We start from the raw sequence: 138409 nt of genomic DNA, 5'->3' as shown, positions 1-138409 counted from the left end.
TAAAAAAGCATCGAAAAAGCATTTAAAAATGCATTTGGTGCAGCATTAATGACACCCCCCCCCCACATGTCATGCACACAAACAAACACCAACCAACACATACGCCAACATGGTGTCTGCAATGTCACGCACGCACGCGCGCACACACACACGCACACACACACACACACACACACACACACACACACACACACACACACACACACACACACACACACACACACACACACACACACACACACTATTCATTTTACCATAATGGTACAAAAATAAACTTGGAAATACTTTAGACTGGCTTGAGAAATGAGATCCACTGCGGTCCATTTATTTTCTGTCAAAGTTGCATTATCGTTGCATTTTATACACTTTGAAGCAAGGATTGATTTGAAAAGTCTGGCCCAACATACGAGTCCCTGGAGAGAATGTAATGCCAGACATTCATGACTTACAGTCTGGCATGATACCAATGTTGCTATCACACCAGATTACAGATACTACCAACATCTGTCCAGGCCATTTTTAGACAACAATTGCCTCAATTATTCAGTTTATGTTTAATCAATTCTAAAAATAAACAAAAGCCATTCATGGGAAAAAATATATATACTGTATATGTATATACTGTACTGAACAGCTTAAGCTGTGAATACAAATATACCATTGACATCCTTTTTCATACGGACCATACTGTATATCAGGGACGTGCAGAGAGTGTTAGAGGGGCAGGGGCTGAAATCCTGTAAAATCTAATCTACAAGCAGATCTATTTTGGACAAAATAGCAGATCTACAAGCTCTCAACGCATTGCGCTGCGATGCGTTGAGAGCTTGTTGATCAGCAATTTCCGGGCGCAACCCAGCACTCTTTAGCTAGTGGATTTCTAAACAAATTTGTTCAACACCAAATACTGTGTTCAAGTTCAGGAGACTTCAGAAAAGAAAGCAATTCCCCTGAACGCTGCCTTCCGGTATGGCGTGGAAAGGAGTGGCATTTGCATTTCTTTCACCATGTTAGTAAAAAGTAAACGCTGCATTCGTGGTCTGGAAAGGTCAGTTGTTTAGACGGGGTAAAAGGGCAGGTGCTGAAGCCCCCTTTGATGTCTATGTGTGCACGTCCCCTGCTGCATATTCAGTGCCAGTGCTGAATATTTTCAACGCTCCACTACCATCATCGCCAGGGGGCTTGTATTAGCCAAAGTAGTAGTATGTCCTGTTTCTGTAGCGTGAGGCAGCTTGTGTCCAGGGGGTGTACAAGTACACCCCCTGGACATGACGCTAGTATGTCGCAGGGACTTACCCCCCAATCCAACCCTTGATGCCGAGTGTCAAGCAGGGAGGCACTGGGTCCCATTTTCATAGTCTTTGGCATGTCCCGGCCGGGAATTGAACCCCGACCTCCCAGTCTCAGGGTGGACACTCTAACCACAAGGCCACTGAGCTGGTCATACTGTATTAGCCAAACTCTACTATAAATTGGTAATAACGCCACTCCTGGAAGAAAAAACAACTTTTCACTATGCATGTGATTAGGACAAATTCACTGCTCATGTTTTGCCATGCAGCCTAGACAGTTGAGAGCTGTTCCTTTTCTCAGAACTTGGCATGGGGAGACCCCAGCTGTGCAGAGAGCCGACATGCATGCCGTTTCACACTGATTACCAGCTATATAGCCTCTCCGTCTGACCACCATTAGTTGATTGTGGTATGTCTCACTCACTGATCTAACTCGAACCTTGGATAATTGCCCGGGTCACTACAGTGATATTCTCAGTGAGGTACGTATGTGTGTATGGAAAAGAGTTATCGTCACCACTACAGCCCGAAAACAAAACCCAGGGATATCACCTCCCACATGGGCAACAGTAGAGGTTATCTCAGTATACTCTGCACTGACTAGAATCACGTGCAGCCTCCCGACGTTTCGCATAGTTGTTTTTGTGTCAGAGTGGGCATTCCTGTAATATTAAAACATTCTTGTACGGACGGAGCCTGGTTTGCAGGCCCGGCCGGGCCTCCAAAAGGATGTGATTAACAATGAGGTGCCACGAGAGAGAGCTTTGTGATGGATTTTCTACCGTTTTGGCGTACAGAGTTATGAGACTCCTCCACACAAAATACCAACCGTCGCGCTTCGCTCTTATTCATTGGTGATTTTTCACATAAAACAATCCAAACTGTCATATCGTCGCTGCCAGGCAGAAAGCCAGAAACCAGGCACCCTACTTCGCCGTACACAATAGTGTCACACGAACAAAATGAAACTATCCAATGCTATTACAATGTTGTCAAATATATAATTTTGGACATGCAAGGTTTCAATCCGACAGCGACCATATATTTCAAGACTTTATTAGGCTGACATTATTCAGTTTCCATTAGTTTCGAAACGTTCTCGAGTAGGTGTGGTGTAGGCTGACTTGCTCAAAAGGGAATAAAGTTATGATCATATTGTGGTCTCTAATGAAAATAACAAAATGTCACTTTTCCACATGTATCAGTCATTGATTTGTACTTTGCTCTGCCTCTGTGTGTGCTATAACCAGTGGTGTAAAGTAACTAAGTACATTTTCTTAAGTAGTGTAACTACATATTTTTCTCATCTAACATAACAGAAACAGATGGAAAGTGCTTGCCCAACAGGTGAATTGGGACGTGTGGAGCACCTCACATTGTGATCGCTGACCGTGTGACCTGGACAACAGGACATTGTGATCGCTGACCGTGTGACCTGGACAACAGGACATTGTTGACTCTTTTCACCACTAGACTCAAATTGAAACTCCAGGCTCCGTGAGGGAGGAAATGTGTGGAAAAACACCTCAACCACCGAAAATTGGAACGTAACTGTGAGCAAAACTCAGTCCCTACAGTTAGCATTCCCTTCCCACTATAATGTAGTCAAACTAACGTGAACTCGGTGAAGCACCAGTGTTATCGCTCTCAGAACCTAATGTATATCTCCCAGGGGTCTATAGCGCATTGTAACGGGGACAGACTCCGTGTGTTGACCTACTTGGTCGCTTCTTTTGGGCTTGTTTTCATAGACGTGTTTGCTTTTTCTCTCGCATAAACTGGCTCTTTTGCTTCTTTGTGGACACAAGGTTTTTTCTCTCTAGGGTTGGAGTTGTCGAGTCAAGTGTTTATATGCCGGTGTCTGTCCATAGCTCTCTCTCTCTCTCTCTGTCTTGAGATGCTGGCCAACAACACGCTGGAGGGCAGTGGTGCTAAATAAGGAATAGGAAATGTGTTATTTGTTAATGCACAAAGTATTGAAAACCTAATCACAACTAGTGTGGCGGGAGGGGTACCCCCTGCCACTATATAACAGTCATGGTTTTTCCCAAAATACACACACATACAAAATCAATTATTAAATTAACACGAGTCAATAAAATAAGCACAATAACACATAAACCCACCCCCCTACATTCCCCATGGCAAATAATAACAAAACGATAACAAAATCTAGTGCACCCTGAGGCATGTGTCTCCTCAACCACTAACCAACCGTCTGGGACCCTGTAAGTACACAATAACACATACATACTGTAGTACACTAGTACAATGATTGGTGAATCAATATTTATCCTGGTTTTATTCACTATTAACATTCACATACATAACTAGACAACATTGAGAGCAGCACTAGATACAAACCTACAACAAAACACATTAAAGTGCAATCTTTCGCCATATAAGTGCATAGTTTGCAGCCTAATGCATCAATCTTCATTAAAAAAATTAATCTGAACACAAGTGAAGAGGAGTTTAATAAAATAAAAAACCCCTATTCATATACCAGTGGCCTTCGGTCATGTCTGAAGAATGATGTTTTTTTTTCAGGGATGTAAGCTGAAGGAATCCAGGCCATCAGACATGGTTTATTTCCTGTATACATCCGAGGCCTGCAAATGCAGACAAAAAGAAACGAAAGAAGAAGAGAAAAAAAAGGAGAGAACTACAGCTGGAATGGGCAATGCCCTTGTGAAGGGCTGTGCCTTCATGGGAATGGCAATTGGCAATGCTCCAGGGAATGGCAGGGGGGTGATCCTCTTTCACAGCTGTACGTTCAATCATAACAGTCAGTATAACTTCAGTCAGTATATCGGTTACTGGGGCATATTACAATGTTTTGGGTTTATTTTGTTGTTGTGTCCTGAAACATTTCTCTGGCTCTCCCGCTATCTTGTTTTTTTTGTTTTTTTTTATGACCCACTGTGGCTATACGACATATCAAATCACTCTGGATTAAACCATCCATTGCCTTTGCCAGGGGTTAACCAAGAACATGAAAGCAACCGCACGTACTGGTTCCCATCCAGGTGCGCTTTAAAATCTCAATACTTTCATGGGCAAGGAAATACTTTGTTTTGTTGTTACTTTTGGGTCAATTTATTAATTGATTTATTAAGTAACCGTGTAATAAGCGGGATAATTGATGGTGTGCCAATCCCCCTCCAGGATCAATAAACCCCTCTGCTTCACCTGCACGGATTTAATCATCCTCTGTCAGGGTTTATTTCTCAACAATGACCAGATTGGTAAAACAAAACAAAAAGTTGTATTCATTGGATTGCAGCTTTAATTGTGCGCTGCTAGATGCTGGTGGTTCCTTTTTTTTTTGAGAGAGAGAAATGTGTATGTGATTATGGAGATGACTCACTCTCCATCTGCAGAGACGATATGGAATCAATGAGACAAAGCCAGACAAAACGACATAGTCATCTCTTCTGTTCTCCGTAAGTGGAAACAATGTCTTGCAACGGAATGGATGTGTAGCTGGCGTGCTATAGCTATAGGCAAAATGTCTGCCTTTGGTTAAGGAGACTGATCATCACTTAGGCCGGGTATACCATACGCCATATTGTGTTGGTTAGAGTTTTAGGGGAAGGTCCCTGCGTCGTCTCAGCCCCACTGTGGAATGAAAAACAACTGGAAGGCTACTTCATACTTCATCATCTTATGACAGAAGAGTCATGAATGAGCATATTGACACGTTTCTTTTCAGTTTAAAGCGTGGTTTTTCTTGTACGTGTTAACCTAAACTGCCCTTTTTCTGTATGCTTTGGGGCAAAGAATATGCACTTGTGTCGTGGCAGAAACGTTACTCAGCATGATAAATTGCCTTTTATCTGTGCACTGGCTCATCGTTAAACTTCAAAGGGATTATTGTAAAGCTTCGAGCTTATCGTAATCGTGCTACATTGGAAACCACGGCACTAATAGTATTTTGACAGGTGGCTGGTCCAACCCTCCCCGTACAATACAAGCTGTTAGGCCTGTAAACAGGGCTGTCACGGTTCAGTCCATATGCCGTCACACAAATCCATAATTACTCGGTGTCACTCACCATGAACATGCTAAGACGGTAATAAGCAGTGATGGAAGACGTACGCACATTTTTTACTTGAGTAAAAGGATCAATCCCACAATGTAGTAATGGTCAGTTACAAGTAAAACTGTGGTAGTGTCAAAGTAAAAGTAGAATTACGCAGAATGGCCCATTTCTCAAGTTTGCAAATGTATAAAATGTACATAGATCCTCAGAAAATAGCCGATCAGTGTTGTGAGCTTTTATAGGAAGGATAGTTGTGTCTGATAGAAATTAATATCAAATATCTAATTACTGATCAAAAGCAACTTAAATACTGTCCGGGGTGCTCACAAAAAAGATGTTAAAGTTTCCCCAAACATGTCTTAAAGTGAAATATCCATTTAATGCTCTTAATGTTTTGTGCAAAGCACTTTGAACTGAACTACAAATAAACTTGCCTTGCTTGTATTTTCTGCTATTTGCATTGCAATCGCCTCCCTGTGTTAGCATACCTGTAAAGACACCATTACAGTAGTCGAGTGCGTCTACCGAAGATAAATGCTAGCTTGGACATGTTTCCTTTTTTCTTCTTCTTCTTCTTTTCAAATCCTGCTGCAACATAAGTCCTTAAATCCGTCCAGGACTTATGTTGTTAAAGGAACACTTTGTGTCGCTCCATGAGCTTGTGAATCTGCTATTTTTGAGGTCCTCGACATGAAAGAGAACCACAGATATAGCAACATATGGTTTTCAGAAAACGGACATTTGTAGAATCGGTGACAGGAGAACTGAATTTCTCTCAGGAATGACAGGATCAATAAAGTTCTGTCCGTCTGTGACTTTGTGCATGCACACGGTAAGAATGCTCAGAGAGATTGAGATGAGTTGGAGTCGTAGGCCTACTTGCTTCCTTGATGTAAAGATGTCCGTCTGTGACCACAGTCACAACACCAATATTTCTGGCTTTGGTTGTGGTTTTTAACTACACACTGAAGCTGAGCAGTGCCCCTGACTGTTACTAATCGTTTTTCCTTGGCTTCAAAACAATGACTTCAGTTTTGTCTTTGTTTAATTTAATTGACTGATTTGTTCGATTCACTTATGTACCCAGTGCTTGTTTTGGATTAGAACATGGTCCCCTGTCGATATGGTTATGTAAATGTTGTGTGTCATCTGCATAATTAAATGGTAACATAATTTAGTTGTTCTTCATCTGAGCCAGTGAGTGCAAATAGATGTTTTAAGATTGTTGCCAGAATGGAGCCTAGGGGAACTCTTTATAACACATGATGATGGCTGTGGTGGCTCTACGAAGCTTTGAAAATGTGGGCTAGTGGCTAAGGTGTGTAGCCTACCATATGTTGTTGCAGCCGCTGGCAACAGAAAGCCACTGTTGCATCCACTGGCGCCAAGTCCTGGGCTCGATTCTTGAGACTGACGGACATTTGCTTTTTTGTGTCCATCTCTGATCTTTCCCTGATTCCCTGATTCCTGTCAACCTTCACTTTACGATCAATTAAAGGCAGAAAAGCAAGTGTGGACATTTTGCTGGTATCAGTTAAACAGTCAACCGTACCTGTGCGTGCGTGCATGCATGTGTGCGTGCGTGCGTGCGTGCGTGCGTGCAGTGTGCATGCATATGACCGCTATACTTATACATAAGAACATTCAAACATGTATTCCTTCCTCCAGGACAGAACTGCTTGCATTTCCTGCACTAATTGGGTAAACATGCAGAGACACATGGCTCCTTGAGACCTGTGGGCATACACATAAAGCTGCGCACACACATGCGTGCGCACACACACACACACACACACACATGCACACACATGCACACACATGCACACACACGTGCACTCGTGCACACACGCCCGCACGGGCACTTACGCATGCGTATACACACACATAGGCACAAACAGGCATACTGTATGCAAGCTGTGTCACGTGCCTCTGCTCTTTTAAAAGGTGACACACACACACACACACACACACACACACACACAAACACACACAGTGAGCTCTGAGGGCTTTGCGAAGGTGGGGTTGGGGGTGGTGTGGTGCGGTGATCTGTTTTAGGACGTTCCTGGGCAAGTTTACGTTGGGCGAAAAGCTCAGCGAAAAAACAAGACTCAACTTCACAAGTGCAATTAGGGCTTTTGGTGAGCTTTCACAGACCGTGAGATAGGGGGCCTGGACACTGCCCAAGTAGCAGAGCAGCTGTCAGGGGGGTGCCTCCCTCCCAAAAATCGGAATGCTTCCCAGATCCCCCCCCCCCCAACTCTCCATGGAATGGCAACAATAGTGGACATACCAGAAGGCCAGTTTAATCTACAGTATAGCCATTCGGTTAAGCTCCCACGTTGCAGCGAGGACGAATACCTAATAGACAACATAGTGTGGTAACGGGAAACCAGTGTGACATAATGTGCCACGCACTTAAGGCCGGGGGGGACCCTCTCGAGGTACTTTATGCCTCTCTGTGTTCCCAAAAAGCTTTCAGTGACTTCCAAGAACTCCTGTGTTTACAGTGCAGCAGCAGGCCACGTGAAGACCCCGTGAGTCACCACGTCTCAACCCCACACAAGGACGGGCATGTATTCTTTCATAACAACATTGTGCTGCTGAGCACACACACACACACACACTCAGGATTAGGGTGGAGATGTTGGGTGTGGAATGAGAATGGCGCACCGATGCTGGGGCGATGGGCGTAGAATGGATACTGTATGGCTAGAGTCTTAACAACACCCCAACCATCCCCTCTGTTTGGCACTTGAAGAGCTGAATAGACATAAACCATCATCGGGGGGGGGGGGAATCATTTCTCAGAGTCTTTACAGAGCATGTCATCTGTTATAGGAGTCTTAAAACAGCCACGCCGCCTCTCCACAGTCCGATCCACTTGTCGTCTCCACACAAAAGAACAACATGATGACCTAATCGCTCTCAGCGGTGAGAAAACTCTCTCCCCGACCCCTCAAAGATTGACACCCTTTAACAGCCCGGCTCTTGTGTGTGTGGATGCGAAACATCTGGAGTGACACAATGAGTGTGAATGACAAATGTAAGCGTATCCCTTTACTGTTTCTCAAATGATTCCTCACTGTGATTGCTGAATCCTATGAGAACACTGTGCCAAAATTACACTGGACAAAAACACAGCATTGTTTGCATTTGTATTCAATACACTATATCTGGTTCTGGTAGTATAGATCTATGCACAATATGAGAATAATTTACTATGAAAACCTGCATCTCCCATCCATCCGCTCTTATGGAGCCGGCCAGCAACTCTACATCTGACCTCAAACCCTTAGATCTCCATATATGGAGCTGGACCTGACCTGACATTCCATATGTTGATCTGACCCCCCATGCCAAAGCGCCAGCACTCGCCCTTCAGTCTGCCATCGCCCAGGCGGAGGTTGCTTCTCGCCCTCAGGGCGTCTTACTGGTGTATAAGTACTATAGTATATCTTACTGGTGTATAAGTACTATAGTATATATCCTCAGGGCGTCTTACTGGTGTATAAGTACTATAGTATATCTTACTGGTGTATAAGTACTATAGTATATATCCTCAGGGCGTCTTACTGGTGTATAAGTACTATAGTATATCTTACTGGTGTATAAGTACTATAGTATATATCCTCAGGGCGTCTTACTGGTGTATAAGTACTATAGTATATCTTACTGGTGTATAAGTACTATAGTATATATCCTCAGGGCGTCTTACTGGTGTATAAGTACTATAGTATATCTTACTGGTGTATAAGTACTATAGTATATATCCTCAGGGCGTCTTACTGGTGTATAAGTACTATAGTATATCTTACTGGTGTATAAGTACTATAGTATATATCCTCAGGGCGTCTTACTGGTGTATAAGTACTATAGTATATCTTTCTGGTGTATAAGTACTATAGTATGTCTCCCAAGTCACGATACTGTGTTCTTTTAATGAATTACTGCTTTTTGAAGAAAACACAACGTAGCTAATGTGACAAAGTAAACTTCATGTATGTTGTTACATGGAGAATTTACAAGCTCCCTTTCACCTATAAATTGCTGCTAAATGTGTTTCTCTTGGCCCCTATCTGGCTCGGCTCCACCTCTTTGTCGTATTTGATGTACAATAGTTTATTGTTCTAGGTCAAGCAATCTTTTCTGTGACTGCCGCGGCCTGGCATTTACAGGCCCATGTCCTACTGATATGGAGTGCCCACTGTGAGGGGACCACCACCTGCAGGGGCCAAGGAGATTGCAAACTCAGCACAGATAACAGTTGGCACAGCAGCGACTGAAGAATAATCTACATGAAAAGGCACAATAGAATTGTTTATGCCGGAAACACTTTGAGATGCATTTTTATTCAATAGAATGGAGCCCATTAAATATTCTCCTCGTGAACCCTGGGCCACTTTGGGCATGTTTTAAATAGTGAAAACAACTGATCTATACAAGCTATTTTTGCTGTAACACCATAGTACAATTCAGTATAAAATAGGGCTTACAGGAAATTTCACTTTCAAACCTGTTTGGAGCCTCAGGCTTTTGTGTTTTTAAGTTTTTAAGTTGCTTGATTCAGTATTTGGATATTTGATATTCATTTTACCATACTCGATTTTAGAGGCTAGTCTTTTCAGTGAAAAAACTATAGTAATCAGGTTTTTGTACAGGATCTCCTCACTGGTCAGTCAGAATACATTGAGGACTATAGCTGGAGCACTCATCCAATGTCACGACTATGCATGCACCTCATGGTAGCTTAGCACCACAAATGCCTTAAATTAAAAACAAAGCTCCAGACTTACCAAAACAAACTGGTCAGGCTACTACTTGGCCTCACACCAACAACTGGTCTAACCCCTGTTAATGTTTTTGCTATAGGGTGCAGTACAGTACAGTTGGTACAGTATCTTGCAATGGGCTTGGTCTATAAGATACATTACACCGCAAAGATACAATGTATCTGTCAAACTACCTAAAAAAAAACATTTAAGATGTCCACAAACACAACACCAGAGGGAGCTCTACAAATCACATTCAACCCAGATGTGGCTCAAACAAGGGATTAAATTCGCTACTACTACTATGCCACCAACATGTAGAATGCTACTTATAAAACAAGAATGACTCGGTCATTACTGCCAGGAGCAGCAAGCTCTCGTTTTTAAACGGCTATACCGTCCTTGGTTCTTACTGCCCTCATACGTGAGGGGCCATGATTTCTTTTATTACTTTTTTGATTAATTTTCTAGATTTTTTTAAATTGTATTTCATTTCTTTCATTTTCCAAAACAAATGCCCATCCTTATGCCTTCAGCTTTGATTTAAAATAACTGAGATATGTACATTAGATATGTAGTGCATAAAAGGTAACATTGTGTGGAAGAAGAAAATAACTGTGGGCTAAACCAGAGACCAAAAAAAGTGTTGTCCTTTGTGGATGGTAACGGGCCACTTGCACTTTCAACAGGGCATGTCTTTCATTTTCCACTTCACAGGATGTCATTTCCCTCTTTCAGTGACTGACCGCCGTCATTTCATTTGCCACGCATTCTAGCTAGTCTATGCCAACAATACCCTGCCGCAATGCTTATTACATGACATGAAAGAGTCTCAGCTCTTACCAACACACAGTCATCACTGCAATACTTCATTGTCTGGTATGTTTGTTAAATGCCACTCCAGGGGAAGAGAGATACTGTTTGTGTTTTATTTTATTGCCCTAAATATGATGATATATGAGGTTATAGTAAAATGTCTTCTATTTGTGGTGGTTTCCTTGAGTTAGATGATCATGAACAACTTGACATATGTTTCGGGAAAGGAGTTTTTGTTGTGGCACATTGGGAGAAGTCACTCAGTTGTAATGGAATGTACTATTGTGAATATAAACATGTAAGCGTAAAATATAACCCATGGGGGTTGGGCAGTAAAAAGCAATCAATAATTTTGTATACCGGTAACCACTCTGCAAGCCTACAGTGCTAGGCCAGACCCCCAAATTTATATATAGTTGACCGCAGACCCACATCTAAAAATGTTTTGTGCCAGGGACCCCCAGAAGAGAAGATTTGTGTTACAAATTTCAAAATGATTCAAAACAAACTTTTTTTCAAAAGATGTTCAAAAATAGCGTGGGCATGAAGTGACGTGCTGGTACAGTACCTTGTTGTACATCTGCTATTTATCAAGTAGCCACGGTAATACATTTAGCTGGGGACCCCCTTGGAACCCCTCCAAGGACCACTGAGCGTTCCCGGACCGCACTTTGGGAACCACTGCGTTCGTTAGGCATAATGAAGAAGCTTCACTGGGACCAGTGGGGGGATTGACTGCTGGGGGAAGAGAGGGGAGGGGGTAAAAAAAGGAGATCATGAAAGAACTGCAATTAAGAGTTTCTTCTCTTTGAAATCCCAGGCCAGGGTTTGTCCCTTCATTCAAGCTTTTCCGGCCGCAGCACCTTATCGCTCCTATCATCTTAACTGAGGGAGGAAGCGAAGTTTACACTGTCAGGGGTCTCTGCACAAGAGCTGCTCTCAATGACACTGCCCGCCTGCAATGCTGACCCCACTGACCCCCTTCCATTGAGAATGCACACATACACACACACACACACACACACACACGCACACACACACAGACGCATGCACACACACACAGACGCACGCATGCGCACACACACACACACACACACACACACACACACACACACACACACACACACACACACACACACACACAGACGCACACACACACACACACACACACACACACACACACACACTGACGCACACACACACACACACACACAGACGCACACACACACACACACACACACACACACATGCGCGCGCACGCACACACACACACACACACACACACACACACACATGCGCGCGCACGCACACACACACACACACACACACACACACACACACACACACACACGCACGCACGCACGCACGCACGCACGCACGCACGCACGCACGCACGCACGCACGCACGCACGCACGCACGCACGCACGCACGCACGCACACACACACACACACACACACACACACACACACACACACACACACACACACACACACACACACACACACACACACACACACACACAGTGGCTGTCTCTCTGTCGCTCCCATTGAGATTCCATCAGAGGGAAGGGACCATTCATTGATGATAAGCACTGGATATGGAGGCTGCCTGGCCATTTAACCACTTACAAATACCTCCAGGAGTTTTTCAATGAAAATTCCTGGGGAGACGGAGAATATTTGCTGCATTTTAGCAGTGGCTATGTAGACAAATTATTGTTTTTTTTTATTGATCTCTCTCCCTCTCTTTCCCTTGCACCCTCCTTCTTCTACTCTTTCTCTTATTAACACATTTCAGCTGTTATTTTACATACCTATAAACCTGTGATGTGTCTATAAAGTTGATTCTGACTACAACGACTTGTGTATAGGTTCTTTTTGAGAAACTTGATGTATAGTGACTGTCAATGAGAAATGGTTAGTTACACTAAAGATTCAAATAGGTTTTATTTGTCACTGGCTCATGCAGTTATGTTACATACTCCGCAGACTGTGAACTAACAATATTTCTAGGCTACAGTATATAACACAATATTACGAGGGTATAATACAATCATGTAGATCTCGGGATCCACATGGGAAAAACAATTCCACATCGGCAGACACAAATATTTATGGACAAGATATTTTTCGCTGATCGATCCAGCGGTTTTGCAAGATTAGACAGACAGCCATACTCTTACAGTATATGGCTAGACTCCTGCAGAGCCACGCTGTAATCAAAGATTAGAGAGAGTGTGGAGGAGATGACGACCGCCTTCATGCGGCCTTCTCCGTGAGTAGCAAGAAATGGTGCAAGACCAGCTTGCAAAACTAATGTCGCCAGCCAGTCACGATCACCCAGCTGGCAGACCGGGGTGCAAGAGGCCAGAGGGAGCCAGTAGCAGGCAAACGCGTCGAGAGATGGAACTTTCGAAAGGCAAAACTGGCAGTCATTCACTGAGGACAAAGAAAATGTCTGGTATGCAGCTTACTGCGAAGTATCCTTGGAGGCAGCAAGGAAAACCACTCCCTGTGGCTTTTACGCAAACTACACCCCGGGCTGGGATGAAGAGCGCTGCAGCCACCTCCTGCATGTCTACCAGCAAGCAAGCTCCAGGGAAGAAGTGGATGAGTTTGCAACGGCACTTGTGCAGAAGCTGGACGCCATCAAGGTGGACCCAAGTTGTGGAGTCAATCGATTTCACTCACTTTAGCCGCAAGGCATGGCGGACAATCAACCAGCTGACAGGCAGAACACCATCAGCTCCCAGGTGCCCAGTAACAGAAAATGAACGCCTTAAGAACGGCTGTTTCCTGAATGCAGATAAAGACTTTGCCCGCAGAACATCACATGAGGTATCCTCCTTGTGTAGGGCAGAGACTTCACTACAGCTGTGCTCCAGGCGGCCATAAGCAAGAAAAGAAAAGGAAAAAAATAATCCTCGACAACAACGATAATACAGTACAATGTGCAGAGGATTTATTTAAAAAATGACCTTTGACCTGGCAGGACTCTTGATAGCCTGAGAGGGGGAAAAAAAACCCTTGCTGTGTCTCTCCTGACCTTTTAACCTTGTGACCACACAAGTTCATGTACAAACATGGAACCTGTAGTCAGTGTAGTGTGTACGTATGTGGTCTTTTTTTAGGTGCAATCGCTGCACATTTCAAGCCAATGTCTTGAGGAAATAATTCTCTCGCTGTTTTTTACTTTAACCTGTGACCCCCTGTGCCATAAAAATAAGCTTTATGGAGAGTTCTGGGAAACAGGGACTAATTGTAAATGAAAGGCTTGCATGTTTAAAGGGGGTCCCCCCTGGATCTGTGAACCAGCACTGTGCAAGGACCATATTGACGTTTTACTGTCCCCTGACTCCCCTCTCTGTGGAAGAATTCCCAAACGGCGAGAGAGAGGCTAGTGCAGAGCAACTAACTCATAGCCCACATGTGAAGGCAAAGCTGTGAGAGCTACTATAAGGCCTCCAACTCCTCCACACACGCCTTTTGTGTATGCCGTTCAACGTAAACAACAATCTCCAGCACTAACAGTGTAGTGAGCCCTCCAGGCTTCAGAGCTACTGTCAGGGGTGTCAGGATGGGTGGCCTGCGACTTGCTTTTTCAAGAGTAAGATGATATATCGTCGCTGTCAGGGCAAAAACCTCCTATGTCTGCATTTGAACTTTTTTTTTTGCGTAAATTAACGCCCCTACTTGATCATACCACAGCGTCACACGAAAGCATCAAAAGTATCAGATCCACAAGACCAAAACTTGGTGCCAAAGTGACACGTTTTGAGCTTGCAGATCTGCTACTTTTGAATTTGAATCCTGAAAAGTAACAGTTTTGGACATAGGAGGTTTCCACCCGACAGAGCCGATATGGTGATGTCTAACAGTAGGCTGGTTTATGGGGTTTCATCATACTGTACATATCAAAGGCTACGATCATAAAAGTTGATGGTAATTTATGTGAGAAACGTTATCTGTGTTTAGAATAATGCCGCCACTTTGATCAGTCGTTCCGTTTTGCACATTGTTGCAAACCCTAAAGGTAAGGACTGGCATGACAAAAGTTCACGGCAACTATTTTTGGTCTGTCTTTGATCAGAGAGGTTCCCACATTGGGCATGCGTTTACCCTTACCCCCACCCCCCAAAAGATACCACAGGCATTTCCTATGAGACTATTGTTTTACGTGTGCACCTGCATGCATAACCAAGTTACACTAAACCGTCCTTAATGGTGACGTGTATGCGTGTGTGTGTATGTGTGTGCACGCTCGCTCGCTCTTGTGTGTGTGTGTGTGTGTGTGTGTGTACGTACGTGCATGCATCTGTCTGTGTGTGTTAATCGTGCTCTGCAAATGAGCTGTAAAGTCATGTGTGCCATCTGCTAACGTTTATCACCACATACGGTCCTGCGGGGCGGGGGAATGTCCGCGGAGGCCCTGCAGTGATGTGGTTCGCCACTCGGAGCGATGACACCGGGAAATCAAACTGAAGTGATGCATGAGCAAAATGGCTGGTGACATTTATTTATGTCTCTTTGCTTCAAATGGGAGGGGGAGGGGGGGGGGAGGGTGTGCATGAAGTTAATTTACTTGGAGTACGACTCTGTTTAGGCCTAGCCCATTCTGACCTGAGATCAGATTCATACGAGGTTTCCGCCGGACACACACTGGTCTGATGAACCCATTCTGACCTGAGATCAGATTCTAAAAATGTCAGTCGCTCTTCGATTTTTCAAAAATAGCAGACCTACAAGCTCGTATCGCGCCACTCGGTGGCGCGATATGAGCTTGTAGATCTGCTATTTTTAAATAGCTAAAGCATAACATGATGCTGACACCAAAATGGGTGCCCGGTCAGAATGGGCTAGTAAGCAATAATGTCACCGCCCCCCACCCGGGCCTCTCCGGTGTCTTGAACATATGATGTTCATAATAATAAATCTTACTGTAACATTCTATCTAGTATAGTGTCACACACAAGTGAGACTTTAAATCAAAACTAATTGATCCGGTGTATACTGTTTCATACTGCAGCTGTGAAACTCTGTGATAGATAATTCGAGGATTTCGCTGTGTGGAGCTTTTTGATTATGGCTGTGACATGTCCTGTGAGTTGGTGTATTGTTGTAAGTTCATTTGAATTTCTCTTTCATTTGATTTAGATATTTTTTAAAGTTCAACTATTAAAGACACACTGTAACTTTCCTAGGATTTCAATATTTTTTTTTCTTTATCTTTTTTTTCCATTGAGCTAATAGAGCCTGCCTGCTTTCTCAGGGGATACATTTAATCTAACTCTTGAATAGTTGAGACATGACCTTTGACACAATCTATACGTCTCAATAGTAGAGCAGGGAGACAAAATACCACCCCAATTGTACAACCTTATGTTCTCTGCCATACAGATTGGACAAAATGTGCATTCTATTCATCAACCCTAGAACAATAAACATATTTTTGTTACACCATCACTAAACACGGGGTATATTTTACCCCCCCCAAAAAAATCTCATCAAAATATATCGAAGTAGGCCTACAACAATACATGGCAACTTGAGCTATACTCTTCTTTAATATTTCATCATGACTTTTCACAAAACAACGAAAAATAGTAAGATAATGATATCAAAGGGCCCTATCACAAAATCGGTAAACGTGCATATAGTATTTTAAAACATATTCCTAAAAATAATAGAAATGAAGAAGAAAATCACTCTATCACTAAACATGGGGGAAATTCACCAGAACAGTGAGAACACCTACCTTCTATAATGTCACTGAGCATCATGAAGGTAGGCCTAGGCCCACTTCAGACATCAGCAACACTATGAAAATCACAAAAATATAAATGTCCGGGTGAAAATCACCCGTGTCGTGTTTAGTGTTCTAGGGTTAAAAACAAAGTTACATTGTGCTGCTTTAAAGTTTCAATCTCTCCTGTCAGCCTTTTTCTGCCTGCTTAATGCGAGACCGGGCAGACCGCTGACTGGATACCTATAGCAGCTCAGTCTTTGATCTTCAACGTAACAAAGGATCCTACGAAGAAGCCATGCTGTGGAGGATGCTAAGACTCATAAATCCATTAGCATTATCACCAAAACAATGCCTTTGGCAGCACCCATACTGACGACCTCATATTTACTATAAGGCTGCTTTCCAAAGTTTCCATCTTGCATTTTGGATTGCAATGCCTCTCAAAGTATAGTGAAACCCCAGGAGTCCTTGATGGATGATGGTGGTGGTCACCAGGAGGTGTCCCCACGCAGAAAAAGTGAGATAATTAATACAAATATTAAAAAAAAAAAAAATACTATTTTCCAGATAGGGGTCCATGGCCAAATAATAGCATGCATATTAATTTAGGGGCCCATCCTTTGACATGGAAACGTTTGAGACGGTGAAGAGCTGCCAACCAGTTTGCCGCACACCAGTAACAAACATTAACAACACACCAAGCAAAGCACAGACTCAGTCCTGCTTTAGTCGACTCGTAATTAATGTCCAAGTTGACCCCCTCTCCCCTCCCCTTCTTTTCTACTCTTGTCATTACAGAACTAACGGGAGTGGCCTCACTCACTCTCCCTGTAGCTGTAGCACCACCAGTGTAGTGTACCTTTGCCTCGACTCTGAGCGCCGCCCCTCGGAGAGAGAGAGAGAGAGAGAGAGAGAGAGAGAGAGAGAGAGAGAGAGAGATAGAGGGAGAGAGAGAGCTCTGGTCCAAAGCCTTGCACTAGTACAGAGCCCACCACAAGTCCGCCTGTCTGAGCAAACCCACCCCTCTTTGCAGTTATGCATGTTCGCCAGGGGATCCACCGCGAGCCGCTCACCGCCACCACCACCACCACCACGTCCCATTTACCGGCCAGCAGCAGCAGGAACCATCCACTCGAGAGTCGCGGATAATAATAATACAAACCCATTGGATGTGGCAGGGGGGACCGGGAGACGCGCGTGTGGTGCTTGAGAGTCGGAATAACTACCGGCGGAAAGGCCGAGTGGCCAGCGGAGCAGTACCGGAGCAGCAGCACCGCCACCGGGCCGGACAGTGCAGGAGGAGGAGGAGGAGGAGGTGGAGGAAGAGGAGGAGGTGGTGGAGAGGAGGAGGAGGAGGAGGTGGAGGACTACTACAGGATTGATTCGGGGCTGCCGCCGCTCTCCGCAGAACGTGGACAATCATGCATGTGCTCCTCTGGGGGTTCGGGTTTCTGCTGTTCCCTGATTTCTTCTTGAAAGTTGTCGTGTCTACGGGGAGGTTGCGTTTGAATTCAAGCAAAGGTAAAGTATTGTTGCGCTCGCTCGCTGGCTGGCTGGCTGGCTGCTGCCATGATTGGATGCGTTGTTGTATTCTAATAGTTCTACACACGGGGGCACAGAATGAATGACTTTTTTTTTTCTCTCCCAAGATCAGCCAGAGCCAAGCACATGACTTTCATTGCTTGAACAGTTGAACTGCTTTAGACCTAGAAGTTTATATTGGATGGTTTTTGGCCACCTTGCAGCAACAACACAGTTAATTGTGTTCATTGTTTAGCCACACATGCACATGAGTGAATACATGTTACCTAATTAATGTCATATTTCGAAACCTCTCAATTAGAAATGGCGTGATTTCTCTATAGCTAAAATACATTTGTGTGTGTGTTTCCCATACAGTCAAAGAGATCGGCGCATATGAGATCGTAACGCCGGTGCGGGTGAACGAAGCCGGCGACAAGTTCCCAACGAGCGTGCACTTCAAGAGGAAAAAGCGAAGTTTAACGGGAGGCGATCATCAGACGAGCAGCAGCCCCAACACCACCGCCGGCACCACCATCACGGACCAATGGGCCTCGCCGAACATCCACTACAGGATCTCCGCCTTCGGGCAGAGCTACCACCTCAACCTCACACTGGAGTCTGGATTTATCGCACCGCTGTACACTGTGACAATACTCGGAGTAGGAGTACCCAGAGGAGGAGGGGGGAACGTAACGGATCTTTTGCCCGAAGAGGAGGAGGGTGACACGGGGGAGGAGGAGGAGGAGGACACGGAGCTCCAGCACTGCTTCTATAAAGGCCATGTGAACGCTCACACGCAGCACGCCGCGGTCATCAGTTTGTGCTCTGGACTGGTGAGTTGTTTTACGCACGGTTGGTTAAACCACTTGAACCCCGACGCCCCCTGTGTTTGGTTTTTTGTCCTGGGCTGGGGAGGGAGGGAGGGGTGGGGGGCATTCGTCAGTAATAGCATTCGCCAGTAATAGCAGATCTATAAGCTCACACTGCGCATAGAAACAAGAGCAGTAGACGAATATAGGAGTTTGAAGTGGCTAAAGTGCCATGCATGGTGCGGGTGGTTTTGCTAATTGGACTGTAGGGCCTATTATATGTCGGTTAAAACTGTCATGTCATTCATTCCCACCTGACAGTTGGTTTTAATAGGTCGGATACCCTTTTACGCGGAGAGGCCTCTACAGCTTTGTGTGTGCGAGCGCATTTGTCCCATTTTCGCATTAATAGCCTGCTATAGCCAGGCCCCTAACTGACTGGACAGTGATAAATTGATAATAAAGAACAGCTATACATATTCGATTAGATAGAGCGAGCGCTGCCGCTTCTTGTATAGTTTTCCCAAGAGTCCACTAACCAGACTCACAGAGTCAAGTTGAAGGCACACTACACTAGTCTGTGTGCTGTGACGTATGCGCTAACGCACTGCTTCTCAACGTCGGGTTCGGGGACCACCAGTGGGTCCAATAATGGTTCTGTCTGTATTTAACTCTCCCTTTGTACTAGTTATAGCTACACTTTCGGAATTGGGGGCGTATAAAGTAAAAAAAAAAAAATCACACTGTGAAGTGAGGGGCGCTAATATATTAAAGTCTAACTCATGTTGATGTGAAACAGACGGTGCCAACACAAACATTAAACGCCATTAACAATAAAGAGACAATATGACGTCCAAGAGAGAGAGAGAGAGAGAAGGGGGGAAAAGTTAAATTTGTACATAACTGACTGGATAACTTGCAGTGGGTTATGGATGGGGCATCCGTGGCCATATCAATTTGGGGTCCAATTGGCATGAAAAACTGAACTACTGGTTTAGAAGGCATTTGTAGAATGGGCCTCAGGTCTTAATTAAAGATTGTTTTTCCTAAATGGAAAACAACAAAATAAAGGACTAGGAAGATTTCTACACTGTTGTACATACAAGGGTCCATGTGGACCACTGTCGGGCCCCGGACCAGGCGTTGAGAAACCGTGTCCTTACGCACTCCCATGCAAGCAGCACTACTAGTGGTGCAGGCAGTGCTGACGTCATCAAGGGGCCGGCGATTCGACACGGTCCCAGAGTGACTCCCAGCAGGCATGGTGGTGACTGACATGAGAGAAGCACTCCCGGGCACAAAGTGCACACCGGGGTTAAATATATCATGATATTATATTCAACTCACGTATCTGATATCAAAGGTTAATTTATTCCTCAAATGACAAATCGAAACCAACATAGAATAATGCTGCTCCGCTGAGCGCTTCAGGGGGAATGAGCTGACATTTTCATAAATATGCAGCAGCACACTTTGCTCAGCAGACACACACACACACACACACACACACACACAGCCGGCTTATAATACAATAACAATAAACCCTGTCAAACTTTATCTGACCGCCATTATTTATTGACGCGGTGCTTTTTTAAACACAAGATGGCAGAATAATCAGTGGTTCCCTGATTATTATACATTTTGTCTTGGTGTTATCAGGGGAGGCTATTATCTGTATAGATTGGACTTGGTGCCAAACATATCAAAGCACTGTGTTTCTCCTGGCACAGGGCTATGTCGTCACCATGGGCTTCCACGTGCAGCCAGCTGAGCGTCAGCAAGCAGCTTACAGTCAGTTCAGTTGAACCGCGAGAGAAAATAATGGGCACTAAATGTATAGCTAAACTACATCTAGCAATGAGCTCCATCTAGCTTTTAGTACTGGCTATGGTATATGGCACTTCGCATGCCGTTTCCACGTTAGCAAGTATAGGCTAGAACATTGGTTCTCAAAGTGGGGTGGTCTACAGGGAGGGGGGTCCACGGTGGGTCCACAGCAAAAGCAACATGTAAAGCATTTATATGTTGGCTATTCAAAAAGATGTGAAGAGAAGAGGTCACAGCATGTCACTTTGTGACATGCTTTAAGCTTGTATATTTGGTATTGTTTAGGAAAAGGTTTCTGTTTCTGGCACAAAACATTTTCACATGGGGGGGTCCTCGACCAAACATCAGTGAAAAAGTTTGAGAAGCACTGGGCTAGAACCAACTACGGCCGTGATTCTCAAACTATTTTCATGTGAAAGACCCCCAAAATTATGTATATTTGGCAGCAGATAACCATCTCAAAAATATTTTGTGCCAGGGACCTCCAGAAGCAAATATTTGAGTTTAAAATGTTCCCATAAAAAGAAAAAAAAGATAGTCCGATTTGCACAAAGTAAGCACCCCTGGGCGTGCCCTGACCCCGTTTTGAGAACCAAAGGACTAAGCCATGTAAAAATGTAACAGAGCTCTGCCAAGAAAGCAAAACAGCTGAAATTAATAGTCCCAATTGTTTATTCTGATAGGCATCATCATAGGTACTTCACTCTTTCCTCGCTCATGTAAACACGTGTATTTCACCATTATAATTGTCCTTTGAATTACAACAACGTTGGGAGGTCTTGGTGAACGGCTCATTTGCAGTGATCTACTAGATGGCAATGAAACCAACCACAAACCATGCTTCAACTGTTCTACTGCTGCTTCTAATGAACTAATAATTCCTTCTGCATGTTGTTCTCTCTCTGCAGCTTGGCACTTTCAGGTCTCCAGAAGGGGAGTATTTCGTGGAGCCCCTTCACAGCTACAAAGGAGAGCACTACCAAGAAGAACACACCAAACCTCACATCGTGTACTTGAAGAGTGCGCCCAAGAAACAAGCAGAGTCGGACAACGAAGACTCGGCCTGTGATACTTCAGGTACTGTGTTGCATGTTGTTGGGGTAGAAACCATAGATATATTAAATACCTTAGATGCCTCATTCGCCGCTGCAAATCATTGCGACCTGTATCGCACTGAGGGCGGAAGTGCGCCCGGCATCCAGTCACGTTACTCACGTCCCTTCCTTTCATTACTTTCCTTGGCACCAGCACGGAGGTTGCCCTCACTTGAGATACAGACGCCCCAGAGCCGAAGGAGGCGTCTACCTTTCTATGTCTATGGTAGAAATCCCAATATTTGTGTGTGTGTGTCCGGCCCCCTGGTAAATTAACACCCTACTTGATCATACATTCATACTAAAGCGTCACACAAAAGAAGCTGATTCGTGCCACGTTTCGAATTTATAGATCTGCTACTTTTGTTTTGGTTTTGTTTTTCAATGTTTTGGACATAATGGTTTCCACCGGACAGAGATGATAAATAGTGATGGGTGATGGCATGCACGGAGAGCACGCAGACACACACACACACACACACACCCTCACACACACACACACACACACACACACACACACACACACACACACACACACACACACACACACATAGACAAATGCATATGCACACGCACGCACAAACACACACGCGCACGCACAGACACGCTGTGCTGATTCAGACATTACTATTTTGCATTAGCCGCCTGGGAAGTCTGACTGTAATTTGTGTGCTGTAGTTAGACTTCACCTTAGCGTAGCGTCCTCCATGTGACTGACTGCCCTGTTTGCACCTCAATGTCAAAATGTCAATGCCTGCTGGGAAAATAGGGGTCAGCTTATGAAGGAAGAGGGGCACTTTACTTTGACTTGTAAACCCTTTAAAACCAGTGGAAAGTGTCATTTTAGATTTGAGCTATACTATATGTTTTTCAGAAATATCTTAGGATTTCGAACAGTGGTACTCATAGAGAGATGACTTCCGCACACCCGGTAGGTAATTTGGAGCAGGTGCGATGATGACGAGGCATATGCAATGTGGAAAGGATTTCGAACAGTGGTACTCAAAAAAAGCAGATCACAGCGTGGCACGAAGTGACACGCTGTGAGCTTGTACATCTGCTATTTCGGCATTTTCTCTTCTTGGCGTCCCTGGCACACAAACCATTTTCAGATGGGGCGTCCGTGGCCATATATATCAATTTGGGCGTCCTTTGAGAGCGTAGTTTGAGAACTACTGGTTCTAGAAGGTATTTGTAGAATGAGATTTATTTCCTAAATGGAAAACAACAAAATAAAGAACTTTGAACTAAAGGGTAACCAGAACGTTCGCCCCAAAACACTATCACCCCCATTTATTTTGCGGACCTTCTTAGGTTAAGGTTAGGAATACTTTTTGTAGGGTTAAGCATAGCTTCACTGAGGTTAAGTCTAGGTATAAGGTTAGGTTTAGGCATAGTATTGCGAGAGAGTTTTGGGGCAAGCGTTCTTTTATTCAACTAGACACCAAAGTATTGTAAAGTCGCCTATAGATGATTTGAACTAGCTCAGTACATCATTTTACCCTTCAACTTCTTGTCTATGCCCATAATAAAATGAAATATTGTCCCTTAAATGTTAAACATTCAAGCATGTACTTTTTTGTGTACATTTTGGCGTAATATTTTTTGGCAATTTAATCTTCAGGTGCCCACTCTCCCGGTTACTCTTCACCCAGCTGATGGCCACTCAGATGGTCATGATAAGCGCGCCGCTCAGGGGGGAGCTGTTAGGGGTTACGTGCTTTGCTCAGGGACATGTCGACATAGACGCGGGCTGGGAGCTTAACCGACACAACATATTTTCAGAGGGGTGTCCCTGACAAAATACATAATACAATACACATGTTGGGGGTCCTCCTTGACATGAAAAAGTCTGAGAACTACTTCAGTAGCCTAAAGGGGAAATCCCCCCCTTGGCCAGAGGAGATATTAGGCTGTTTGGTCATTGGGCAGAGACTCTGAGCCGCTCTGCTACACATGTATATATGTATGTATGTCTATATTACAAGTAAGACGCGCAAACGCGGGAAGCGAACGCAGCTCGTGTGTGTGTGTGTGTGTGTGTGTGTGTGTGTGTGTGCTACAGCTGCGCCCTGTGTGTGTGTGCTACAGCTGCGCCCTCTGGTGGCGGGCGGGTGGTGTCACAGCGGGACAGACACACACACAGACACACACACACACAGACATGATCTGCAGGGTCTCATAGTAAGTGCTCACAGCGTTCGCAATCACTGCGTTCGCAATTAAGGTCTGTGAGTGCACAACACGCACATGGTGCCGGTACGTTTGTGATAAAGACATCTTTATAAGGCCTTTTAAACCGGTTCCCACAGACGTAAGCAGCAGGCGTAATCGTTTCCTCAGCATCACCTCTAATGTCTTCTATATTATGAATCCCCCCCAACAGGAACCGATTATGTAACAGTAAACGGAGCGATTTAGAGTAAAATGTAATATGCCAGCTGATGATTATCTGATTGGAAGCGCCGGTGGAACAGCTTCACCAGGCCTAAAAGGTGTGAGTTAAAGCCAAGATAAAAACAAGTGTGAACGTGGCTTGGCAAACGTACAGCTCTTTTTAACCCATTAAGACCTAAGGCCGATTCTACAAATGACTTCTAAATCTCAGTGGTTCTCAAAGATGTTCATGTCAAGGACCCCCAAAACTATATGTATTTGGCCGCGGACCCCCATGTCAACATATTTTGTTCCAGGGACCCCCAGAAGCAAACATTTAATCTTTTATATATTTCAATAAGTTAACCACTTGACTTTGACTTAATTCGTATGACGAATAACTGAAATAGCTCTGCAAGCTCTACAATAGATCTACAAGCTCACAGCGTGTCACATTGCAACCCGTCTCAGCTTGAGATCTGCCATCTTCGCATTTTTGTTTTGTTTTGCATTTGCATGTTGAGATGTCTTGAATCCTTTTGTTCCTATAAGCCTTATGATCATTACAGGGCACTTTGTACTAACACCCCCCCCCCCCCGTATTGTACTCTTACAGTACTAAAAATAATACCTTTGATTCAGCAGAATGTGGAGTGGCAACTTATCTCCGTTCTGAAAGGTCAGCCGGCGATACGTCTGCCCGAACCTGCAAATAAATCAGGTTAAAGCCTGTTCAGTCAGCACCGCTATGCCTGCAGCTACGCTGCGACAGTGAGAGCACTTTGAAAACCGAGCTCTCTCACACAGGAAAAGCCGTTTTTTGGAGGTTCACTCGCGTATCATCCCATCTCAGTTTACTGCCTGGACTTCCTGTTGACTCTTGCACTTCCTCTGCTCCTTTGATAAGCTCCACTTGGACAGACCTGCCGCTGTCAAGACACTGTGTCAATTGTATAGACGCTGAAACGATACCAGCCTCAAAACGTTTACGCAATCGAAACAAATCCAGATTGTGTGTAAAACATTTGAAGCATGTTTCTGCATCTGTCTTGGTTTTCAGTTTGTGTCCACCGTCCATCTGTCTCTGTGTGTGTATGTTACGTTGTGTGTCGTAGATATGAATGGAATTGGGTTTGTTTTGTATGGGTTAACGGTTCTGTGTGTGTGTGAGCGCTTTCTTTCTTTTTTTTCTCATCCCAAAATGAATGAATAGGAACCACTATTCTGCCTTTATACAAACCTTCTTTGTACCTCTGTGCTGCAGAAAAAAAAACTGGCTTTCGTTTTTGATCTACAGTCATGAATCCTAATAAGCAGCACGTTTGCAACCAGATCCACATTTTGTGCTGCAGTGTACATTATAGCATCACTTTTGGGACACGGTGTTGGCATTGCAGGTGAATCCAAGCATGCTGAGAGAACTAAAAGCATGGCCCTCGACAACAACATTGTGGTTGTTGCCACTTCATGATTGAATTCAGGCCGATGATGAGTGCCAGGTTTACCCCCCCCCCCACACACACACACACACTTCAGAGAGAGAGAGAGAGAGAGAGAGACGAGCATAGAACGAAAGAGAGACACTTCACTTCAGGCAATATTAATTTGTCAAGCCATTCTTTCAGCGACGATAAACAAACGTGAGAGGCAGGGGAAGCATTACTTTTACATTCTATACACTCCCGGAACGGCCACCGTTGGAGGCATAAACAACACACACTCAGACAGCGTACATTTGCATCACAAACACACATCGGATGCTTGAAATGTATCGCCCCCTTCACTTTACCACATCATCCATCAGCCGTCCATCCATGTCGGTGGTTCCCAAACCTTTTAGCTCAAGACCTGAAACAGAAATGCAGCAATAGCAGAAATAGCTGTTGTTCTAAGCTTGTAGATGAGCTGTTTTTGCTGTTTTAAATGTTGTAATGGTGACATTCAGAAACTAGTAAAATATGTATATCACTGGAGCACACAGGGCTGATCACTTAGTGGAGGTGCTGGGTTGAAAAGTGACATCAAAAAAAGAGAAGAGAACCTGCACACTCATCTGCTCCGAAAGTTTATTGTTGACGACGTTTCGAGCCAAGGCTCTTCATCTGGTCAAACTCTTTTGACATTCCCCTATCTCTCTCTCTCTCTCTCTCTCTCTCTCTCTCTCTCTCTCTCTCCAGGACACGAACACCGACACAACAAGAGGCACAACAAGCTGAAGCAGAAGAAGAAGAAAAGGCCAGCGGCGGTGGGGGCCATAATGGGGTCGACCGCCGCCACCCCTGGCAGCACCATGCTTAATGACTTGGAGTCTCTGAGTGCCGGGCTGCTCGGCGATGCCTCGCTCAGATCAGAGGGCGGACCGTCCAATGATAGCAGCAGCAGCAGCGGCGGCGGCGGCGGCGGAGGAGACTCGGGACCTCACAGGAGATCAAAGCGCTTCCTGTCCTACCCGCGCTACGTGGAAGTCATGGTGGTCGCCGACAGCAAGATGGTGCAGCACCACGGGAGCAACCTCCAGCACTACATCCTCACCTTAATGTCCATCGTGAGTCATCAATCATCGTCGCGCTGCCAGCTCCGCTCGAGTGGTTGCACGGCGCCGCCCTCCTCGCACGTTTTTCGTTTGTATTTCGGCCGCGGGGGGGTGGGGGGGTGGGGGGGGTGATGATGGGCGTTTGTGCCAGGGGGTGGGATATAAAACACACAGGGTTTGCTGCACGTGTGTGAATTTCATCCATTATTATCGCTGCTGTCGGGCAGAAACCTCTTATCTCCATATTTTTTATCTTTTTGTGTTTTTTCGTCCCCCCCGTAAATGTACGCCCTACTTGATCAAACTGCAGCGTCACACAAAAGTATCCAAAATAGCAGATCAAAAATGTCTATCTGGTACTTTTCCTGTTTTTGAATTTGAATCCTTTAATAAGGTAATGTTTTTTGGACATATGAGGTTTCCCCCCCGACAGAGACGATATTATGCACTTCTGATGTTTTGTTTATTCCTTCCAGTGCACTGTGTGTACAGTATGTATTGTAATGTTCCTGCTCAGCACATCCGTGTAAATGCTCGTCCCGCTTGGGGGGCTGCTCGCCACAAGTCGGCCGGCCTTTTTGAGGAGGGGGGAGAAAGGGTAGCCTAGGGCAGGGGTAAAACCTCGCTTTCAAACAGCTGGGGAATGGAGAGGGGGGGGGGTCTGCAGCTTGACGCAGAGACTTTCTGTCTGACAGCTGTGATGAATGTTAGCAAATCTGACCAGGTATTAGATAGCATACATATACTGGCTATACTTCAGATACTGGCTTTGTCTATTGGGGGGTGGGGGGGTTGACCTATATTCTGGCCCTGGCAAAGGCTGCCTCCTCCACAGGGACTCAGGCCTCATTATCAGCTTCTCGCTTCAGTCAGCCCGAGTTCCCGGTTTTTCCCTGCAAAGAAAATAATAATAATCGAAATTGCACGGCAATAGCTGTTTCATGTAACTCTCAAAAGCGCATAGAAGAAATGACTCCTAATTAGTGTCCATCCATTCTCTTAAATGTTTCACACACTGACAATTTTAAATCACTTAAAAAAAAACAGGTGTAACCATATTTTGTGTAAAGGTGGACAAAAAAATGGTGGTTAAAAATGTTTGGTAACTTTCCCCCCCCCCTTTGCTTTTCCTTCCAGGTGTCTTCCATCTACAGGGACCCCAGCATTGGCAATCTGATTAACATTGTGATTGTGAAGTTAGTCATAATAAGCAACGAGCTGGTGAGATGAGACTTGAGACTTGAGTGTTTTCATATCGCCTCTGTCAGGTGGAAACCAAAACTGTTTCAAATTAAAAAATTGCAGATTGACACGCTCAAGCCACGTTTCAAGCTTGTAGAGCTGCTATTGTGCGTCACTTTTATGTGACGCTAAAGTATGATCAATTAGGGAAATTAATTTACGGAAAAAACACAAAGTTTCAATATGGAGCTAAGAGGTTCTGCCCGACAGTGACGATATCCACTGATCACAACTTTGAGCACACAACGCAGCAGCATTCAACCTTCACTCATGCATGTTGTCTGTCTGTCTGTCTGTCTGTCTCTCTCTCTCTCTCTCTCTCTCTCTGTATCTCTCTCTCTCTCTCTCTCTCTCTCTCTCTCTCTCTCTCTGTCAGGAGGGTCCAGCCATTTCCTTTAATGCACAGACCACTTTAAAAAACTTCTGCATCTGGCAGCAGGACCAGAACATGCTAGATGACAGCCACCACTCACACCACGACACAGCAATCCTCATCACCAGGTACACTCTGACACATCATGACACAGCACATCCTCATCACCAGGTACACTCTGACACATCATGACACAGCACATCCTCATCACCAGGTACACTCTGACACATCATGACACAGCACATCCTCATCACCAGGTACACTCTGACACATCATGACACAGCATATCAGTGTTTCCCTAGCCAGAAGCTGATGTGTGGGGGGAGCTTTCACGCATACGCGCTCCTGCAGCGTGCGTGCATGCACTGGACCCGTGCACACGCGTGTGCATTTATATGTTTTTGTTTGTTTTTTATACACTTTCTATAGAAAGAACTTGTGCCATCAGCCATTTATTATTGACAATATTATGAGACACTTTTACTACAAACATCTTTTCTTTTTGTCCATATTATCTGAGGATATTGAGCTACCAATCTGCCTTACAAACTTGACCGTCGAAACGGTTCTGAACTTTTTATTTTCTTTCTTTTGTGTCATGAACTTGTAATCATTGGATTGTGTGGAATCAAGATGGAAAATTAGGACCTGGTGCACAAAAGGCTTTAAGCATTAGCGTGGTTGAGTAAACATGCTCTCCTGAGTGTGTGCTAAAGTGTGGTTGAGTAAACATGCTCTCCTGAGTGTGTGCTAAAGTGTGGTTGAGTAAACATGCTCTCCTGAGTGTGTGCTAAAGTGTGGTTGAGTAAACATGCTCTCCTGAGTGTGTGCTAAAGTGTGATATTTTTTGATCTGTCTTCATCACCAGGCAGGACATTTGCAGAGCGAGGGATAAGTGTGACACTTTAGGTAAATGTGTTTCTATACATGCATATCGCAAAAGAAAATCAATGTTATGTTTACTGTTTACCTTAGCTCGTACTAGCACTTGCTCTAGGCTTGACGATCTTGCAGGCTTAAGCTAAAATGTAATCCTATAGTGTGTATCGTTTCAATGTACAGACTATTTCTATGCATTTTGATATATTACCTAGGCTATACAGTATACATTCCTTGCTTACTGTAAGTTGCTCTGGGTTAAGAGCGTCTGCTAAATTCCTAAATCGAAATCGTTTGACCATGACCATGGCAATTGTGATGGCAATGGCAACAATGATGTGGATGATGACGTTTGTCTTGTAGGTCTTGCGGAGTTGGGGACAGTGTGTGACCCATACAGGAGCTGTAGTATCAGCGAGGACAACGGCCTCAGCACTGCGTTCACCATTGCCCACGAGCTCGGTCATGTGTAAGTGCCTCTGGTCTCTTCCTCCGTTTGAATGGCTGTTTTCTCTGAGCTGGGGGTCACTACTAATTCTAGGAGTAGCTGGCGCAGGCGGTGACAAAATCAAAGCCGGTACTTTGAATGAGCTGTTGGGATTTACCCACAGAAATATTGTTTTTTTGAGGGGTTTCAGACCCTCCAATGTCTGGCTTTTTAAATTAGGTCATATGGCAGCCAAGTCTATGGACTTTTAATGTTTGTTGAAAGACGTAAACTGAAGTAAAATGTGGGGCAATGTAAATATCACCAACGTTAACGTTTAAATGTACAGTTTATTTAGTGGAGAAAAACAATCAGGAAATAATAATACCCAAGGATCATCATCTAGGAGGAAATAGGACTGTGGCACGAAGACCTTTAAAGATTGAATTAACTGTTTCATTTGCAAGCAGAAATGGGTCCTTTTGTCTGTTATTGTCTCTTGGAATCCATACCGTCTCGGTGGAAACCTCATATGTCCAAAACTGTTACTTTTCAGGATTCATATTCATGCGTAGCAGATTGACAAGATCAATGAGCTTGTGGATCTGTTACTTTTTATGCTATTTGTTTATTGTATGACGCCGTAGTTAGTATGATCACGTAGGCTGGGGAAAAAAGAAGGCAAAAAGTTAAGAATGCGGAGATTAGAGGTTTCTGCCCGACAGCAACGATTATGTGAATGAAAAGCTGCCGTCTGACTCCTAATAAATAAACTGAATGGACCTGAAGCTGAGCTGAGTGAATTTAAGGGCAAAAACATTCAAGAGTTTACCGGTAAACACGGTCGGTGCTACTCTGCTCCCCAGCCGACAGGTACCGTGTAGCACTGAGCTCCATGTGCCTAGTGCCTACACAGTCTTACAGCAATGTGGTCACCTCTTGATGCGGATAAAAAAAAGGAATTCAACAATCCCACCTTTTGTGTGTTGGGTCAGAAAGAGCATTTTGTTTGTTAGAGATACAGTATGAGGGCTGTTAGGGTCCGTAACAGTCTCCAATATTAGCAAAGTGAGAGCCCTGTGTGCTCCAAGCTACCTCGGTGCTTTGTACAATGCAGACTTTTACTGAAAGTCAACACATTTTCGACCCTGGACAACTGGCAATTTCCTTTCTCTCTTTTATTCAACCATTTTTTCTTTCAGTATTACCTCCATTAGATAAAAAGAAAGAAAGACAAAGTAAGAATTAGTGACCAGGAAAAAAGGAGATTAAATAGCATAGCATTTAATCTCCCCCTAAATGGCCTCAAGAATCTGTTTTTTGGACTTTGTTCTTCATGGAAGTGGAGATGATAGCGTGCATTCCTGGGCTACTGAAGCTTCCACCAATCTCTCTGGCTACCGATAGGTCCGTGCCGCCCATCACACTTATTAGCGTTTCTATTGCTAGATTTAGGGTCCCGACGGTGACTCGAAAATGGCCGGTTACTACTTCCGGTTCAAAGGGGCAAATCACAGGGTCTTCTTCGCAGGCTTTTTGGTATATTCTGTTGGCACTGGCTCCCGAGCGCCCTCAATGGTGATGGCATGTAATCGGTTACTATTCAAAGCAAAAGTGATGTGTCCTACTCCCTACTCAAAGCTTGCGATGCGTGCCAGAGGGGTCCAGGGAATGTCCTTTCTGGGCAGAAGGCTGCTGGCTGCACTGTGTCATCATGACATTATTGCGGACCACAGGTCGCATTTACTATGCAAACGTGCATTTCCCGTCGATCCATCACGCCCCCATGCGCATTTCCCGTTGGTCCGTCATGCCCCCATGTATGAACCATAGTGTAGAGTAGGAGAGTAGCGACATGCAAAGCGGGATAGCCTATGGGCTATAGTTCCAAACATTGCTCCTATGGCTGGAACTATCCCATTGAGATAGCATGAGCACTTCCAGCATTCCATTGTTACAATGGGAGTCAACACTAGTGTCGCCACTCTCTTTATCTCTTTAATCTCTATATTACTCTGGTATGATCATGCCTCATGACATCATCAGGGATCTACATATATGGGCATATGTAGTCGCGACATACACAACATCGCCAGGGGCCCTTCCCCATATATGGATGGGGGGGGGGGGGGGAGTCCTGCAGCAAAAATGTGTAATTTGGGGATCCTGCTTGACATGAAAAAGTTTAAGAACCACTGAAATCTACAGTACAGCAGTTTTGCGTCACCACCGGTGATGACGATGACGACGACACACGTCTGACAGGTTGTTTCGTTCCGCCCCACAGGTTCAACATGCCCCACGACGACAGCAACAAGTGCAAAGAGGACGGGGTTAAGATCCAGCAGCACGTGATGGCGCCCACGCTCAACTACAACACCAACCCCTGGATGTGGTCCAAATGCAGCCGCAAGTACATCACGGAGTTCCTCGAGTAGGTCAAACTCCTTTCGACAAGCATAGAGGATTGTTAGTCTAAGACCAGTGGTTCTCAACGTTTTCAGGCCGCGGCCCCCCTCTTGAACTGGGGACCCTCCACCCTTTTTGTCTTACTGTACCACATGCTGGTTTCATATTGGGCAATAACCTCTTATCTCCACATTCTGGCCTTTTGTGTTCTTTTCGTAAATCAATCAGGCCCTACTGCCTACTCTGTACCATACTACAGCATCACTCAAAAGCATCCAAAGTAGCAGATCTACAAGCTATTTTTGCGATATAGATTATAGAATATTTAGCTTGGGTTGACTCCAATCTTCACTGTAACATACCTCACTGTAAATTTAACTCTGAGAGTGTACAAACTAAACCAAATGAACAACAGTCTCCCAACTTTATAGACTCAAAGGGCCCCATTTGGTCGCTAAGTAAGTCTTGCCGAGCCATGAGGCCCACAGGGCAGGAGCTTATCTCCTGTTTCTGTAACGTGAGAACGCTTGATGTACAAGTACACCCCTGGCCCTGGGCATGATGTACAAGTACACCCTTACCCCAATCCGACCCTTGATGCGGAGTGCCAAGCAGAGTCTTTGGTATGACCTGGCCGAGAATCGAACCCTGACCTTCCAGTCTCAGGGCAGACACTCTTAACTACAAGGCCACCTCAGTGGGGGACCCCCTGAAACAACAACCCCTATGTTGAGAACCACTGATCTTAGATAACACTGTAGCTATTGCATCAGTGTCTGAGAGATTTATTGGTGTTCAATTAAAAGTGCCAAAGTTGTTTTGATGATTGATTGATTTAATTGCTCGAGTCATGCCAAGGAGTCCCCAGCAAAATGTGTTAATATGGCATCACAATCATTTTAACCATTTACACATTGGCTTTTCAAAAACAGCAGATCTACAAGCTCGCAGCGCATCGCATCTGCTATTAATTTTTTTTATATTAGAAGGATATCAAATTTAAAAATAAATACTCAAAAATGTTATCCCACGATTTTGCAACCCATTTTTTCACCCAGTGTCAATTATCTAATGTAATCCTGAGTGCTACACTTCCTCTGCCAACCTGGGGAGGGCAGCGGACTGACCTCATGCTTCCTTATATGCATGAGGAGTCCAAGCTGCTTCTTTTCACCTGACAGGGGGAAGAAACACGTCATTCCAACCAGTTCCTTTCTTTGAATTTATTTTAACACAAACCTTCTCTTCATGCCCCTGGCACAAAACAATTCCAGATTGTGGGGGGTCCGTGGCTAAATACATATCAATTTGGGGGGAGGGGGGTCCTTGACATGAAAAAGTGTGAGAACCACTGCTGCAGTAGGGGTTCTGTTCTGTGTATGTGCAGAGAATAAACCTCTCCAGCTGTACTGAGTGTGTTTTCTGTCTGTTTTGTGTTTCTTGTTTTCTCCCCTCTTTTTTCTTTGAAGTCATTTTATTTTTATTTCTTAATAGCACAGGATATGGCGAGTGCTTACTCGACGAGCCCCTTTCTAGGCCGTACAGTCTCCCAGAGCAGCTGCCCGGGCGGATATACAATGTCAATAAACAGTGTGAATTGATATTCGGGACAGGGACACAGGTGTGCCCTTATATGGTGAGTGAATATCTTAAGCTGTCCCATGCTCTCTCTCTCTCTCTCTCTCTCTCTCTCTCTGTGTTTGTGTTAATGCTCTTCTTGTATTGCTACTGCTGTTTCTCAAGTGGGTGTGCACAAGCGTGGAGTCACCCACACACTAGTGTCGCTGTTGCCTCCCACAATATTATCAAATGCTTCCAATCTGGAGCAATGGATGCTTTAGGCGATAAAGCGTCTTTACAGTCACGCAAATGTGTCATAATATAAATCAAAATCATCAAAGCATAAATAGCTTGCTGCTGAGCAGAAATGGAGATGAAAAAATAAAATAAAAGGTAAAGATATTTTAAAATATATTCTTTGTAAACGAAAATGACGAACAGATGACAGCTCCCCTGCCTCAGATTTCGAGAGGTGTCGTACCAGACTCTACATAGCATTCAGGAGGTGTAGTTGGCCTGTTTTTTTACCCATAAGACTTGACAGATGTTTGGGGCGCATGAATAAGACAAACATTAAACGTCCATAGACTTGGCTGACAAATTACGTCATGTCTGAAGAGGGGCTAGCGGTCCCCAAAAAACAGTGAAACATGACCTTGTGACCCACTAGCCGAGAGACATGATGACGTAAAGGGCCAGTAACATAATACATGCCTATGGAGTCACCTTCAGGGCAACAATGTTTGATGATGACTGTAGTTGGAAGTTACATCTGTCAAAAATCATTATATAGTTGAGAGCACGTCTGCTGTGGAATTATAGTATCCCTGGCCTTTTCTCTACTCAACCTGCATTCCAGTGGAAAACGGTGGATATGGTTGCTAGTACCAGTGACGGAACTCTGCCTTTGTTTTGCTTTTGTGTGGTCTCTTTGGAGGGAGAGGGGGGGGGGGGGTCCTCACAAAAGACGAACGGTTCTTTTATGGTTCTTTTTTTTTTTTTTTTTTTTTTTTTTTTTTAGATAGATTTAAAAGGATTAGATTTACAATTGGGTAACGATTCTGGGATTAGACATTTAGAGGTTAGGTTTATTAGGGGTTGGATTCGGAATTTAAGAGTGAGTCGTGGCACATGATTATTTACATTGTTGCGTGCGGTGCCAGTGTCATGCACCGAGAAATAGCAAATCTACACGTGAGCTTGTAGATCTGCTGTTGTTTGGGTTTACAGTTCTAAGAATGCATTGATAAAATTGTTGTCCTAAAATGTCGGTGTCATATACAAGTATAGTAATGCAAACCTGTATGTGTGTGTGTGTGTGTGTGTGTGTGTGTGTGTGTGTGTGTGTGTGTGTGTGTGTGTGTGTGTGTGCGTGTGCGCGTGTGCGTGTGCGTGTGCGTGCGCGCTCTTCAGACCCAGTGTCGCAGACTGTGGTGCACCAGTCCGGAGGGCGCCCAGAGGGGCTGCAGGACCCAGCACATGCCCTGGGCGGACGGCACTGACTGCTCCCCTGGAAAGGCAAGTATTCCTTCAAACCTCCGACGCCACTCGGGAGACAAATGACAGGCTGTTGTGTAGGAACACGGCAGACACACAGGAGACGGCAGAGACAGCAAATGGATTGGAACACAGACTGGTGTCTGTTAAAGCTTTTTAGAACAGTGGCAACGTTACTTTAAAAAGGTGTTCCGTTACGTTACAGGATTACGTTCTGAAAAAAGGCGCTACCGGTGATTAAAACCGCTCTGCTAGGGAGTTTGGTGAACAGAAAATCTTAAAAATGCAGCGGGCGCCCACACAAACTGGAACTGTCATCAGGGGTGAGTGCTACCTGTAAAAGGAACATCACCACACTCACGTTCACTTGAGCTTTCGTCTGCTCTCTGTTGTATTTAGCTACATAGAGTTATACTCTGGTCTCTGTTGTATTTAGCTACATAGAGTTATACTCTTGTTGGCCATGCACACCTACCAGCTACTATGATTCTCCTGGACTTTTTCCACAACAAAAAGCTGGTGTCATCTCAAACAAGGTCCCTGTATTTACATACAATAGAAAAACAATCCTGCTTCCTGTGTCTGAAACCGTTCGCCGACCGGTTCCGACAAACAATGTCTTCCTCATTTTCAACGTAGCCGAGGTTACAATACACAAAATACAGTCAAAAAACAATACAACACAACATTATAAATCAGGATAAATTACAAAGGAACTTTATACAGAACAACCATCAGTGAAATAAATCAATTGAAGCAGGAGCAATCACAGTGAAAAATGTTCTGGAGCATTCCTTTGAACTGACCGAAGGATGGCAGGGAGCTCAGTTTGGAAGAGTTTTGGATCTTGTGAGGTTAATTCTAAAAATGGAACCCCCATCTTACCTCCGCCCACTTCAGTAGCATGGGAAGGCTCAGAGTGGAGGAGAGAGTATCTCATCTCTCACTGTGTCTGGTCTTCAAGATCCTAGATGCTTCTGTCTGTCTGATTTGTGTGATCTCACAGACAGTTTTTTTTTTTGTTACTCAGAATCACAAAAGGATCACTCACAGCCGGCATTTTCTTTAAAAAGTGTACAGGAAAAACCTTCCTGTCTCTGGCCTCCAAAAAAATCCATCATGATGACACTAATGTAAGCTACACTAATTAAACATGAAGTGGCATGACGATTGTGTCCACATCCGTGTCAACGCTTGGGGAAGGAATTTGTTTTGCTTTGGAGGCCTCGTATGTATACAAACTAGGTTATTATAGGGCCGTAATGGACTTGGGGAGGGAGGTGGGGAGGCGAGCTTTTGAATGGTGGGGATTTGCTGCTTGGTGACTGGGCTTATAGTCTAGCCTTTTAATTAGGTCTTATATCGCAGGCCTGAGGTGACTTTAAACCTCTGTAGAACCTCAAGCTCTAGGGGTCCTCCTCGGACACACGCACGCACGCATGTGCACACTCACACGCCTCAAACTAAGGGCGGTTTACGCCAGTGTCTGGTCCCATTCTATTCATTCTACGAGGACACTGTACCACCACACCAGGCGCCCTCAGAGTAGTGTTGGGTTGTAACTTGTATCTTATTACCCACTCTGACAAACAGACCCAAGAATGTATTTATTGACCATGTGCATACATTCTTCTCCGTTCCTTCTCCTCTGGCCAGACAGATTTTGTTCCCTTTTCTTCTCTCTCTCTCTCTCTCTCTCTCTCTCTTTCCATTTGCTTGGCCTGTATAATTTCTCCCAGATTAACATCAAAGCAGAGTGTGAGACATGTGAACAGATAGATGTAGCCGCCAGAAGCTTTTCATGTTGCTCGCTTGGGTCTTCATCCACTTCCTTTCCTCTTCTTTCTTTCTCCATCTCCTTCTTTATTGCAGTGGTTGGAGAGGATGTATTTTTTATTTCATAGAAAGCTTCCTACTAGACAATTATCCACTTACACCCTCAATACCTCGAAAGCGTGTGCTTTGTCTTTTCCTCTCCCTTTGTTACTTTCAACTACCTTTCTGCCAATCACCTGCTCCCCTTGTCACTGCTGATTAACGTTTCTCTGTCTCTCTCTCTGCTCCTGTCCCACTGCAGCACTGCAAGCATGGCGCGTGCATCGCCAGGGAACATGACGCCCTGCCCGTGGAGGGGGCGTGGGGCGTGTGGAGTCCGTTTGGCACCTGCTCGCGGACGTGCGGCGGCGGCATCAAGATGGCGGCGCGCGAGTGCAACCGACCCGTGTAAGCATGCGTGGAGCCTTCCCGTTTCTCCCTTTGTAGTTGCGCATATCTCCTGGACCTTGTCTCCGTTTGTCTCTCTGCCCTCTGCCTGCCTTTTAGTCAATGTACCATAGATCAAGGTAGCATTCCTTCCATAGCTAGCGTTTAGCAAAGCTTTCTGACGACGAAAAAAAAAAAAAAGATCTAACGGGGGTGATTTGTGGGTAAACATTGGGTCATGATGCCTTTGATATCCTGGCTAGGACGGTCAGTGAGGGGGGAGGAAGCGTGTAGATCTGTGGGATAAAAAGCCAGGCAGAAGTACTGGGATGGCCAGATGAATGAATGGATGGATCGTGGGATGAATGATGCTTAGTCAGGTTCTTTGAGTGCCAAGCGCCCCCAAATTGATTTGTATTTGGCCAAGGACCGCCCCCATCTGAAACGTTTTCTTTGTGCCAGGAACTCTTTGAGAACCACTGGCTTATATTATGCATGCTATTTAGTCAGATGCCAGGTTAATTTGTTTACTTGGCGTCCTGTAGTTCTATAGTTTCAATATAGTTTCAATATATTCCGATTTAGATAGATAGATAGATAGATAGATAGATAGATAGATAGATAGATAGATAGATAGATAGATAGATAGATAGATAGATAGATAGATAGATAGATAGACTTTTAGCATAACTTTTGACTGCTCTAACTGTACTGTTAACACACTTAGGTCCTGATTCTTCAACGCGCTTCCGCTTATATATTGACGTGACGCTAGCGGAAAGGCATTTACGTGGATTTCCCACATTAATTTGGAATTCATGAAAATGGCCGTGAACTTGACGCTGTCTTTGGTTCGTCGGAAACTCCACTAAATCCTCCGCCACCTCTTTAGGTGGCGGAGAAATTTGCGGAAGCATACACTTGCATATAGATTTATTCAGAAGGCTTTAGTCTTCATGCTGAATCAATAAATAGTCCCCAAATCTCAGATAAAATATGTAGGCATGTGCCCCCAACATATTGGTCGATCAGCACATAAAAAAACGATATATATATATATATATAAAAGCCGAGTGCACTTGTATGCTGCATGCATTCTAGAGGCAAGTTAGCCTATAGAGTCCCATAAGGAAACTGCCCCTGCAAGCCCCGACACCTTTTATTTTATTTATTAGGATATTTCTATAGCATGCCATGCGCGATTGCGCTGCTCACTGGACAGCCTTCTCTAGGCTACTCGCAGTGCAACCGTGCAACGCGTTGTGAGCTTGTAGATCGGCTCTCGCGGACTGCATGTTAAAAAACAAACTCACAATTATAATAAGAACATAGGCCTACACTTATCTGCATTTTGCACTGTACGAATCTAACGTTGTTTCGGTGTGTGTGTGTGTGTGTGTGTGTGTGTGTGGGGGGGGGGGGGGTGCGTGTGTGTGTGTGTGTGTGTGTGTGTGTGTGTGTGTGTGTGTGTGTGTGTGTGTGTGTGTGTGTGGCGGAGGGCAGACAGCAGCGTACTGCCGATCCGATTCACATTGTAAATCTATACAAAAATAGAAGACCAATATTAGCCTAATGAATGCAGCGTGTTTGAAAGTCGGCCAGTCATATCAGTTTTAAACCAGCTCACCTCCACTCGTGAACATGACGGACACACAGACAGAATTTATAATAATGTATATTTATATTGATCACATATGGATGCCACACACAGAATAGTTTAACTCACTGGATAAACTCACTGGATTATAATTTCTTCAGACAAGAGGATCCCAGGCCTACGAGGTAGACCTATAATATATTTACTTATGAATGTATGGGCTACTGTTCTTTATCGCGCAACAGTGTCGAGGGCCCATGTAGCCCCCCTCCCTCTCTCGTCTCTCTCTCTCTCTCGCTCTCTCTGAAAATACGACTTTTGCATTGACATATCCGATATTTTCAATATATTTTCAATATCGGATATGTTTTACCTCTGCAAAGGTGTGAGTGAACACCCGCCTTGGTCCCAAACTTAATTAAATAAATTATAATTATATTGCTTCAGCGGAGCACGCACCATTGTAAGCTTGGATATAGCAGTGACCGCGGCTGTGATCTCAGACAAACTGCTGTCTGCTGAGTCATGCTTGAAGCCTTTTATGGTACGATATGGGGCGTGGATCAATGCAGATGAGGTTGTCGGTTGCTTTTCCGATCACTTTGCACCCGCTGCTTTCAGTATGACATACACCTGCGATACGCCAGCGCACCTGTGGTACACACCACTCTCTGAATAACACGTCATCTCAACGTAGCTTGATCGGACGGATAAATACGATATCTGTTTCCGTCACCGTTACACTCTGGCGCATTTCGTTTTTGAAGAATCAGGACCTTAGTGTGTATGATTGATTGATTGATTGATTGATTGATTGATTGAGTCAACACGTGATCAGATCAGTGCATTGATCGACCCCCCCCCCCCCCACCCCCCCCCCCCCCCAGGCCCAAGAACGGAGGGAAGTACTGCGTGGGGCGAAGGATGAAGTTCCGCTCCTGCAACTCGGAGCCGTGCTCCAGGATGAAGAAGGACTTCCGGGAGGAGCAGTGCACCGGCTTCGACGGCAAGCAGTTCAACATCAACGGTCTACCTCCGGACGTGCGCTGGGTGCCCAAGTACAGCGGAAGTGAGGACCAACCCCCCCCCCCCCCCCCCCCCCCCTCCTCGTCCCCTTCCTGTCCCTCGTCTCAGACCCCTACAGCGTGGTATTAATAACCACTATAGTCTAGTAGTCAGCCCAATAGAGCCCCATTGTGAACACGGACATACTAAAACAATGTTTAGTATGGGTCCCCCCAGCATGTAGAAACTGCCGGATGCTAACTTGCATATGTTGGGCAATTTTCATAATTGGCATAATTATGTGACCATACCAATTACAACCTATAGAAGGCAAAATATTCAAAATATTCAATATGTAGCATGTGATGTGTCAAACTAGGGGGGTTTTCATGATGCTGAATCCATTCCAAGCATTAGTCTTGCCAAAAAACACTCATTGGGCTAAAAACGGCCAATGCCGTCATCACAAATTGATGATGTCAGCACAAGTGGGCATGGCCATTTTAAGCTCAATGAGTGTTTTTTTGCTAAACTAATGCTTGGAATGGATTCAGCATCATGAAAACCCCCTAGTTTGACACATCACATGCTAGATAAAGCATGATGACATTTTGAATATTTTGCCTTCTATAGGTTGTTAATGGTATGGTCACATATTATGCCAAATATGAAAATTGCCCAACATATGCAAGTTAGCATTCCGGCAGTTTCTACATGCTGGGGACCCATACTAAACATCTCTAACATAAAACCTTGGTGTACTCAACATGTCCGGGTTCACTTTTTGGCTACTAGGCTACTATAGCGCTCTGGTTCTCAAAACCTTTTCGTATCAAGGACTGCCCTATAGCGCCCCTCCTCCGGGCCGTGTCATAGTGCTTAAGTGGTTAATCCTTGAGAATGAACGGTGAACACAATGTCAAGTCTCATTTGGACAATTTCTTTAGGACTTCAAGTTGAGCTGGGAGTCAATAATCCTGGCATTGAACTGTGGCATTGATAATAAGTATAAGCCTTGCCGAGCCATGAGCCTATCTCCCGTTTCTGTAGTGTGAAGCGGCTTGATGGTACAAGTACACCCACTGGACCTGACGCTAGTATGTCACAGGGACTTACCCCCTTGATGCTGAGTGCCAAGCAGGGAGGCATTGGGTCCCATTTTGCATTGTCTTTTGGTATGACATATGGGGATGGAACCCCAACCTCCGCAGACACGCTAACCACAAGGCCACTGGCTATGAATTAATTCTGTCTGTCTGTCTGTCTGTCTCGTCAGTCCTGATGAAAGACAGGTGCAAGCTGTTCTGCAGGGTGGCCGGCAGCACGGCCTACTATCAGCTCAGGGACAGGGTCATCGACGGCACGCCGTGCGGACCTGACACCAACGACATCTGTGTCCAAGGCCTGTGTAGGGTGAGCATGACACAGCCTACACTATAAACCCCAGAGATATACCTACCGCAGCAAAGTCGATACTTTGGCCATTTTGATAATAGACGGTCGTGTTGTGAGCTTGTAGATCTGCTAAGTTTTACACACAATGTGAAATGGGACATTCTACATGATGAGACTGTACTTTTACTTTTGGTACTTTTAAGTAGATTTTGATGCCAATACTTTTACTCAAGTACATTTTGATTACCGGACTTTTACTTGTAGTTGCAGTATTGATACTTTTACTTTTTCCACCACTGGATGTTTCCACCTGACAGACGATATGTGTGTTTATCTAAATAAAACCCAAAACTGATTCATGGCAGCGTACGATGTATGTACGTACGTACAGTACGTATGTACATACATACGTACAGCTGGCCTAGTTACTTCATAAACACCTCCTCATAAAGATCTCTTCATCCTCTATAAACAATGTTCTGCACTACAGCCAATTACACATGGAACAGCTTGGATGGCATTTCAAGGGTGGTTTTGTGAGGTCTGAATTCATTTCAGATGTGTGTCAGAGAGATACGGGTATAACTCAATAATCTCTTGTGTAACTCTTTCCGAGGGTCATTGGGTTTGATGAGTTTTCTTTTCGCTTTCTTTTTTTTTCCACCCTCTTTTCCAAGAACAACATTTCATAGGAAATTAATAAACACATAGGCTGGCTTAGTGCCAGCTGCAGCAGGGGTTTGTCAATAAACAACCGTTGCTGTTACACTTATTGCAAATCAATTCTGTAAAACCTGTATAAATCTGTATTTCTAGAAGAATAGGCGTGTGGAGTGGACACCCTTTTTTTCCCCCCTAACCAGAGTGGTAAAATAATATTAACATGTACTGTTACTTTTGACATAGTAATGTTCTCATTAGTACATTTATTTCCTTAATTTTAGAGGTATTTAATTGTCACTTTAGAAATGTGCAGATACCCTGGCACATTTAAATGTTAAAGGTATATTCAGTGATTTCACTCAAAAAACCTTAGGTTTCGTTTTTGGCTGTGGGACCCAGCCTTTCGTCCAATCAGGATAGAGAGTCAAAAACGAAACCTAAGGTTTTTTGACCCCCAGGGGTTAACTGGGGACAGGGAGGAACTCCTTATATGGCCAGCACACTCTACAGTAGAGAGGATTATCACAACAAAACAAAAAAATAAGTGATATTTGAATTAAGTGAAATCACTGAATATACCTTTAAATGGGGCTTTTAGCTGCATTACATTCACCCATTCACACACGCATTCATACACCGATGGCAGAGGAAACCATGCAAGGCACCAACCTGCACATTGGGAGCAATTAGGGGTTCTCCCTACTTCTTCCACTTCGTCATTTCTTCCTTTCCTTGTTCATCCACTACCCCCCCAACCCCCACCCCACAGCAAGCGGGCTGTGACCATGTGCTAAACTCTAAAGCCAGGAGGGACAAGTGTGGCGTGTGTGGAGGCGACAACTCTTCCTGTAAGACGGTGCAGGGCACCTTCAACACCGTGCACTATGGTGAGCTTCTGTTACAGCAGAGGGTGTGTGTGTGTGCGTTATCGTGATTCCTGTGTGATGCGACTATTTGGTCAATTTGATATTAAAAAGGCCTTAAAAGTCCTTAAATTAAATTGTCCCTTTGGAAATGTGCAGATAGCCTGTATACACTTATACTGCATGTTGGTTTGTTTACTGTTGAGTGAGAAAACAATATTGCACATTAAGCTATAATCATCTGTGGACCAGTTCAAGAAGCACTGCTCCATAGCATAGCAATTAACACTCATTAAAAAAAAAGAAAAATCACACCTGTGTGAACTGAGTGGTGCAACTCCCCCCCGCCCCCACCTCTCTCTCTCTCTCTCTCTCTCTCTCTCTCTCTCTCTCTCTCTCTCTCTCTCTCTCTCATTAGCAGGCAACAGTGCAGCACTATCCCTCTCTCTGTCTCTGGCACAACAGCGCCCCTACTGGTACTCATAGGCATAATGTGCTCATTAACCAACACATACATAGGCACACAGATAGGTGAACACGGACATTGCTGTTCCTTGGAGAACTGCATGGGGAAAAATGAAATGTAAAATAAATGAAAAATATCACTCAATCAAAATAACAAAAGCAACTTAACAACAATCCATTAATGTACGTCGTTTTGCAGGCTATAATGAAGTGGTGCGAATACCCAGTGGTGCTACTAACATAGATGTGCGTCAGCACAGCTACTCAGGGAAACCGGAGGATGACAACTACCTCGGTAAGATACTCCGTGGCCCGGCCAAGCAAACCGTTTCACCGTATAAATCACTTTTTATGCATTGTTTTTATTTCCATGAAACCTTTTATTTTTTTTGCTGGGGTTCAAGTGGTCCAGCCAAAACAAACGACCCTGTCGGGTGGAAACCTCATATGTCCAAACCTGTTGCTTTTCAGGATTCAAGTAAAAAAAATGGCAGATCTGCAAGCTCAAAACAACTTGGAGAAACTTGACGCTTGCAGATCAATTTTGTATACTTTTAAGATTTCTGCCCGACGGCGACAATAACAATGTTGTCTCTGCCAGGTAGACTCTGCCATCTCAACACATTTCGTAGTTGTGGGGCAGAAACCTCTTATCTACGGACCCCCATTTAATGGCATTTCTATCTCCGGGACCCCCAATTTATATTGTAAAATCAATATAAATTTAACTCTGGGAGTGTACAAATGGAACCAAATGGATCCGTTATGGTTATAGTTATGGTTATAGTTACAGACCCATAAGGGTCCATTTGGTTCCAAACTATCATTTAGCTGGGGACCCCCTGGAACTCCCTCCCGGACCCCACTTTGGGAACCACTGCTCTAGCAGGCAGGCAGACAGACAGACAGACAGACAGACAGACAGACAGACAGACAGACAGACAGCTGGCAGCTACCAGGAGGATGCCAAGCAGGATGAAAAGCGAGGGAGTTGACATACACGCTAACACACTCTAATGAGAGAGGCCTCTAGGTACAACCATTCCAGGCAGGTCAAAGGGTTTTCTGTTTGTATGGGTGTTGGGTGTGTCATGCTTACAATGCATGACTTTTTGGCTCGGTGTGTGTGTGCGCACGTGTGTCTGCGTGTGTGTGTGTGTGCGCAGGGCTTTGTTTTGCTGTGTCAGCTATCAGTGCTAAATGTCATGCGAGGCTACGATGGGAGTAGCCATGAGGATCTTAATACGGTAATGAGCTTGATTTCCCTCGGGGTATCATTCCAAGGAGGTCAGTAGGTGTGTGTATGTGTGTGCACGTGCGTGCGCGAGCGCAAATGAATGGGGTAGCTGGGTGGGTGTGTTTTTGGGGCGTGTGTGCCGTGCCCGTGCTCTGCAAAAGAAACTGACACTGCAAAGTCAGAGTGCTAATTTAACATTGAGAGAGTGTTAAGAAATGGTCCCCTTAATGCGTCGATATTTACACTCTCAGCAGATTCTAAATTGAGACCCAGGAGTTCACAGCGTGACTGCAACTTGTTTTTTGTGTGTCATTTTGTCATGCTTTTGTGTTAACCGTAAGCGGGAGATTTTGCGTTGTCTATTCAACAATAACAGATATACAAGCTCACGGTTCAACCGTGTCTGGGGTGTTTTGGAAATGTGTGTTTTGCGTGACGTGAGTGTGTGTCAGAGGGTGGGGACTGACCAAACGTGGGGGGGGGGGGGGCGTCTATTTATTTATTTATTTGGGGGGGAGGGAGGGGGGACGACGACTGGTCCCTGTGGTCACATTAGCGTGATGTGTGAAATGACAAGGAAAGGCAGGAAATTAGCTCCATAATCGCATTATGAATGAGCAGGCAGGCCGGCTGCCAGACGCTGCAGGAGGGCTCCTGTGTGGGACCGACTGCTCCAGAAATGGAGGATTATTATTATTTTTTTGTCCCAATTAGGCTGATTTAGCTTTGCCTATTGTATGCCTCAGGATTCAAATTAAAAAAATAGCAGATCTACAAGCTTGAAATACGTCGCTTCACCCCGGATTTTGAGCTTGTAGATCTGCTACTTTTTGATGCTTTTCGTGGGACGTTGTAGTGTGATCAAGTCTACTTGAACGCCAGTCACTTCCTGAGGTCTCGCCAACAAAGCTAGAAGACCCGGGGCGGGAGCCCCAAACTGTGGAACGAGCTTCCATATTACAAGAGACTCTTTCCAACTCCCAACAGACATGCAACGGACTAGCATTTAGTTCAGTACAAACTAGTCGGCATGATGGAACATTGTTTTTTCACATGCTAGTAGTCTGAGGCGCCGGAAGTGTCAGATGTATTTCCCCCGAGATACGTTATTTTTCGACCAATCACAACACTTGTTTCATTCACGGGGAATGTAAACAGATTTGTATAGCAGCAACGTCCTTGGGCGATTCCAGTACTTCCGTTAAACCACTCAGCCGGCTAGGTCTTTCCCAGCGTGGTCTGCAACTGTGTTGCCATTGTTGCCAGGTCTGCTTATTATAAGCGACTTTGGCCTTGTTTTCCTCCTTGTAATATGGCTCAAGTCAAGTGGTGACAGTGGTCGCTTCTTTTGGTCTTGTTTTCATGGACCTGGTCGCTTGTTTTACTCGCACCAAAACAAAACACACATACCATTTTTACCTAGCTTTGCTTTGGAGTTGATCGATTGGTATTGGAATTGAGAGTTGAGATTGTGAATATGGTATCTGAGGTTGGGCGATATGCCAAAATCTTCCTATGGGCCATTAATCTGCCCCAAAATGGCAGATTGACGATATATTGGCGCTATAAAACCAATAATGTGAGAACAGCTCCCCAGTCCTTTAAACCAGAGTTATATTTGAGTGAGAACAGCTCCCCAGTCCTTTAAACCAGAGTTATATTTGAGTGGATCTGCTACTGTTGTGTGATGCTTTGTGTGTATGATCAAGGGCGTTGATTTACAATATATATATATATATATATATATATATATATATATATATATATATATAAATATATATATATATATATATATATATATATATATGTGTGTATTTTATTGTCCAGCCCCTGTTGTAGATATTCTATTTTCAATGCGCAACACTGCTGACTTCTATGGAATCCAAATGACTGAAAACAGTTGACTGAGAATTTCAATACATGCATGCTTCACCATGGACTTTTATTTCAGAAAGATTGATATTCTTTCTCTTCCTCCCTTCCGCGCTAGCTGTTGCAAAAAGTCGCGGAGAGTTCCTGCTCAATGGAGAGTTTGTGGTCAGCATGTTCAAAAGGGAAATCAAAGTGGGCAACGCTGTCATTGAGTACAGCGGATCTGACCACGTCGTCGAGAGGATTAACTGCACCGAACGCATTGAGGAGGAAATCATTGTCCAGGTAAATGCTTCCTTCATTTTTCATACGTTTTATAAACCAACCAACCATCTGTCCATGTTCAAGGTCGCAGGGGTAATAGTTCCAGCAAACAGCTCTAGTCTTCCCTTTCCAGAACAACATAAGCAACTTCCTCCTGGGGGATCCCAGGAGGCGTTCCCAGGCCAGTGTGGAGATGTAATCCCCCATATGGTCCTTGGTCTGCCAAGGGGTCTCCTCCCAGTGGAACGCCTCCCTAGTATAGGTATACGTACTGATAGATGCCCGAACCACCTAGGCTGGCTTCTTTCCAAGTGATGGATCAGCTGTTCTATATATAATAAGCCAGCCACCCGTCGGAGAAAACTCATTTTGGCCACAATCATATTATTTCGGTCACGACTCACACTTTATTACCATACTGTAGGTGCACAGGAATGAAGATTGCTCAGTATGCTGTGTCTTTTCAGGAACAGAAAAGCTATTACAACACAGGTCAAGGTCACGTTACAAGTGGTGTATTATCACATTATCACCAAAAAAATGTTGAATGGACTGCAAAAGGTTCCACTCTAATCAGATTTAATTTACTTCACATGCCATAACATAACAGAATCTTTGCCCTGGAAAAACGACAGCTCATGATTGCCAATTCAGTGAGCACTAACTATGAGACCCTGCAGATCATGTCTGTCTGTCTGTCTGTGTGTGTGTCTGTCCCGCTGTGACACCACCCGCCCGCCACCAGAGGGCGCAGCTGTATCACACAAAACACACACGCACGCACGCACACACTCTCACACACACACACACACACACACACACACACACACACACACACACACACACACACACACACACACACACACACACACTTAACTTTAAAAAAACTTAACTTAAAATGAAAAAGAAAAAACTTAACTTCAAAATAAAATCTTAAAAAAACACAAAAAAGAGAACTTTAAAAATAAAACCTTAAAAAAAGTATGTAATTTATTCTAATTGTTGTTATTGCCATTTACGAGCTGCGTTCGCTTCCCGCGTTTGCGCGTCTTACTTGTCTTAAACGGTAATATCATGCAGTAATATGTATATAATGCAAATGTTCCCTTTTTCATCCTCTGTACGCTGCAGGTGCTGTCAGTGGGGAACCTCTACAACCCAGATGTCAGATATTCCTTCAACGTCCCCATAGAGGACAAGCCCCAGCAGTTCATCTGGGACGTGTATGGACCGTGGCAGGAGTGCAGCCGCCTCTGCCAAGGTGAGAGGGGCACAGAGACAGAAACACTACCTGAATTTCAAATAACCTGAGATCAGATTCATACGAGGTTTCCGCCGGACACACGCTGGTCTGATGAACCCATTCTGACCTGAGATCAGATTCTAAAAAATGTCAGTCGTTCTTTGATTTTTCAAAAATAGCAGACCTACAAGCTCGTATCGCGCCACTCGGTGGCGCGATATGAGCTTGTAGATCTGCTATTTTTAAATAGCTAAAGCATTACATGATGCTAACACCAAAATGGGTGCCCGGTCAGAATGGGATAAGGGACGCAGAGAAAAAGATAATATCTCACTGTATGTCATTGCTGTCGGGTAGAAACCTTAACTTTTTGTGTATTTTTTTTGGGGTAAATTACTACCTACTTGATCATAATACAGCGTCACACAAAAGCATCAAAAGTAGTTTGACCTTGTAGATCTGCTACTTTAGCTACTTTTGAATTTGAAAAAAGTAACACTTTTTGGACATAATGAGGTTTCCGCCCAAAAGAGACGATTATGTACAGTTGTTTTGTATGTTATATGACAAACTGAATTATAGTTTATGCATAAGCTGTTTTAACTTGTAAGAGTGGTTCCCCCACAAAAAACAAGGAATAAAGTTTGTTCCTTATCAGTTCAATAAGTTTCCAAATAAGGGACAATAATAGTATTTCAAGGGACGGTTGAGAACCCTATAGCATGGAGGTGGCGAATGAGGAATGACCAATGAGGGGCGAAGAAGATGAGAAGGGAGAGAGTTTTCACAGAGGAGACATGGGAACAAAATCTGCAGATTGACCTGACAGGTCTACGTCAGGTCAGACCACCATCGGTTTTGGAACCGTCCACAAAACTGTGTGTACAGCTGTGCCACCCGCTTGTGCCCCTTTTCAGTGTCACTGAGGACGTTCTTCTCGTCACTCTCGTGCGTGTGTGTGTGTGTGTGTGTGTGTGTGTGTGTGTGTGTGTGTGTGTGTGTGTGTGTGCGCGTGTGCGTGTGCGTGTGTTTACAGGTACACTCGAAAACCTCTCATGTGTTAAAGACACCGAAGATGTTTTTTTTTCTTTCATTCAGCACCAGGACGCTTAAAAGGGACCCAAAGGTTTTCTCATAGGTTTGCGGCAGATCGGGTTAAACAACTAAGCTGTTAAAGGGCCTCAACACCTCCGCACTGGCCTGATTTATGACGGCTCTCTTGCCAAGCGCCGAAGCCCTGCTATGCTCTCCTGGCGCTGGGGCTGTAAAACTGGAGAACGTGCGGTTACAGACTAGAGACAAGAATCCGTTTCTAGGAACTTACTGTACTCTCTCGCCTTAACCCATTCTGACCTGAGATCAGATTCTATACGAGGTTTCCGCCGGACACACACTGGTCTGATGAACCCATTCTGACCTGAGATCAGATTCTAAAAATGTCAGTCGCTCTTCGATTTTTCAAAAATAGCAGACCTACAAGCTCGTATCGCGCCACTCGGTGGCGCGATATGAGCTTGTAGATCTGCTATTTTTAAATAGCTAAAGCATAACATGATGCTGACACCAAAATGGGTGCCCGCTCAGAATGGGTTAACTGCAGGGCAGGAGGGGTCTTCAACAGGGGCTTCCGGGACCAGTAGGGGTGTTCCTCAGAGTTATTACAGGGGGGGCTTCCAAATCCCAAATCTTTGTGCGATAGGATCTATTTTTTTAACATTAACCATCCCTATAAGAGGAGAGGAACTTTGGACAAAAATAGCAGACCTACAAGCTCTACATCGCCTTAACTCAAACGGAGTTGGCTGAAGCAGATCGTCTGTGCCGTCTCGTGGCTCAAGTCCGAGTGCGGAAGTCCCGATATGCATTTTGGGGAGTGAGAGTGTGTTTGTTGCCTTGCCTCACCCCGTTTTTCCCCGTGTCCTTCACAGGGGAGCGCAAGCGTAAGATCCTGTGCAGCAGGGAGTGGGACCGGGTGGTGGTGTCAGATCAGAGGTGTCACGGCGCGGCCAGGCCGCCTTCCATCAACGAACCGTGCAACACGGAATGTGAACTCAGGTGGGTTGTTATGGAAGGAGGTAGGGCCATTCTTTTGGTAAAGAATTACTTTATTGGCCCAGGCCGTAGCGTAACGGTCTGGGCACCGGACTGGTGATCCAGTCGCGGTGTGCCGCGGGTTCGACTCCCGAACCCGACACGGCCTTTACCGCATGTCATCCCCCCATCTCTCTCCCGTTTCCTGTCAGCCTACTATCTGTCCCTTAAAAAATCAATAAAAGGCGTAAGCCGCAAAAAAATATCTTATAATTTTTTTTTTTTTAAGAATTACTTTATTGAGTTAAACGACAACGTTTCGAACTTTATAGACTCAGGTGGGTCGGACATCTGCCGCAGTGGTTCCCCAAACAGTTTTAGCCTGTGACTCAAAAGAGCAATTTGATGTCTCCCAGTGACGGTATCTATCTGTCTGCGTGTCCTGCCACACTACCCTCCATCCAGGTCTTTCTTTATGATCCTTCCATGTTATTTCCATCATTAACGTTTTAATTGGCTATAGACATGGCATTTTATGCCATTCTGAGCATAAATAAGACTAATAGCCCCGTACCGCGGATTTATCATGTACTCTGTTTCCACAATGAGAGGCCTATGGATGCTAGCTAACCGAGGCCAAAAAAAAAAAGGTAAACATTTCTTCTAAATCCCAAACGTTTTCTGAAAAACCCCATGTTTCTATGTCAGTGGTTCTCAAACTATTTCATGTCAGGGACCCCCAGAATTATATGTAATCGGCCGCCGACCCCCATCTGAAAATATGTTGTTCCAGCGACCCCCCACCAGAAGCAAAAAAAAAACGTTCGCTCTGAAAGAATATATATTCAAAGATTTGTGCCACATTTTCACGATAGCAGATCTACGTGCTGTGAGCTTGTAGATCTGCTATTTTTCAACAGCTAAAGTATAACATAATGCTTAAATCACCAAAAGGGGTTCCCGTCCTATCAAATCTCGTGTTTCTCGTGGGTGGCCCACATTGGCCCAGGTGACGTTAAATTCATTAATACCTTTCCACGAGAGATCTCGAGGATAGCACGGATTGGGTTAAGGAACCAAATGGACCCTTTCAGGCCTGGAACTCTTCTGTTATAGGAGTCCATCCATGGCCTAATGAGGTGTTTCCCAAACCGTGGGTCGGGACCCATTTTTGGGTCCAGAATCTGTTCAATATTTTGTCTTTTGGGTCTCAAGCCAAAAGAAAAAAAGTTTGTTTGAGAACTACCGCTTTTTAGCCTTATCCTGACTCCTACCTGACCTTTGACCCCCCCCCCAGGTGGCATGTGGCCCGGAAGAGTGAATGCTCGACCCAGTGTGGTGAGGGTTACCGCACGCTGGAGATATACTGTGCCAAGATCAGCCGCACGGAAGGCAAGACCCAGAAGGTGGACGAACGCTACTGTGCCAACCTGCACAAACCCGACGACAAGGAGGCGTGCCATGGAGACTGCAACCGGCCCGAGGGATGGGAGTACTCCTCCTGGACAGAGGTGAGCTGGACCAAATAATTTTAATATATAAAGATAGTCGATCCCGGTTGGAGCTACTAGAGGCTAAATGGTACACAAACATTACAAATGGTCTCCTAAGTAGCCGTGGTTTGCTTCTCTCCCGACAGATTCTTTATTATTACAGTCCTGCTGCTGCAAAACGTTTTGGCATTGTGACAGTCAATCAAACTTCTTTATATAGAAAGGCATTTATTTTGTGAAAGTGTTGTGAATGATTGTGAATGTGAACGTTCGCACAGTGCGCACTGATATACTGTAGGTCAGACAAAGTTGATTTTCTCCTGATTTGTCTCTCTAAAGAAAGCCATTTTAATACGAACTACGAACATCTTGGAAATATTGTGTGGCTTGTGATGATTGGGTCCAATATTTAGGCTAAAGAATGGTTCAGAAGTTGTGTTCATGTTCATTCTCCCATTAGAACGAATAGACTCCAACCTGCTTCCCGTCTCCTAAAATGGTGTGTGCCCACGTCACACAGTCTTGCTACTTTCGTCTTGGGCTGGACTTAAAGCTTGTATTATCGCTGTTGGGGCCATATTTTCTCAGTAGCGCACTTTGCTGCCTCCCACAGGTCAGGAGTATAGCGCATAATCTGAGTAGATCAGTCGGTAGACCATAAGGTCATGGGTGCGATCCTGGGCACTGCCAACTCAGCGTATGAGTAGCATGACTTTGTTGCGGCAAGTCGTGCGGTAAGTACTGGGAGCTGATGGTAGGTGTGGCGCATTGTAACAGGGACGGACTCCCGCACGTGACCGGCTGATACTGACATGATCAACACAGCCCTAAAAGCAGGGCATTCATTTATATTAAAATATATATATAAAAACGTTGAAATGGAGACACAGTGTTTTTGCCTGACAGTGACAATATCATGTAACGTATGTGTGTCTCAACATATACATATTTGCGTTGCAGTGCTCAAAGAGTTGTGGCGGGGGTACCCGCCGTCGAGGGGCAGTGTGCGGGGCTGGCGAGGGAGACGAGAGCAAGTGCAGCCAAAGGGACAAGCTGACCGTCCAACCCTGCAACGAGTTCGTCTGTCCACAATGGAAGACCGGGGACTGGTCTGAGGTCAGTTCAGTTCACAATCGGAATCATCTTTTAATGTCACATCACAGTTTGAGTAAAGCAGTGGGGTTCATTGTTTTGTTGTAATGGTGCCTGAGACGAGAGTGGCACAACCCTCACAGCACAACAGGAAAGGGCCCTGGATGGAAGTCTACACAAGAATGCTATGAATGGCATTACACATGGTGTCACATGGACCGGACCACATCAGAAATATGGTCTTCTCTATGGGGACCTACTGTACCACGGGTCGCAGACCAAGTCACAGAGAGAGAAGGATGAGGCTGGCAGGGCACCGCGTCAGGCACCCGTAACTAGAGCCAAGCAAACTGACAGTATGGGAGCCAACCCAAAGGGCAAAGCCAGGAAAGGCAAGAAGCGCACTACCTACGTAGATGCGTTATTTCCGGGTGTAATCTTCAGAGGTTCCGTGTTGCCTCACATGTTGCGGAAGAGCGCCCTCTGTCGTAAACACTGAAAACGCCAATATATGTGAAAATACATCAATGGTGGTCTGTGTGCATTGGATTGACATGCGTCAAAATACATTAATGGCAGTCAATCAGTTAACCCATGTCTAACCAATGACTAGTCTAACCCATTCTGACCGGGCACCCATTTTGGTGTTGGCATCATGTTATGCTTTAGCTATTGAAAAATGGCAGATCTACAAGCTCATATCGCGCCACCGAGTGGCGCGATACGAGCTTGTAGGTCTGCTATTTTTTGAAAAATCGACTGACATTTTTTAGAATCTGATCTCAGGTCAGAATGGGTTCATCAGACCAGTGTGTGTCCAGTGGAAACCTCGTATGAATCTGATCTCAGGTCAGAATGGGCTAAACTAAGTATGCACCCCGATCCGTCATCTATAGCCTCCCAGAGGGACAGAGAAAACAACTGCTGGAATGTCTTCCCTTATGTCGGTCTAGTCTTCCTATGCAGGACTACCTTCCCTCATGCTACATAACATTCAAACTTCCTTATCGTCTCGGGGTGGAAACCTCATACAGTATGTCCAAAACTGTTACTTTTTAGGATTCAAATAAAAAAAAAGCTAAAGTTGCAGATTGACAAGCTCTTTGCGAATGTGCTACTTTTTTAAGTACAGGGTGTACAGGGGAAACAGAAAAAGTTTGAATATGGAGATTATTTTTTACCTTTCCTTGTTGCATGAAATGGCCTATTGATTTTGAACAGCACCTTAAGGTTAGGTTTAGGTGTGCTGCCCCCGTGGGAGGTTAGGTTTAAGCCTTTATGGTGAGGGTTTGACTTTGAGATAGGTTGTAGTTGTAGGACTAATGACTGGTCTGACCAATGACTAGTCTAAACCAAAAACTGTCTAAACTAAGTACTGCAACCCGAGTGAAGCTTTGACAGCAGAGTCTATACAATTGTGTATATTATAGTCATCCTTTAGTATGAGAACTAACTTGTACAAAAAAAGCTATAAAGTACTTCTGATGCTTTCATGTGTGGCGCTGTAGAATGATCAAATATAGGGCGTTAATTTAGGCAAGACAAAAAAGACAAAACGTTAAAAATAATGGAGATAGGAGGTTTCTTGTGACGGAGACCTGCTGCTGGTGTTTACGTAGCTGCATACACTCATTGTAAAGAGCAGCCTTTTCCACAATGTAAACGGGTTTCAGGCGGTGCAGTGATTCTGGGTCAGATGTGAGTGTTGATTATATATATACTGTATGCTTTAGTTAGTTTGTGCCCTCCAGTGCACAACATCTTACTGGGGGAAACCAGTGTTTTACAGGACTTAACCCATTCTGAACGGGCACCCATTTTGGTGTCGGCATCATGTTATGCTTTAGCTATTGAAAAAATAGCAGATCTACAAGCTCATATCGCGCCACCGAGTGGCGCGATACGAGCTTGTAGGTCTGCTATTTTTTGAAAAATCGAAGAATCTGAAATTTTTTAGAATCTGATCTCAGGTCAGAATGGGTTCATCAGACCAGTGTGTGTCCGGCGGAAAACTCGTATGAATCTGATCTCAGGTCAGAATGTGTTAACTGCTGCACGGTTTACACGACCTGGACACAAGCAGCTTGCTAGGCTTTGGGCTGCATTCCAGAAATACTTCTCGTCTCCCATGCAGTGCTCCTAAACACAAACACCCCACACTGTACTGTATACGCTCGCGAAAAACCCCAAGTGTCAATTGAAACTCCAGAGAGTGTATGTAGAGATTTGTACAGTCCCGGATTTTGCAGTGTGCACATGCACTGTACTCACATAATATAAACAAACACTATTGCTCTGCTTTCCCCCCCCCCCCTTTTTTTATTGGCAGCACAATTCCCACCGGCGAAATTTTGAATATTATTATATCGGGCGACGCAATGGCCGAGCGGTTAAGGCACGTACCACATGTGCACGTACCACAAGTATATTCAATTATTATTAATTAAATTATTTTTGAAAAAAAAGAGTTTGAATTCGTTTTTAATTCATGAAAATGTAGAATTTTTCAAAAATGTAATAGATTTTTTTCCATAGGAACAATGAACAAAAAAAGGAATATTTAGTCGCGACCCATAAATGGGCCCCACGTCGACCCAGTGTTTGGGAACAAGTGCTGCCACTCACTGCTACAGTTGCCAAACTCCCATGCATGTTTTTTTTGTTATCAAATGTTTTTTATTTTAAGACAAAAATCACAATAATACACGTTAACAACATGAATGACTTAAAGAAAACAAAACACATATAAAACAACACATAACAGCAAAAGCAAGGAACACAAAAACAAACAATCCCACCCACCCCTCCCCCCCGATACCAAAGATGCCACAAAATGTCATTACTCCTACTACTGTGCAATGGAAACAAAAAATAAATAAATAATGATAATAATAATAATAATAATGATTAAACCATGCCCTTAACCAAATCTGCAATACCAGACCAAATCTCAATGTTTTCCTCTTTTGCACCATGCAATCTTGCTGTAGACATTTCTAGATAAATGATGTCTAGAAAGGTCAAAGCCCATTGGCGAAATGACAATGTATGAGGCGGTTTCCAGCGCGAAGCAACCATCTTCTTTGCGGCCGTTACGCCAGCAAAGAAGACACGAATACGGGCGTTATTTAATGGCAACTGGGATACATCATTTAATAAGAATAGAGATGGGGAGGGTGTGATGTTAACTTGTAGAATAGTCGAAAGGTTAGTAGCAACCAAATTCCAAAATGTGAGGACACTCGGACACTCCCACACCATATGAAAGAATGTACCTATGGCGTTTGACGTGCAGAAAGTGCAGTTGTGATTATTTAAAATCCGCATAGCACACAATCTACGGGGGGTTAAGTATGTCCTATGAACAAAATTTAGATGAATTTGTTGATGATCAGGATTCCTAGAAGACAGGACAACATTAGACCAGGGGTCTGCAACCTTTTTTAAATGAAGTGTCATGTTTTTATTTTCTGGATCGTCAGTGTGCCATATCCACATTAATTAATTTTAATGACACCACGTGAAAGATTCCAACATATAAAATAAAATAAAGTACATACAAATAAAGTTTTTCCTTATTTTTAAATATTTTCTTTCACGTTGTTATAATGATCATTAGAGTCAGGGCAGTAACAGAGTTCAGTTTTAATGAATGTCGAATTCAGGATGTAATTTACACACAAATGTGAGGGACTTTATTTGACTGCATTTTTTTTAAATAGTTTATTTAAAACCAAAGATACTCTCTCACACACTTGCCAGTGTGCCAGTGATCACCCTCCTTTGTGCCAATGTTGGCACTGGTGCCTAAGGTTGCCTACCCCTGCATTAGACCACACTGTATCCCAGCTCCAATCTGGATCTAGATTTGGTATGAAGCTCCCATGCATGTTAAAAGCGTGTGTGCCTCTTGCTTTCTCCGCGCAGTGTCTGGTGACGTGTGGGAAGGGCTACAAACACCGGCAGACGTGGTGTCAGTTTGGAGAGGACCGCCTGGACGACCGCTTCTGCGACTCGTCCAAGCCTGAGTCGGTGCAGACGTGCCTGCAGCAGGAGTGTGCCTCGTGGCAGGTCGGACCCTGGGGACAGGTGAGTCATATCATCACTGCATTGTTCCCATGCTAACACCAGTATCGGCAAAGTAGTAGTAATAATAATAACACTATATCTTTAGTGATGCACCGAATATTCGGCCGCAGAAAATATTCGGCAGAAAATGGCTATTCCATTTTTGGAACAGTCATAGTCTACAAAATTGACTTTCACTGGGCATCGGACGCCCCCTTTTCATAATCAATGTGTATGTTGAATTGAATTGTCTAAATCTCATAATTGTACATTAGAAATGACGTAGTTAGTTATTAGAATACCGGTAGTCACTTGTACGTAAGAATTTAAAGTGAAATTAATTATAGTGGAATTAAATGACTCCTGGCAGACCCAGGCTCTAGGGTGGGCGGCCATCTGCCTCGACCGTGTAGGGGGAAGAAGAGAGACCAAGAGAGGAGAGACAGAGAGGGAGATATATTAAGCAAAAGCAATAATAGCAGCAACAACAGTAAAAACTGTAACAGCTTATGTAGTCCTTGATATTAAACATTTGAGAACCTCTGTTATAGGCCTACTGTATACAGTCCCTATGTTTGGGCTGTGTACCACGTTAGCCTCACGTAGCCAGGCTTCATCTGCCTTTTACATGCATATTGCCCCAGGCAGATTAAGTCTGGCCCCTTTCAATTGTGGGAGGACTTCAAGGCCGAAGTGGTGACGACTCGAGCCAAACAGATTCATCTGGAACCAGACTATAACCAACCAGGGCCCAGTATGCTAAAATGGGGCGGGACATTGCAGGGGAAAAAGAATACTGATAGGGACGAGACTAATATCCGCGCAGTGATATTAGTATCGCCACGCGAGGCTAGTACCACGTAGGCATTGCGTCATTTGTATCATGACATGCCCTATACAAGTCAGTACAATCAGGACGTACTGTATTGTACTGTCCCGTACGTTAAATCTGTGCTTGCATTCCTGATTGTATGACTCTTCTACTCATCTGTGATTGATGATAGCCATTGGGATGGCAGGTCAGGTTGGATAGGACAGAGTTGATATACGTTTATAAATCGCCTCTGTCGGGTGGAAACCTTGTCCAAAACTGTTACGCTTCAGGATTCAAATCCAAAAAACGGAAAAAGTGGCTTCATGCCACATTTCAAGCTTGTGGATCTGCTACTTTTGATGCCGGAAAAAACACACAAAAAAAAGTTATACTATGGACTTCAGAGGTTTCTGCCCGACAGCAACGAAATGTTCAGCTACTTCTTCCACCAAACTCTCCCCACATTGTAGACCAATGCTAGGAGGACACACAGATTAAGCTGAGCTCGACATTTGGCATTGTCCTCCATATTCAACTTGCCTGTTTAGACAGTTAGCCGGTCCTGCCAAACAAAACAAGCATGCTGCAACCTGTGTAGTCCAACATACGGTAGCATGTGTGTCGTCGGCGTTGCAGGTCTGGTTAAAGCCGTGTAGGCCCATGTCTAAAATGTAAACGTTTCAAAATAATAATAATAATCACGAGTCATAACTGTCAGGTGAAACAAGCGCTGTCTCTGTTGTGCATCTCGCTCCACCCCCTTTTTCACTCGCTCCGTGCAGCATGACTAGGTCGCTACTGGAAGCACTATAGTAGCCTCACGGTTGTTGCTTGTGGGCAGCCAATCAGGACTAGGTCGTCACTATGACTAGGTCGCTACTAGAAGCACTAGTGGTTCAGAGTCAGACTCCCATTGGCTAATTTGGCTTAGGCAGCGTTTCAGAGTATGGGGTCAGACTCCCATTGGCTTAGGCGGCGTTTCAGAGTATGGGGTCAGACTCCCATTGGCTTAGGTGCCGCCAATCATGACTAGGTCGCTGATAAAAACGGGTCTGTTGTATGTCAGGTTTCACCTGACAAAAAACTGTGTTCCAATGGATGTGGATGTGGTTTTGTTTAGGTTCAGGTTCAGGTTCAGGTTTATTTGTCATGTGTATAGATACAGAGTATAAATACAATGAAATTTATTTTGCTCAGAGCACTCAGTCTTACATACACAGGACATAAACAACATCTATAGTGCAAGAAAAAGTGACAAAGTGACAAAACAGTGCAATACAGTTCAAGGTCAGCTGTTCAGCAGCCTGACTGCCTGGGGGTAGAAACTGTTACTGAGACGGGTGGTACGAGATTTGATGCTCTGGTAGCGTTTTTTGGAAGGGAGTAGTTTGAACAGGGTATTTGCGGGGTGGCTGGTGTCTTCCATGATGTTGTGGGCTTTTTTCATACAGCGAGTGGTGTAGATGTTATGGAGACTGGGTAATTCTGTGCTGCCGATGATTTTAGCTGCTATTGTAACGGCCCTCTGCAACCTGTTGCAGTCCTGAGCGGTCGTGTTACCGTACCACACTGTGATACAGCCAGTTAAGACACTTTCAATTATACAGCGATAAAAGTTCATGAACTTTTATCATGAAGGAAATGTAATTTTGTCCAATCTAGTATTGTGTCTTCCTGCTCTTCCGTTGAGACATTGTCTCACCTAGACACAGGATCTGACCTGATGGTCAACATTCAGTTTATCCCCTGAGCAAGCAGGGGATAAACAGCTATCCAGCGCACCAATGCCAGCGCTGGCGCAGTTCACAAACTCCTCCCCTGTCTGGATAGCTGCATAACCTCAGCACTCCGGGGTAGAAGAGGAAATTTACACGGTGCTGCTTAATTTGCTTTAATACTTTTCATTGGTTACAAGATTGGCTATTTTTGCTACCTTTGCGTGACACACTTGCACGACTGAGCGCGAACTTACGAAGTAAACATTAAAAAAATCTATATGGAGATACAAGGTTTCTGCCCGACAACCATAATACAGCACAGCACAGTACAGCACATATACTACCAGTAAGACGCCTGAGGGCGAGAAGCGACCTCGCCCGAGGTCATGTGCACTGGCCATATATGGAGCGTGTCTTGAGTGTACAGGGTTTTATGAGGTTAGATCATAGACTGTAAAAAATATGGACAAAGCGTTCCCCGGGTCTAACATGGACGTAAAATGAAGCCTGTAATTCTATGGTAATTCCTGATGTAAATCGCTATATTTCTAGATCCGTTTTGGCCCAGCTGGCCATTGGCTGGCTCCGTTTTGGCCCAGCTGGCCATTGGCTGGCCCAGACACGAGGCAGGACTTCCCCCCTTCTTCTCCGTTGGTTTTTATTTTGACTCGAGTGGGAGGGGAATCCCGATCATAGTCTGTAACGGTAGCCACGCTCCTCAGAACATACGCGACTTTATGGTCATTTTTTTAATTAATGGGACCATAATTTTCCAAAAAGAATATTATGACATTAGAAATGAGACTTTAAACTAGTGACTGGAAGCAGAAAGTATTCATGACCATGTTTATTAAGGTAATACAGTCTAGGTGAAGTTGGGCCCAAATACATGGACTTCTATGGGGCTATGGGTTTTTCTGGGTCTAATGACAGCGCCACAACAGGCCATTATATGAATCGCGATTTCCTTATAGGCTTCACAAAATATCTGTCTGACTGCCCCCCTGGGTTAGATCAACATATGGAATGTCAGAACAGGTCAGCTCTGTATATGGAGATCTGGGGGTGGCAGCGGGGGCAGTGTCTTGGGTGTACAGGGTTTGATGAGGGCCCAGGTAGGGTCGGGACTTAAATTTCGGGCCTGTTGAGAACTCTAGTTTTCGCCGGCTGCCGGGCGCTGCTGCACAAATAACTTTGGGGCAGGCCAGTCTAGAGTTTAAATGGACAGGTATCAGTCAAAGGGGAGACATCGGTTTGGCCCAGGCCGTAGCGTAACGGTCTGGGCACCGGACTGGTAATCCAGTCGCAGTGTGCCGCGGGTTCGACTCCCGGACCCGACACGGCCTTTACTGCATGTCATCCCCCCATCTCTCTCCCGTTTCCTGTCAGCCTACTGTCTGTCCCTTCAAAAAAAAATCAATAAAAGGCGTAAGCCGCAAAAAAATATATAAAAAAAAATAAAAGGGGAGACATCGAAGAGGAAGGATGGATGGGGAAGGATCAACATATGGAATGTCAGAACAGGTTCTGACATACAGTATACATCCATATACTAATATTGACGACCAGGGATCTCCATATTTGGCCTTAATTGCGACAGCAGGTCGCATTTACCATGATCACTGATTTACTATCATCCCTGATGATGTCATAGTGACGTCACAGGACCTGGGCACAATATATGGGGGGTTTTGTATGGGGATTTTGAGTGATATACTGGACGGACAAAAAACGCACGATTCCATAGTTAACTGCGACATTCCGTCGCGATAATTATCGGCCATCAGCGGCGATATAAAGGCAACAGTTGTATGCGTGCACATTTGAGAATGCAATTGCACATATTTGTGAGTGCGTGCGTGCCAGACACACCCTACCTCGACACAAAAATGTGAGACCCTCCCCCCCCCCCTCTCTCCCCCAACATACCATCAGAGGGGCCGGGCTCACGTTAATGTATATTTGAAGTGCTTTAATGAAGCGTGGGCAAATGGAGGCTGAAGCTGCCGCCGCGCGAGGTTTGACCTCGTTTCATTGAAGCCAGCGAGGCAGAAGACTGGTGGTGGGGATGGGGTGGCGGTGGGGTGGGGTGGGGTGGGGTGTGTGTGTGTGTGTGTGTGTGTGTGTGTGGTGAGAGCGGGGGGGGGGGAGGGTCGTATGACAAAGTTTAAGAGTTAAGACATGAGTTGAAGGACGTTCACACTGAGCACTATAACTATGAAAATGTAGTTCATAACATTTGCTCCAAGTCAAGTGGATGGCAGAGTTCACATACAATGGTATGTTGCCCTTTACTCATTAGGCCTGGGCCATCTGACTTCAAATCAGTATCACGGTAGTTCCAAACCGATCATTTAGGTTATTTACTATTTATTAACTATTTTAACCTTTAGTTTAGAGGGTTTTTTTCCTATAAATTAACACCATTTTCCTTTTTTTTATCCCACCATCACAACACTCTCTCTCTCTCTCTCTCTCACTCTCTCTCTCTCTCTCTCTCTCTCTGAACCCAGTGCACTACATCGTGCGGTGCAGGGTACCAGATGCGTGCAGTGAAGTGTGTGGTGGGCTCTTATGGCACGGTCATGGACGACACAGAGTGCAACGCAGCCACGCGGCCCACCGACACGCAGGTAAGAAGACCCCCGTCCCCATCACACACACACACACACACACAGTATTACTATACTTGTGAGCATTTTAGCCCATTCTGACCTGAGATCAGATTCACACGAGGTTTCCACTGGACACACACTGGTCTGATTAACCCATTCTGACCTGAGATCAGATTCTAGAAATGTCAGTCGTTCTTCGATTTTTCAAAAAATAGCAGACCTACAAGCTCGTATCGCGCCACTCGGTGGCGCGATATGAGCTTGTAGATCTGCTATTTTTCAATAGCTAAAGCATAACATGATGCCGACACCAAAATGGGTGCCCGGTCAGAATGGGTTAGGGCGACGTTTTTACGAAAACTAATCTTAAACATTTTTTGATATTTGTAACAAAAAATAGCTGATCTACAAGCTCACAAGATCAGCAGTTTTTTCTATGCATGACACTGGCACGCATTTAATAAACCTACCCTCTAAATGTCTAATCCTAATCCTGTTTCGTCCACCTGAAAAGAAATCCAATTACAAAACGTAACCTATTTCATTCATAAAACCAAAGTACCATTTATTCTTGTGAGGTCCTCACAAGTACGGTAACAGACATACGCGCGCGCACGCACACACACACACACACACACACACACACACACACACACACACACACACACACACACACACGTGCGCACTTTCAACAAACCTGGTCTCAATAAGGCCTTGTTGTCTGATCTAGTCTTAGTCTGGAGAGAGAGCCGGGGCGGGGGGGTAGGGGGTGCTCCGGGCTCCTCTATCCCCACATGGAGGCACATAGCTGGGATTGTCTCTCTCCCTCTGACAGCCTGCCTCCCTCTCTCCTGATGGAGGATGAGGTTTTAGGGATCTGGTGCTATATAGCGCCCAAATAGTAGCCTGGGATCAATACCATTTTCGGGTTTCCGATCCGCTCGGAGCGGGAAAATAACTCTACACCATCGGGTGGCCGGAAACCAGAGTAATATAGTAAGAGAGTGGCGACACTAGCGTTGACTCCCATTGTAACAATGGAATGCTGGAAGTGCTTCTTCTCTTCTGTCGTATGTCCTTAGACCTTCAGCTCCGTTGCAAGCAAGCCAGTCCAGTGTGTCATTGTCCAGGTCAATGAATTAACCCAGGATCACCATTCGGTATAGCCGGTATATGGGGCAGCTGGTCAGCACGTGTTCCACAGCCTGTAATGGATCCCCACATTCGCAGTGCGCACTGTCTGTGAGACCCCATTTCTGCATGGCTGCACCAAAACGTCCGACACCTGTCCTCAGGCGGTTGAGGGTTGCGGAACCAACGGCGCCGGGCGTGCACCTCCCGAATGATTCCCCTAAGTGTGAAAGCTGATTGGTGTGGTCTGATCGTTGCATTTCTTTTGGTATAATACTCGTTTGGCATGTCCATCTTTTATTATAACTCGTGGTCAGACGAGCAAATTGATTCGCATTATGTGGGGAAACAAAAACAATGCGACGCCTTTCCGGAAAACACACCACCGGAACACGATTATTATTATTTTTCCTTATTTTCCAAAGCGGATCACATGGCTCGGTTTTAGAAGGAATACCAGGCTTTCCTCTGCGGTGACGTGAGGTTTTACCCAAACAGAACATCTTGTAACAGTTAGGACCATCAGGCCGTGATGGAGGCTTCGTTTCCCTCCTGAGGTGGGAATGCTAGGTATGATCTTCACCTAAACTTAACCCATTCTGACCTGAGATCAGATTCATACGAGGTTTCCGCCGGACACACACTGGTCTAACGAACCCATTCTGACCTGAGATCAGATTCTAAAAATGTCAGTCGTTCTTTGATTTTTTTCAAAAATAGCAGACCTACAAGCTCGTATCGCGCCACTCGGTGGCGCGATATGAGCTTGTAGATCTGCTATTTTTCAATAGGTAAAGCATAACATGATGCCAACACCAAAATGGGTGCCCGGTCAGAATGGGGATACTTCACCCCGCTTGCAACCAGATCTTATTTTAATGATGTGTGGGAGACAACAAACACTTTCCTGTGGGTTTTTATGTGGGTAATATGTGTTTTTAGATATTTTAGTATTTCAAAGTGGCCTCACTTCCTTCCTGGACTACAATTCCCATAATGTTTTGGTGCACTGCCATGTGTCCATGACATCATGGACACATGGAAATACTAAAATATCTAAAAACACATAATGCCGACATAAAACTCCCAGGAAAGTGTTTGTTGTCTCCCAAAAAACATTAAAATAAGATATGGCTGCAAAACGGGTAAAGTTTCCCTTTAATAAGGTGAACCTTTCACAAACACCTTTTTTGAGATCTTTGATAGACATCACCAGGCATTTACCCACTCCTGAATCTTGACTCCAGGGCCTAAATTAACTATTAACAATCGTTCACAGATCCATCGTTGGTGTTGTGAGCTTGTAGATCGGCTATTTTTCTAATATCTATCTGTGGGAACTGACTGAGTCAAACAAAATGTAATACCTCAACTCTTACAATTCCAAGTGCTTCTCAGGGTGGGGGGGTGGTGGGGGTCCCCCCTGTTCAAATGTCATTACCACTGTGGTAGACGATAGTTGCCTACATTTCATGCTGCATTCTTCTTACCCATCCCTCAGTCAAGGGGGCTTGAATCAACCCCGTACACATATCAGTGTACGGGGTCCTTGACATGAAAAAGTCTCAGTGAGAATCACTGTGTTAGAGAGTGAGTGAGAGTGAGACAGCTATGTGATGGGTTACTTAACACACACACACACACACACACACACACACACACATGTTTGATGTGCGCATGGTGGGGCGTTAAAAGCCATGTTCAGAGGGGCTGAGCATGCAAACTGGGAGGGAATGAGGCCCCCCCGTAGCCCCCTTAGCAGCTCTAATTCCGGTGCCTGGGGACCGGCAGAGGCAGTGACCCAGAAGCCAGTCACCTCACCTCACTGTGATTCTAGCCAACCATCCATGAAGTGGGCCACCATGCCGCCCGGCCCTCGTTCGGCCCACCACCACCTCCGTGCTGGGTGGTGGGGGGTGGGGGGTACACAAAGAGAAAGGGTTCCCAAACTTTTCAGGCCGCGACCCCCCAAAAAGAACCATATTTGAACCGACACAGACTCCCCACCCTGATGGGAACTTTTTAGGAGTTGTAGTTGAGGCATTACTTTTAGTTTGACTCGGTGCCACAGATGAATGCTGTGTAGAAATAGCCGAACTATAAGCTCGTACTGTAGATCGATGTTTGCGTCTATCTTCCATAACATTTGGCGAGTTTGGTAGGAAAGAGGTCTTTAAAAGTCATCGGATTGTAACTTTAGAAATGTGCAGAGATACCCTGTATACACTTATATACTGTATGTTGGTTTGTTGACTGTTTAGAACGCACTTGACGGAAAGCGAGGTGGCAGCGTGTGTGTGTGTGTGTGAAGCACCCGCGTGCTAGAGAGTGGAGTAGAAATAGCCGAACTATAAGCTCGTACTGTAGATCGATGTTTGCGTCTATCTTCCATAACATTTGGCGAGTTTGGTAGGAAAGAGGTCTTTAAAAGTCATCGGATTGTAACTTTAGAAATGTGCAGAGATACCCTGTATACACTTATATACTGTATGTTGGTTTGTTGACTGTTTAGAACGCACTTGACGGAAAGCGAGGTGGCAGCGTGTGTGTGTGTGTGTGAAGCACCCGCGTGCTAGAGAGTGGAGGCTTGTTTCCGCCAGGGTGGGGGGCGCGGCGGCCAAGTGTGGAATGTGGAGCCCACAAACGTAGCCCCGCGGCCCCCTCCCTCGCCTGCCGCCCTGAGACCAGGCTAGGGGTCAAAGGTCACCAGAGGGCTTGGGTTAAGGGGAGGGGGGGGGCGGTGGTGGACAGAAGGTGAGGAAGAGGGGGTGGGCGGGCGACGGGGGAGGGGTTTGTGAACCGCGCCAGCGCTGGCATTGGTGCGCTGGATAGCTGTCCACTATGACCTGTTATGACAGGGATCAGCGATTTACGCTCAGCGGCTTAACGCCACAATCCATAGTTTGAACGGGCTAGGAGCAGGACCCTCGCACTACATTGTTTTTGGTAAGGTGAGGGGAGGGGGGGGGGAGCTGACGGGAAACATAAAACATCTCCCACGAGACACACACACACACACACACACACACGAAAAAAGACTGGGCCATAAATAACTGGCCCAAGATGATTGAAGGCTAGTATTTTATGTTCTTCTTTTTGTTTTGTTTGATGTAACATAGCATATTACTTTGAGTTATCGGTATCACAATCCCCACATGATTTTGGGTTGGTCCCCAGGTGACAGTAATGTAGTGTCAAGTAGTATCAATGTAATGACTTTTAGTTTTTAGACATTTGAATACCCCCAAAACTGTAAAAAAGTAAAAAAAAAAAAAAACTCACAGCATCAAAAGAATAATCAACAAACTATACTCCAAACTTTGGCCAAATTGTCAAATAATATAAGAAATTATTATAATAAATAAAATGATTATATAATATTATATAATAAATTAATAACAATCATTCACAGATTTATCACCCTCCTGTGATGGCGTTGTGAGCTTGTAGATCCGCTATTTTCACAATATTTAAGTCAAACTAAATGTAATTGAGTGCTTGTCAGGGCGAGGAGTCCCCAGTTCAAATAGGGATTCTTTTGGGGGCATCACAGCCTGAAAAAGGTTGAGAGCCGCTGATCTACAAGTGCATGTGCCGTTGTCTGTGACTCCTTCCTTCCACCAGGACTGTGAGTCGACCCAGTGTCCCAGCAGCCATCCGGTCTCACCGGATGCCAAGGTCCCCTCCCACCAGGTCCACAAAACACAGTGGAGGTTCGGGTCCTGGACACAGGTACGTAGGTGACACACCACCCCCCTTCTCCCGCCCTATGTGTAGGGCTGTCCCTATTATAAAACTTTATTTTTTAAGGCCCACAGCGCTAAAAATATCTTTTAACGTATTTTTGAGCAGTGCCTCCGCTCCATTATGGAGCTATGTGTGTCCCTATGTATGTATGTACGTATGTGGAAAGACCCCAAGCTTTTTTTTAGTAATAGTTTTGGACTTTAAGTAATAGTTTTGGACATATGAGGTTCCCAGCCGACAGAGACTAGAGATTATGTTCCACTGCTCCTTCTCACCTGGTGTCTCATGTTTGCTCCCAACAGTGCAGTGCCAGCTGCGGTAAAGGGACCAGGATGCGCTATGTCAGCTGCCGTGACACCCAGGGCGGCGTGGCTGAAGAGTCGGCGTGTGCCCACCTCCAGAAGCCCCCCGCCAGGGAGGTGTGCTCCGTGGTGGCCTGTGGACAGTGGAAAGTTCTGGAATGGACCTCGGTAAGAATGTCTCATGGGCCAGCAGCAGCCCCTACTACCTACTTATTCACAGGGTCTTTTAGCGACATTTCTATGCATAATATATAAAGGATTTGCACACATTTTCAAGATTATTCAAAAAATTCAAAAAAGCTCATAGCACGCCACCCTGGAAATGTAAAAAGTTGTCATTTGTTACTCAGTTTTAAGGTCAACTCCTTGCAACTGCCATTGGAGATTTAATGGTGGTAAAGTACAGTAGTTGCATGTTGCAAGGAGTTGCATGCACGGCAAATCATTGGTGTGATTGACTAATACAACGATGAGGAACATGCTTGAAAGTGATAACAAAATCACCTGGGTTTAGGTTAAGGTCTAGGTTTAAGTTTAGGATTACTGTAGTAGGTTTGGGTTAGAGAATGAACATAATAGTCAATGGAAATCAGCTGAAAGTCTGCATGTGTCGCAACACAAATTGGTGTGTGCGTGCGTGTGTACATGTCTGCACGCATGTGTGTGTCTGTGTGCGCACATGCGTGAATGTGAGTCTGTGTCTGTATCTGTGTGTGCGACTGCACATGTACATGTATACGCGCATGTGTTTGAGAGCGAGAGAGAGGTCAGGGGCTGAGAGATGCTAGGGGAGGGGCTCCGGTGAGGGTCTGCAGTCTTGTTTACAGATGGTTCTCATCAAACATAGTGATGGTGATACTGCTCTGCCAGACTACAGCACTGGTCACTACACACACACTCATGCACTGACACGCAGACACACACACACACACACACGCACGTGCGTGCGCGCAGCCGCGCACACACCTCTTCATGCCAAAAACACTCATCGACCCCGAGCAGGAAATAAGAAGGAGTTCATCCCATGACCACATATGATCCAAAGAGACTTGCCGTAGCCTCTCGCGTGCACACGTGCACACGTGCACACACACATATACACATTTATTTCTGTGTAGACTGGTAGAGGCTAAACTAGCAAACACACACGCACACACGCACACGCAAACACCCACAACAAATCAAGTAGACACAGAGAACAGAGAACTTGCAGCAACAACAAAGTGTAGAAAGTTATCTCACTGGTGATTTATTGCACGTATTGAACGCACTCCAAAATATGACACGGTAATATATAGTATGACGAAAAAACCTTGTTATCGTTCTCATGGCCTGCGTGACCTGCGCAGTGCAACGTCAACAGCAGTGTGATAGAATATCACTGCGGCTCTGAAACCTTCTCCGTCTGAGCACAGTGTGTAAACACTGCCGGCGTCTGGACAGCATAGAGCCCCATGCTAGCCTCTCACTGGACGTCTAGACAGCATAGAGCCACCATGCTAGCCTCTCACTGGACGTCTAGACAGCATAGAGCCACCATGCTAGCCTCTCACTGGACGTCTAGACCAGCGGTTCCCAAAGTGGGGTCCGCGGACCCCTAGGGGTACGCGACGCATAGCCAGGGGGTACCCAAGCCCCCTCAAAAAAAGAAGAAAAAAAAAGAAAAACGTTTTTTTTTTTTTTTTTTTTTTTTTTTTTTGAGGGGGCTTGTGAATCATGGTGTGTGTGTGATATGAAATGTCCAGTACCTCCCCAGTGCCTCCCCAAGTGCCACCCCAGTGTCTTCCCTGCAGTGTCTGCCCAGTACCTCCCCAATGTCTCCCCAGTGGCTGCAGTTTCTCCCCAGTGCCTCCCCAGTGCCTTCCCAGTGCCTCCTGCAGTGTCCCCTCAGTGCTTCCCCAGTGCCTCCCCAGTGCCTCCCCAGTGTCCCCCTGAGTGCCTCCCCAGTGTCCCCCCAGTGCCTCCCCAGTGTCCCCCTGAGTGCCTCCCCAGTGTCTCCCCAGTGTCTCCCCAGTGCCTCCCCAGTGCCTCCCCAGTGTCTCCCCAGTGCCTCCCCAGTGTCTCCCCAGTGTCCCCTCAGTGCCTCCCCAGTGCCTCCCCAGTGTCCCCCTGAGTGCCTCCCCATGCTCCCCAGTGTCTCCCCAGTGTCCCCCTGAGTGCCTCCCCATGCTCCCCAGTGTCTCCCCAGTGTCTCCCCAGTGCCTCCCCAGTGTCTCCCCAGTGTCTCCCCAGTGCCTTCCCAGTGCCTCCCCAGTGTCCCCCTGAGTGCCTCCCCAGTGACCAGCCGAGTGCCTCCCCAGTGCCTACCCAGCGTCCCCCTGAGTGCCTCCCCATGCTCCCCAGTGTCTCCCCAGTGCCTCCCCAGTGCCTTCCCAGTGCCTCCCCAGTGTCCCCTCAGTGCCTTCCCAGTGCCTCCCCAGTGTCCACTCAGTGCCTCCCCAGTGTCCCCCGAGTGCCTCCCCAGTGCCTCCCTGAGTGCCTCCCGAGTGCCTCCCCAGTGTCTCCCCAGTGCCTCCCCAGTGCCTGCCCAGTGTCCCCCCAGTGTCTCCAATAGCAATACAAGAGCAATAATACAAATCAATCTTAATTTATTAATCTTATTCATTAATTATTGAATCAAATTAATTAATTAATCAAAATGTTCGACGCAAGAAGGCCCCAGTGCGGCCTGCGCCCAGCACCATGCCAAAGCTTTTTCCTGCAGGAAACACTGCTTGTGGTTGTAAATATATTGTTATCTGTGTTGCGAGGATGAGGGGGTACCTGGAAAAATAGCTACCCCAAAAGGGGTACCTGGTCCAAAAAAGTTTGGGAACCCCTGGTCTAGACAGCATAGAGCCACCATGCTAGCCTCTCACTGGACGTCTAGACAGCATAGAGCCACCATGCTAGCCTCTCACTGGACGTCTAGACAGCATAGAGCCCCATGCTAGCCTCTCACTGGACGTCTAGACAGCATAGAGCCACCATGCTAGCCTCTCACTGGACGTCTAGACAGCATAGAGCCACCATGCTAGCCTCTCACTGGACGTCTAGACAGCATAGAGCCCCATGCTAGCCTCTCACTGGACGTCTAGACAGCATAGAGCCCCATGCTAGCCTCCTACTGGACGTCTAGACAGCATAGAGCCCCATGCTAGCCTCCTACTGGACGTCTAGACAGCATAGAGCCCCATGCTAGCCTCCTACTGGACGTCTAGACAGCATAGAGCCCCATGCTAGCCTCCTACTGGACGTCTAGACAGCATAGAGCCCCATGCTAGCCTCCTACTGGACGTCTAGACAGCATAGAGCCCCATGCTAGCTTCTCACTGGACGTCTAGACTCTAGACAGCATAGAGCACCATGCTAGCTTCTAACTGGAGATGCACTAGTGTAGAAGCCCGACCCGCCTGTGCCTTGTCTCGCGTCTTAACGCCACACGTCTGTGTCGCAGTGTGATCTGAGAGAGAGAGACACACACACACACACACACACAAACGTACGTTTTGAACAGAGGCAGACAGCGATGTGTCTTTGGCCACTGATCGTTTTTTTCCGTGCTGGGCAGGTTGTGTTTTGACGTGAAGATCGTGTGTCCGCTGTTCATGTACAATGTACATGTGCTGTACTAACTTTGTAATGCTATACTGACGTCTGTGCTCAACAATCTTGAAAACTGGTTAACAGGCCATTTTTTATCAATCAATCAAGTCAATCAATCAAGTATAACACAGAATTTGTGGCTTGAGGCGCGTTGGTAGACTCCCTTTCTACAGAATTTGTGGTATTGGGATCCATAGGGACATCCCTAGTTTGAGGTTTGAGGTCAGAGTTGCTGGTCAATATTGATGACATCAGGGATCTCCATATGGGCTTAACTGCGACCTCGGTCGTGTTACTCTGACCGAGTAACGGGTCATGGGTATTTCATAACCGGGTGGGCACGCATTATTCCCAACTTGCAGTTGCATTGTCCCCGAGTATACCGATGCCCACAGTCTAGTTAGTAGTTAGTATATCGTTGCCGTCAGGCAGAAACCTCTTATCTCCATAATCAAACTTTTTTCTTTTGTAAAATTAACACCGTATTGATCATACTACGCAGCGTCACATAAAGGCATCAAAAGTAGCAGATCTACAAGCTCGAAACGCGTCACGTTTTGGCTCTTTTGAGCTTGTCGATCTTCTACTTTTGCTATTTTCTTTTTTTTTTAATCCTGAAAAGTAACCCGGCAGAGACGATCTCAATGTTGCAATACAGAGGGGGAGGATGGGGGTCATTGGGGGAGCAGATAATTGTTGCAGCAGGGAGTGCTTGGTGGCGGAATCTGTTTGGTTTCTGAAGAGAAATAGTTGTCTGTTGGGTCAAGTTTCTGTGCAGAGATACAGAACTGACTGTACTGTACTGTACTGTACTGTACTGTACTGTACTGTACTGTACTGTACTGTACTGTACTGTACTGTACTGTACTGTACTGTACTGTACTGTACTGTACTGTACTGTACTGTACTGTACTGTACTGTACTGTACTGTACTTTTCCACGTCAAAGACGTAGAGTCTGACTGTGGGAGTCTGGGAGAGCAGACGTGTAGGAGGCGAATTCTTATTTAAACTATGTGCAAGTGTGCCATTTTGTATGTGTATAATGTGCACCATTGCACATTTCTTTCTGTGTCTTTTCACTTTAATGCTTTTGCAGATAGCAGGCTTCATCCGTGGCCAAATACTATGCAGTATTCATTTGAGGGGTCTGTTTTCTGGCATGAAAACCTGTATCTCTGATCTGAAGCTCTGACCCCGAAACTCTAATGTATCTCTGATCATTTGGTCTGTGTGTGTGTGTGTGTGCGTGTGCGCGTGCGTGCGCGTGTGCGTGTGTGCGTGTGTGTGTGTGTGTGTATGTGTGCGTCATCAGTGCTCGGTGAGCTGCGGCCAGGGGAAGACCACCAGACAGGTGCAGTGCGTCAACTTCAGCGACCAGGAAGTGAGCGAGAGCGAGTGCGACATGGACGACCGCCCCGCCACCGAGCAGGACTGCGCCATGTCGCAGTGCCCGGCGGCGCGCTCCAGCGACCCGCGCTCCTACCCGCCCTCGCCAGGCGGAGGAGGAGGACACAGGAACAACCTGCCCGCGGCCACCGACGGGCACGGCGGAGGAGCCCACCAGTGGAGGAAAGGCCCCTGGGGAGCGGTAAGGGAAACCCCTGATGTCTTCTCCACTTGTTATCATCACAAAGATCAGCAGAGCTATAGTTGCAGTGCCAGTTTTATATGGCAGGCAAGTGTTTTAGTAAATAATATATCTGCTGTCGGGGCAGAAACCAACTATGTCCAAAATATTGCATTTTCAGGAAATGTTTTTTAAAACAACACATTGTTGCCTCAGTGGAGTTAGGAGATTGTTGTACCATTAATGTGGAGATGGTTGTTTTGTCCATCATTGATTGGAAGGATAAATAACCCTGAGTTGGAGTTAGGTGGTTAGATGGAGGTTTAGTCAGAAGTGCTTTTCATTGGGTCAATATTTGTAAGGGTGTTCAATAGCACAGATTTATATATAATATATTAAACCTGCAGACACACCTAATTCACTTTCACTTTCAGCACGTTTTAAATGCAGCAAAATCTCTCTCTCTCTCTCTCTCTCTCTCTCTCTCTCTCTCTCTCTCTCTCTCTCTCTCTCGCCCTCTCCCTCTCTGCATTGTTTTCAGCCACCTATTTGTAAAACTGGGTTAGCGATCAACTCCTACCATCCCCAAAAATAACCCTGGGCTTTCTTCTTTTTTTTTTAAAGAATTCTGGGAAATGATGAGATCTATTTCAGGGTGATTCTTCCTTCCTCTGTCCAGAGGATATTGTCTTTCTTAATGTCGCCATAAGACAACGCTTAGGAGTCGCTCTGCTTTACTGAGCTGTCTCGTCGTATTGTCAACTGTGAACTGGCGCCTTTCCACCGGAGCGGGGGCTCTGCTCGTGTCTTGGGTGTGTGACTGTGTGTGTGTGTGTGCACATAGTTGTCAGTCATCAATCTTTTTAATGTGTTTATATCCTAAAGCAGCAGTGTCGCCTATTCGTTATTGTCTGAAGTCTGCCTGGATGTAATTGACTGTATGCAAAGCAACGTGCTTGGCAGCTGCCATTTTCATATTTGTGTGTTTACATTGCACCTTGTCGTGAAGTAATTGTTCTGCGTTAAACGGTACTTCTACAAAGAAAATACTCTGAAATACCGTCTCTTCTATTTCATGCCATTGCAGGACACTCCACAGTCCTGAGTTTTAAATGCCTGAATTGTAAATTGTTCAAACCTTTTCGGGGTCAAACACCCCCAAATTGATATAACATTCGCCTGTGTACGTCGCGGACCCCCATCTGAATTTTTTTTGTGCCCGGGGTCCCCAGAAGAGAGCTTGCATTGCGCTGTGTTGGGGAGTGAGAGGTGTGACAGACTGTGTTCTGTAGAGGCAGCGGTGGCTGAACGGTTTGCCGAGCGGTCTTGATATAGGAAGGTCGCTAGTTCGTATCCCCGGACCGGCACGTTAAAATGACCACCGCTGAAGTGCCCTTGAGCAAGGCATTGAACCCCTACCATGAAATGTTCTATGAGCAGGGCCTGGCTGTAAACAAGTTCTTGAGCTTAGTCCAGTTACCCTGGGTAAACATGCTAACGTTGCTTTGCTTTGCTTACTTTCTGTGTGTGTTTCTGTGACGTTCCAGTGCTCCAGCACATGTGCAGGGGGCTTCCAGAGGCGCGTGGTGGTGTGCCAGGACGAGAATGGCTACTCGGCCAACAACTGTGAGGAGCGCACCAGGCCCATCGAACAGCAGAGCTGTGAGTCGGGACCCTGTCCGCAGTGGGTCTACGGCAACTGGGGAGAGGTGAGAGGCAATGCAATTCTTTTTTCTTTTTTTTTAATGGTTTAGCTGCTGTTTTTTTTATACAATGTTAAAGCAGCACTATGTAAAAAAAAAAAAACACATTTGTGTGAAGTGAGGTGCTTACTGTATTCCTATCGGCCAGTTGCCGTCTCACGTCGTCAATGTTTGTTTAACTGCTAACCCTAAACAACCATTAAAAGTCCATAGGCCTGGCTGCCATTTGATTTGTCCTAAGTGCTCTAAACAAACGTTGGTAGCACTTTACAATAATGACCCGTTATAAAGCATTTATAAACGTTTATAAACAGTTTGTAGACTATTAACAAATCATTAACAACCTGTTTGTTGACATTCGTAAATGATTACTAAAACCGTTATAACTATGGTTACAAATCATTTATAAGGTATTAGTAAGTAGTAAACTATTCATTAATAAGCCATTTATATACATCTGTAAATGATTATTAAATCATTTGTTATGACCCATTATAAAGCATTTATAAACATTTATAAGCAGTTTGTAGACTATTAACAAATCATTAACAACCTGTTTGTTTACATTTGTAAATGATTACTAAAACCTTTATAACAAATTTACAAATAATTTATAAGGTATTAGTAAGTAGTAAAACTATTCATGAATAAGCCATGTATAATACATCTGTAAATAATTATTAAATCATTTGTAACTGATGTTATATAATATATACAAGCTATTTGTATATTTGGGAAATGTGTTTTTTCATGTTTTTTCATGTTTACAATACTTTGTAAAACATTCCTAAAATATCTATAAATCCTTAGTACATGTAATTATGTGCCCTAAAGTAAAGTGACGACAGTTCATCATTTACAACTGTCTGTTAATGTGTTTGTTCACGTTTAACCCTACATTTTATGTTGAAGATGTTGTGTTGCATTGTGGGTAATCCTCAGTACAGAGGAACTCCATACTGAGGGTAAGATGGTATCCTGTTTGCTCAGGCACAAACAAATTAATTACAAACATCTAAGCTTCATATAAGTGGCCAGATATGCACTCATGTTTACATGAGAATTCACTGACATGGAGTATGTTGTGTCATAATCCATGTCAGTGAATTCTCAGGCTACACAGCACAGCTAACAGCTGTGCTAACAGCTAGCTAACATGCTAACCGTTTTTCAAACAATTAAATAAACAATGTCATATGATACCATGTCATACAAAAACAAATGTTACTGAATAACACTATGCAAACAGGAGACCATCTTACCGTCAGTATGGAGTTCCTCTGTACTGAGGATTACCCACAATGCAACACAACATCTTCAACATAAAATGTAGGGTTAAACGTGAACAAACACATTAACAGACAGTTGTAAATGATGAACTGTCGTCACTTTACTTTAGGGCACATAACATGTACTAAGGATTTATAGATATTTTAGGAATGTTTTACAAAGTATATGTTAAACATGAACAAACACATTTCCCAAATATACAAATAGCTTGTATATATTATATAACATCAGTTACAAATGATTTAACAATCATTTACAGATGTATTATACATGGCTTATTCATGAATAGTTTTACTACTTACTAATACCTTATAAATTATTTGTAAATTTGTTATAAAGGTTTTAGTAATCATTTACAAATGTAAACAAACAGGTTGTTAATGATTTGTTAATAGATTACAAACTGCTTATAAACGTTTATAAATGCTTTATAATGGGTCATTACAAATGATTTAATAATCATTTACAGATGTATATAAATGGCTTATTAATGAATAGTTTACTACTTACTAATACCTTATAAATGATTTGTAACCATAGTTATAACGGTTTTAGTAATTATTTACGAATGTCAACAAACAGGTTGTTAAAGGACAACTTTAGTTTTTTTCAACCAAGGTTCATGTTTTAGGTTGTTATTAGAGAAACTAAAAGGTGAGTGTTCATTTTCTTTCATTTGCTGCTTTCTTTCGTTTTAGGGATTTTAGCAGTTTTTGACAGGGGGGCGGGGGCATTCGAGCATGGGGCTAAATATGTATTTTTTTACAAAATATTATGGCGATTTATTTTTTAATTATTTACTATAGTCCTAATAAACCCCAAGAAATTACATCTGGCCACAAAAGATCACAGGATCTATTGAATGTGACAAACTGACATATTGAGCCTATACACACAGTATAAGCCTTCCCACAGTAGGCTACCTTCACATTCAGTAGATCTCGTGATCTTCTGTGGCCAGATGTAATTTCCTGGGGTTTATCAGGACTATAGTAAATAGTAAAAAAATAAATCGCCATAATATTTTGTAAAAAAATACGTATTTAGGCCCATGCTCGAATGCCCCCGCCCCCCTGTCAAAAACAGCTAAAATCCCTAAAACGAAAGAAAGCAGCAAATGAAAAAATATTAACACTTATCTTTTACTTTCTCTAATAACAACTTAAAACATGAGCCTTGGTTGAAAAAAACTAAAGTTGTCCTTTAATGATTTGTTAATAGTCTACAAACTGCTTATAAACATTTATAAATGCTTTATAACGGGTCGTTATTGTAAAGTGCTACCCAAACGTTAAAAGGTCTATAGACTTGGCTGCCATATGAATGCCACATAATTCTCAAAAAGGCCACGCATTGGACGTCAAAAAGGTGGTCGACGAACATTTTTCACCTTACTTTTAGTCGACGAAATGAACGCCGCTACACAACACACCCTCTTCATTCTATCTACACACTCCTCCTGTCGCCCTGCAGTGCACCAAGCCGTGCGGGGGAGGGATAAAGACGAGGCTGGTGGTGTGCCAGCGGCCCAACGGCGAGCGCTTCAACGACGTGAGCTGTGAGATCCTGGACAAGCCGCCGGATCGCGAGCAGTGCAATACTCAGTCATGCCCGTCTAGCCCCCACTGGAGCACAGACCCCTGGAGCTCGGTACGCTCATCATAACCATATTCTATAACCAGTGGTTCTCAAAAAAGTAGGGCTTCCCGCCCGGGGAGAAGTTGTGGTAAGAGATGCATATGGCTGCCCCGTGGGGAGACAGGGGTAGTTCCAAAAATAAAGATGTCTGACTGATAAACTTACATACCGGTCTCTCTGAATATATCTTAATAGTACATGGTGTCAGAAGTGGGATGTATGTTTATACAGTCAGCCATCTTTATTTTAGAACTACCTCCGTCCCCCCCAGGGGACAGCCTTATCTCTTATCACAACAGGTCCCCCTGGGTTCCTTGGGGTTTCCAATTGACCCTTAAACAGGCATTTAACTCTGAGAGCATTTTCAAATGGAACCAAATGGACCCTAATAAAGGTAAATAAATGCTCCTTCCCCGATGTCGGGAAAAAAAACTATTGTTTTTCGGACTGAGCTTTTTCAGAACTAGTTGAAAGAGTCAGTAACAGTTTTGGACATGAGGTTTCCACCCGACAGAGACGATTATATTTCGCTTTACAGCTCAGAGAGTTATGAAGGTCCTTGGAAAAACAATGTTTGAGAACCACTGTTCTAATACCCTTTTATTTTTTAATCTCATCCTTTCACCTCACAATGGAGTTTGACTGCTAAACTGCTAAAGCATGAACAACAAGTCCTTAACAGGGCGGGATGACAGTTTAGTTATTTCATGTTGGACCAATCCCACTCCTCTTTCTGCTCCCTCACATCTAACCAAAACCCCCACCCCTCCCCTTCCCCAATATTCCACCCAACCCCTCCCATATCTTTCTTCTGGGACCAGTGATTGGTCGCCAACAGTTTAGTGGTAATTGGAATATGTGTATTTCTGTTGCACTTAACAAGCAAAGATAATGACAAAGATACAATCTCTGCCAAACTGTACAAAGTAAAAAAAAACACTTCCAAAATGCTACATTGACAGCTGTGACTACAAGGATTTTTGTTTTATTTTGGTCTTGTTCTAGTTGCCACAAAGCCGCTGTTGGTCCTTGTCAAACATCACAGTTAGCTTGTAAGATATTGTTTTTAAAAGATAATTTATTACTTAAGAGATTTTTTTTGTTTATCTTTTGTAAATAGCATTAACCTTTAAAAAGTGAGTGTGTCTTAGCTCTTTGTATTTGCCCCTCCCCTAGCCAATTGTTCATAGCAAATCCGAATGATGATGAATGCTTTTGTATATCAGGAATATGCAATGCATTGTTTTTGTAATCCAAAGACTGACCCATTATTACCACAATTCTTTTTGGTGCTACACATGACGTTTAGGCATTCCACGGTGAACGCTGATTGAAAGCACCGGCCTACATGCTATATACTATATTTGTGCGGAATACTTTTAAGTATTGTATATACAGTATTCCATTGTGTCGTGGCAGAAACCACTTCTCCGTATTCTAACCTTTTTTTTTTTGTAAATGAATGCCCTACTTGATCATACTACAGCGGCACACAAAAGCATCCAAAGTAGCAGATCTCTCGAAACGCGTCTTTTCGCGCCACATTTCTGCTACTTTTGCGGTTTTTGAATTAGAATCCTGAAAAGTAACAGTTTTGGGCACATGAGGTTAACACCCAACAAAGACAATATAGTATCTATGCAGTATATATATGTACTGTATACACACGCTCAACTGGCTATTGTATCAATAATTCAATTTGTCTCAAGGCACATGTGGTTTGTTTAGAGAGAAGTTACTAATCTCAATGTAACACTTTATTTTGCAGTTACTTTACATAGCTTGTAATAGGCGAAAAATAATGGCCCCAAGATCATTTATTTACTACAGAGACAAAACGACAACATTCAGAGTATACGTACTGTAGTAGGACTTTAAAATAGGACCGTAAAATAAAGTGTTTCACGGAAATGTTTTATTGCTAATTAGACACAATAGCCAAATTTCATTAGCGTGGACTTAAAAGATATTTGCTGTAAGGTCTTTGCTCCAAAGGTGCTTGATGTGAGTATATACATATATATATATAATTATATTTATATATTGTGTTAGATAATGTTTGCTTTGTAAATACTGTTGCTAATTATGCTATGCTCAACAATACCTCACTTGGAACTCAGCTCAACTAGCCATTAACCACAACAACCTGTACAACCATGGTGCTTTTAGGCAAAACAAGGGAGACACGAGATATAGTATATATAAATATCAAACACTTCCAAATCAAAATATAAGGTCGGGTGTTTGGTTGCACCTTGCATTTTGATACTCAATTTGTTTGTATATTCTGCTTTATTGTTTTCTCTATGAGCAGTTTTTGATTGATTTTAACTTACAAAGATATCTATGTCCTAGATTTGATTAAACAATATTTTAAGTGTGTTCATATATCCATCATCATCAACATGCTTCACTTTAAGAGAATGTCCCCTGCTGTAATTTTCTTTATTTGTATTTTTTTGTAACACCTGATACCTGTAACCACAGGGGAAGTTCATACAGTAGTATCTTTTGTATATGGAGCTCCTTCGCTGAGCCAACCTAAAAGCCTGATTCATCTTTGTTGCATGACAGTGTCGCACGGCAAGAATGGCCGAAGCTATCTCACCAGAGTCACTGACTAACACTAGCTAACGTTGTTAGCTTGTAGTTTGGCTATTCTCGGTCGTTCTCGGCGCACAACACCATTGCACGATGGAGCATGAATTAGGCTTAATGTGTCTACCTCAATCTTTGTTACGATTGCCCCCCCCTTATCGCATCTCTCTCTCTCTCTCTCTCTCTCTCTCTCTCTCTCTCTCGCTCTCTCCCCTTCACTGGATGTTGTTTTTTCTTTTTCTTTTTTCAAGATTAACCAAACCACCTTGTCAACTAGTATATCCAATGCAGTCAATAATAGCCCTGCACTGTAAAATCCTGAGTGTTAATTTAAAAGTGCACTACGACGGATAACATTCAGCCATCACTAGATGGCACACTCCACTCTACATCGCAACACTTCTGTTGCATAAGGGTCCTTATTAATATTTCCCTGAATCAGGCCTACAGTATAAGGCTGCATTTATAAAGGGATTGGTCACTTTCCCATCTCTGAAGAAATACAAAACAAAAAGGATAATGTTTAACTGCTGTAAAAAAAAAAACATTAAAAGTCCATAGACTTGGCTGCCACGTGACATCATATTTAGTGACCTAAACAAACATTAGTTTGTTAAAAGTGACACACATTAAAAGTCCATAGACTTGGCTGCCATACGACGTGATTTCAAAAGATGTTGGCGGGGCTAGCTCCCCTCAAACAAACAAAAAACACGTTTAACTCAGAGAAAAATGGAACCAAATGGACCCTCACGAGTGTACCGTTAAAAAGAACACTGAGGATTTTGGAGCGTAGGTACAGATCCAGGGTATATGTCATCTTCTACCTCGTAATGCTTAGCATGTTTATCAGTGGGGGTAGTGAAAACCCATCCAGAATCTGTTTTATCAGAACATGTTTATCAGTGGGGATAGTGAAAACCCATCCAGAATCTGTGGGTATAGGGTTATTTTCACTTAATCACACTTCTGGGCTCATCTAACCTCTTTCGTGAGGATAACTCCACACCCCAGAGTTTTTTTAAGTTGCTTCATTCAGTATTTGGGTTTTGATATCCATATCAGAACCCCCCCGACCCCCAGAACCAAACAACGTTTAAAACAGTCTGGGTTGCACCCAAAAAGCCTGATTAGACATAGGAATGAACCCCAGAAGTGCTCTCAATGTGAAATATCCCTGTGTATCATGCCTGTGTTAGCCCACCCAGTTGACTGCCTCTTCATGGTCATAAATATTTCCTCCTGACATTACACCTTGTTTTAAGGGCCTGTTAACCCAGCAGCAAGCACATTTATTCCCCAACACCATCGCTCACTAAAACAAAAAAAACCTTAATGACTCCCACATGTCTCTTAACGTATATAAAAAAAACCTAAATCATACTTGGCTACTTTCGATTCAGCGAAAGTACGACATTGTGTTTACACCAGTGGTTCTCAATGTGGGCTCCAGGGATCCCCACCAGTGGTCCTTGAGTTGGTTGCATGTGTTCCCCAAGCGAGGTTTGTTAATATAGCATAAAAATAAAAATATGTTTAACTCTTAACTCCGTCACCTATACAACCCCTAATTATCAGATCTCAAGCTCACAATGCAGTGCGACGCAGTGCGTAGTTTTTGATTGATTGAATACTTTATTAAGTTTGTTAACAGTGCAGGTTAACAGTCAAAGGTTATGCTAATTATTATAACACAAAAAGTCCCTGGGGGGTTGCTTTCAGTCTGGTCCATTGTTCTCGATCAGTAAAACAATCAATACAATACATATTGGGATAAAACTATGTAGCATCTTAAATGTAGGTAGGCTATATTTTCAGAGTAAGGAAGGGTGGGGGTGCAGAAAAGTCTTGTATGGTAGGCACAAAATCTTGCACCTACCATGCATATTAATTATAAAATAGTTTGAGAACCACTGGTTTTACACAACACAGTGGCGTACGTTACAATTCCACCAAAATGTTGGTTCTTGCGATGTAGAATATTTATCATTTCATTCCCGACTCTTTTTTTCCTCGCTGTACTGTGCCAGTGGCCAGTAAGGTGGTGGAGTATAGTCACACACACACACACACACACACACACACACACACACACACACACACACACACACACACACACGCACACACACACACTGAAATCCAGAGTGTTAAATTGGACCCACTTAAGAGTAAAACATGTTTTTAATACTTAACACTCAGGATTTGGCTGTGTACCAAATTAAGTTGACCAACAGGCTCTTGAAATAAAGTCAATTCCATGCCTCTCACTTCCAATGGCAGTATTAGTCTGTCTCATTGTGTATATTTGTGTAATTATTACTTGTATTTATTTGCTACTTCATTATCATGTCAATGTCAATATTTAATTTTCTTTATGGATTTATTTTGAATTCATCTCCAAGGTTACAATTAAAGTGAAGTAGAGGTACTATTAAAGGTTTCTATCATTCTTATCATTTGAACGAAGTCTCACCGATCATTTCTCATCATGATGCTCTTTGATTTATTGCATCAACACTTAATGCATGAACGCCCTATTCTATTTGTTGTATGACAGGGTTACTGTACTTCACACCACATGGCGACAATAGCCAATCTACAAGCCCTCAAAACACTGCATTGCAGCGCTTTGTAGAGCTTGTACATTATGCCATTTTATTTTTTTATTTTTTTCAAAAATCTTGCTATTTTTATTTTATTTATTTGTAATCCTAAAAAGTAACCGTTTTGGGCATGTGAGGTTTCCACCCCGGCACCCCGACAGAGACAATAATGCAACTTCCTCTATTCCTGGCAAGCATAATATGCTTTGAATACTAGCAGTTCTCGGGGAAGGTTGATGCTAACTCACACCCCGGAACAGTAGATCCAAAAATAGTGTAAATAAATGAGGTAATTGCTATGATGAGAACCCACAAACAGACATGTGAAAACATTCATTACTGCCAAGCTTGCTCCTTGAACATAGTATCCTTCATCCTTGTAAAAAGAAACAAGTTCAGCAACATGTCACTTTATGCAGATTACCAACTTGAGCTTTGTTGTAATTACAGCGTGAACATGGAAGTGGCTGTGTCCTATATTATATAGCGCTTTACCTTTGGATTAGATGGGCAGGGAAACTCTCATTTCGGGGAATGGTTGTATGAGAGAGTTCCGACAAATGGGTTTTAAAGCACCCCAACCCCCTCCCCCCGCTTAGCCAGCGTTTTCAAAGGTGGTGGGGGGGGGGGGGGGGGGTTTGTTGGGGAATGGCTGGATGAAAAATGCACATTTCACTGAGCAATATCTTTTGTTGTTTTATGAGGTCGGGGCCTATACTAACCTCTCTGGGGCAATTATGTGTTGTTTTCTGTCTGTTCAAAGCGTTTTTGTATCAAGGTAAATCTTTATTCTGTGTGACAACGCCTCCCCCGGAGCCTCCCCATCTCATTTGCTGTGTTCACTCACTCCTAATGCCCACTACCGCCTTTTTTTCCTTGATATTTTTTTCCACCCTTTTTGAGGGGTGGGAGATATACTCACATTTGACTCTGAGAGTATACAAATGGACCCTTTTATGGGTCTATAACTTCCAAGAGTGCATAAACGGACTCGTAACGGGTTTTTAAAGGGACATTCACTCTCCAAGCAGCAAGCACTATGGCTGTAATGGTAACTATAACCAGCAGTACATTTACTCAAGTACTGTACTATGGGAATTGTTACTTTACCTTGTTTTCCATTTTGCAATACTACTACTATCTACTCCACTACATATCAGAGTAAAATATACTTTGTTATTAGTTACTTTGTAGATGTTTATCATTACAAAACATGCATTAACCCCTATGCATACTTTGAGTACATTCCATTTTGTACACACTCAGAGTTAAATAAACGGCACGCTCAGGGTTATAACAGGGCAACACGTGCTATTCCGTAAATTCGCCAGCTCAGTGAAGCCCCTCCCTCAGCCCCACCCCTCCGGGTTAAGGCGGATTGATGACATTGTTCCGACGATCAGTCGGTCGGTCGGTCGGTGCATGGGGGGGAGGCTGACGGTGACTCATATGGCGGGCCGTCCGGAACGGAACAATGCCGCGGAGCATTGGTGGGGGTCAAGGGTCACGTTTGATCTGGGAAGGGGCCCTTCCTGGGTTATCTCATCAGAACAGAAATCGCTGGGCGATTCCAGGAAAAAGAAAGAATGGCAAAAACAAAGTCGGGGGAAACCTGTCTAGTCAGTGCAAATTGTTTCCCAACCTCTTCCGGATCAGAGACCACTTCGGGGCCCACCCTTCTGTCCACTTAACACGGCAGCCGGAAGAGGTTATATTATGGGTGGGCCACGTAGAAAATGTTCATTAGAATGATCAACCAATCGATTGTGTTCTGGCTTGGATCAATGCAACTAGCGTAATATACTTTTAAGTTCCTATTTATCGGTATCAGAATGAAAAGTACATTTTCAAGGTTTTAAAGGAAACAAAATACCAGGGCATTTTATTTTCTAAAAGATGCTAGCCGCTTCTACAAGTGACTTTGTGTGTTTGTTTGTTCATATGTATGTACTGTATACATTATGTATGACTGTATACATATGTATGTACTGTATATCTGTCTGTATGAGTACGGTATAAACGGCTGCAACTGATTGCAACACAAATCTAATGTACAACTACTAGTAAGACGCCTGAGGGCGAGAAGCGGCGAGGTCGCGTGCACGCATCCGCCTGGGTGACGGCAGACTGCTGGCCGAGCGCTTGCACTTTGGCATGGGGGGGTCAGATCAACATATGGAATGAATTATGTACTGGCCATATATGGAGCGTGTCTTTAGTGTACAGGGTTTGATGAGGTCAGATCAACATATCTGTCAGAACAGGTCAGCTTCATACAGTATATGGAGATCTAAGGGTGGCAGTGGTGGCGGTGTCTTGAGTGTACAGGGTTTGAGGGCCCAGGCGGGCCGGGCCTTAATTTCCAGGCCTGTTGAGGATGGATGGGGAAGGATCAACATATGGAATGTCAGAACAGGTTCTGTCATATATCCAGACCTAAGGGTTTGAGAGAGTTGCTGGCCAATATTGATGACTTCAGGGGTCTCCATATATGGGCTTAATTGCGACAGCAGGTCGCATTTACTATGACATCAAGGATATCCATCCCTGATGATGTCATGTGACCATATATGGGAGCTTTCCCCATGTATGGGGATTTTGAGTGATACACTGACTGACTGACTGACTGACGGGAAATGCACAATTTCATAGTAAATGCGACTTGCAGTCGCAAATAGAGCACAGAAGTCTGACGTCAATATTGGTAGAGGGCGCTAATTCCACAGGTTCATGTCATTTGTATTTGCATTTTAATCCCCATAGGGGGATTTTAGATCACCTTTTTAGAACTGCGTTTGAAAAATAAACAAATCATCCTGGCCATTTCACTCATATGGATATGAAGAATCAACTGACTGAGAGAAAATGCAAATGTTACTGCTGCCTTATTTTCGCTATAGAAACAGATCAAATATGACTGACTGATTGTCCACCACAATTGATGAGCGAGTGACCTCAGGACTTCGGCGCTCAAATACGCTACATTTAGTAGACATAGGGGAGAGACTAAAAAAATACTAATCTGCAGTATTTTTGCAACACCTGGTTGTGAGGCACTGTTTTACTTCACACGTGACGTGACATGTTTTTAACGTTCTTACCAATAACACCTTCAAATGGGCAATATGCTGACGGCACCATAGGGTGACCAGATGTCCCTCTTTGCGTGGGACAGTCCCTCATTCCCAAGACTGTCCAGGCGTCCCACAAATTGAGACCCTGTCCCACATTGTGACTGACAGGCAATTGCATCAGTGTTCAAATGCCCTAATAGTTAGTCCCCTAATAGTTGGCCTTCTGTTGTAAGATGTGTTTGCAAGATGTGTTTAAGCCTGTTAAAATAGCATAAAAATAAAGCATGATTTTGATTTTAAAACGAAATGAGAGACACCAGAGGAGTTTATAAATGATAGCCAATAGGCCTATGGTTGAATTTACTCGAATATGACATCAAGGCATTTAATAGCAACTAATAGTAACCCGGTACTCCAGTATTGCTTATGTGGGACAAGTGGGATGGGGGGACGGGGTCCCCCCCATCCCACACAAGCGATACTTCTGTCCCTCAAATGAACAGTTTGGATCTGGTCACCCTACGGCACCACCAGTGGGCCCTGGCCCACAGGCTGGGAATGACGGGTGTAGTGAGAGCCGGAAGAGAGGCCTCTTCCTCAGGATTCCCAGACAGAGCACATGCTGCTGGAATGTGATGTACTGTACTGTATGTACTGTATGTAGACGTACCACATCAGCTCTGTTCCTTTGCACTCTCTAAATAAAATGTTGTGTGTGGAATTGTAATTGTAATGTGTAGAATGTAGATTCTAGCTCCCAAAAAAGGTGCTCAAAATGTCAACGTGCAATAAACGCTCATGGCAGGTCGATTAGCTGGTGGGTGTCTGTGGACTTGTGTTTCCCTTTCTCTTTATATGATTAAGTGGGTAATGACAGGCTGAAGTGTGAGATGACGTTGATATAAGCTGATAGCTATTTGCAGCACACTGGAGCATTCTTACACTAAGTTAATACAGCAGTTATGGGAGTGCACAGGCCGAGAAAATGAATGTGATTTACTTTGACCCGTTTGTAATGATCCCCAAGATAATGGCGTTTTATTTGAGGGCAGTATACAATGGCTGGAAAAGCCATTTTAAGAGTATATAAACCTTGAGGAATGACCTGACATCTGAACAGAGCTGTGGCCTGGCATGCAGGATGCCTTCTTGGAGTTGTAAAATTCCCACACTTAATGATTTAAACCTTTACGGCAAAGTTCTCATATAAGAAATGTGCCTACCTTATAGCACCATGCAACACGTGCATAGGGACCTTCCCTATGTTTCACCAGTTTCAATTGAAACGGGCCTCCGCCCTCAGGGGGGCCTCCGAGCTACGACTGACCGCCAGACCCCCACGTCATTAACCCCAAACCACCCTTGGCCCTCTCTCTCTCTCTCGCTGCCTTGCTCTCTCCCACGTTGTTGAAGTTACACCTATTTCCTGTTAATAACCTGGGTAAAATGTGCAGCATTGGGAGGTAAATGGGAGACACTTTGTTGTGAAGGGTACGACAGGATGAGGAGAGGTATTGTTGCTGCGTAATTGTCGAGAGTAATGGCTGCAAGCGATATTGAACAGTCAAAACTATGTGTCAATACGCCCGTAACAACAGAATAACTATGTCAGGGGCCTCATTTGGTCATGAAACGGGCCTCCAGATTCCTAAGGCCGCCCCTGAACACGTGTGCTCTGCTCACCCAAGTTACAGCAAAAACACAAGTTCATATGGATGAGTAGTATATCACAACAACCATAACCTTGATCACAACGAACAGACAACATACAGACATCGACAAACGTCATATGATTAAAGTGAAACGTTCCTCACTCAACGACAAACACATTAGCCATAATAAAGGAATCGCACAACGTTAATGTTTTATTTTGCCTTTAATTGAAGATACAAACCAAAATCGTAGAACGCTGCTGCATCGTTTCGCTGGACTCTTGTATTGTTGTCACACTAATGCTGAAAATAAACCCATTTCGAGTTCACCGCATCAAATAACGACACAGGCATGCAAAGGACCCACACGGTTAATAATCTCACATTTTCAGTTTGTAAACTCTTAAATGAACACTGAGGATTTTACTGCGTAGGGACCGTATAAGATCCGTCCCCACCCTGAATGAGGTGAGGGGTCATGGCGTGTTCCTGTGTGCCAGGGTGCCATGCTGGTCAGAGCACTGCGCCACGCTGGGTCGCGTACCCGTTCAACTCGGAGCCTGTCACTTCCCATCCATCCCCACACGTAACACCCCCTTTGATTCGCCCTGCAGCACTGTGTGTGTGTGTGCGCGTGCGTGCGTGTGTGTGCGTGTGCACGCTGCTCTGGGGCGTCTGCTGCCTGTCACAGCAGGTTACATTTTGGCTGGCTCAGTGAACCCGGAGGTGAAACAAAGTACTGCCGGGTTGCCACGCCGGCACTGCTTTCCCATTGGTCCACCAGGGCCACGTGGACCGGTCCAGAGTAATATAGTAAGAGAGTGGCGACACATAGCGTTGACTCCCATTGTAACAATGGAATGCGGACGTGATCGTTCTGTCTCAATGGGATAGTTCCAGCCATAGGAGCAATGTTTGGAACTATAGCCCATAAGGCTCCCGCTTTGCGGCGAGATCAAAGCGTGTCGCTACTCTCCTACTCTACACTCTGGATCGCTCAACGCCCGCCCGCCTGTCTGTCTGTCTGTCTGTCTGTCTGTCTGTCTGTCTGTCTGTCTGTCTGTCTGTCTGTCTGTCTGTCTGTCTGTCTGTCTGTCTGTCTGTCTGTCTGTCTGTCTGTCTGTCTGTCTGTCTGTCTGTCTGTCTGTCTGTCTGTCTGGGTGCCACCACATGCGTGAGCAAAACGCCAGCCCAGACGTCGCTTCCGGGGCTTTAAGCAGCTGGTTGCTGCATTTTCACGCTAGTGAGCTGCTTCAACTTGTCCCATCCACTCCCCTTATAATGGGAGTGGATGGGACTTGAAGCCGCTTGACGCAAATGTGTGGATGCTGTCTGTCTGTCTGTCTGTCTGTCTGTCTGTCTGTCTGTCTGTCTGTCTGTCTCATCTGTACCGCGTTGAAGTTTCTCAAAAGAAAACAAACAGATACTTTATTATTATTATTTTGTGCTTTCAATCTGATGTCTCTATTTCTGAATGTAATTGTAATTAAACGTGAGCACTTTCAAAGATTGTCAAAATTGTCATTGTTTTCCCAATCTTTTCAAACGACAAACCGCAGGGGTTTAGTTTTTTTTATATAATATATAAAGATAGATATATTATATCTAAAACCACATATTACACACATAAAGACCCCAGGACAGTGTTCTAAATCTTCTAAACGTCATTAACATATTTTGTTTTTGCAAAAATGTGTCCCTTTAATTCCAAACTTCTGACCATGTGGCACTCATTTGCATAATCCTTCATGAAGACATTTCACCAAAGCTATATTTTATGTTATTATCGGGTCACTCTTTTCTTTTCTCATTTTCTTTGCCAGCTGCTTGAAAACTTGTTGGACAACATGTTGATCTACCTTTACTAGCAACCATAGTGGAGACTTTGTCATGATGGGCTGCCTCTAGGCTGCCATGTTTAGTCTTCATACTCTGAACGCTGCAACGTGAAGTCATATAGAGCGTCGCAGTCCCGCCCCCTTTCATGACAACGCCAGGCTCAGAAAATAATTCCCAATGCATTTTTCCCATAGACATTTCGAAACGTATTTATTTAAAGACCTTATAAGCATCGTACAAAGCCAACAAACACAATATTATTATTTTTTTGTTTGGCCCAAAACATTGTGTCATGATTTGTCACGTCAAGAGTTGGCTTTGTCCGCGGCGTAAACGTCTTTAAATAAATACTTTTTGAAAAGTCTATGAGGAAAATGAACGGCGATCTCTTTTCCGGGTCTCTCGAGCGCTGCGGGACTGCGACGCTCTATTGGCGGCATACTCTGAACACTGCAACGTGAAGCCGTATTGGCGGCATACTCTGAACACTGCAACGTGAAGCTGTGAGCTGAGGCAGAGGCTGAGGCACAAAAACTGATTATAGATGTTCATAAACGAGAGATTGCTGCAGCTGGCAATTATGACCGAGTCATTCTTGTTTAACCCTTTGCTTTATACCTCTCTGGCCCTATCTGTCTCATGCAGTGCTCGGCGTCCTGTGGTCGTGGGTTCAGGACCCGCAAGGTGAGCTGCGTGACCCGGTCGGGTCGTCCCGTCCCGGAGGACCACTGCCAGCGCCTGTCGTCCTCCAAGCCCAGCAGGCAGAGACGATGCCGGGGGGGTCGCTGTCCCAAGTGGAAGACCGGCAACTGGGAAGAGGTACAGTACAGTAGAGCAGTAGGGACCCCCAGGGGGGTCCCCAGATGACAGTGAAGTGACAATCTAACGTCTTTTAAAACAAACAAAAAAGACTGCAGTACTGCATCAAAAGTTATCAGCAAACTATACTATGAAAACTGGTCAAACATTGGCCAAATTCTCAATTAAGAAAAGAGGCAAACGTTTGGAAAATAGCCAATCTACAAGCTCACAACGCCTCCACAATATATCTGTGGAACGAAGTTAAACAAAAATGTAATGCCTCCACTGCAATGCCAACTGCAACTGTAATGCCTCATCCCAAGAGTGGGGTGAACGGGGGACCCCTCGGTCCCCCATTCAAATATGATTGTTTTATGGGGGGGGTCACGGCCACGATTTGCCCATTAAGACCTGAGGCGGTGGCCGATTCTACAAATACCTTCTAAATCAGTGGTTCTCAAACTGTTTTGTGCCAAGGACCCCCCTAAAAATGATATGTAGCCTACTTTGCTGCATACCTCCCATCTGAAAATGCTTTGTGCCAGAGGCCCCCAGAAGAAAAGATTTGTGTTAAAATAAATGTACGTATAAGCTAAGCTCGCAGCGCGGCACAAACGTGGACTCTCCACTGTTCTAAATCCTAAGAGTTTTCTGAACAATGTAAGTGCATGCTGCTACATAGCTATATTCTAAAATGACACAGATGCTTTCCCGGTTTTAATGGGTGATAATGTTCAACGTTGTTTTCTCAGTCAATAGTAAACAAACCAGCATACAGTATAAGTGTATACAGGGTATCTGAACATTTCTATTAAAAGATACAATTGAATAACCGTTAAAACCTTTTTAATACCAAATTGGCAAATATTACAGTAAGAGCCAAACATTGTGAAAATAGCCGATCTGTGAGGCGCTGTGAGTTTGTAGATCGGCTATTTTGACGATATTCAACTGTGGACCTGAGTCAAACTAAAATGTGATGCCTTCAATTCCAAGTGCTTGTCAGGTCGCGGTGGTCCCCAGTTCGAATATGATTATTCTGGGGAGTTTTGGAACCCTTACAGCCGAACTCTTTGACCCTGCAAGAAAACCTCTCAGTATCCAGTCGGCTGTTCTTCGTGCTGCCAGACCGGCAGGCTTTTTTCCTCTTGTCAGTTTTAATTCTTCACAGCTTGGTAGCGGGAGAAGGAACACATCTGTGCAATGGGTGGAAGGAGCACTTACTGGGTGGAAGGAGCACTTACTTATTAGGTGACCGTGAAAGTAGCAATACATACCACAATGTAGACATAATCTGTTGTATAAGTAAAAGAGGCCTATGTATGGGCTATTCTAAATTGCGCTTAAAATACAAAAGTATTGGAGTCAAAATATATACCGTATCCATAGTCATTATGATTGGCCCATTTCACAGAGTTTGTGTTTCTTCAAAGATGTCCCCAATATAGCAGATTGAATGATCCTCGGTTGCTAGGAGACGCACACAACCGGAAGGAACTGGAAGTGGAAAGAAAATCTCCGCTGGCCCTATTGTTATCTGATTCAGAAAACTTTACTCTGTGTTTTTGGTTAAAACAAGCTCTTTTCCACGGCTCCTAAACTCATGAACCAATGGTCGCAGTTGATTTGTTTTCTCTCCATTTGAATAGAGACGTGCCTATGATTTCCCACATGTAGCTTTGTTTACGCCTCTCAGCCATTATAAAATACACGGTAACATCACACCTCTTTGTTTACGCCTCTCAGCCATTATAAAACACACGGTAACCTCACACCTCTTGTAGCTTATTGCTTTAATGTAACACGTCCCACGAATATTATTTAATGAATTCACCCAAAACATAGGCTACATTTTGCAATCGCCAATCGGCGATCAAAAGCGCTGTAGTTATGAGCCGCAAATCAAGCTTGTTTCGGTCAAAAACGCAGCCTGGAAGAATATTTCTAGTTAAATGGATTCTAAACCATCTGTTCCCATAGACATCATAAGCACGCTGACTTTTCACTTTTTGCACGGCAACCGGAGTGATGAGACACGTGCAGAACAGCGTTATGAAACATTTTGCAATCAATAAATAAAAAGACACCAAAAGACGATCTAGGCAGTGGGTGAGTTAAACAGCATAATATAAGAACACTCACCTTAATATAAACACCATTATAGAAACACACTCACCAGTAGCGGAAAGTAACTAAAGGCCTATTCATACTCCAGTCGTAGGTGATAAGGTGACCACCGTAACAGTGGTTAGTAAAAACAGAGAGATGTGTTTGGGTGAGCGGTGAGTCGCGTACCACTGCAGTGTGACGTCATGCTGTAGTTTTCAGTGTGGACGGTGGTCATCATATCACCTAAAACTTAATTTATAACAAGGTGTCCACCTCAATCTTTGTTACAATTGCCCCCTTATCGGATTGCCCCCTTATCGGATCTCTCTCTCTCTCTCTCTCTCTCTCTCTCTCTCTCTCTCTCTCTCTCTCTCTCACTCTCATTCATTTATAACAAGGCAGCTTGTTACATGGTTTACAACCTCCCTGTACGTTCCAATGAAACATTATGATGTCGCTGTCGGGCAGAAACCTCTTATCTCTTATAAACTTTTTGTGTTTTTTTCCATAAATTAACGCCCTAACTGATCATACTACAGCGGCACACAAAAGCATCAAAAGTCGCAGATCTCTATTTATTTATTTTTAATCCTGAAAAGTAACAGTTTTGGACATATTAATGAGGTTTCCACCCGAAAGAACACAAGAACAGACAGTAACCTATTAATTAGGCCACCCATGCATGCCTGCGCACGCACACGCACATGCACACGCAGACACACACACACACACACACACACACACACACACACACACACACACACACACACACACACACACTGTAAATGCACTGCAGTAATTGTCCAAGCTATTAAAACACGATAAACGTTCAGAATTATCCACAGCATTTCACCGTTTGCCCAGAATTAATGTGCTGAGAAGAAATGCAAAATTATAGCCCATTAGCGTAAATGCAAAGCAGTTTGGCACTCACATCATGCCATTAGTTCACTCCTCCTTATCCTTAATGGCTTTAAGGCTATAAATTGACAGAAAAGCAAGACATATTAGTAAATTCTGTGGATTCTACATTCACATAACTTTTTATATTAAAATAATTCAGATTCATTGTTATCTAAAATGTCTCACACATCCACTATGCACAGTAAAATGTGATAATTTATCCCATTTGTAACTCAGAGAGTGAACAAAATGTTACATTTTGCCTTGGTTGGGTGAAAACCTCATGTCATATCTCCCAAACTTTTTACTTTTCAGGAGTCAAATTAAAAAACAACAAATGAGCTTGTGGATCTGCTACTTTTGATGCTTTTGTGCGATGCTGTAGTGTGATCAAGTAGTTAGAATATGTACTCGGAGTTAAATGAACAACTATCTGGTTCTCTCCCTTCCTCCTCTGTCTCATTAAAAGTGTTCTGTGGAAGAACCGCATGTTCAGACAGAGAGCATTCCTCTCTGACAGCCTTTCACTTAATGTTTCAGGGCTATTACTGTTAACCAGATTGGTTGATTAAATAGAATGTTGCGATACTGTACAAAATACAGTACAGTCATTATACTGTAGCAATGAATAGCCCAAAGCTTGGATACTAACATGTCAGGCAATTGTCACCATTTTGTTCAACTCTGCTTCATTATCAGGACAAAAATATATTTTATAGGCCCATTTTAATCACATTTACATTAAAATTACCACAAATATTACCATTAAAAATAACTTTTATCTTTAAGAACAAATGGAACAAAGTTGAGTGAATAAAATGTAATTTACATCTTGCCTGTTAATTGCCACTTCTTTCAGTGTTCGACATCGTGCGCCCACGGCATACAGCGGCGAGATGTTTTCTGCCAGGTCGCAGGCGGGCGCCGCAGCCCGCAGGGGGGGGTGGACCACGGCAGCACCACCGACGACTGCCCCCGGGTGTCCCGCCCGGCGTCCAGCCAGAAGTGTGGTGGCGACGCCACCGACTGTCCCTCGCGCTACCGCTGGAGAGGGGGAGAGTGGCAGCCGGTAAGCAAGCAGCAGCAGCAGCAGCATTGGACCACATAGTTATTGTGTGCCTGGCGGTAGTCAAAAAAGAAAGAAAGAAAGAAAGAAAGAAAAAAGAAAAAGACAGGAAGAAAAGGAAGGAGAGGGGGGGAAAAAAAGTTGTACATGTCTGTTGAAGTCATGCGAGGAGTATTAGCTTTGTGGTGTTCCACTGGAGTGTGAGCGATGTCAGCAGGACAGATGCAGAGCTGGTTGCTGTCTGTCTGTCTCTCTGTCTGGCTGGCTGTCTGTCTGGCTGTATGTCTGACTGGCTGTACGTCTGGCTGTCTGTCTGCCTGTCTGTCTGTGGGGAGGCCAGGGGGCAGCGCTGCCAGATTTTGTGAGAGAAATAAGCAACCAGGTCTATGAAAACAAGCCAGAAAGAATACTATTAGGCTATATGAACACTTTAAACCTATTATGCATCATATATTTGCAAATAGCAGATCTTGTAGATCTGCTATTTTCAAACAACTCTTGAAAAAAAGGGGGATAGGGTCGGGAGAGGGGGGTGGAACACTGAACAGAGCTGCATGCTGAAAAACATGCCTGTCGCTTTGCCCGTGATGAAAATCAGATATCCTTTTTCCAAGGTGAACTTAAATCGAGATCAGCAGCTCTCAAACATTTTCATTGTTGCCTTGCCGTGCCTTGCCAGGGACAGTGTGGCGCGTTGTGAGCTTGTAGATCTTCTATTTTTTGAATAGCCAAAATGTACATGGATAGTAGTGGATGTGGTTAAAATGATTGTGATGCTGTATTAACTACTTTTGCTGGGGACCCCCTGCCCCTGGAACCCCCCAAGGACCCCTGGAGGAGGTCCCCGGACCCTTCTTCGAGAACCAATGATCTACTTTTCAAGATGGGGCCCGTTAAATTAATACTGAGGATTATAGGCCCAGAGATAAAAAATAAAAACAAACATATGGGGGTCCCACCCCGATGGCGGAGGAAACCATGCAAGGCACTAACCTGCACATCGGGAGCAATTAGGGATTCAGAGTCCTGCTCAAGGACACTTCGACACTAACTGTGGGGGATCGAATGAGTATTCTAATGGCAGTGCGGATGCAGTGTAATGCATATCAAACTGTGCGTCCTTGAAATGAAAAAGGTTGAGAATGATCGATCTATAGATTCTAGACCTACACAGCCATATATAAATGGAATGATATTTGTTACCGAAAATAATGAGCCTGTAGAGACTACCTTTGAAGTATTGGCCTTCCACGCCTTCTCCTTCGACCTTATCGGCAAATATTTTTGTGAAGTTGTGGTTTCTAGGAATAAACCGACTGAAGTGGCATGTTCAAATGATTCTCAATCTAGGTCAGCGAGCAGCGTGAATGCACTTGGAAAGTTTAATTAGTAGCACCAAGTGCCCTCTGGGCACTCTGCCAAGCACAGCTGGAGGTTAATTAAGACAGTTCACCTGCAGGCGCTCACAACGTTTTGGGAGTTTATCTGACAATAGCCACGTTATTGATGTTTTCAAGAAGCACAGGGGGAAACAGCTAGGCCAGCAAACAGACCACTCAGTGCTTATTTTTAGACTTTTTGAGAAGAAAATCTAATTGTGCTCTCATTGCATTCATTATAGTGCATTTAGAGGAAATGTGCCCAAGAAATAAGGCTCACGCTACTGGTACAGAGTGAGAATATTTTGTGCATGCGTGAGAATCAATATCTCCTCCATCTCGAGTATTTTTGTACCATAAAATCTATTTCTATATTTGACCACCACAATGAGGCTTGTCCCTTAATGCAAAGAGCACAAAATCACAGTGGATTGTTTCAAACAGGGTCAAAGAGTCAAAAAGCTGTCTAGCAGCCCCTAGAGGCCGTACTGCTCCCTACACCCAACTGGGAACGTTTGGCCAAAAGGGCCAAAGGCCATTGACCATATGCAGACCGCGTCCATCTTGCCAGCAAGGTGGTAACTAGGTGCAATATCCCATTGACAGCCCATTCATCCAAACAGAAAAGCCCTATCTGATTGCATTAAACAACGTCATACTCACCAACATTGCAGCTGTACGAAAAGCTTGAATTGTCCTCTTTCTATCTGCAAAGTGTTTGTTTCATAAAAATCCACCGTAGACATGTTATGAGCTACTTCCGGTCAATAAATTGTCAAAAAATATGTTTTTTTCCGTCATAGTTTCCTTTTGTGGCTCTTTACAGTCGAGGGTCCCGGGCCGTTACTCTCGAACGGAGCAGTTTAACGTCATGCCCAGGACTAAATATAACAAAAATAAAGGGACCCATAAAAATGTGTCCGTGACCCACAACTGGGTCCCAACCCCACTGTTTGGGAAACGGTGGGTGAATGAGTTTGAATGCACTGAGTGAATGCACTCAGCAAGTGTCATGGGAATCTGCCCATTACATTTCTAGATATATTTGTGGGAGCATTAAGATGCTGTGCATGAATAATGCCCTGCAAATTCTGTGGCAATCGAGCAAAGTATTGGTCCCAAAACAACATATCCATAATATTTTTGTAAATTCTGTGGATTCTACATTCACAACAAAGATCTCATTGTGCAATCAATAAATCAAAATGCCACCTAGATTCCGGATACATTGCATGGTACCAAAAAGACCAAGTCTGTCCCAAATCGGGGACAAGACTGACTGACCGACAAACATCACCATCCTTAGAGCCCCGCTGCTAGTGAGGCAAAAATCACTTAATCAAAAGCATTCTTCTACCCAAACGGTTCACTGTTCAGAGTTTGTTTAATTCATACGTTTTAGGTAGCCTAAGTTTAATTGATACACTTCGGTGTGAGAACATTTTCTAATCCTCATGCCGCCTTAGTGCCTCAATGCTCAGGCGTACATTCTTCATGAGCACAGGACTGCTCAGTTCACAATAACACTTCCAGGTATTTCAGTTGTTTGACAGTGTTTCAACTTATAAAGAGTGATGAAGACCAGCTGGTCGTGAGCCACATTCGTAATAGAGCCAAGTGTTTATGACGCAGGCGGAAGGCTCTCCACGCTGTGTTCTGAACTTTACCGTACCAACTGTGCTGTACTCAATCGTCAACACACTCGAGTTAATGCACGGGCCTGGATGTGGTAGAGGCGAGGGCTATCACACACACAGCATAAACACAACCGTGCACTTCAGCCGTCTTCACTGACATCAAGAAATCTTTGTTCCAAATCTGACTCCAAACTACAAAAGGTCAACAGTGACACGTGACGGAGGAGCGTTCACCGAAGCTTCATAAACGCCTGTCTTTACTTGGTCAGGTCATTTGTTCCCGCCGGCCTTCCCTCTCCTAGCTGTTCTTATCTCCTGTTTTGACATGGCTCGTCCACGTTCTCACGTGTTGATGGTTTTCAGATCGCTAATAAGAATGAAGGAGCAAAAACAAGACAGGGTATAATATGGGCATGGCTTCCATGTGAAGCACGGTGTCTAATGTGCATATTTATGGTTTTTGCCCAAATCTGACAACCACTGACTCCCAGTATAAAAAGTTTTGAAAAGTTAAGATTTTCAAAAATAGAAAACATGAAAGAAAAGGAGTTACTTCATTGGCCTACTGACCTAAGACCTACCTAAGACATTTGGTGCCGATCATTTTGCAGAGATTTTGTCAGACTCACAGACATGAAAGACAGTGAGACACTGTCAAAATAAACAGTGCAGCACAACTGGAAAGGGACGCTCCACGGAGTTCATATCTCCACCAGGAGTGGCCTACCACCCAGGACTGTGTAAGGCATGGGTTGCAGTCACCAGGATGGGGCTATTCCGTGACATACGCTTCAACTTTCCGCTATTGTGGCTGGATATGATTGTTTTTGTTTTGTTTTTTATCAGTGATTAAGGAAGTATAGGTAGGTACTACATACATTAGTCCAGCAGCCAAGGTGGACGGGTGGGAAATTTGGTATATAGTCTTTTTTTATTGGCCTAAAATATTGTCTATATACGTACATTCATGAATCCACTTGCTGACCGGGTGAACGTATTGGGCCATCTTTTTATAGGGGTTTCTTATGACCCTACCATTAACATTCTTTGTCAGGCAAAAATGTCAAACCTTCCTTTTGCTTTAAAAGTAGCATGTGACATGTCAAACTAGGGGGCTTTCATGATTCTGAATCCATTCCAAGCATTAGTTTTGCACAAAATAAAAACGGCCATATACATCATGACAAAATGAGGTCTGCACATGTTGGGCACATTTGGGCAAGTGGCTATGGCTGCTTTTAGCCCAAGGAGTGTATTTTGTGCAAAACTAATGCTTGGAATAGATTCAGAATCATGAAAAATCCCTAGTTTGACATGTCACATGCTACTTAAAGGAAAAGTTGACATTTTTGCCAGCCATAGGATGTTAATGCCATTCCAGCCTATCAAAATGGGCAGGGGTGAGGTGGGTTCTGGGAGTGAGGCCAAGTAGTAGCCTGACCCAGTTTCTTTTGGAAAGTCTGGAGCCTTGTTTTAAGGGTGCTGTGGTACCAAGAGGTGCACTGCATGCATATTCGAAGAAACCTTGTACAATGGCTCCTGTTAGGGTCATCAAGGTGTTTTTTTGACCAGTGAGGAGATCCTGTACAGGAATCTGATTACGTTTGTGGTCATTTTATCACCGGAAAGATTTGCCTCCAGGATGGAACCTAGGTAATTTCATCTTTTCGTGTTAAAATGTTGTCACCCACTTTAACGGAGAATCCGTCTGCCTTGCTGAGATTACTATTCGAAACAAAAATAATGGACAAGCTGTATAGGCAGTGATGTAAAGTAATTAAGTACATTTACTCAAGTGCTATACTTTGATGAGGTATTTCCAATTTTCATTACTTTCTTTTTTGCTCATACTCCACTACATCTCAGAGACAAATATTATGCTTTTACTCCACTACAACCACTTCAGCCCTATAGACATTTTGGCAGGGATTAACCCTTTTTGGTTCCCGGTGCTACAACCCTTTTCGGTGCCTCCCGGGAGCGTTTTGTCGGTGGTAGTTCAGTCTTCTTTCACTTTCTCCCCGCCATTTGGTTCCCCCCCAAGGTTGGTGCCCTGTGCTGCAGCACCTAAAGCCCATTGGTCAGTCCGGGCCTGCAATTTTGTAGGCCCGGATAGGAACATTATTACTTATAACTGTGTGTAAAACTGAAAAACGTTGATGTGTATCCTCTCTCTCCCTACCTATGCCACCTCCAGTGCAGTGTGTGTTCATCCTCTCTCTCCCTACGTATGCCACCTCCAGTGCAGTAAGTCGTGCGGGACGGGCCAGCGGCAGCGAGAGCCGCAGTGTGTGGACCAAGATCAGGACGAGGTGCATGAGTTGTACTGCATGAACCAGCTCAGACCTGCAGACTCCGAGAGCTGCAACTCCCACGCCTGCGACTTCATCTGGATCACCGGGGACTGGACCGAGGTCAGATACATTTTTATTAACGAGGTGACTGAAGGAGACAGCGAACAGTCTGTGCAGTCCAGTCGCCTACCTCTGTTTGGAGGTAGTCAATTATTTTAATCTCTCAGGACAGATTCACCGTTCTCCCCGTGTCATAGGGTATAGTGTATGCCCTCACAAAATAATGCAGTAATCCTGGTCTCTATACTGCCTTCCACAAATCAAACGGGGGAACCTCATAGAGGACTTTAACAGAAATGTCTCTGAAATGGAAAACCAGCTACCTCATCGAGGAGAAAGGAACTGGTTGGAATAACGTGTTCCGGCTTCCACACGATACGTCCTACTGGGGAAACTCCCCCCCTGTCAGGTGATAAGAAGCAGCCTGCTCACTCCTGTTGCATTAAAGGAGAATTCCATGCTAGAATGCTTTCTTATCTTTCTTACCTTTCTTTGTAGTCATTACGTCCCCACCAAAGAGGTCCAGGTGTTTTTTTGTGCAAAAACTCCTTATTGGCTATTTCCCCTACCATAAGCCCTCAATGAATTGCATTGCATTGAATGGGAATTGAATGGGGCTATGGGGTGTTATGCTAGTTCGCTTATTTCCATCGAAAGAAGTAGTAAAGTGTGCCGCTTGGGATATTATTTACATTATGAAGAGAGGATATATACAAAGAAATTATAATTTTGAGCGATGGAAATAAGCGAATTAGCATAACACCCCATAGCCTTGGGCATTAACATAATAATCGATTAGTCGACTAGTCGACTAGCAAACCACTAGTCGACACTGTTAATTGACATCAGATTATTCGCTAATATTTTTAATTAAAAAATAATAATATTAATATATTTTTTTTTTTTTTTGCCTAAAGCTTGGCAACACAACTGTCTGTGTGCTGTGGTGTTGGTAGTTCGCCTAATCCATTCATGGTTGATTGTGTATTATTATGTCTCATACTGCTCTAATAACTTCTGTCCTACTGAAAAGGGTAACTGTACTGAGATTCGCCCAGAATTCATGCCAGAAAGATTGGTCGTCGTTGCCCTCTGGTGGGTGAATTGATATAGCTTATATGTATTGGAAACGAAACGAAACGAAACTGAAACGAAAAAACCCCACAAATCAGCCAAGATGGAGGAGAAAGAGGATAGTAGCCAAAACCATCGATGCGGCGAGGCGAGTGGTTAGTCATTTCCGACACTCGTCTATAGCAACATGTGCACTGAAGACACGACAGGACCAGTTAAATGTCAAAGATAACCGGCTCCAGAATGACTGCCCCGCGCGTTGGAATTCAACCTTCACAATGCTGGAGCGGCTTAACCAGCAGCGCATCCCTGTCCAAGCCGTACTGGAAGACGAGAAAGTCACCAAACCCAGCGTGAAAAAGAAATGTCAAATTAAACCTTCGCAGTGGGAGGTGATCGCGCAGCTCCTGCCTATACTTGGCCCCCTTGCAAAGGCAACTACCATCATGTGTGCTGAATTGCATATCCTACAGTTAAAGTAAAAAGGGGGTAAAACGTGTAGGCCCTTAAACTTTTTTACAGGGCCAGTTTCGAATTGCAGCCGCCTGTAAGTGACATGTAAAACATGATAAATGTTAATGTTGCCGTTGGTGCGATCATGTATTGAGTAGTGACAGTCAAATGCTGCTCTTTGTTTTATTACGAGGGGAATTCCACGGGGAACCCCTATACGCAGCCACGGTGCGGTGCGGAGCCAATCGTAACGCAGGTTTTTCCCGAATGCGCTGTTTCAATGAGAAGTCTAGAATTGCTCGGTTTTATTGGATAAAAAATATATATATATCACTGGCGAATAATCGATTACTAATCGGCTATCAATGTAGTCGAGTCGACTACCAAAATTGACGTTTGGTTAATGCCCTATAGCCCCATTCAATTCCCATTCAATTCAATGCAATTCATTTAGGGCTTATGGTAGGGGAAACAGCCAATAAGGAGCTTTTGCACAAAATAACACCTGGACCTCTTTGGTGGGGACGTAACAACTACAAAGAAAGGTAAGAAAGCCTTTTAGTATGGAATTATCCTTTAAGGAAGCATGAGCTCAGTTCGGGGCTCTCCCCAGGTTGGCAGAGGGACAGTAGTGCCCAGGTTTCCAGCTTAGGCAATTGGAACCGGGTGAAAAAAGAGTTTCAAAACCACATTGGAATAAAAAAACAAAGACCAAGTCACGTGAAACTAAATCCCATGTCACATGGCCTCTGTTCTGGTCTCCAGTGCTCGGTCACCTGTGGTCCTGGCTACCGCCGGCGCCTGGTCTCCTGCAGCGAGGTGCACGCCGGGAATGACAACTATGAGTACGGCCATCAGTCTTCGTCCGACTGCCCCGGAACCCCCCCTGAGAGCTACATGCCGTGCAGCCTGGAGCCGTGCCAGCCCTCGCAGGAGTGGAGGGTTGGAATCTGGGGGCCGGTGAGTGAGTGAGCGGAGGGGCTCCTCCATATTATGAAATCTCATTTCATATGGTGGAGGCATCATTGAAATGTGGTCCTTGTCATTATGTGTCAGTATTCTGTCGGGCGGCACATCCATGTTTTGTTTCCATAACAATGGGTGTGTTTGACAGGTGTGTCAGGAATGTGTGTCGTGAGAAAACATCATATCGTTGCTGTCGGGCAGAAACCTCTCATCGGCATATTCTCAACTTTTTGTGGGGTTTTTTCATAAGTTAATGCCCTACTTGATCATACTACAGCGTCGCACAAAAAGTAACAAAAGTAGCATATCTGCCAGCTCAAAACGTGGCTCGAAGAAACACTTTTTGAACTCTTTTGCTGCTTTTGAATTTGAATCCTGAAAAGTAACCATTTTGGACATAATAATTATGGTTTCCACCCATATTATGTGGAATGTATGTTACATTATGTTTTAACGCATTGTATTCAGACTCAGACTTCAAAGACATTATATAAGATACATACAGACATAACTTAAACCAACATTTTAGTTGTTTTTGTTCCTATAGTTCTTTCAGTCAGTCACACTTTATTGAAATGCCTTCACACGTCAAGAGTAAAAATCTGGGTTTCTTTGGGTCAATTCTTCCACATTGCCACACAGCACATTTCTCCTGACTCTCCCATTGTTGTGGTGCCTCCGTGCAGTGCTCAGTGAGCTGTGGAGAGGGAGTAATGGAGAGGACAGTGCAGTGTGTCACGGCCGACGCCACTCAGGGCGGCAGCAGCAGTCTGTGCGCTGCGGAGGTCAGGCCAGAGGCCACGAAAGCCTGCGGTAACCCCAGCTGTGAGTACACACATCATGGACGGCTGCTCCCAAACACAGACCTGTCCAGAACTGCAGCCGCAGTATCCTGCCCCCCCCCCAGTGCAATAACCTGAGCTAAATACCGTAGTTCTTCTGGTTTCCCATGATCTGAAGACCAGGTAGTATTTGTGATTTGAGACATTACGACAAGGCGATTACATTAACATAGCGTGCAATTTAAACACAAATCCATTACAAGATAATAGTCATTTCAGAATGTCCAAGTACAGCTAGATCTCAAAGTATTCCTTACAAATCTTTTAAATCGATCAAGTTCTTCAGTGAGGGGCGTAGTAATGAAAATCTGTCTTACCCAGTTCAGAATTAGCATGGGGGATTTAGAACAAAGTAGTCTTGAGAAAGGGTGTGATGATGGCCAACTTTAGGAACTAATAGTCTGTTTAAATAATTAGGCAATTAAGGATTTTAGATTAAAAAACATCAGTCTAACTCTAAACAGTAGAATATCCAAAAATAATAATAATTATTATTATTGTGGCAAATATTATTGTGATTGATATAGATGATCAAAATATGCATAAAACATAAAATGCAACTTTTGTTAACCACTTGAACCCTCCAGCATCCCTATTCTGGATGGAACGTTCGCCAAAAATAGCCGATCTACAAGCTCAAATCTGTTTGGCAAATCGAGTATTGTAGAGTGAAATAAAAGTGTACCAAATGCGCTATTTACAGGTCCGTTTTATCAAGTGTAGAGAGTGGTACTGAATTTGGAGCTCAACAGAAGCTAATTCCTGTTTAGGTGGAGGAAACCATGCAATACAACAACCTGCTCATCGGAGGCAGTTTAGCATCTTTGTGAGACTTTGACCGGGAACCTTTCTGATTCCCTGCTCTAAACATCCAAAGCGATTTCCGCTCTGTGTGCGTGCTGTGTCGGTGCTGGTGTAACCATTTATCTTTTTATCTATGCGGAACCTTTCATGACATTCCTGTTTAGTTCCACTATGTTTGTTTGGCAGGTCATTTGCCCAGCAGCTGTGAAGACGTCCAACGTATGAACACTCAAGTCCCAGACGGACACTACTTCCTCAGCGTTCACGGAAAAGCACTCAGGGTAAGGGTATCAGTGTTGACTGGACGTGATATAGGCTAATTAAATACTCAAGTATTCACCTGCTGTTTTCACTAAAAGCGCTCAAGGTAAGGGTATCAGTGTTGACTGGACATGATATAGGCTACTTAAATACTCAAGTATTCACCTGCACCTTCAAGAGTCTCTTAATAGAAACGTATAGGAGTCATATGTATAGAACTTCTATTTGAAATGTAGTATAGTGAAAGCTTGCAAACAACATAAAACTCAAGTAAATGTACTTAGTTAGTTAGTGTCCAGTGTCCATCATTAAATATTACAGGATGGTAAAACCAGACAAAACGTGACTTATGGAGACATTTCTCCGGAACCCTTGAGGGGACAACAGATTCATATGTTATCACTGCATTAAATACACGTTATCAACCGTTATCAAGACATTGGAACATGGCCAATATGACCATGTTGGGCCATACTTTGGAAAGTAGGTCACGGTCACAAAAAGCAAGTGCTCCCTAAAGTGTCAGTAGTTTCACGTCCACGTTTTCTTTATGTCTGATTATCATTGGCTCTATTCCAAACTTCTGATCACGGACATTTTCCTGATTAACATTCAAGATAACATTCGAAGCGGGTGGAGGGAAAGGGTCATTTTCACGGCTATGAAAGGCTCTGGGCAGAGTTCCATAAAGCATTAAACAGGTTATATTTATCTGCAATTGCAAAAGATGGCAAAGATTCCTCTACTTAGTCTCTTTTTGCACCTGCCCCCCCCCCCCCCCTTCCTGTTGGGCATCCACAGGTGTACTGTGCAGGAATGCAGACAGAGAGGCCGCTGGAGTACATCACCTTGACCACTGGGGAGAGAGAGAACTTCTCTGAGGTCTATGGCTTCAGGTACACTGCACATAAGTCCCTGGTTCTGCTCTGTCAATGAACCTTCAGCATTTGTTTGTAGCATAGGGTATGGTATGGGCATATTACTGTTGTACATCTGCTGTTTCTTAAATACCTAAAATGTTTGGACATGTTTGAATAATCTTGCATACGTTTAACATAAATCCTCTCTTCTGGAGGTCCCTGGCACAAATACTTTTCAGATGTGGGTTCCACCAACGGCCAAACAACATACCAATTTGGAGGTCCTTGACAGGAAAGGGTTTTGAGAAGCAGTGCTTTAACTGTTCCTCTTCCCCCATGCAGACTGACGGACCCGACCCAGTGTCCGGCCAACGGCTCCAGGCAGGAGGACTGTGAGTGTCGCAGGGACTACACCGCCGCCGGACTGTCCACCTTCTCCAAGGTCCGCCTGGACCTCAACAAGATGCACGTCATCAGTGAGTTGCATGGTACTCACTCACAACGTGTCTTCAATGAGTCTAACATGGTAGCTGGGAGGGAATATACGTCAAAAATCTTGAATTTGACAATAACTAATGAACTGATGCACTGATTCACATCGTCGCATTCCTTGAGCCCTAAGACCGAGGGTTAGACACCAAAAATTCGAGTTAAACATGATTTTTACCAGAAAGATAACTGGTCTATAAGCTCACAACACGTTGTCGATCTGCTGTTTTTTGTTTGTTTGCATCCTACAATGTTGATGTCCTCACAAGTTTAGCAATACAAACGTGCACGTGTGTGTGTGTGTGTGTGTGTGTGTGTGTGTGTGTGTGTGTGTGTGTGTGTGTGTGTGTGTGTGTGTGTGTGTGTGTGTGTGTGTGTGTGTGTGTGTGTGTGTGTGCGTGTGTACATGGGCGTGCCCACTCACTTAAGTTGGAATTGAGGTAAATTAAGTCACGGCTCATAATTAAGGTGCGGCTCACATTCAGTACACACACACACACACACACTCACACACACACACACACACACACACACACACACACACACACACACACACACACAAACAAACACAGAGCCACACACACAGGCTCGGTAGCACTCCATGCAGGTATTAATTACACCAGATCTACATCATCACTCTCACTAAATCACATTTGAATCGCTAAAGGCCGTTCCTAAGAGCCTCTCATCACCATTTAATTATGTCCGCGCTCACAAGGGTAAAATGGGTTCAACATGTCTCCAAGGATCATTTAGGCAACACACGATTAAAAGGCTCCAGGGGATTTTTTAGACAGAACTTGCGCTAAGTAGACGGTATTCTCTCTACTGACACTGCCTCTTCGGGTTGACCCTAAAAATAAGACCGGATTTAGGTTTAAAACCACAGTGCGGCACTGCTGTCATCATTACGGACGGCGCGAGCTGTCATTACCTACAGCTCTATGGTTATCACACGCGTTTATTTGTCCGTTCTTGACCTCGCAAAGCGCCATGTTTCTTCCTACGCGGCGTTCACACCAGGGTTCACACGGGCAGAGACGTGACACACTAAATCCAAACACGTGTCCAAAGTCTCAAACAAGTGTTGTTTCACCATTTACACTCTTCTTCCCTCTTCACACAGTTCCTGCTTGTAATGAGGGCTTTTTCATATCAGGCTTTATATTATTTTCCTCTATATTTTTCTTACTCGGCAGATGCACGCTTGATGCTCAGCGAGCGTGTTGATCAACAGATGCACGCCATCTCTTTGTGTCAGTGGTTCTCAAAGTGGGGTTCCTGATGGGGTTCAGGGGGTCCCCCCCCCAGCAAAATCTTTCAAACACAAGATATTTCTAAAATAGCAGATATATACAATGTCACAGTCAGTGTCACTTCTTGCTTCATTGCGAGCTTGTACATCTGCTATTTGAACAATCTTGACAGTGTTTAAATCATTTAGATTCTTTTTAACATACATCTTCTCTTCTGGAGGTCCTTGGGCACGAAAAACACAATTCCAAACATCAATGTTTTATATCTTTGTGTGTTTTGTAGTGGCCAGTGTGACCGACGCAGCACTAGAGCGGTTGTCATGCACTGTACAGTACAGTATGTCACTTTTGATCTTGTCTCCCTCCACGTTTTTAGCTACAGACTGGCAGTTTGCATTTACACGAGAAGGCCACAGGGTCCCCTATGCCACGGCTGGAGACTGCTACAGCGCCGCCCGCTGTCCACAGGTGAGGACTGCAGGGACCTTTTCATACTCATTCTCACAGAGCCCTGCAGAATCTACTACAAACTCTGTAGATCCGTTATTTACATTCATAACAAAATGTGAACATTTGAGAATGTCATTTCAAAACATTCTATCAACACAATACAAGTCTTGTATTGGAAAAAAAAACATTTTCAGATGGAGAGTCTGCGGTCAAATCCATATTCATGTGGGGGGGTTTCCTTGACATGAAAAGGTTTGATGAGAACACTGGTCTAAAGGGATATGGAATGAATTCTAGGTCAAGTGCACTGTGCTCGTGCTGCATGCATGCATGCATGCCTGGCTGTCCTCATGTGCCTCCATATTTGAGCCAGCGGTTCCCACACTCCTCCCACACACGCCACTCCTCCTCGTTTCCATTCCCTGAACGTTCCCAATCTGTGGCGCAGATGACCTGCGTCTCCTAAGTGTTGACATGCAGGCAGGGAAAGTCAGTAAACCGTGAGGGAATGAGAAGGAGGTCTCCAGACATCCTTTCGCCTACTTTTACCCTCACTTTTTTTTGTCACACACTGTCTCACCGCGTTGCTTCCAAAGCACTCGAGGAGGAGAGCTGGCTGAAACCCAACGACGCGCTGCTTACCATCAAAATGTGCCTTCAATTCATTAGCCTCAGTGATGGAAGAAGTACTCACATTTATTACTTAAAGGGATAGTTCAGACGTTTACTTACTACTAATAGTATTTCTGCGTTGAAATATCGATGGCGACTTTTTACTTAAAGGGATAGTTCAGATTTTTTGAACTTATAAGTTGTATGAAATACTTGCCATTATTATAGTGGTTGCAACTGTATTAATTGATTGCCCGAGTCCCATGGTGGGAGTTCTGCTCTGGTTTTAGTGAATATTAAGTAGTTCCGGTCATTTTGTGGGGTGTACTGGGGCCACGCAGTAAAAGTAAATTAATCCACAAAACTAACGTAATTTGTATTGTTGACCTATTTCTAAAATTTTAGCGCGACTTTCGTTCAACTTTGACCCCTCTATCACATGGAACAATTTTTTGGGCGTAGTGATATGGACACAAAAAACATAGTTCTGGGTGATAGAAAGGTAAAAATACTAAAAAAAGAACGAAGGTTGCACTAATATTTTAGAAATGGGTCAACAATACAAATAACGTTAGTTTTGTGGATTAATTTACTTGTACTGCGTGGCCCCCATTACCCCCCACAAAATGACCGGAACTACTTGATATTTCACCAAAACCAGAGCAGAACTCCCACCACGGGACTCTGGCAATCAATGAATACAGTTGCAACCACTCTATTAATGGCAAGTATTTCATACAACTTATAAGTTCAAAAAATCTGAACTATCCCTTTAAGTAAAAAGTCGCCATCGATATTATTTCAACGCAGAAATACTATTAGTAGTAAGTAAACGTCTGGTCGTGACAATTACTTAAGTACGTAAACGCACAAAAGTATTGGCACCAAAATATACTTAAAATACCAAAAGTAAAAGTAATCATTATGCAGAATGTCCCATGTTATTAAAATGTATACGCATCTTTTGAAAGTTTCAAATGGTCAAAGTATACCAGTACACCACTGTGTAATGGCTGAAGTGGTTAATCCGTAATAATAATAATCAAAATGAATATAGTATATATAGAGTATAGTAACTGAAGTTCTCTCTCTCTCTCTCTCTCTCTCTCTCTCTCTCTCTCTCTCTCTGTGTCTGTGTGTCTCTCTCTCAGGGGCGTTTTAGGATCAACCTCTCAGGAACGGGCTTCCAGGTGGCTGAGGAGACCCAGTGGATCTCCCACGGAAACTATGCGGTGGCTGACGTCCTCACGTCACAGGTACTGTCTGCAACGGTACCCTAATAATAGCAAAAAAGTGATTTCTAAGGCATGTGTAGAATCGTCCCTCAGGGTCTTAATGGGTTGACGTTTTTAGGGTCCCACCTGCAATGTCTTTCGTGACCCACCAGCCCTGGCCCACTGGCTGGGAGTCGCTGTTCTAGCGCACGCATGCATGCACTCACGCATGCACACACACACACACACACACACACACTGGCCTGTCCTCTTGGTTCCAGTGGGCTGTCTGGGCACGGACCCAAAGTCCCTCTGGCTCCTCAAGTACCTGCTGAGAGAGGAGTCCTTATTGGACAGCTGCTCTCTCAAGCGCTCCCTCCTGCTTTTGAAATGGAGATCAAACTGAGCGAGTGCTTTTTTGGCATGGCAAATAAAAGAGTGGGTGGAGGGAGGGAGGGGAGGGTGGGTGGGGTTAGCAGAAAGTGTCCACAGTCTTGAAATTCATAGTCAGAGAGCCGGTGGTGGGTGCTTAAAAGACCTGCAGGTCAAAGTCAGTGGAACAGGGAGAGCCCTCCATATGAGTGCTAGGTTGCTCTTCATGTTGTGGGATTGGATAGCGCTTTTGAATTTTTATTGTTATATTGTATCTTTTCTTTTGTTTCTTCAACTTCATTTGAATGCGTTGTGTGAATAGTGTAAGAGATTAGATCTCCCTTGTTGGTATTCAGAGAGTTGCGTTCCCTATATACCTGGCTGGCGGAAGCCTATTTGAATTTTATGCAATGCAAAGAGAACGGTTGTTGAGATAACAAAGCACATTTCTGCTGCCGTCTAAACAACCATGTCACCAATGGTTTGCTTACAAGATCAGGCCACTTCCCTTCCCTGCAGGGTCTCGGCAGGACAAAAACATTGCAATGAGAGTATTTTCCTCCGGCCAAACTGTGATAAATATATAAGCTCTATGGTCTGACAAGGAGCGACAAGATCAGAAATGGTTTGACGTGCAAAGGAGGGATGAGAGGTACGCTGGGAGAAGATGGAGATGCCAGGAAGAGGTTTATGGATGCGATTGATTGATTGATTGATTGATTGATTGATTGAATACTTCATTGACAGTTTGCAGAAAAAGGCAAAGGTCTGCTAAGAGGATTTACAACCCAAGAAAGCGCTACATATTCAATTAATCTGAACATTTTATGACATGAAAAGAACAGGAGAGAGAGAGAGGACATGCAGGACAGGTGGCTGCATGGAGTGCCAGAGGAAAATCACCAGAACAATAAAATCATATGGAAACAGATGATCCGCTGTGGCGACCCCCGAGGGGAATTAGCCAGGGGTGGTGCCATGACATTTGTATTTTGTTAAAAATGTCAACACAAGGCCCGGACGGTTAGCTCAACCGTCTTAGCCTGGTTAATAAACCAGACTAATATCGCACGGATCCGCGGGATATTAGTCTGGGGAGGCTCAGCTTGGATTTCATTTCCAGGGAAACATTTTCTCTTTGACGCAATTGGTCAGAGCTACTGTCAGTCAAAGGTCTCAAGCATTGAACGTCACTTTACCAAAGCCCGCCCATATTGCATACCGTGTCCCTATTGGGCGCACACGTTCTCGTGTGTAGAAAATGGGCGTACAATTGAGCCTCTCCAGACCGAAATCCGCCGGTAGGCAATTTTTTTTTGCCAACGGCTGATTCGGTCTGGTTTATTAACCAGGCTACAACCGTCTGGCACCTAGGCTGCCAAACCAGCCGGACTACACTTGGAATTAGAAGAAGAAAAAAAGATTGTCTCGGCATCAGTGATCAAATATATAGGTTTTTTTTAATTATTATTTTCACCCTTTCCTGCAATAGAATCAAATTGTTAATTACTATGCGATTCTTCTTGTGCCCACAGGATGGCAGCAGAGTAACAGGAATGTGTGGAGGCTATTGTGGCAAATGCACTCCGTCCTCTGGCTCCAGCTTGCCAGTGAAAGTAGAAGACCAGATTTAAGCCATCTCACAGGTACGTGACTATGTGACGTGTTGTAGTGCGCGTCACCTTCTTAAAAGGTTTATAACAATATATGACAGTAATGCAAGAGGATTACATTACTTTAATAGGCCAATTTGTGTTTTGACTTGGGCAATTATAAACCTGAATGTTTGTGGAATAACTGACTTTCTCCAGACAGGCTATTCTTTTTTTTTTTTTAATTAACGTGACTTACTGTAGGCGAAAAAGAAAATGGCCCAAGTAACATATTATATAACTCTTGAAATAACTATGGGGAAAAGCATGATCTTTTCAATTAGGATACAGATTTTACCACAGGTGGCCAGTGACTCGAAGAGCTGATTCAGGAAAATATATAGTTTTCCTCAAAGTACTAGGCCATTATTTTAAGGTCTTATTCATTCCAACGTATCTCTTACTCTTGGTGGAAAAAGGTTTTATTCATGTATTTGTTTATTTATTTTACTTAAGTGAAAGTATCAATATTGCAATGTAGAAATACTAAAAGTAAAAGTCTGGTATTAAATCAAAATAATTGTGAGCTTCATGGCTATTTTCAAATAGCCAAAGTTTAAATAGGGCTGAAGTAGTTGATTTAATAATAATTCAAATCAAGTTGTCAAATAATTGTAGTGGAGTAAAAAACAATATTCATCCTGCTACTTTGGTTCATACAGTATGTTAGTATCGACATTGTTGCCAATAATACGGCCAGGGGGTCTTCAACGTTTTTCAGCCCAAGCCAAGGACCACTTAGCTGAGCGAGAGCTGAAGCAGGGACCCCCTTGTGTTGCAGATTAAACTTTCTTAGATAGACATTGATAGCTAGACTTGTTTGACAGCACTGTCATCAGTATTGGATTAATGTTCATGTGTGTTTTCATACACTTAACCTTTTAAACAACAATTACTCAACTTGACCATTGGCTCTGTACTTGGTCTGCTCTTTTTCCCTCTACAAATCCCCGAGAATAGCTGATCTACAAGCTCACAACGCCTCGCTGAGCGAAGTGTTGTGAGCTTGTAGATCTACGCAGTGATATTAGTCTGGCCATGCCAGGCTATTGACCATTTGCAGACCGCAGCCATCTTGCCATCAGAGTTTGGAAGCACTCGTTTTCAGTAAAGCGACGTCCTGCTGCCTCCTGCATTATGTGCAAATTCAAAACAAGTGGTACGCAGGGCAGTTGAGTGATATCTAACGAGCACTTCCAAACTAACCTGACGCTGCCAGATCCAAGAAGCTTGCTACACAAATTTGTTTCACAGCTTATTGGGATCTGGGATCTCGGAAGCAAATTCGATGACGGGGCTGTTCCTTTTTTTCAAGATACTTGGTAGATGATTGGATGAGACCGTCTGTCTATCACCGTGTGGGCGTGCAAACACAACCAATCATATTGACGTGTCTATATAGCTTCACATCCGGTTTCGCACATATCCCGCCCTTAGCTCACGCTGATTGGTTCGGTACGGAACGGATCGGTGTTAGCTGAACTCCCTGAGAGATCCCAGATGGAAGCTGTGTTGGGGAATATGGTTACCCAATACCGCCCCCATCTGGCAGCGTCAGGTTACTTCCAAACTGCAACACTTAGAAAAATAATCACCTGCAAGGACAGAAAGTAACTCATAACATGTCTACAGTGGACTTTTATGAAACAAACATTTTGAGGATAGAAAGAGAATAATTCAAGGTTTTCGTACAGCTGCAATGTTGGTGAGTTTGACGTTGTGTAATACAATCAGAGAGGACTCTTCTGTTTGGATGAATGGGCTGTCTATGGGAAGTTGCACCTTGTTAGCACCTTTCCGTTAACCTACTGTATGGTAAGATGGCCGCGGTCTGCATTTTGTCCATAGTAATCTGTGTCCATCTCTTTGGCAGTTCTCTTCAGGTGCTCGTCATGTCAGGATGTCCCGCCCCCTTCCCCTTGCCTCCTTGTCATTGGTGCTACAGCTGATGGGGCTCCGCCTACTACACCTGACTCTCCCTCCAACTTGTATAAAATGTAAATTCATCTTTTTTTTTGTAAGTACTGTACATATTTGTGGTAACAAAAACTAATAATAATGAATTATTTATTATACTCCACATTTATTTTTTTATTGTAAGATAATTTAAGGTTTCTGTTTTCAAAAGCAAATACCACACACAGTGACTTTTTGTTGTAATGTATGCATTACCTGCCAAAATGTGCCTTCATTTTTGGACAATTGTCACAAGTTGGTAGGTACTGTAGTACTGTCGTGAATCCATAATGCACTTGTTGAGATTATCACATTATGTTTTTTTTTGTTTTTTTCAGTGGTGCAACCACAGCAATGTCCGTCCTTCCCTTAGACTCAGAGTATGTCCTCACTCCTCACCTATGTGACTATGAGTAGCAGTAGGGGCAAAAGTGGCGCTGTTCAGTGTTCTGCCAGAAACAAAGAGAGATAGTGTTGCACCGTTGCCTACTAATTACAGAGAGAGAGAGAGAGAGAGAGAGAGAGAGAGAGAGAGAGAGAGAGAGAGAGGCAGGGGGAGAGGGGAGTTGCACCACTCAGTTCACACGGGTGTGATTTCTTATTTTTTACAACTGCCCAGTTGGCTGTGCTTAGTCCAATAATGCAGTGGTTCTCAACCTTTGGGTCGGGACCCCACTTGATTTTGGGGGGAGATGACAGTAAAGTGACCTTTAGTACCTAATACCTAAGAAAACTATTAATTAAATAGGTACATTTTTAGTAATAAATAGGTATTACTTTTGATGCATTTCTGCATCAAAAGTAATCAAAACTGTTCAAACATTGGCCAAATTGTCAAATAATCTAAGAAAGAAGCAAACAGTTAGAAAATAACTACTCTACAAGCTCTCCTGAGCTTGTAGATAGTCTATTTTCACAATATTTATCTGTGGAACTAAGTACATGTAACGCCTCAACTCCTACAATTGTAAGTGCTTGCACGGTGGGAGGTCGCCGGATATAATTTTGGGGGGTAGTGGGCTGGCTTGAAAAGGTTAAGAATGACTGAAATAATGCATTGGTGGGATGATGGGCTGGGAAGCCATAATCAGGTTTTATTTTTTAAATGCAGGGAGGTGTTTCTTTTACTCAAAAGTGCATATTGCCCTTTTTCAGGCATGAACTCATATCGCATTCACAGTTGCACACGATCATAACTGACAAATTCTTCTTCCAGTTCGTGCCATATGGTCTGCAACCTTAATCAACCCTTGAGCAGCCTCATTGTGCCTTGCTCAAATGCACTTACTTCACTTACAATGAGCACTTGTCCAGCAGCCACTCCCAGGAATGTCCAGGCATAGTTAGTGTGTCCATTTCTTTCAATATTGTGAACTGTACATTTGTTCTTCCATTGGCTTGGTATCATAATATTACACTCTTAGTGAACCGTTCAAACCCTTTAAACTACTTATATGACCGCAGTCCCACTCTTTTCCCCCTTCTAGTCTACACCAATGTCTAAAATAGCCAATCTACAGTCTCACATTGCGACCAGTGTTCATTTTGACAGCAAATCTTCTTCTACAATCTCTTGAATAAAATTCCATTTTAGTCAACTAAATCTACAGTTGTTTTAGTTAAGGGCCGCTTAAAACGGCATGCCGATTTGGAGCACTATACTGTACACCCGTGCACAACTAAGCATAAAATAACTTTTCTCAGTTTCTTAGTTCTTCTTTTCTCTTCTCCACTAACATTTTAGTCCAGTTGTATTAGTTGACAAAATTGTCGGTATATTCATCATAGTTTTGTCATCATTGCCTATAGTTTTGATTTAGTTTTGTGTGTGGGGCCAGGTTCACTCCCATTCCCAGCCACTGTGCAGTGTAACAGGACCATGTGCAGGCCCATTCCCAGCCACTGTGCAGTGTAACAGGACCATGTGCAGGCCCATTCCCAGCCACTGTGCAGTGTAACAGGGCCATGCGCTGACCCATTCCCAGCCACTGTGCAGTGTAACAGTGCCATGCGCTGACCCATTCCCAGCCACTGTGCAGTGTAACAGGGCCATGCGCTGACCCATTCCCAGCCACTGTGCAGTGTAACAGGGCCATGCGCTGAACCCATTCCCAGCCACTGTGCTCTGTAACAGGGCCATGTGCAGGCCCATTCACCAGCCAGATGGTCCAGAATCAGATCACAGGCCAGCGTAGTGAAGTGTAGTCCATTCTTCTGCAGCACAACGTCATCTGGGGAGCGGCGGCCAGGTAGACAGCTGAATGGAGAGGTTGGGGAAAGACCATGACACAGGCAGCTGTTGACACAAGTGGCCAGATGTTTCCTTTATTACGTCAAATCAGAGAGAGAGGGGGGAAAAAATAAATCCCATAGTGGTGCTGTGATTAAGTGAGAGTTGAACACTCTCTGAATGCTGATATCGTTATTGTCGGGCAGAAACCTTGCATCTCCAGCTCAAGAACATGATGAATAAATTAAATAAACTCTATAGGCTATTAGTAGTCAGGCCTAACTAAATTGTCAGACTAAACACACACACACACACACACACACACACACACACACACACACACACACACACACACACACACACACACACACACACACACACACACAAAGCGAGAGAGAGAGAGAGAGAGAGAGAGAGAGAGAGAGAGAGAGAGAGAGAGAGAGAGAGAGAGAGAGAGAGAGAGAGATATATCAGATGTCTCTATTTCACATCCTGCAGGCCAGTACAGTCTGCAGAACAAATTACTCTAAATACAAGTGAACAAGGTTTTGGACGGACTTTGCACTTGATTTTATTATATTAGTAAACATTTTCAACACTTTATGATTTCAATCGCTATTTTGAAGTGCACATGAACACACTACAGTTGGTGAACACGCGACAGGCCAACAGCACACACCCCTCCACACCAAGGCCCAACCCACCCCCCCCCCCCCCCCCCCCCGATCATGATTGGTGGATATGGTCAGCACACTCTATAGTAGGGAGGATTTTCACTACAAAACAATAGGGCTCGATTTGTTCATATATTTTACAGTCTATGACTTCACCTCAGTGCAGTTGATATGCAGGAGAAATACATGCCGCTAATACCTGTACAACATTGCTTTCTGTACCGCACAGCATTTTGTTTTTCATTTTCTGTACCTCACATTTTTATTTTTGTCTTAGTGAACTTGTCAAAACAGTGTACAGATATGTTTATATGTTTATGTTTATAGTGTTATTATGACCTTTGTGACAATATCAGGGTACTGTTTTTTGGTTTGCGTGCGTACTACACATTTTTCTCTTAGCCAGTGATGTACCTTTTGTGAGATAAGAAGTTTTATAATAATGAATGATATAATTCAGAAATTGAAACAAGAGTGTAATCGCTATGTTTTCAAAGCCATGATTATGTGTAAAATAGGATGCCTATGTATGTTTTACTTAATGTTGATGGAGCTCTGTGTTTACCACTGTAAGCCTGTAAGTGGTGCTATTTTCGTCCAGTGCCTTATGAGATGATGTCCAGTGCATCTGTCTTTATTCGACAGCCAAAGGGAATGCAAGCAGTGACGATGACGATGCCAGTATATATAGAAATAGGAAAATTTGTGATTTGTTTATGAAATAAAATGAAGTCGCCCTGATAATCACAGCTGAACATTAATCTAATCGATGTGAAAGTCAAAATTTAGTTCAAAGAATTTCTCAGGTGTCATAAATGAAGGGATCATTAGTATATTTAATATTAATATTTATTTAGCTTTTAGTGTAATATCTATCGCACATTTAAATCATGGAGTATTATCAGTATTAAGGTTAATGACGTGAATTAATCACAATATAATGCTTTGTTTTATAATGCAAGTATTTATTTTTGCTGTATTTTCTAATGTACATACTGTACCTTTATGCTCTGCGTGGCATATAAAACCAACCCAGGTCTAACGTTCGTTGCTGTCGTGCAGAAACCTTATTATCTCCATATTTCAACTTTAATTTAATTTCCTACTTTGTCATACTAAAAGTGGCAAAAACATTGACGATCTACAAGACCACAATGAGTCACATCACGGTGCATCGTGAGCTTGTAGATCTGCTATTTTTGAAACTATTGTTTTTCTACATTTCCTGAAAAGTAACCATAATTTTGGCAGTGGTGGAAAAAGTACTATTTTTTTATTTAGTTTCGTTTCAAGTAAAAGTATCAATACTGCAGTAAAAGGTCAGAATTCAAAATGTACAAGTAAAAGTACAAAACTATTGATATCAAAATGTACTTCAAGTACCAACAGTAGAATGTAGGCTACTCGTCGCAGAATGTCCAGTTTCACAAGTTCTTTATGTGTAAAAACAAAAAATCTTTTGAAAATAACAAGCTCACAATGCGTAGCGTCAAGACGCATTGTAATTGTGAAATTGTAGATCAGCTATTTTCAAATGGCCAAGCTGTAGTGGGTATAGGATAATGTTTTGTAATAATAATCAGAACCTACATTGTAACTAGTAACTAAAGTTTTCATATAATTGCCGTGAAGTAAAAAGTACATTAGAGAGTAGAAGTAAAAGCACTGAAAATTGTACTTAAAGTACAGTAGCCAACTTGAGTAGCCTACATAGTTACTTTAGTTATACTTTCCACCACTATACAAGGTTTCCCGCCTACGACAGCAACACCTTTTTCCCATTGGTTTATTCATACACTGTCATTCCTGCATTAATTAGCCAAAATGCCATTTCATGCTCTAATACAACAGCATGTGGGCTATGTTTAATGTATGAGTTGAGATAAGGGAATAATGAGAGAGAAATAAAATAAACGCTTGCCATCCAAGCCATCCATGCCTGTGGGCTCTTTTCCAATACTAATACATCACATGGCATGCTTCAGCTGGCCCTTGACATAACTAACGACTCAAGCCTTATACTAAACGGACAATATCCTCCTATGATGATTTGTGTGTCGGTCATAAACTGTTTTATCACTTCCATTTAATTATTATTACACCGTTTTCATCCGCCCATAAAAGGCAAGGTGCTGCTACCTACATACCTGTGGCAGATGAATGCGATATGTGTGCAAATGCGCGTTTTCACATTTCGCTACGCGCATTGTGAAAACATGCTAATGCGCGTTTTCACTCGGATGAAGATGGTCATAATAATATCGCCTCTGTCGGGTGGAAACCTCATATGTCTTATTGTTACAACTTATTTTTCAGTTTTAAAATTCAAAAAGTAACAGATCTGCACGCGCTTTCGTGATCTGCTACTTTTGATGCCGTATGTGTTACGATGTAGTATGATCAAATAGGGCAGGGGATCCCAAAGTTTTTTGGTTGGGGACCCCCGGAAATGCTTTGGCCATGTCTCGCCGGTAAAATAGATAAGAGGTTTCTGACCGGCAGCAAAGCTATGACATGATGTATGGCAGATATGGCAGATTGTTTGTGCTCTGTGTGCAATGTTGCCAGATTGTGATGGTGAGAGAAAAATGTACATATATTGCATATTTAAAAAATATATATAATGTGGTACGGTGGGTCCCTGGCACAAAGTATTTGCAGATGATTGGGTTCCGTGAAAAATACATATTCATTTGGGGGTCCTTAACATGAAAATGTTTGAGACATTTGAAACAAACCCAAAAAGCAACTACACTTTAGAAACAACCCGCAACTACCAATAGTCACAAGCGACTTAACAGAAAAACAAGCCCAAAGTTCCTTATAATAAGTAGACATGGCAACACTGGCTCTGTGCTGTTTATGGCGTGCACGTGCTGTCCCGTATGTTTACTAATGGCAGATCACCTGCTTGTCTGCCAGGTGGTGGAGGCTATATAACATAACCTGATTCATTATTTGTCACACGGCCGTGTCACATTGCGTCGCGACATGTTGTGAGCTTGTGCATCTCACAGCACGGCCTCTGTAGATCAGCTATTTTTGGCACATGAAATCACCATGGCGCTCCCTGAGCCACCGTGACAGTACAGTAGCCTACAAGTCAGTGAATGAACCCTTTATTCACATGGAGCAGTGTGGAAAAAGTATACTCAAACTTTATACTTCTGGCCGATTCTAAAAAAAAAAAAGGCTTCTAAATCCTAAAAGTTTTCTGAAAAGCCTATATGTTTCTGTGTCAGTAACCGTTTTCCTGTCAAGGACCCCCAGAATTATCTGTATTTGGCCGCGGACCCCCATCTGGAAATCTAAAAGAATATATATTCAAATATTTGCGCCACCTTTTCACGATTTTACAAAAATGGCAGATCTACAAGCTCGTGGCGTGGCACTCGGTGCCGCGCTATGAGCTTGTAGATCTTCTATTTTTCTGCAATGTAGAAGCGCACACAGAACAAGTCCTGTAATACTCAAAATTTAAAGTGAAAAAGTATTGGCATGGGAATATACTTAAAGTAATTGTAGCTACTCATTACGCAGAATGTCCCGTTTCACAAGTTATTATTACTAGCCCTTACCCGTTGTGAGATATTCCCCGTAGGGGGTACTGCGCCCGTTGCGTTTTTTATTCACTAATAAATTCATTATTAATAATTAATGTGTCAAGTCGAAAAAAGGGCTTCGTTAAGACCTCCATATTCATATGGTCAATGCCTGTGTGAAAAGTGGGAGTGATTGGTGCAGGCAATGAGGAGATAAGGCGGTGTTTCTGACAGACAGACAGACAGACAGACAGACAGACAGACAGACAGACAGACAGACAGACATTGTTAGAATTATAGTATGATGATGTCTAAAAGGATGGACTGTTAAATAGTTTAGAGCCGTGTTAGTCTATAATATGTGTCTGCCAGTTCCCAATTTAGTCGTTCTGTTAAAGGGAAAGAGGTAGTCAACAGTCAACACCAATGTTATGACTGCGGGGTTCCATGAATATGCATTCACGCATCGTGAGCAGGGTACACAGGGCTGTCTGGGGTTTGCCACCGAGTTCTACAAGTTCTTGTGATCTATATTTCATGTTGTTTTGGCAATCTCTCAGCAGGTGAGTTGTAGCATGGAGAACATGCATGTCATTTCGGGACTGACTCAAGTGTGCCTTTTCAACCTTGAGGTGCAGTGCTGAGGAGAGATGGGGAAGGCGAGGAAGCAAGGGTGTGGTTTCAACAGCTCCAGGAGGTTTGTCTAGAGACTCAAGAGTGTGATGCAAACATCCCACTGGCCCACTGGCATCTCTCTCTCTCTCGCTCTCTTGCTCTCTCTCTCTCTCTCTCTCTCTCTCAGATCTTTGTAGATCTCAGACTTCACGTGAACTGTGATTACAATCAGATTCATCTATGCCATATCATGTCTATGACGTATGGTAATGAGTGACTCCAAACTTGGGCAACGTGAATTCACAGTTGTATTCCAATATCAAATTCCAATATATAATCATCAATGTTTGATGTTTCAAAAAGTATAACACAGGAAAAAACTGCTACTTTTACGTCTTTGGCCTATGCGCATATGATGTTGCCTGGGCACTGATAGGTCTAGCAGTTTGCAACATTAGCTCCGGGAACACACACACACACACGTGCACGCACTGTCGCACACACACGACCATTTTTGGCGAGTGTCATTACATCGGTCATGGTCAATGGTTATGATGAATTCCTCCAAGCTGTGCTGGATGCTGGTAGGTCTCTAGTGTCACAAGGTCAAACCATACCTAGTGCTGACAGCACGTCTCATCTGCCTGGAAGGGAACCACTGGTTAACATCTGTGCTCCCGAAGCCCAGATGTTAGGGGAAAGTGTATCAGAGTGTATCACCCCAGATAGACGTCACAATGTCATCCATCCTGATGCCCGCATCCACCTCGCATGCTAATCCCGCTGAACTCTCTCTTAGATGGGATGACACCAGTTGTGGAAAAAGTATTTAAGTAAAGGTGTCAACTATGGTAGAAGTCTCTCACAACTAATCTGACCAATCTAATTTATAATGGAGACAGTGATGTAGACTTTGGGGGATGTGCCGGGGTCAGGGATAATGTCAACTGTTATACTGTAAATTAACAACTACACAGAAAGATGTTCCCGGCTTGAAAGCTGTAACAACGTATCTATTCCAGGTCTAAATGTTTCTACACCATACTGTCCATGCCTAATAGGAACAAACTTTTCAGTATCACCCGTATTGCTTCCAAAATCATCGGACTTCCTACACCCACACTTTCTGATATGAACAATAAGGCCATCACACGACTAGCACTCTCGATATCAAATGACACTGACCATCCTCTGTATCGCTTCTTTAACCTCATAGTTGGGGGCCCCGGGGGGAAAAAAGGACCGTTTGGTTCAGATTCTCGCAAATTCGCCAAATTTGGCACAGATGTTGTCCATACCGTACTTAATCATTTTAAGATGGGTGCCAAGATTGGCGCCCCATGGTACTGCCATATTGCGCAATCCAATATGGCTGCCACCCGAAAAAGACGGAAAGTCATAGAATCATAAATTATACCACTTTTTAGGGGGTTTCTGGGTCGTAGAATCTGATTCTGGTGTTGTTTTAATGATTTGAGGTCAAGATTACCCCTCAAGGTCAAGTTTACTCATCAAAGTTAGTATATAAAGGTAATATTGGGGTAAAATCCAATATTTCTGGTGCGCCATGCCAGATGCTACCCCCAAAAAGTTATTTTTTTTCCATTATAAGTTGTAGTTGTATATGTATCAATGTTTCACAACTCAAAACAGTAGATTGTTTATTATAAACAACAAACTAATACAAGTCCAACTTCAACAACAGTAAACAACAGTAGGGGACAATGTAATCAAAATAGTTACTCCGTAAAACTTGCTAAAATCAAAAAGTTAGATCACAATGTTGTCTTTCACATTCTTTGTGTCTCCATCCCTTGCAAGGTGTGGAGTTACTGGCTGTCATCTTCATTATTAAGGCACCCACCTTCGCATTTGCAGAGGATTGTGCATCGGACACCGATACGGTGGCATTTGCACCTTCCCATGCATCCCTTGAGGCAGCCACAGCGCACAAGAAGGTCACATGCTGCTGATGCATCACTAAGAGTGGTCCACAGTGGTTGCCATGTGCCAGTGCCATCTTTGTGCCAGCCCCACTCACTGAAGTCAGGAATTTCCTGCTGGGCCGAGGTTGCCTGATTCCAGTAGAAACTTGCCTGCAGTAGCGCTCGCTTGACATGCTGGAACAGTGCAGCTTGGTCTAGGTGGGAGGTTTTCCAGTGATCTACTTCCAGTGGTGAAGAGGCAATGTCTGGCCTCATTGACACCAGCTGCACCACACCCCTTGCTGTACATGAGCACGACAAATCGTTCAATGTTCTGCATATGCACAGACTCAAGACTGAAGAGGTCAGGGGTGTTTGTGAGAGCAACTAGTGTGTTGGTGAGGTCTGGTATGCTTCTCCAGGCTGCCCAAGCTGTCTTCTTGCCACATCCAAGAAACTGGGAAGTTGTGTCACACCCTGTTAAGCTGTGGAAGAGGGGTAGTGCCAATGACTTTGATGGACCGAGATCAGAGTAGATGGTATGGACTGGTATGTCACGATATTTTCGACCAGTACCGAAACCCACCCAGTACCCAGTACCCACCCACCCACAAATATCGTGACATACCAGTCCATACCATCTACTCTGATCTCGGTCCATCAAAGTCATTGGCACTACCCCTCTTCCACAGCTTAACAGGGTGTGACACAACTTCCCAGTTTCTTGGATGTGGCAAGAAGACAGCTTGGGCAGCCTGGAGAAGCATACCAGACCTCACCAACACACTAGTTGCTCTCACAAACACCCCTGACCTCTTCAGTCTTGAGTCTGTGCATATGAGATGAGAGATTCAATTTATTGTCAATGTACAGTACAAGTACAGCACAGCGAAAAGTATTTTCGCATCTCACCAATAGTGCAAACATGTCAGCAAGGAGGATACATTAATTACAGTAGTAATGAACTGAGCAGTAGTCATTTAAATAAGTAATAAATAAGATAAGAGAGGAAGAAGAAAAACATGATCTGTCCATATTGCACGTAGCCCTTATTGCACGTGGCCCAGTGCTAAACTAAGGTCCAGAGACCATATTCCACAAGTCCAGTGGCCATATCGCATGAGTCCACATAGTGTTACAGACTAGGATGAGTCTGGGTTGGAGGGGGGGCTGGCACTGGAGGAGGGAAAGGAGTGGATGAGGAGTTTAGGTAGATGGCAGTGGAGGGGAAGAAGCTGTTCCTAAGTCTGCTGGACTTGGAACCAAGGCTCCTAAAACGTCTCCCAGAGGGGAGGAGGGCAAACAGACTGTGGTTGGGGTGAGAGGGGTCCTATGCAGAACATTGAACGATTTGTCGTGCTCATGTACAGCAAGGGGTGTGGTGCAGCTGGTGTCAATGAGGCCAGACATTGCCTCTTCACCACTGGAAGTAGATCACTGGAAAACCTCCCACCTAGACCAAGCTGCACTGTTCCAGCATGTCAAGCGAGCGCTACTGCAGGCAAGTTTCTACTGGAATCAGGCAACCTCGGTCCAGCAGGAAATTCCTGACTTCAGTGAGTGGGGCTGGCACAAAGATGGCACTGGCACATGGCAACCACTGTGGACCACTCTTAGTGATGCATCAGCAGCATGTGACCTTCTTGTGCGCTGTGGCTGCCTCAAGGGATGCATGGGAAGGTGCAAATGCCACCGTATCGGTGTCCGATGCACAATCCTCTGCAAATGCGAAGGTGGGTGCCTTAATAATGAAGATGACAGCCAGTAACTCCACACCTTGCAAGGGATGGAGACACAAAGAATGTGAAAGACAACATTGTGATCTAACTTTTTGATTTTAGCAAGTTTAACTATTTTGATTACATTGTCCCCTACTGTTGTTTACTGTTGTTGAAGTTGGACTTGTATTAGTTTGTTGTTTATAATAAACAATCTACTGTTTTGAGTTGTGAAACATTGATACATATACAACTACAACTTATAATGGAGAAAAAAATAACTTTTTGGGGGTAGCATCTGGCATGGCGCACCAGAAATATTGGATTTTACCCCAATATTACCTTTATATACTAACTTTGATGAGTAAACTTGACCTTGAGGGGTAATCTTGACCTCAAATCATTAAAACAACACCAGAATCAGATTCTACGACCCAGAAACCCTCTAAAAAGTGGTATCATTTATGATTCTATGACTTTCCGTTTTTTTTCGGGTGGCAGCCATATTGGATTGCGCAATATGGCAGTACCATGGGGCGCCAATCTTGGCACCCATCTTAAAATGATTAAGTACGGTATGGACAACATCTGTGCCAAATTTGGCGAATTTGCGAGAATCTGAACCAAAAAATCCCCGGGGCCCCCGACTATCATGCCATCTGGACAAAGATACAGAACCTTGCCATGGAAAAAGGTCCGTTTTAGTAGGAGTTTTGTCCCCTCATCCATCGCGGCATTAAACAAACTGCCCCGCCGATAGGATGGTTCTGTACACAGTGGGGACCTCATGTTTTGTTTTTGTTTTTTGTATTGTCTTGGTGTTATGTGCTCTGTGTTGTTTTTGATGTGGGTGTTGAACAGATTGTGAAGACAAATATCCTTCGGGACAATAAAGATTATTATTATTATTATTATTATTATAAATGTTATATATTTCTTATCCAATACATTGGCTATATGAAGATAGCCAATCTTCAGTCTTCAGAAAATAAATCAAACATTTTAACAACTAAATCTTGTATTGGGAGTCCTTGGCACACAATCATTTCAGATGGGGGTCCACGGCCAAACGCATTCATTTGACATGAACAAGTTTGACAACCACTATTAGTTTTGTCTGTTATGTTGCTTTATTGTGATTAATATAGATTAATTATGCATTGTAGATTTAGATATATCATCTTGGCCATCTTGACCATCTTGACCATCTTTACCATCTTGGCCATCTTGGCCATCTTGACCATCTTGACTTCCTCCATGGTTAGTTTGTTTACGTCTCTTCTCTCTAACAGTGCAGTCTAACGAGTTACACACACTAGTTTAGGTTGTTGTTCCGTGTTCCTGGACGGTTTAAGGCCCGCCATTCTGCATCCGATACTTCACACATACGTACCGACGAGTGTGCATCGTTTCCGTATCCGCTCTAGAGTCTAGATCTAGAGCGGATCAGCAGTCTGCAAAGCAACTCCACTCCAACCCAGTCTACCATTATAAATAAACACTCAAACCCACAGTTCCACCAAGGCTCGTGAAAATAGTAATAATATTACTTTTGGAAAAAAGTAAATGTAATATTATTACTCAAAATGTGAAAGTAACTAGTTAAGTTACATATTACTGGAAAAAAGTTATAATATTACTGAAAGTAATATATTTCTTAAGTTACTTGACAACACTGGATATAATACAAAAGATTTATCATGATGATGATGATGATGATGCATTTGGAATCAACTGGTTTGCATTTTATTGTGCATTTTGTTCTTCACCATAGTCCATAAATGCATTCTGGTATCAGGTCAGGAATCAGCTAGGAATTATAAAGAATTCATAAAGCTGTTTCAAAGCCAGGAACGATGCAGGCTGAGTATCACTTCTTCCGCCAGGCTGAAACGGTTCTGTTCTTTTTTACCTGCTGTGAAGTCTCGCCACAGTACCACCAGAATAAGGGGCGCGTTCCTATGACAACCAGACAAACGCCGACCTCGCCGACGCGCTCCGCCCACGGACGTGTCATAGACGCCATCTACTACCCCAGTGCGATCCTACACCAGCTGCGTCTAATGCGGCCGCCGCCCGATTAGCAATCAGCGACAGTCGCAACCTGTCAGCCGCACCCTTTATAGACGCCAGTTGAACTTAGCCCTGACACTGGCTGGTTCACCCAAGAACGCTCGGACAATGTATGTCGGCAGCTTGGCGCTGGATGGTAAGTCCACACTCCTCTCGGTACCGGATCCCTCGACACTATCTAAACTCACTGTTTGATTGTTTGTACCGCAACTCAATTCTGTCTTGTATTCCACTTCATCAGGCTTGAAAGCACACACGGGAGTGTGTGCCCCCCATAAATAAGTGACGAGTGGAAAGCCGCACATATACCTGGAAACCCACCTGACTCGGTTCGGGGACGAGTAGCAGAAGACGGGACCCTCGTATCGACTGGCAGCCCACCGCACGTTAAGGTCACAGTAAGACAACTGTTCTCTCACTATCACATGTTTGGCTAAGAAGAGGCACTTACAGACACTTGAGAAGCTAAGGATAATAATAAGAATTGTGAATGAAGAAAAGCACCTTGTTGATGTTTACTGAAGAGAAGACATATAGTTAACTGTGTCACGTTAACCCTGAAGACTGTGAAAGAAGAAGACCTTGTTGATGTTTATCGAAGAAAGCTATCTTTTCTTTTTTTTATTCTTTTCTTTTTTTGAGAGTAAGCAGGTTCTCTCGGGCATCACAGTACAATATAATTGTTACATTTCAATTGTTAACATTCAGAATGCACATCATTTCCTTTCTCACACATATACATCCAAAGGTCATTCATCAAATATCCATTACTGTGTATAGTATCCGTTTCTACCAGTATTTGTATGATTTTTTGTCTATCAATTATCAATTTACTTATCTTAATTGGGTTCTGTAGTCCGTTAACAACACATTTAGTGCCGGAAGTGCATCAAAATAGAAGCTCCGGGGTGCCAGAGTTGTCTGATCGCTTTTACTTTGAAAGCCATGAACCGGAAACACTTTCCTAAAAAAGTTGACTTTACAAAGAGACCTCAGATCCCCGATCATCTTAATATATTTTTTTACGCTCCAAAAAGCGTTCATATTTTGCGGGAGAGACGGATGAGGAGCAGAAATGAAGCGCCAGCATATCGATCCATTCATCACCACGGAGAGCGCCCTGGATTAGGAGATATGAGTCATTATTTCCGCCGCGCTAACATGGGAGTCAATGACAAGCTAATAGTTGCACTGAGCGTTAGCATACGGCAAGCGAAAAGCGAAATGCCAAAAAAAAAGATAGGACAAATTCTGAATATTCTCATCTCGCCCCGCGTCGCTGGGATGTCGCTAGGACGTCCACAGACGTCGTAGGCACCAATATTTCGGGATCCTTATGACGTTCTCACACGTCCTATGTTTTAATTGTGACCACTGGCTGCCTTTGACGTACCTCTACGGCAACCCCAGTATATAGAGAGAAATCACCCGGTCCCGAACCAAGTACTTTTACTCTGATTACTCACCCAAATGTATCCGAGTACTTCTACTCTTCTGTGCCCTGTGGATAGAGAAGACTACCATCGTACCTACCTCCGGGGGGAGCCTCCTGGCACCCTCTGGACCCTGGACAAGAAGAAGAGGAAAGTTATAGAAAAGTAGACTAGTTGGTAGATAGCCTAGACCGGAGTCTCAGGCCCCAACCCTGTACTTACCTTGTGCTCTGACCACTTGCTAACACCCCTCTCATCCTCTGCAGTGACGATCCAATCCAAGGAGGCCTGACTTCAAGGAAGAATGTTATCTCATGCATAATCTGATGTGATATTGACTTTTGTCTGACATTATCTGAAATAAAACAAGGGGCGCCACCGTGTGTCAAACCCTTGATACTGCATTCTGACTCCTGATTCCCACCCGACCTCCCACACTGCCTAATATTTTGTGTTCGCCGCCGGCTCTGTGAAAGCACCAAGTTTCCAAGAATCCAACAGTTCTAAAACCAAAGTTATTTTCCAGGATTCTAACTTGGGTGTCCCGTACGGTAAACCAACATCTTTTTTTTTTAAGATTTTTCTTTTTGGCTTTTCTGCCTTTATTGATAGTATCAAGTGAAGATGGATAGGAAAGAGACATGCAGCAACGGGACTTGAACACGCGACACGCTGTCAGACCAGAGCCTACATATGGCCAGCGGGTGCCCAGTATACCAACATCTTAACCACTAGCCTAAGGGGGAGTTCCCCTATTGACCAGGCGGAGATATTAGGAATTCAGGTCATCAAGCTGGTACAACAACATGGACCACAGCCTCTGGCTATTGACTATGTTCACTTGAATGTTCAAAACCACTTGTACAGTATAGCTGCAAAAGAATCCTATTGATAAGAGGTATAAATTAAATATTGATATTCCTCCTCTTGCTGGATTTGGTGCGTTTGAATTATGCAGCATGAGAAAGGATGCTATACACCTATATAGCACAGCAGCATACTGCAGCAGACCATGTTCATCACAGCACCTTTAATGTAGAACTGGCACAATGTCAAAGTACTTTGCTTAAAAGTGCATGTTGTGTTTGTGTGTGGGTGCAAGTGTGTTTCTTTGTGTGTATGTGATGAATACTGTAAACATACATACACGCACGCACGTACACATGCACGCTAGCTACACATGCACTACACTTATCTCAAGCACACTCCTATAGCTAGCGTATACCCTCCTGTTGGCATTGTATCCCAGAGGAGTTCACTTGTCTATCTTCTCTGCCGGGTGGAAACCTCATGTCCAAGACTACTTTTCGGGATTAAAAGCATCAAAGGTAGCTCTACAAGCTCACAGGTCTGCTATTTTTTATGCTTTTGGTGTGATGCTGTGTAGTGTGATCAAGAAGGGCGTTAATTTACGAAAGAAACACAAAGAGTTAAAATATGTAGATAAGGGGTTTCTGCCTGACAACAGTTTCCCTGGTTGTTTTGACTGTGGCACTAGATCAGTTTTTTACCAGCTCAGTGGGCTTGTGGTTAGAGTGTCCGCTTTGAGACTGGGAGGTCGGGGTTCGATCCCTGGCCGGGTCATACCAAAGACTATGGGACCAAAATGGGACCCAGTGCCTCCCTGCTTGACACTCAGCATCAAGGGTTGGATAGGGGGTAAGTCCCTGCGACATACTAGCGTCATGTCCAGGGGGTGTACTTGTACATCAAGCTGCCTCACGCTACAGAAACAGGAGATCGACTTATCCGCAGCCAAGTAGATATGGGTGCTTGACATGAAAATGTTTGGGAAGCACTGCACTATAGGCTACAGTAGATAGATGCTCCCGGTGACAGACCTCAATTTCCCCACATTTGGGAATTATGTTGGATTGAGATCGCATGAGGAAATCATTGAACGAGGTTAACAGAATGGAATATTAACTTGTTGAGGCCTTTTTGAGGTAAAATGGTCTTTTTGGCCAACAGCAAATAACTACAGACAGAAGAAGGTCAAGATCAAGGTCTCAAACTCTGCATGCATAGATAAGGTTAGAATGAAAAATAGTAACACCTTGGCAAAAAGCAAAAGTAACAGAACTACAAGCACAAAACATTGTGGTCACAAAAGCTTTGTAGGCCTACATGTGCTAATGTTTATGCTTTCGTGTGATACTCTAGTATGATCAAGTAGGGCGAATAGAATATGTAGATAAGAGGTTAACATTATACAAGCTTTATATCCTCTCCCACAGATTTGGTGTGAGCGTGACGGTTGTTATAAAGACACAGAACCACAGCACGACAAGCACTTCTTCACCGTTTTACACATGCCCAATCTTTAACAGGACACTCAATGTACAATGCTGTGTGAAAATGAATGATGAATAGAGCCTTGAGCAAAGCGCGTGTCCTGAAGTAGCAGCAAGCTAAACACGACTCAATGGAACATGGCAGACAGTCCTTTTGAGTGAAAGTAACGGCACCGTTACTTGGATGGAGAGCACTATAAGCCACACATGGAGACTGTCCCTGTAATGGCTCAAAGAGCCTTTTCTCCAGGGACAAATACATAGTGGCCACTTGCTAGACTCTAGAGAGAGTCACTCAACAGACAGTGTAATAACATAATGCAGAGAGAGAGAGAGAGAGAGAGAGAGAGAGAGAGAGATCAGGCATTTTCAGAGATGAATAGGGTTAGATCAGTGGTTCCCAACTTCCCTGTGGATCCATCAGTGGTTCCCTGTGGAAAGAAATATGTTTTTTTTTAAGCCTTACTGGGTAATTTCCCTGCTGGTCACTACCATCACTGCAGGTCTTTAGTTCTTGCACTTCCCAGGAGCTCTTAGTTAGTTAGTTAGTTACTGCGAGAGTAAAAACGTCTGGGTTTCCGAGGCTATTGCGAGAGTGAGGTCTAGCCAACACCAACTAGGGATTCCTGGATCGCTTCCCTCCACAATTTCCTATCTAACATCTGCAGTGTTGTTAGCCAAGCTGTCGCGCCACATCATGTCAAAGTGGGTGTGTGACTGTGTCAAATGCGTTCTGTGCTTGTTTGTGCATCAAAGACAGCAATCACTTTTCTGGAGGGGGAAATGACACAGATCTACAGATCTGCAGCAACTACCCAGATCAGATGACATAATTTTGATGGGAAAGATAACCCCTATCCACTTTCAATAGAATAGAACATTTAGAAAAGGATTTAGGGGGTGCAATTGATTGATTGATTGAATACTTCTATTGGCAGAAATGTAAACAGTAGGCCTACAGAGTATGGTCAAACACATAACGTCCAAAGGCATCACCGGAAAAAGTACTTGCGGTCTTGCATGTTTCCATTCATGGGGGGCAGCGGTGGCAGTGGCTCAGGGGTAGAGTTGCCGGATGGTGGCCAGTTCGAACCCGGGCTCCCCCAGAGTTAGTGTCGAAGTGTCCTTGAGCAAGACATTGAACTCCTGTTCTGGTTGGTGCCTTGCATGGTTTCTTCTGCCATCTGTGTATGAATGTGTGTGTGAATGGGCGAATGTAATGCTCTATGTAAAGCATTATTGATAAAGGCGCTATATAAATGCACCATTTACCATTCAGGTCCTGTGTACTCAATTCATAATCATGGTATGAAAATAACAACATAATTCAAATGATCATAAGTAGAAAGAATTATAAAAAAAAGAGAAAAAGAAATAGCAGGCTATATCTAATATTTATTTATTTGAATTATGACTTCGTGCTAGGATCGGGTTGAACTAACTACTGTATTCTATTGTATTACTCTGTCTATATTCTTATGTCACTGTGTGATTCCATTGGCTGTGTGTGACAGAATAGGTGGAGTTGTGCCGTGCGGTAGAGCACGCATGCAGCTTTCATTCATCCTAATGCAGCGGGTAATGGGATAGGTCTGCAGGGGCAGGTCTGTTTTGTTTGGTTTGTTTGGGAAGTGGAGACGTTGGTTGTCGGGATAATTTACCAATGTCCGCCGGAGGAGCTCTCCATTAAGTGACCCCTTTCTTCTTTGCAGTTGGTCTCGGTTTAATAGTAAGTTTACTGTCCCCGGTGGGAACGCAGTCTGCCATGTTCAACCGCAGCGGCTCCAAGAAGAGAGATTCCAGCAGATCGGTATGTTGTACAACTTAATTTTAAAAGAAGACAAGTTTTTATTATGTTGGGCATGTTTTCATAGCGCACGGTTCGAAAACGTTTTAATTTCAAGGGACCCCATAACTCTGAGAGTGTACTGTACAGCACAGGGTCCATTTGGTTACATTTGTACACTCTCTCAGAGTTACAGACCCGTTAAGGGTCCATTTGGTTACATCTGTGTACGATACATTCTCAGAGTTACAGACCTGCTAAAGTGCTTCCATTTGGAACCGCCTCAAAGAATCCAGAGGGTCCAGACTCGAGTCTCCCGACTCCCTGGACGTTGACAACCACTGTGACATCATACTAGCCATGGTGCAAAATATTCGTTTTTTGTATGTATTCCGTACTAATAAGCCTACTACTGATACGTATAGCCCGATAGCCGGCTATTGTGCATCTGTCTTTATAAGTGTCCCTGACGTTTTTGCAGAAAGTGAACATGTGTAAAGTGCAGATAAGGGTACATTGCACAAGCCTCATTAGAGCTCACTTGGCTGCAGGTGATGAAAGACAAAAGACATTGAACAACTATTCTATCTCTGTTTTTTCACCCAGTGGCCTTTTGCTGAACTTCCAGCTGGTTTTGTTTTTATTTAGGGGTGTGCAACGTGCGTGTCAGTAGGCTACTATTGCTCTAATTAATATAATTAGCCTAGCTTTATTGATCTCAGAGGCCGAGCATATAGGCTACATACATTTTATATTTTTATATATTTATTTTTGCTGTATCAGAAATGTGCCTTGCGGAATTAGAGTGATTATTGAATGTAAAAAGAAAAGAAAAAACCTCTTAATTGCACACCAAAGCATAGTGTAGAATAGATAAACTTAATTTATCTTGTTAAAACAGCACTTTACTACTATTTACCACTTTGCCACGTGTGTGGTGGTAAATCCTTACAACTAAAGACCTGCACCAAATTATGTTATCAGCCTCTCATCTTATCCTATCATGGCCAAGGGCAGTGACTATATGAAGTGATCCCCTCCTCATATTTCTGACAGAAGGCGTTGAGGAGTCGGACTAATTTCACCCTTCTGCATGCTGCACACCAATGGTTCTCAAAGTGGCCCTCCAGCAAAATGATACACGCTCACAGCGAGCGTGCACATCTGCTATTTTTTTAATATTTTCGAAAAATCTTCAAAGTGTGAGAACTACTGACACACATCTTCTGTTCTGCGGGTCCCTGGTGCACGAAGCATTTTCAGGTGGGGTGGGTCCGCAGCCGCCAAATACATACAGTATCAATTTGGGGTTCCTTGAAATGAAATGGTTTGAGAACCAGTGGTAAACTGTATAGCTTCAGTAAGTAAGTTGTAACCTCTGGTTCTTGTTGATGTTTGTGCCCAGCTGAGAGCACTGGACGAGCCTGATAGAGGACAGCCCTGCAACGTGTGTGGAGACCAGTGTCCTGGCTTCAACCTGCATAAATGGAGGTACGTCACACTACTGTCACTTCTTCACAAACCACGCCTGTTCAATTGAGACATTGAAAAGCCATAATTTTTGTCCAGCAACAACTGTCTGAGTCTTCATTACAATTTAGGCCTGATTTTCCTCAGAGTTTCTGTCATTTCTACAGTAGCATAGTGGTGGTGGTGTTGTTGGACAGATGGTGGCTCGCTTCCTTGAGACAAACTTGGGTGTGAACAGAGGGTAACCGGAATGCTCGCCCCGAAAACACACTGGCCCCATTTCTTTTTCACGGAGCGCTCACCCCCCAGTGGTTCTAGTTTTTATTACAAGGTTAGGATTAAGTTTAGAGTTGGGCATAGTTTTACTGAGTGGAATAAGGTTATCTTTACTAGGCATAGTTTATTAATTTTACTGAGGTTACGTTTAGGAATACCTGGTGGTGATCGTTCCGAGGCCGCCGGATTTCAAACAGAGCATCCTGGTCATACTGTACCAGCGTCATAGATTGCTCCATAGGGGGGCAGTGTCTCAGGAGGTAGAGCGGCTGTTCGGGAATCGAACCTCCCTGTGTGTCGGTGACAAAGTGTCCTTGAGCAAGACGCTGAACCCCTAACCGCTCCCGACGAGCAGGTTGTTGGTTCCTTGCATGGTGTCGTCTGCCGTTGGGTGTGTGAATGGCTGAATGTATTACACATTGTAAGCGCTAGTTTTGTTTGAAAGTGACTGTTGTGATCTCTAAATGGACCCTCGGTCTGGCTCTGACAGGCTGGCAGGCAGTGTGTGTAGGCTGGGTGGTGTGTGACGATCCAGTTGAAGTACTTCTGTTGGTACGGCGACGGGCCCGGGAGAACAAGTAATGAGACACAGTAGGCAGTATCACACTATTGGTTCACAAAGTTTATTAGACAGACAGGGAATATTTATAGTGCTGGATCATAGAAACGAGACGGCAAGATATAAAGGAACGTGGCATGATGATGTGCAAGGTTGACCTCACGATGTACAAGGCTAGCCTTACTGTCTCGCATACCAGGGGGACCTTATGGGTGCCACCTAACAGGATGCCTCACATATCTAGAAAGTACAATGCAGACAGAGAAACATATCGTAATGCAAGCTGCACTGTCACATATGAAGTACACTGTATCTCAACAGGTATAAGTTCTCCTTCGTGCCTGTAGCTATCAAGGCTCTAAATGCCGATAGAAGGAGATAAATTGTATCTGTATTAATTGTATTAATTTTTTATACAACTTTCTGGAAAAGTTATGAATTATAATGTTACACTGATACCTTGAACTGCCATCCTGTTTTAAATGTTCTATGTGTACTATGTGCCTTTTGCTGTGTTTTTGTGTTTCATGGTACCTGCCTGTGTTATGCCTTGCTGTAAACCAAATCGCCCCACGGGGACAAACTAATAAATGAACCTGAATCTCAAGTTCAGTACACAGACTTACTTAGCTGTACATGGCATGAATCATAACGGTGACTTCCATTTATCTCTCACTATCAAGAAGATGATTGCTGTCAGTTGACAACCACTGCTTTGCACCATTGAAGCACTCTTCACGCGCTATCGTCTGAAAAAAGAAAAACGTAACTCATGAAACATCTAATGGTGCAGACTAGAGCTGTCTGAGCTGGCCAGTATTAATAGTTAACATACTGCAGAGCAGTCTCAATGTGTCTGTAACTCTGAGAGTGGAACAAATGGGGTCCATTTGGTTCCATTTGTTACACTCTGGGGGTCCTTTTAAATGTAAAAGTTTGATAACCACTGCTGTAGAAGCCTAGAAATGTCTTTTTTTTTTTTCAATTTGTCATCCAGCATGAAATGTTAAGGATCATCCAACCTACGTTCTTTTGCTATAAAGTAAACCATTGGTTTAAACCACCAACCAGTAAACCAGGGCAACAATGCAGGACAGGAATGTGGCCTTAATTGTCTGTCTGTCTCTCTCTCTCTCTCTCTCTCTCTCTCTCTCTCTCTCTCTCTCTCTCTCTCTCTCTCTCTCTCTCCCCCCCCCCCCCCCCCCCCCCCTCTCTCCCCAATGCCACAGTAAAACGTAAACTGTTCCTTTCCCATCAAAGGGGGGGGGGGGGGGGGGGGGGGGACCTAACACCCTAGGTCTTGGGAAGCTGTAGTAGTCCAACTTTGAGCACTGCAGGCGGAAACCCCCTTTTCTTTATAGGTGGCAAACGTCTTTGTGTTCTTCAGAGCAAAGCTGTGGACCAGTTTACGAGAGGCGCTGTGTTGCCGACTTGCCGTGTTTGACTCTGGAGCACAAACAAGGTGTTCACGGCCAGTGACACCGATAGGGCTGTGACTCCTGTGAGCCTGTAATGGTGTGTTTAATGTGGAATGTGATGGACTTTAGCTGACCTCAGTGTTAACAGATAGTGGGGTGGGGGGTAGGAAGGGCAGCCAGGTAGCCTATATTATGTAAATGTTCATTTCAGTTCATACAGTATACAGTATGATGAAAATTGAAAACCGCTCCTTTTTTAAGCTCTCACCACGCTTAACCCTTAAGAGTATGAAAGCTTTTTCTTTAAGCTCTCGCCTCAGTTGAATTAACGAGGTGGGTTTTGCTGTGGTATGGCTGTACTCGCTGACTGTATCTCCTTTTGGCCACATACCATACAGTACCAGATGGCTGTTGTTTAGAGTCTAAACAGCAGGTTAGTGGTCTAAACTTTAGACCACTAACAAAACAAGTTTTGAAAAGTCAAAACAGGGGGCACTGATTTTGTCCAACACTTGGCATTAACATTACACATTAGAGTATAAGATAATTGATGAGCATTATTTTCTCATGTCTGAAATTCCGTTTGATGTTTCTTTTCTACAGCAGAAGTTACACTACAGCAGTGGTTCCCAAAGTGGGGTCCGGGGATCCCCCAGGGGTCCTTGAGGGGGGTTCCTCCAAGGGGTCCCCAGTAAAATGAAGAAATATAGCATAGCAATCTGTTTAACCAACGTGAACCCTATTTCATTCAAGACTTTACTTGAGTTAAAGTACAAGGGTCACGCCATTGAAAACGAGTAGGAGGGAATGAATGAAAGAATGCCTCCTACCGTTCTACACACTTAACGTGTGTTGACTGTCTTGGAAACCACTGAAATATTGATGACTTTGTGAATATTCAGGAGATGGAGAATAGGTATATACGCTATACGGTACAAGGAAGGCACTGCCGGGGCTTTTGTCTTTTTCTTCCGCTCTCCTCTTCCATGCAGCCGCTAAAGGATCTTTCTACAAAGCTACTGTCGCTGTCGGGCAGAGACCATGTATCTCCACATTTATTTCTTTTCGTAAATTAACACCATACTTCATCATACAAAGTGTTGCACCAAAAGTGCGTGAAAGTAGTCAATCTACAAGCTTGTACATCGCCTATTTTAAATATTCTTTCTAAATCATCATCATTTTACCTCTGGAGACTCCCGTCCAGGACAGGGGTCAGATCTGAAGCCATTGCTGCATCGACCCCAGGCAAGGTTCGAACCCATGACCATCCGCAAGAAAAGCGTTGTCTCTAACCGCTACACTAGTGAGGCACACATTTGTTTTTCTAAATAATAATTAAAAAACGAATGTTTTCGGACTTACAAGGTGTGCACCCAAACAGCAACGCTATGCTGGCGTCCCCCTTGGGGGCTTTGACTGTATGTTTGTGTGGAGGCAGATTATTATTCAGCAGACAACAGACCAGGTCGAGCGTGTTTTAAAAGCCCCCAAATCTATGAAAAACCTTCACCCACTAGAATTAACCTCAGAATTAACCTCAGATTCTATTTTCAAGTATTTTAGCCTTGAGTTGAGTTGAATTGAAAATGGAATGAATTTGAGCAAATAAATTTTTCAGAAACCTGTTAATTTGAATTCTGAAAAGTAACAGTTTTGGACATATGAGATTTTCCACCCGACAGAGACGATATGAGAATGCACAGTAAGCATGTGTCCATATTGTGCTGTTGGGAAGCGCTCAACTGTTATTTCCGAGCAATTAGTCTATTTTAAGACTCCTAAATTGGAAATAGATTTTTGTTGTTACTTCTCATCCCCCTCCACATACTGCATCTTCCCCTGTATACCTTTAGCACAAGGAGAATCAATCAATGAATAAAACACTTTCCCTTCCTCTTAGAAGTATAGTGAAAATTCACCGTTACGGTGTAAAACCACAGCCATGGCTCCTGTTACCTCCTCCCTGCATGAGTCGTCGTCGTTGGGCAGAAACCTCGTATCTCCATATTCTTTTTTCCGCTCTACTTCATCATACAAGAGGTCTACAAGCTCACAATGTGTTTTAAGATGTTTTTACTTTTTAAATTTTTTTGTGACATACAAGGTTTCCACCCGACAGAGCCGAGCGATGCGAGTCAGTGTGACAGCACTGCTTTAGCTCGGCGGCAATAAGCTGAGTTGGCAGCTCGCGGCAGGTTCGAGTCACTTCGGCTTCCACAACACGCCTCCCATCGCTGAATTATTAATGCTCGCCCTTGGCTTGATTGATTCTCCGCTGTGCTAATGAGACTCATTACCAGGCTTATTAACATGGAGCGCTCGTGTTCTACTGAACGCTGCTGCTATCTGATCAGCCCCGATCGCATGACCCACTTCTTCTCGCGCCGCCGCCTCGCTGGAGCTGCCGTTGGCTACGGCGGGTTGCTGTCGAGGCTACGTTGGCAGCACCGCTGTGTGTTGTCAATGCTAATGTAGGCCCTTTAAAAAGGTCACACATTATACTCAACTCTTTAGCAGCCACAGGTCCGTCTGGACTGGAGATGATGAATTGGATTGTTAACAATGATGGTGGAGCTTAAGTACATTTACTCGTAACTTTAAGTATATTTACAAGTTACATTAGGTCTGTAACTGTTACATTATTTTCGAAGTAGGCCTTATTTGAAATAAAAGATTGTATTGAATCTGTGTACGAAGGTACTGAGGTATTTTGGTATTTTTGATTCCAAGACTTTTTTTCTTTTACTCAAAGTCCATCTTCCACCGCTGTTAAATGGCTGATTTATACCTTTTTTGCAATTCCTTGATTTACTCCTCATACTGTACGTTGTAGCACAATTATAAAGTGTGTGTGTGTGTGTGTGTGTGTGTGTGTGTGTGTGTGTGCGTGTGCGTGTGTGTGTGTCGATGGACAAAGCCTGGCCTTGTCTGCAGTACCACGGCTTTCTATTGAAACCCTAGCTGGCTAAGAGCAGCAGAGAACAGTGTTGCCATGTCTGCTTATTATAGCATTGTTGGGCATAAACCTCTTATCTCCATATTCTAACATTTCGTGTTTATATTTTTCATAAATTAATGCCCCTACTTGATCATACTATGGCGACAAAAGAAGTGATGCTTCCTTTTATTTAATTTTTTCAAGGTAATATATTAGGTAAATATTAGGTTATATTAACGCATTTTGCTGGGGACTCCCCACTGTGTATGTCATCATGCAACCTTTCATGGATTGTTTTGGGCTTGTCTTCATAGAACACGTCTACTTGTTTCCCCCACAAAATCTGGCAACAGTGGCAGAGAGAAGGGGGGGCCATAGTTTAGGACGACTGGACATCTATGGAGGTCTATGAGTTAGACCCCCCCCCCCACACACACACACACACACACACACACACACACACACACACACACACACACACACACACACACACACACACACACACACACACACACACACACACACACACACACACACACACACACACACACACACACACACACACCACACCCACGCCATGACAACCACTTGAGTTGAGGCAATACATTTAGTTGGACTTGGCACCACAGATAAATACAGTATATTGCAATGCGAAGCATTGTGAGCTTGTGCGTATCGTGTGTAGCTTGTGAGTACAGTAGATGGCCTATCTTGCTGATACTTTTTCATTGATTTCATTTCTATTAGGTATCTATTGGGTATGGAAAAGGTTTAAAAGCCTTAAATTGTCACTTCACTGTCACCTGGGACCCTGCCCCAAATCCCCCCCCCCCCAGACACACACAATTCAATTAAATTCAATTCAAAGGGCTTTATTGGCATGAGAAAACATACGTTTACATTGCCAAAGCAGAGAGAACCATACAGCAATACAATCAAAACAAAAATTATGTACATTTGAAGGTCAGAATCTTCAATAGATCAAATTCTATGTACCAAGGTCACTCGATGCAGGTATAGTGCAGGAATATACACAATGATTAGGCTTTAGGGTGGTTGTGTTCCATTTGATATCCTTCTCCTATCACAGCAGCTCACAAATCTTGCTGCTGTGTTTGCACATTGTTGTACTTCGCCCAGCAGATATGGGAGTTTTTTGTCATTGGTCATGTTTTCAAAATCTCCGTGTGTGGTTGTAATCTGTGGGAAGTATGTGTCTCTAATGTCTTGGTACAATGGACAGATGGTTAGGAAGTGTAGCTCGGTTTCCACTTCATTTTGTGTGCAGTGGGTGCATACTGCATAGTCTGTCTTCTCTCGGGATACAGGTCTGCCTATGACGGCCTTTCTCGATCGCG

The 138409-nt window shown here is 43.9% G+C and overlaps 1 protein-coding gene across 1 annotated transcript; it reads left to right on the top strand.

Annotated features, from left to right (window-relative positions):
• Positions 1–17661: 17661 nt before the first annotated feature.
• adamts9 (ADAM metallopeptidase with thrombospondin type 1 motif, 9) lies at positions 17662–81838 on the top strand. The gene is made up of 28 exons (XM_083771927.1): positions 17662–18190; positions 18569–19026; positions 21738–21906; positions 26477–26844; positions 27970–28053; positions 28451–28575; positions 29316–29356; positions 29690–29795; positions 32041–32187; positions 33657–33798; positions 35136–35240; positions 37297–37442; positions 39906–40087; positions 41300–41436; positions 42851–42968; positions 43609–43704; positions 46637–46803; positions 47914–48043; positions 49954–50080; positions 51354–51567; positions 52510–52665; positions 56569–56730; positions 61755–61874; positions 66612–66719; positions 67037–67204; positions 71936–72211; positions 73738–73899; positions 76657–81838. Exons 1-28 carry the CDS (start codon positions 18091–18093, stop codon positions 76846–76848), a joined length of 4506 nt encoding a protein of 1501 aa, XP_083628053.1. The 5' UTR covers positions 17662–18090; the 3' UTR covers positions 76849–81838.
• The last annotated feature ends 56571 nt before the right edge of the window (positions 81839–138409 follow it).

The sequence above is a fragment of the Protomyctophum parallelum genome (genome assembly GCF_964188405.1).
Source record: "Protomyctophum parallelum genome assembly, chromosome: 8".
NCBI lineage: Eukaryota > Metazoa > Chordata > Actinopteri > Myctophiformes > Myctophidae > Protomyctophum > Protomyctophum parallelum.
Note: the sequence above shows the minus strand (reverse complement) of the source record. Positions and strands in the feature narration are given on the sequence as shown.

What these genes read in the sequence shown, in the direction of transcription:
- adamts9 (XM_083771927.1), top strand. Translation starts at nt 18,091, where the DNA reads ATGCATGTGCTCCTCTGGGGGTTCGGGTTTCTGCTGTTCCCTGATTTC. An exon ending in GGTGCCCAAGTACAGCGGAA is followed by an intron (nt 40,088 to 41,299) that starts GTGAGGACCAAC and finishes CTGTCTCGTCAG; the next exon opens with TCCTGATGAAAGACAGGTGC. An exon ending in CTTCAACACCGTGCACTATG is followed by an intron (nt 42,969 to 43,608) that starts GTGAGCTTCTGT and finishes GTCGTTTTGCAG; the next exon opens with GCTATAATGAAGTGGTGCGA.